Source organism: Macaca thibetana, chromosome 1 (genome assembly GCF_024542745.1).
Source record: "Macaca thibetana thibetana isolate TM-01 chromosome 1, ASM2454274v1, whole genome shotgun sequence".
Lineage (NCBI taxonomy): Eukaryota > Metazoa > Chordata > Mammalia > Primates > Cercopithecidae > Macaca > Macaca thibetana.
In genome coordinates, this window is record NC_065578.1 from 123,026,958 (window position 1) to 123,171,136 (window position 144,179).

The window sequence follows — 144,179 nt, forward strand, 5'->3', positions numbered from 1 at the left end:
ATTTGGAGGTCAGATTCGATTTTAAAATAGTACTAACCGGCCGGGCGCGGTGCCTCACGCCTGTAATCCTAGCACTTTGGGAGGCCGAGGTGGGCGGATCACCTGAGGTCAGGAGTTCGAGACCAGCCTAGCCAACATGGCGAAACCCCCTCTCTACTAAAAATACAAAAATTAGCTGGGCGTGGTGGTGGGCGTTTGTAATCCCAATTACTTGGGAGGCTGAGGCAGGAGAATCACTTGAACCCGGCAGGCGGAGGTTGCGGTGAGCCGAAATCGCGCCATTGCACTCCAGCCTGGGCGACAGAACAAGACCTTGTATCGAAAAATAAAAATAAAATAAAACGGTACTGATGGTATTACGATATGTCACTTGGCCTGTGGAAGAGGGAGACTGAGTCTCAACCCGAGTTCTCTTGGAAAACACTAATGGCTTACGTTCTGTATTTTAACTCTTATGTGAAGTTTTTATATTCCATCAGGGTGATCCCTTGGGGACTAAGCTCCTTGAAACAAGGAGGACAGTGTAAATATGTGATAAACATTTAGTAAATACGGTTAATACTAGTTAACCTATCCAGAATCACAGTTTAACATTTCTTGGGCGTCTGTCTGTATGTGGATGGTACTGTGTTAGTTGGAGGGGGCGGGGTACATATATAGTAAGGCAGTCTCTGCCCTTAGAAAGCTTACAGGCCTGGCTGGGCGCGGTGACTCACACCTGCAATCCCAGCAGTCTGGGAGGCCTAGGCGGGTGAATCACTTGAGATCAGGAGTTCGAAACCAACCTGGCCAACATGGTGAAACCCTGTCTCTACTAAAAATACAAAACAAGGCTGGGCGCGGTGGCTCACACCTGTAATCCCAGCACTTTGGGAGGCCAAGGAGGGTGGATCACGAGGTCAGGAGATAGAGACCATCCTGGTCAACATGGAGAAACCCCGTCTCTACTAAAAATACAAAAATTAGCCAGGTGTGGTGGCGTGCGCCTGTAGTCCCAGCTACTCAGGAGCCTGAGGCAGGAGAATCGATTTTACCTGGGAGGCGGAGGTTGCAGTGAACCGAGATGGCGCCACTGCACTCCAGTCTGGGCGACAGAGTGAGACTCCGTCAAAAAAAAAAAAAAAAAAAAAAAAAAAGAGTGGCAGATAAGAATTGCTATTTATGGAGATATTAATTTAGTGGTAATGAATAAAAAGACTCAGAATTCTAAGCAGAAAACTACTAGAGATGAGCACTCTAGCCGAGTCCTCTGCAAACGTTAGGTGGGAGATAATTAGGATTTAACCTAGAAACGTGGTAGTTAAGAATAGAAAATAGTGAACCTAATCAAAAGAGTGTGTGACAATGGAATCCACTAGACTAGCAGCTGACTGAATAGAGAATGAGAAGACTGTGTGCCTCAAGGTGATTATTTATAGAAACAAATTCAAGAAGAGGAGTCAATTTGGGAATGGAACTGAAAAGCAGAGAAAATGAGGCATTCAGTTTTGAAAACATGGACCTTTTTTTTTTTGAGACGGAGTCTTGCTCTGTCACCCAGGCTGTAGTGCAGTGGCCCGATATCGGTTCCCTACAACCTCCACCTCCCGGGTTAAAGTGATTCTCCTGTCTCAGCCTCCTGACTACAGGTGCGTGCCACCACGCCTGGCTAATTTTTGTATTTTTAGTAGAGACAGAGTTTCGCCATGTTGGCCAGGCTGGTCTCAAACTCCTGACCTCAGGTGACCCGCCTGCCTCGGCCTCCCAAAGTGCTGGGATTACAGGCGTGAGCCACCGTGCCTGGCCTGTAAACATGGACTTTATTAAAAGCGAATGAACCATTTGGTGGAGACATCCAGGCAATGAAGACTTAGGATAAATGACCTCTAAGAGCTCCATATCTGAAATTTTAGGGTTCTAGGAAATGTAGGTGTGGGCGTTTGGGAGAAAAGTAGAGGCTAAAGATGTACAAATGTTGGACTTTTTCACATAAATGTAAGTAAAGTTGTGGAAGTTGATGGGCTCACAAAGGAGAACGTAGGAAAAAAAGAGGTTCCAGTCAGGTGCGGTGGCTTACACCTGTAATCCCGACACTTTGGAAGGTCAAGGTGAGAGGATCGCCTGAAGCCAGGAGTTTGAGGTTACAGTGAGCTGTGATCATGCCATTGCACTCCAGCCTAGGCAACAGAGTGAACCCCTGTTTCTTAAAAAAAGAAAAAAATCTCAAGACAGAAATGTGGGGAAAAGTTAGCAAAAGACATAGAGACAAATGATCAGAGTGGTAGGGAGAGAATTAGAAAAGAGCCATGGAAAGCAAATGAAGAAAGGGAGGGCAGGTTGTCAGTGTTAAATGTGATACAGAAATTAAAGATGGAGGTGACAGAGGTCAATCGCAAGACGTTAAGGAGTGAGGAGGTGGTAGCAATATTGAACAGTGATAGCAATATTTAACAGTAAAGCAAGGAAAGGGCAGAGCTGTAGCAGCAGATTTTCTTTTGGGGAACAGGCAAGACTCAAGCATGTTTTTAGAAAAGGCGAATGAGGCCGGATGCGGTGGCTCACACCTGTAACCCCAGCACTTTGGGAGGCTGAGGCGGGCATATCATGAGATCAGGAGTTCGAGACCAGCCTGACCAACATGGAGAAATCCCGTCTCTACTAAAAATACAAAAATTAGCTGGGGTGGTGGCACACACCTGTAATCCCAGCTACTTAGGATGCTGAGGCAGGAGAATCATTTGAACCCAGGGGGCGGAGGTTGCAGTGAGCTGAGATCACACCATTGCACTCTATCTAGCCTGGGAGACACAGTGAGACTCCGTCTCAAAAATAAATAAATAAAATAAAATAAAAAGAAAAGGGGAATGAGCTAATTGAGAGAGAAAAACTAAAAATGTAATTATTTACTTTCAGAGGCAATAATGGCTGGGTGCAGTGGCTCATTCCTATAATCCCAGCACTTTGGGAGGCTGAGGCAGGTGGATCACTTGAGGCCAGGAGTTCAAGACCAGCCTGGCCAACATGGTGTAACCCTGTCTCTACTAAAAATACAAAAATTAGCCAGATATGGTGGTGGCGCCTGTAATCCCACCTACTAGGGAGGCTGAGGCAGAAGAATCGCTTGAACCTGGGAGGCAGAGGTTGCAGTGAGCCAAGATGGGGCCACTGCACTTCAGCCCAGGAAACAGAGCGAGACCCTGTCTCCAAATAAATATAAACAAATAAATAAAGAGGCAATACTGAAAGAATTAAAGTCTCAGAGAAAGTTAGTAGGTCAAGAGGGAGAGAGACAGGTTGACTTTGGCAACTATAAAGGAAGAGTGGGAGATTAAATGTATAGAGATTTCGAGTGGCTAAACATTTAGGAAAGTCACATTGAATGGACTTGTTTTTCTGAGTATGGTCAGTCTTTTGAAAATAAAAAGGATGGGGGTGAGATAGAGGATCTAGGGAAAAATGGAGGTTGGAAATAGTTCTATAGAAAATGGCAATGATTCCAAATAGCAAGAAAGAGCTAAGATTAAATAGTAGATTAGAATTTATAGTAGTCCCAATCAGCATGGTTTTGTGACTTTGGTCAGTAACTCCTGGCTGCCTTGGAATGGAAAAAACAGCTTAGGTCAAAGGACTAGTAGAGAGGGAACAGTGGGAGGAGGGCAATAAGGAAGTCTAGAGATTGGTTTGCCCGTTTGTTGAAACAGCTGACCACAGCATCTAGGTTCTTTACAAAAGATGGAATGAGACAGATGAACTAGGAGAACAGGAAGGTGTTGAAGAACTGTCTCATGCAGAACATGAGACAGATGAAGCTCAGATTTGGTGGGAATGAATGAGAGGGGCTGAAGAGTAGGAGGTTGCAATGAGACTAAAATGTTAGTTTATATCTTAGGTGGAGAAATTACAGGTTATGATAAGCTTTATCCCATAATAACTGTAATTAATGGCAGATATGGCATGGTTATAAAAGTCACTTGAAAGGCCGGGTGCAGTGGCTCATGCCTGTAATCCCAGCACGTTGGGAGGTGGAAGCAGGCGAATCACCCGAGGTCAGGAGTTCGAGACCAGCCTGGCCACATGGAGAAACCCCGTCTCTACTAGAAATACAAAAAAAATTAGCCAGGCATGTTGGTGCATGCCTGTAATCCCTACTCGGGAGGCTGAAGCAGGAGAATCCCTTGAACCTGGGAGGCAGAGGTCACGCCATTGCACTCCAGCCTGGGCAACAAGAGTGAAACTCCCGTCTCAAAAAAAAAAGTCACTTGATGGCCTGGTGTGGTGGCTCACGCCTGTAATCCCAGCACTTTGGGAGGCCGAAGCAGGTGGATCACCTGAGGTCAGGGGTTCAAAACCAGCCTGGCCAACATGGTGAAACCCCGTCTCTACTAAAAATACAAAATTAGCTGGGCACGGTGGATGCCTGTAATCCCAGCTACTCGGGAGGCTGAGGCAGGAGAATTGCTTGAACCCGGGAGGCAGAGGTTGCAGTGAGCCGAGATCGTGCCACTACACTCTAGCCTGGGTAACAACAGCAAAACTCCGTCTCGAAAAAAAAAAAAAAAAAAAAAAAAAAAGTCACTTGATGTAATCAAGTAAGTGGGAAGCCACAAATGTTGAAGTCCTAGAGCATAATAATTGGGAGGAGGTTAGGATAGGGTGACCATGACCCATATTTGGGCATGAGCTGTATATCTCCAACACATACTATGTAGAAACAACTATACGACGCTTATCAAATGATTTGTATGTTCAGTGTTTAAAGGATCATTTCTGGGTAAGGTGGTTACGGAACATTTCAGATGGGATAGAAACTAAGCTGGGATTATGAGGATGAATGGGAAGGTTGGAGACTGGCAAGGGGAGAGAGGAAGGGAAAACAATTTAGAGGACCACCTCATCTTATAAAAGGTCAGACAGAGGGTGACTGACCCCTGACAGAGGACAGTAGGAAAAGAAGAGGGAAATTGTAGCAAGAGTTCCCCTAGAGGGAATGAGGTTCTGCTAGTGCAGCAAGAGACTCCTTTCATCCAACAAACTTTCTGAGCATTTACTATGTGCTAGGTATTTTTCTGGGCACTGTGGATGCAAAGATAAAGGACGGCCTCTTCACGTTGTTCACAGATGAGTGAGGAGATAAAGACAGTTTACACTGGAAAAAGTGTATCAAAGGCAGCTTCCTGGAGGATGTGACATTTGAAGGAAGTATAGGAATTATTCAGATTAAAAAGAAAAGGTGAAGAAACATTTTTCAGGCAGAAGGAGCCACATGTGAAGAGACACAAAACCATAAGAAACCTCCATGTGGATCCCTGGTTCTCAAACTTGTTTGATTAGAAGCTCCCAGGGAACTTTATAAAAATACAGAATCTCTTGGCCCTATGTCACTCCAATTGAGTCAGCATCTCTACACTGGGGCCTGGAAATACATATTTTTGAAAAGCTCCCAGAGGAAAGTTGGGAAAGAAGGCTGATCTGGGAAACTGTGTGAAGTAGCAAGACAGTTTTTCACGTTGCTGGGGTCCTAAGAAGCCTTGACAGTCATGCTAGAGTTTTGGGGTTTTATGAAGACAAAGGGAGCTTCTAATTTCTTTCTCCCTCTCTCTCTCTCTTTTTTTTTTTTTTTTTTTTTTTTTTGAGACAGAGTCTCGTTTTCACTCTGTTGCTCAGGCTGCAGTGCAGTGGCACCATCTCGGCTCACTGCAACTTCCGCCTCCCCGGTTTAAGGGATTCTCATGCCTTGGTCTCCCAAGTAGCTGGGATTAAAAGTGCTGGGAGGCAGAGGTTACAGTGAGCTGAGATCGTGCCACTGCACTCCAGCCTGGGCAACAGAGTGAGACTCTGTCTTAAAAAAAAAATTGTGAGACTATAGAAATGGCTGGGTTTAATTTTTTTTTTTTCTTTTGAGACAGAGTCTTGCTCTGTTGCCCAGGATGGAGTGCAGTGGCCTGATCTCAGCTCACCACAACCTCCACCTCTTGGGCTCAGGTGATCCTCCCACGTCAGCCTCCCAAGTAGATGGGACCACAGGTGTGTGCCACCATGCCCAGTCAATTTTTGTGTTTTTTGTAGAGACAGGGTTTCACCATGTTGCCCAGACTGGTCTTGAACTCCTGGGCTTGAGTGATTCATCCTCCTCTGCCTCCCAAAGTGCTGGGATTACAGGCGTGAGCCACCGCGCCCAGCCAATGGCTGGGTTTAAAACACATACCATTAGCACCCTCTGATGGGCCAAACTGAGAATATCAGGAACACAATCAAGCCCTGTCCTGTCCTTGTCTCCTTTGCAGTCAGGGCTGTCCTTACATGTAGCTTAAGGAAAGTAGCCAAGTAATCAGAATAGTGCAGGGTTAAAGGTAAATTTCAAAAAGATAAAATCATAACTCATAAAAATAAGGGAACTAAGAGGGCCAGGTACGGTGGCTCATGCTTGTAATCCTAGCACTTTGGGAGGCTGAGGAGGGCGGATAACCTGAGGTCAGGAGTTCGAGACCAGCCTGGCCAATGTGGCAGAACCCCATCTCTAATAAAAATTCAAAAATTAGTTGGGCATGATGGAGGGCACTTGTAATCCCAGCTACAGGAGGCTGAGGCAGGAGAATTGCTTGAACCTGGGAGGCGGAGGTTGCGGTGAGCCGAGATCATGCCATTGCACTCCAGCCTGGGGGACAGAGCGAGATTGTATCTCATAAAGCAAACCCCGCCCCCCAACCCCCCTCCCAAAAAAAAACAAAAAAAAGGAAACTAGTAAGATGTGAAACTGGTCTCAAAAAAGAATCAGAAGACTTACATATTTATTCAATTAGGGATGTTGAAATGAATTTGCTAATAGATGTACGATTGGTCAATATCCACAGGACATAAAATGTAATGTTTGGAATAAACTCTTTCACAGGGTGAAAATAAATTGTATCTGACTTGACAAAACTCATTTGTGTCTCTCTGTATAAGAATTCCTTGCACTGCCAAAAGTTTTGTCTATTTACACAGTAATATAGTTCAAAGACAATGACAGGCATAGATTAGATAATTTCAAAGACTCCTCTAGACAGTGCTCAAGAATGTTTTTGTCCATTTCAAAGTCTTTTATGGTTTTTCTCCTGAGAACAGAAAAGCCTCTCTTCTCATAAATATCTCACCCCTACCTACCTTCCATTGTATTAAAGTTCCTGACTAAAATGCTAGTATATACCCAAAAGATACCAGACCAACATTCTCAGCTGCCATTTTACATTTAGATTAAGTAATCAGATCAGCTTTAATTAATAGCTACACTGACATACTGGCCCAGGGAAGGCCCTAGAGAAAATCATAGAAAGAGTAGAGTCTAACTAACATCTATCATGTGTCCGCCACTGTAATAGCAGTTTATTCCTTGTTATTGTATTTAAACAGTGGCTGGGCACGGTGGCTCAAGCCTGTAATCCCAGCACTTTGGGAGGCCGAGGCTGGTGGATCACCTGAGGTCAGGAGTTTGAGATCAGTCTGGCCAAAGTGGTGAAACCCCATTTCTACTGAAAGTAACAAAAATTAGCTGGGCATGGTGGTGCATGCCCGTAATCCCAGCTACTTGGGAGGCTGAGGCAGCAGAATCACTTGAACCCGGGAGGCAGAGGTTGCAGTGAGCCGAGATTGCAACACTGCACTCCAGCCTGGGCAACAGAGCAGACTCTGTCTCAAAAGAAAAAAAAAAAATATTCAGCTAAAGAAGGGCAACTATTAACCTCCCAAAATATATCACTAATGAAATTTAATGTGTCACCTAAAGAGGGAGAGTTGGAGCAGAGGGCTTTCCGCCTTAAAATCATGTTAAATGGGGAGGGATTAGAGGGGCAATGTGGGAGTTGAGGGGGGAGTGAGGTGGAGAAGGCTAGCTTAACAAGAGTGTCACGGTTAGGTTTCTCTGGCAGCCAGTTAGGTAGTATGATTATCTCTCTTCATATTTTTGTTGTTGCTGTTTGTTTTAGAGACAGAGTCTCACTGTGTCACCCAGGCTGGGGTGCAGTGGTGTGATCATGGCTCACTGGAGCCTTGAACTCCCGGGCTCAAGCGGTCCTCTCGCCTCAGCCTCCCAAGCAGCTGGGACTACAGACGTGTGCCAACCCATCTGTCTGATTATTTTTATTTTTAATAGAGACAGGGTTTCACTATGTTGCCCTGACTGGTCTCAAACTCCTGAGTTCAAGCAATCTTTCTGCTTTGGCTTCCCAAAGTGTTGGGAGTACAGGAGTGAGCCACTGCTGCCTCTCTTCAGATTTCTACTTTCTCTCCCTCCCCTCCTCATTCCCTCTCCCTTCCTCCTTTCCTTTTTTTTTCTCCCTTCTTCTCTTCCTTTTACTTCTTTTTAGATTGCCTAGACCTCTCCTTCCCAGTTTCTTTTCCTTTTTCTTTCAAGCTTCTAAGAAGCACTTTTCCTCAAATGTTTCCCAATTTAAGCCTTTTCCATTTGTCTGCAAAAACTCTGTTAAAATAAAATTAGTCAATATTGTTAGAATCCGGAGAGCAGTTACCCTTGAAGGTAGTGATTGGAAGGGAGCCCAAGGAGGGTTTCTGAGGTGCTGGTAAAGTTGTTTCTTCATCCTGGTGCTGGTCATATGGGTGTGTTCAGTGTATGAAAATTGAGCTACACATTTATGTGAACTTTTCTGTATGTATATTTCAATAAAAGACTTAAGTGAAACCAAAACAATACAAAACAAAACATCCCTCTGTTTAAATTTCACCTCCTTCAGGGGAGTGGATAATAAAAGGAGGTATAAAGAATTGTAGAAAACGATCTTTATATATTTGCCTAGAATCACCAACCCCTACTCGTTTTCCAAGGACTGATGACTCTAGTTTTGGTTTATTGGCAAGGAGCAGCAGCAGTGGGAATGGAAGAGCACAGAAGGATGGGGGATATTAAGAAAGACAGACAGCTTTGGGAGGCTGAGGCAGGCAGATCACCTGAGGTCAGGAGTTTGAGACCAGTCTGGCCAACATGGTGAAACCCTGTCTCTACTAAAAATACAAAAAATTAGCTGGGCGTGGTGGCAGGCGCCTGTAGTCCCAGCTACTTGGGAGGCTGAGGCAGGAGAATGGCGTGAACCTATGAGGTGGAGGTTGCAGTGAGCCGAGATCGCGCGCGTATCAAAAAAAAAGAAAAGAAAAGAAAAGATTGACAGAACTAGCTCAGTTGGGTATAAGAAGGGAGTGGCTGGGTGGGTGGCTCATGCCTATAATCCCTGTACTTTGGGAGTCCAAGGCAGGAGAATCATGTGAGCCCAGAAGTTTGAGACCTGCCTGAGCAACACAAGACCCCATCTCTACAATAAAAAATAAAATAATTAGGCAGGCATGGTGGTGCAGGCCTGTGGACCAGCTACTTGGGAGGCTGAGGTGGGAGGATTGCTTGAGCCGGGAGGTGGAGTTGTGATCACACCACTGTACTGTAGCCTGCTTGGAGACAAAGTGAGACGGTGTCTAAAAAAAAAAAAAAAAAAAAAAAAAAAAAAAAAAAATCTGGGCATAATGGCTCCTCATGCCTATAATCCCAGCAGTTTGGGAGGCCAAGACAGGAGGGTTGGTTGAGTCCAGGAGTTTGAAACCAGCCTGGGCAACATGGCAAGACCCCGTCTCTAAAAAAAAAAAAAAAAAAAAAAAGAAAGAAAGAAAATTAGCCAGGTGTGGTGGCACATTTCTGTGGTCCTAACTACTTGGGAGGCAAAGTGGGAGGATGGCTTGAGCCTGAGAGGTCAAGGCTGCAGTGAGCCATGATCACCCATGATCACACCACTGCACTCCAGCCTAGGTAAAGCAAGACCCTGCTTCAAAAAAAAAAAAAAAAAAAGGTTAAGAAAGTGATTAAAAAAAGGCAGGTTATATTTATGGTAGGTGATGTAGAGAAAGAAAATGGATACTATTGGTTGAATGCAGGTTTAGGCAATTATGGTGAAAATACATTATGAATGTGTTTAAGAGATTAGTTGAAATATCTAAAAGAGGAATAATTCTTTTGGGAAGTACTTTCTGATCAAGCTGTTTCTAATTCCAAGCTCTGCTTAAGAATAATGTGTAAAAACTATGATTGCTAAAGGAATGAGTGATTTAAATGATACATTTATCCTTTTTTTTTTTTTTTTTTTTTTTTTTTTTTTTTTTTTTTGAGATGGAGTCTGCTCTGTCGCCCAGGCTGGAGTGCAGTGGCGCGATCTCGGCTCACTGCAAGCTCCGCCCCCCGAGTTCACGCCATTCTCCTGCCTCAGCCTCCCGAGTAGCTGGGACTACAGGCGCCCGCCACCACGCCCCGCTAATTTTTTGTATTTTTTTTTTAGTAGAGACGGGGTTTCACGGTGTTAGCCAGGATGGTCTCGATCTCCTGACCTTGTGATCCGCCCGCCTCGGCCTCCCAAAGTGCTGGGATTACAGGCTTGAGCCACCGCGCCCGGCACATTTATCCTTTTTTTTTGAGACTGAGTTTCATTCTTGTTGCCCAGGCTGGAGTGCAATGATGCCATCTCAGCTCACTGCAACCTCCCCCTCCCAGGTTCAAGTGATTCTCCTGCCTCAGCCTCCCGAGTAGCTGGGATTGCAGGTGCACGCCACCATGCCTGGCTAATTTTTGTCTTTTTAGTAGAGACAGGATTTCACCATATTGGCCAAGTTGGTCTTGAACTCCTGACCTCAGGTGATCCACCCATCTGGGCCTCCCAAAGTTCTGGGATTACACGCATGAGCCACTGTGCCCAGCCCATTTATCCTTGATATAGCTAAATTACTGAGCATTAGGAAGGGTGGAACTTTCAGAGTAAAGCCAATAAAGTATGAGTGAGGTTTCACAAAAACTAGCACAATGTCTGGGGCCCAGATTATTCTATTTGTGACTGGGCAGGAAGAGGTATATGTATATATATATATAAAAAAAAATAAATTTTTGTATTTTTAGTAGAGACGGGGTTTCACCATGTTGGCCAGGCTGGTCTTGAATTCCTGACCTTAAGTGATCCGTCCGCCTCCCAAAGTGCTGGGATTACAGGTGTCAGCCACCACGCTGGGCCATAGATCGGGTGATTGGGGAAGACCTGAGGTATCTGAGCAGAAATCTAGGTGGGGAGTGAGCCAACTAGTTATCTTGAGGGAAACTATTTCAGGCAGAGGGAACAGCAAATTCAAAGTTCCTAAAGCGAAAACATATTTTTGGCGTATTTGAGAAACAGCAAGGTGGTCAATGTGGCTAAGAGCCAGAATAAGAGAAGAGATGCAGGCAGGGATGAGATTGTTCTTGGCTTCTTAGGTCACGGTAAGAAGTTGGATTTTATTTTTTGTGTAATGGGCACCCATCAGATGGTGTTGAACAGGGGAGTGACACAAAATGATTTAGGTATTAAATTGATCCTTCCGCTGCTCCATGGGGACCAAGAGTGGAAGTAGTAGCAGGAAACCGATTAGGATTTTACAACAGTTCAGGTAAGAGATGACAGTGACTTGGACTAGGGTGTAGTAGCTATGGGGATGGTTGAAAATGGCTAGATGTGGGATCTATTTTAAAGGTACCACCAACAGCATTTGCAGACTCAAGGATGATTTCAAAGTTTTTGGTCTGAGCAACTAGGTGAATGATAACATCGTTTACTGAGATGGGGAGGCCTTAAGTAGAAGGTTTAGGAGGGAAAATACAGATTTTGCTATGGACACATTATATTCTATACAGACATAATTTAAAATAGTTACCAGGTCCATCAACTGATGGATAAACTATGGTATATCCATACATTGGAATATTATTTGTTAATAAAAATAAATGGTCAGGCACAGTGCCCTAAGCCTGTAATCCCAGCACTTCAGGAGGCTGAGTTGGGTGGAGTGCAGTGGCGCTATCTCGGCTCACTGCAACCTCTGCCTCTGCCTTAAAGCGATTCTCCTGCCTCAGCCTCCTGAGTAGCCGGGATTACAGGCGCCCACCACCATGCCCAGCTCATTTTTTAATTTTTAGTAGAGATGGGGTTTCACCATCTTGGCCAGGCTGGTCTTGAACTCCTGACCTTAGGCAATTCACCTGCCTCAGCCTCCAAAGTGCTGGGATTACAGGCGTGAGCCACTGTGCCTGACCACTATTTACTTTAAATGGATTTACTGTATGGTATGTGAATTATAATCACAATGAAACTATTCTAAAAATATATAGTTATTGAAAATATGTAATTACGAAAAGCATTATGAAGCTATCCCCCTACACACTAGAAGCTATTTTAATAAAAGATTTTAACCTACTTGAAATAAAAGGAAAATTAAGTAGTCAAGCGTGCTAATCCTTCTCTGTTAACCACAGGAAACCTGGCTATTTAGACTGTGTGTCTGTGCCAACATACCACCACCAACCTGGAACAGTATTTGCTAATAACAAGCAAAGTATTTCTGAGTAATAATAGCTTCTTGATTGTTGGACTCCCATAAAGCAGTCATTCTTAAGCTTTTCTATTTTTTTTTTTTGTTGGGGGGGTGGTGTGTGTAAAGTATTGCATTATGTTTATTTTAGTATATATTGCCACCAGATTTTGCAAATCTGATCTTTGAGAATCTGGTATAAACCATGATTCTTCTGTCCCCCAAATGTACTTAAGCACAAATACATACATGCAATACTATACATATTTTAGGATGTACATAGATCCCCTGAAACCAACCAATGCAGCTCAGTTTCTTTTTTTTTTTTTTTTTTGAGACGGAGTCTTGCTCTGTCACCCAGGCTGGAGTGCAGTGGCCGGATCTCAGCTCACTGCAAGCTCCGCCTCCCGGGTTTACACCATTCTCCTGCCTCAGCCTCCCGAGTGGCTGGGACTACAGGCGCCCGCCACCTTGCCTGGCTAGTTTTTCGTATTTTTTTTAGTAGAGACGGAGTTTCACCGTGTTAGCCAGGATGGTCTCGATTTCCTGACCTCGCGATCCGCCCATCTTGGCCTCCCAAAGTGCTGGGATTACAGGCTTGAGCCACCGTGCCCGGCCGCAGCTCAGTTTCTATAAAATTAAAGCAAGGTCACAGGAATTAACAGTGGCTTTTATTTATCCAGACCTGTGCTCAGCATAATCATATGCTCCTAAATATATGACTTGACATTTCCAAAGACCTGCAGTATGGCTGGTTGGGGTATAAATTGGTACAACATACTTTGGAAAGCTGGTGGCAATATATACTAAAGCTGAACATAATCCAAAACCCATAACCTTGCAATCCCTCTCCTAGGTATATATACCTGATTGAAATGCATTATTTGGGGTGGGGGTAAAGAGGGGATGGTTAATGGGTACACAAAAAGTAGAAAGAAAAGTAAGATCTAGTATTTGCTAGTACAACAGGGTGACTATATTAAAAAATAATTGTTCATTAAAAAATAACTGAAAGAGAGGCCGGGTGCCGTGGCTCATGCCTGTAATCCCAACACTTTGGGAGGCCGAGGCGGGTGGATCGCCTAAGGTCAGGAGTTCGAGACCAGCCTGATCAACACGGAGAAACCCTGCCTCTACTAAAAATACAAAATTAGCCGGGCGTGGTTATGCATGCCTGTAATCCCAGCTACTCTGGAGGCTGAAGCAGGAGAATCACTGGAACCCGAGAGGCAGAGGTTGTGGTGAGCTGAGATCGAGCCATGGCACTCCAGCCTGGGCAATAAGAGCAAAACTCCATCTCAAAAAAAAAAAAAAGAAATGCATTCTTATGTTATACCAAAACACGTGTTCATAGCAGTTCTATTTATAGTTGCCCCAAACTAGGACAGTCAAATCTTCAAAAAGTAAAATAGTTAATTCATGGTCACAAAACATACGTATTTCATAATTTCATTTGTATAAACCTCAAAAGCAAAACCAATCTATGGTATTACAAGTCAAGATTGTGCTTACCTTTAAGGGAGAAAATAGCAACTGGGAAAAGTTATGAGGGGGATTCTAGGGTGCTGGTAATGATCTGTTTCTTGATTTGGGTGCTGGCTATCTATGTTCACTATTCATTTTTTAAAAATAGACACAGGGTCTCACTATGTTGCCCGGGCTGGTCTTAAACTCTTGACCTCAAGCAGTCCTCCCACCTCAGCCTCCCCAAGTGCTTGGATTACAGGAGTGAGCCACGATGCCCAGCTAGCCACCTCACTTAAAATAATATTACTTGGCCGGGCACAGTGGCTCACGCCTGTAATTCCAGCACTTTGGGAGGCCAAGGCAGGTTGGGATCAAGCAGCCTGGCCAACATGGTGAAACCTCATCTCTCCTAAAAATACAAAATTAGGGGCCGGGCACAGTGGCTCACGTCTGTAATCCCAGCACTTTGGGAGGCCGAGGCAGGTGGATCACTAGGTCAGGAGATCGAGACCATACTGACTAACATGGTGAAACCCTATCTCTACTAAAAATACAATTAGCCGGGTGAGGTGGCAGGCGCCTGTAGTCCCAGCTACTCGGGAGGCTGAGGCAGGAGAATGGCGCGAACCTGGAAGGCGGAGCTTGCAGTGAGCCCAGATGGCGCCACTACACTCCAGCCTGGGCAACAGAGCGAGACTCCGTCTCAAAAACAAAACAAAACAAAACAAACAAAAAACCAAAAAAAATTAGGCCAGGCACAGTGGCTCATGCCTGTAATGCCAGCTACTCGGGAGTCTGAGGCAGGAGAATCGCTTGAACTTGGGAGGCAGAGGTTACGGTGACCTGAGATCATGCCGTTGCACTCCTGCCTGGGCAACAAGAGCAAAACTCATCTCAGGAAAAAAAAAAAAAAAAAGCTGGGTGTAGTGGTGTAGGCCTGTAATCCCAGTTACTCAGGAGGCTGAGGCAGGAGAATCACTTGAACCTGGGAGGCGGAGGTTGCAGAGTCAAGATCGTGCCACTGCACTCCAGCCTGGGCGATTGAGTGAGACTCCATCTCAAAAAAAAAAAAAAAAAAAAAAAGAAAAAAGAAAAAAGTATTTTATTACTTTTTGAGCATTTAAAAAGTATTTTTTGGCCAAACACTGTGGTTCACGCCTGTAATCCCAGTATTGTGGGAGGCCCAGGCGGGTGGATCACTTGAAGCCAGGAGTTCGAGAGCCTCCAGCCTGGCCAACATGGTGAAACTCCATCTTTACTAAAAATACAAAAATTAGTTGGACCTTGTGGTGCATTCCTGTAATCCCAGCTATTTGAGAGGCTGAGGCAGGAGCATGACTTGAATCCAGAAGGCAGAGGTTGCAGTGAGCCAAGATGGTGTCACTGCACACCAGCCTGGGTGACAGGAGACTCTGTTTCAAAAAAAAAAGAAGAAAATTTGTTCGGTATTTTCTTCAATCAGCTTTCTCAGATTGAATGTTCAGCCTTTTAAATATTCATAATGTTCCTGAGAATCCATTTGGCTATTCTGTTATCTTCACCCTTCTCCACTCTTCCCCTCCTTAATTAGACCCATTTCTTCCCTACTCCCCAAAAGAAAAAATATCTACTTTGGATTAATATAAATCAGTTTAATCTAACTTATTCAAGAGATTTTTGGCCTCTACTTGGGGGTTCAAGAGAAGGTGAGGTGATAGAACTAGGGGGAAAAGAATTATTATTAAGGCTAACTTACAAATATTTTGAGGTATTTTAAGGGTTTAAATATCCATAAATCTTTGAAGAAGTCTCACTTTCAGATAAGGAGGAAACATTTCAATATCTGAAATACAAGAAAAACTTAGGCTTAAAATTTTTCTCGTTAAATCAGGAAAATGATGTACATTTATTGGACTGACTTTCTTCTTGTGGCAGAAACATGGATTCAGTTAAGAAGCCCTTCTGAAGGAGAAGGCCCTGGATTCCCAGGTAAGCTTCTGAAGTAAATTCAGATAAAATCTACTATCATACGTTGGGAGGTTGAATTAGATTAAGAAAAACAAAGTGGTAGCCAGATTATTTATATTCTGGGGAAAATTTCTACACAAAAAATGTCTGTCTTCAGAGCTCTTAGGGAGTATTTAATTTTTCCCCTCTGGTTGAATTTACTTTTTTACAATTTGGAATTCAAAAGAAAACTAACGCGGTAAGTGAGTTAGCTGAGCTGCTAGAAAATGGAGATTTCTGCCAGGAAGTGACTCTCGCTTTGACTTGCATTCGATAAAATTTTACTGCTTTCTGGGAGAGATGGCTTCCTCAATTATCAATAAACAGTCACTTTTCAGCTGGGGACAATGGCTCACGCCTGTAATCCCAGCACTTTGGGAGGTTGAGACAGGAGGATCCCTTGAGCCCAGGAGTTTGAGACCAGGCTGGGCAACATAGGGAGACCCCCCGTCTCTACAAAAACAACAATAAAAGCATGTTTGGTTTGTCTCTTTCCAAATTACAGACAACTTGGAACTCACTGAGGAGAAAAATCAGACAGACCAAGGCTTTGAGAATTGTGGACACAGAAACAAAGAGTATATACACACACGTAACAGATAATAGAAAAATATCAAAAAAAAAAAAAAAAAAGGCAGTGTTACCTAACATTTCAGCATTAAAGTGATTATTTTTATTCTTTAGGGAGAATAAAATACATTTTTAGAAATCATATGAATATACACTTATGGGCATTTTAGATGTGTGGCAAAAAGGAAGAACAAATTTTATCTGTTAGAATCTAAATTAAATTTCAGTTTTGTTATAATTTAATGTCAGAAAGCATGTGTGCATACATGCAAGACAGTGGAATATATAAAGTGTTGAAAGACAAAAACAACCCACCAACCTATAATTATTTCTGTTGTTCTTGTTGTAGAGCTGGGGCTTTGGCTATGTTGCCCAGGCTGGTCATAAACTCCTGGCCAAGTGATCCTCCTGCCTCGGCCTCCCAAAGTGCTGGGATTACAAAGGTGTGAGCTATTGTACCCAGCCCAACCTAGAATTCTATTTCCAGTTAAATTATCCTTCAAAAATGAAGGATAAATAAAGACCTTCTTAGACAAAAACTGAGGGAATTTATTTCCAGCTGACTTGCTCTGTAAGAAATGTTATTGAGAGAAGGAAAATGATAGGTGGGAAACTCAGTTCTTCCATTTTTGTTTGTTTGTTTGTTTTGTTCTTTCACCCAGGCTGGAATTAAGTGGCACGATCTTGGCTCGCTGCAACCTCTGCCTCCCGGGTTCAAACAATTCTCCTGCCTCAGCCTCCCCAGTAGCTGGGATTATAGGTGACTGCCACTACACCCGTCTAATTTTTGTATTTTTAGTAGAGATGGGGTTTCGCCAGGTTGGCCAGGCTGGTCTCGAACTCCTGACCTCAGGCAATCTGCCTGTTCGGGCTCCCAAAGTACTAGGATTATAGGTGTGAGCCACTGCGCCTGGCTGGAAACTCAGTTCTATACAAAGAAAAGCAACAGGAAAGGAGCAAGTCAAGGTAAACAAACAACAAAAAAAGTTTAGCTTGTCATGGTGCACATGCCTGTAATCCCAGCTACTGGGGAGGCTGAGGCGGGAGGATCCCTTGAGGCCAGGAGTTTGAGGCAGCATTGGGCTATGATAGTGCCTGTGAATAGCCACTGCACTCCAGCCTTGGCAACAAAGTGAGACCCCATCTCTAAAAAAAGAGCTGCCAGTTTCAAAATCCTTTGTTTACTTTACAACTTGAATATATTCTCTTATTTTCTGGGCCGAGCGTGGTGGCTCATGCCTGTAATCCCAGCACTTTGGGAGGCTGAGGCGGGTGGATCACCTGAGGTCAGGAGTTCAAGACCAGTCTGGCCAACATGGTGAAACCCCATCTCTACTAAAAATATAAAAAATTAGCCGGACGTGGTGGTAGGTGCCTGTAATCCCAGCTAGTAAAGAGGCTGGAATCACTTGAACCTGGGAGGCGGAGGTTCAGTGAGCCAAGATCGTGCCATTGCACTCCAGCCTGTGCAACAAGAGTGAAACTCCATCTCAAAAAAAAATTTTTTTTTTCTGGAAATATGTGAAAACTACACACATTCATGAAATTCTAGCACATCACCAATTATTTTGTACATATTGTTTCCTCTTCGTAGGGTAGCCTTGGCTCTTCCCTCTTACCCCAAAAAGATCCTTTGAGACTTTAAAAAATTTTTTAAAAACATAGCGACAAGGTCTTGCTATGGCCCAGGCTGATCTTGAACTCCTGGACTTAAGTGATCCTCCCACCTTGGCCTCCTAAAGTGCTGGGACTACAGGCATAGGCCATCTTGGCCCAGCCGATCCTTTGAGATTTAGTTCAAATGAAGGCAAGAAAGTGTAGTGATTAAAAACGTGTTTGAACTGCAGCTCTGCACTATGTCCTCAGGCAAGCCTCATTACCTGAGTTTTCTTTCTTTTTTGAGACAGTCTTGCTCTGTCACCCAGGCTAGAGTGCAGTGACATGATCTTGGCTCACTACAGCCTCCACCTCCTGGGTTCCAGCGATTCTCCTGCCTCAGCCTCCCGAGTAGCTGGGACTACAGGCATGTGCCGCCATACTGGGCTAATTTTTGTATTTTTAATAGAGATGGGGATTCACCATGTTGGCCAGGGTGGTCTCGAACTCCTGACCTCAGGTGATCCACCCGCTTCAGCCTCCCAAAGTGCTGGGAATGCAGGTGTGAGCCACTGCGCCCGGCCACCTGAGTTTTCTTTAAAAGAGCATTGTAAAGTTTTTTTTCAGTGTTGTAATAAATGAGATAATATACAAAGCAGTTAGCATAGTACCTACCTCACAACAAAAGTGCTCAATATATGATAACCATAATAAAGAAATACAACACCTCAAAGTCTTCCCTAACATTCCCACGGAGAATACTATTTATTTGTGCTTCCAAATATTATGTTTATACTTCTATTTGAGCATTTGTCACAAATTATATTGTTTGCCCACATAAATGTGCATTCTTGGGAGCTAGAATGGTGCCCTATGCAATGTTTTATTGTCAGTGCCTAGCAAGTGCCCATCAATTTGTAAGTACTCAATAGTTTTTGATGAACGTATTATAGACAATAAGATATAGAGTGGCGTTCTCAAATTTTAACATGCAAGCTTTTAGAGAGTTTCTTTTTCTTTGAGGCAGAGTCTTGCTCTATCGCCCAGGTTGGAGTGTACAGGTGCGATCTCGGCTCACTGCAACCTCCGCCTCCCGGATTCAAGTAATTCTCTTGCCTCAGCCTCCCAAGTAGCTGGGATTACAGGAGTGCGCCACCACGTCCGGCTTATTGTGTATTTTTAGTAGAGATGGGGTTTCACTGTGTTGGCCAGGCTGGTCTTGAACTCCTGACTTCAGATGATCCGCCCACCACGGCCTCCCAAAGTGCTGGGATTACAGGCATGAGCCATCATGCCTGGCTGAGAATTTCTTTAAAATGCAGCTTCCTCCTAACTCCAGAGACTGATTTACTAGGATCTGCATTTTAGCAAGGTACCCTCCTATCTCACACATACGTTTCGGTGCAATTGTCTTTGCAATATACTTTGAGAAACATTGTATAAAGCATGACTTATGGAAACAGTACTTTGTCTTAAATAAAAATATTAGAAAAGTATAAACAATCCTAGTAAACAAATGTATTACTGTTCCTTGTGCTATAGATAAAGAAAGGGAGAACAATAAGCCAATTATAAGCACACTTACATTTTTTACATGTTAACTCTGTTATAGTCAGGCATGTCACCGACATTTGGAACTTAAGACTTTCAGCTCCTAAATTCAGGTGTCATTTGCAAGTATTAGTAGGACAGATCGTATTCATTCTCTTCATGGTAATAATGGTATAATTGGTTAATTTATTTTGATTGAGATGGAGACACTATTTAGGCTTTATAGCATTAGCTGGTGTTCATCTGGTCAGCTTTGACGTGTCCTGCCCCTCAGCCTAAGTATGTTACAATTGGTTTTGTATCCTTCATTTTCTACATAGGATAAAACAGGCTGGTATGCTAGTGTAAAGGGGGAGGCAATTATTAGCCTTGTATAGAAAGTCCTTATTTCCAATTAAAACAAATTAAGTTATAAAATTGTGCACAGAGAGACCAGAGAGCTGATAACTGATCTTTATTATACAGAAATGTGAAGGCCATAAGCATTAAATGAGAAGGAGTTTGGCAGTGAACATTATGCAGATTCAAACTAAAGATATCCTCGTCTTGAGATATAATATAAAAATAAACACTAAGAGTTTCAAGAAAGAACTCAATTCAACTTCTATCCCCCACTCAAGCTATAACTTTCCACAGGAAAACCTGGTTTCAATTCATGCCGAATTGTTCAAAGAAAAGAAAAAGCTAAATCAGGTAGAGACAACACATGGACTGGCTTTTGTCCTATTAGAGAGCCAGACTGAAGCTCTATTCAGTTTCACATTTAGAGATTGTTTCCTATTACAATTTATATCTCTGTTTGCCTAAGAGATGCCTAAAGTGAAAAACAAAAAAATGTTAACTGAGCTGGGGAATTTTTGTGGGGCTAAGTATATTTGGCAGAGGAGATAAATTAATAAATCACTCATTTAATTATTTCTAATCAACAGGATTTAATGTCAGGTCTGGGTCATCTGTATTAGCCCTTTGACAGTTTGTTGTTCTATAATGGTCAAGAAGCACTATCCCATTAAAGTATAATAAATGCTTAACATCAGCACAACTCAGTGCCCGTCCTCTTTATATCCTCAAATACTGGACTTTATGTCAGCATGCTTTCAACACCAACTTAGCCCTTTAAATAGGATCTTTCTTAATAAAGCTTCTCATTGCCCTCACTACTGAAGTAAAAAAAGTGTTAAGAGATTTGGCCAGAAAGATGGTTTTACTGAAATAAGACTGATGACTAGGAGTACATCTATGGATTAAATATAGACAAAACTACTCCCAGAACCCTTAAATATAGACGGATTTTATCAATTTATGTAGAAAGCCAAAAATAGGAAATAAAAAGATCTGGAGTTCAGATATACTGATATATTCAGCAACTGAAACTTACAATTCCTTCAATTCAGTCACAGCAGAGACATTTAAAGTAGTCTGGAGGGGTGGGTGCGGTGGCTCACGCCAGTAATCTCAGCACTTTGGGAGGCTGAGGTGGAAGAATTGCTTGAGCCCAGGAATTCAAGACCAGCCTGGGCAACAAAGCGAGACTCTGTCTCTCTAAAAAAAAAAAAAAAAGTCGAGTATGGCGGCATGTGCCTGTAGTCCCACCTAGTTGGGAGACTGAGGCAGGAGGATCCTTGATCCCTGGAGGTCAAGGCTGCAGTCAGCTGTGATTGCACCACTGTATTCCTCCCTGGGCAACAGCAAGACCCTGTCTCAAAAAAAAAAAAAAAAAAAAAAGTGGCCTGGGGTAAACAGGACAGTCGTATACTCCAAGAATGGACATTTTCATGCCACCTCCCTTCCTTCCTTACAAATTCTAATGCTGATTGCATGAATGAGGTGTTGAGAGAGACTTTTCTTTTCTTCATTTAGACTTTTGCCCTAGTGAATGAGGGAGCAAAAGAATGCTAAGAGGGATGAGAGAATGTATTTCTGGCTCTAGGACTTTGAGATCCAGGTAATTGAATCTGGGACATTCTCATTAGGTTAGAAAAGGAAAGATGAGAAAATCACTAGCAGGATATGCAATTCCAGAGACCATCGGCTCCAAAAATTAGTTTTGTTTCTTATTGCTCCTTATTCAGTGACAGTTATTTCAATAAGCTACATTATTTAGCAGAGTCTGAGAGACAAAGGCTGTGAAAACATGTATTTAAGATAGAAAACAAACTTAGAAAAACATAATAGACGGTTCGCTTTTTATCTCATTCACATTCTATAGCTGGAGAACTCAAAATCCCATTTAGATATTTCTGCTTATCCAAAAGCACACTGGGTGAAACTAAACCAAGAAATGGGAGAAAATGTTCATTGGGTACGTGTGGGTTCACCCAGTTTATTTACCTATGGAGTGGAGGTGTAGGGAGAAATAAGGTCTGCTTATAATGGTCAAGGTCTATGGAGAAGCCCTGAAGTTGTTCTCCCCAAATCACAAGTCTGATTCAAGAAAAGGAAACAAAAATGATGAAAACATCTCATCACACAAAACTCAGTGATGGGGTCTCTGACAGTCACCAGCCAGCAGGGGAAAAGGAGAAATCCACCTGCTGGCTTTAAGATTTATTGAAGGCTGCCAGCACAGCCCAGATCATTTCTGTGGCACTAGGCTTTGTCCCTTCCACTTCAGGGTCCAGTTCTACTAAGTCCTTGGCTCGATTCATTGCTACGTCATACTTGTCATCTGTCAGAGAGGAGAAGACATTCTCTAGCACATCAGAGGAGTGAGCTAGCACCAGGAGTGCTAGTGTTCGCTTGTCCATACGCTGAGGGTCATTTACCCACCGCTCTAGTACACTATCTTGAAGTTTTTTCACTAGGCGCTGTTTCTCTGTTGTATTGGTCACTGGATGAGTAGTCATGTCAAATAGCAGGAAATTCTGCTTCTCAGTGGTTAGAATACCCTTCTCTACTAGGTTCTTTGCAATGCGCTCTCGTACATTTCTCAGCTGGTACTGTAATTTGAAGGGGTTCCAGGTCTCACCTATGAGAAAAAAGAAATAGGACATAATGAACAGAAAGAGAAAAGCAAAATGAAACATGTAGTTATCTGGAACCTTGAATGGCTAAAATGATTAAAAGCATAATCTTCATTCCTCAATTCATTTAATCCTTAGTCCTTTATAATCTGGCTTTGACTCTAACCATATTTCACATTAAACCAGCTTCAAAAAATGTCACCAAGGACTTCCATATTGCTAGAGCTTATGGACTTTATTTCTGTTCTTATGTGACCTCTCTGTGACACTGTAATTATTTATGTATTTTTGAAATTCTCTTTAGGACACCAGTCTCTCCCAAATGATTTCTACTCTGTATTGCAGAACTTCTATTTGCTGGTGAAGCTGAGAGGACTGAGGTTCCCTACCCTATTTGTAGATCAGAAGCTCTATCCCAGGCCTGGTAGGCTGACAATATTGAGACTTCAATTGCTCCCATTCCAGTTTGTTCATAGATTAGAGATTCTGCAACAGAAAAGGCAAGCCAAGAAGACCAGGGGCTAACACCTCTTTCTCCCAGCACCTACTCATAGAACAGGCGGGTATCACTATAGGAGAAGTGGGCCCTTGTGCAGAAGTTCTGCCCAGGAGGGAAGGAAGGCCTGAAGAATGAAGAGCTCCAAAGCTCTGCCTGAGAGGACTGACTTTATTTGGAACACAGGGTGGAGAATCTATGCCTAAGGGTGTTGAAAACCATAGAGATCTTGGTGGAAAGCAATTATAAGGGTGCTGCTAGCTCTATGGCACTGGTATGACAAACCCAAATGGCAAAGCCTCCAGAAGTTTAACAGGCAGAACCAGAGAAACAGCCAAGAAAAGCCCTTCTGGAATCATGACCAACACTGGGGGTTGGGAAGAATGTGTGCTTGCACCAGGCTGCACCCACTCAGAAGCAATCAGAGCAGGACGTGGGGCTTGACTTGAGAGTATTCCCCAGGCCACACATAGATCTATCAAAAAGGGTGGATGCTTCACTGGCACCAAGGGCTAAAGCACAACCACTGACCAAACACTGGCTGAACAATAAGCTACACTAACTCAGAGGCAACTCCTAGGAAGCTAAACTTAAAAATAATAATAATAACCAGGCGTAGTGGTGCATGCCTCTAGTCCCAGCTACTTGGGAGGCTGAGGCAGGAGAATTGTTTGAACCCAGGAGGCAGAGGTTTCAGTCAACTGAGATTGCGCCACTGCACTCCAGCCTGAGTAACAGAGCGAGACTTGATTTCAAGAAATGAAAAATCAAAAATAAAAATAAAGAAATCACATGCACCCCTGGTGTATATCCAAGGATGTACTCTCTCTCAGAAGAAATCAGAGAGGGAACTTCTAAGTTGCTAGTTCCTTGCTGAATGTGGGGCAAAATGTAAACTCCCTGATTTGTGATGGCTGTGTCAAAATCACACACACATATCCAACAGTAAAGGATAAAAAAATTTAATTGGCTAAAAGGTCTTAAGCACAACCTTTGACTAATAAGTGGCTTCTACTGACCCACTGGCAACACATAGGGAGTTAGGCCAAAAGATAAAAACAAGAAAATATGAGCAGTGACATCAGAGGCTGCACAGTACAAGAGAAACAGACTTCAGAGAGCTACTGCAGGCAAGTCACTAATGAAACAAATTACCAAGCAAACAACACAATCAACCTCTAGTGGAAGGAGAAACCAGTACAGCAGGTGTCTCCAACCCCTGGATCATGGACTGGTACTGGTCCGTAGCCTGTTAGGAACCCGGCTGCACAGCAGGAGGTGAACCATGGGTGGGTAAAGCTGAGCTCCACCTCCCGTCAGCTCAGCAGTGGCATTAGGTTCCCACAGGAGTGTGAACCCTATTGTGAACTGCACATGGCAGGGATCTAGGTTCCATGTTCCTTGTGAGACTCTAATAAATGCAAAGCACTTGAATCATACTGAAACCATCCCCTCGTCCCCCACCCCAGTGGAAAAATTATCTTCCATGAAACCTGTCCTGGTGCCAAAAAGGTTGGGGACAGCTACAGTATACTATCCAGAGGTGCACGATTATCTAAAATGTCCAGTTTTTGACAAAAAGGTATGAAGTATACAAAGAATAAATTGTGACCCACTAACCCATTGAGAAGAAAAAAAGCAGGCAATGGAAACTGCCTTTGAGAATGCTAAAATGTTGGACTTTACAAAGACTACAAAGCAGCTTTTATAAATATGTTCAAAGACCTAGGAGAAACCATCACTCATCACACAGAGAATATCAATAAAGACAGAAATTATAAAAAAGAACCATTTAGGCTGGGTGCGGTGGCTCATGCCTGTAATCCCAACACTTTGGGAGGCTGAGGTGGGCGGATCATTTGAGGCCAGGAGTTCAAGACCAGCCTGGCCAACATGGCGAAACCCCATCTCTACTAAAAATACAAAAATTAGCCAGGTGTGGTGGGAACCTGTAATCCCAGCTGCTCAGGAGGCTGAGGCAGAGAATCGCTTGAACCTGGGAGGTGGAGGCTGCAATAAGCCGAAATAGCACCACTGCACTCCAGCCTGGGCAACAAAGCAAGACTCCATCTCAAAAAAAAACAAAAACAAAAAAACCATTTAGAAATCCAAGAGTTTAAAAGTACAACAAACAGACTGGGCATGGTGGCTCACGTCTGTAATCCCAGCACTTTGGGAGGCTGAGGCAGGCAGATTACTGGAAGTCAGGAGTTTGAGACTAGCCTGGCCAATACGGTGAAACCCTGTCTCTACTAAAAATACAAAATTAGCTGGGTATGGTGCTGTGTGCCTGTAGTTCCAGCTACTCAGGAGGCTGAGGCAGGAGAATCACTTGAACCCAGGAGGCGGAGGTTGCAGTGAGCCAAGATCGCACCATTACACTCCAGCCTGGGTGACAGAGCAAGACTCAAAAAAAAAAACCAATACAACAAACAAAATGAAAAATTCACTCAAGGGACCCAACAAGAGATCTGAGCTGGCAAAATAAAGAATCAGCAAACTTAGAGATCAAAGTTATTATGTAATATGAAGAAGGAGAAAAGAACGAAGAAAAATGAACAGACTCAGAGAAATGCGAAATATCATCAACTTGACAAACGTACATAAAATGGAAGCCCCAGAAGGAGAGAAAGAGGCAGAAAAAATACTCAAGGAAGTAATGGCTAAAATCCTGCCAAATATGATGAAAAACAGTCAACCACACATTTGAGAAACTCAACAAACTCCAAGTAGGATGAACACAAAGAGACCCATATCCAACATCATAGTAAAAATGCTGAAAACCAAAAATAAGTGGAAAATCATGAAAGCAGAAGAGAAAAATGACTGATCACATCACAGTGGAAGTTTGATAAGCTTAACAGCTGGCTTCCCATTAGAAAAAATGCAGGCCAGAAGAATGAGTAGACTTATTCAAAGTGAGGGTAGAAACTATTAGCCAAGAATCTTATAACTGGCAACTATCTTTCAAAAATAAAAGCAAAGCAGGTGTGGTGGCATGCACCTGTAGTCCCAGCTACTCAGGAGGCTGAGGCAGGAGAATCACTTGAACCCAGGAGGTGGAGGTTGCAGTGAGCTGAGATCACGCCACTGCACTCCAGACTAGGTGACAGAGTGAGACACTGTCTCAAGAAAAAAAAAAAAAAAAAAAACTCAAAACCAAAACAAAAAAAAATGAAGGCAAAGAAAAATTTCTAAAAAGGAGAAAAAATAAATACATTCCTAGATTAAAAATATCTGAAAGAGTTCACTGCTAGCAGACCTGCCTTATAAGAAATCTTAATACTAAACTAAAGGAAAGTTGTTAAGGCTGAGAGCAGGACACACTAGACAGTAATTTGAATCCACATGAACAAACAGTAAAAGTAATTATGTAAGTAATAAAAAGGAGGGTATAATTGAATACTTCATCTCAACTGATTTATAAAGCAATTGCACAAAACAATATTTATATAATTGTTATTGTTGAGTTATAATTTTTAACTTTTTAAACTTTTGCACAAGGTTATAACATATAGAAATGTAATAATAGCACAAAGAAAGAGGGTGGGAAAAAAGTTGCACTGGAGTAAGCAAAATTACAACAGATGGTAATTTGAATCCGCCAGAAGAAATGAAGAAAACCAGAAATGGTAAATAAGGAGGTTAATATAACAAACTCTGTAAGTACATATTTGTGCTTTCTTCTCTTCTTTAATAATTACAACAATGAATTGTTGAATTTGTAACACATATAGATGTAACACATGTAACAATATTGGCATGGTGGGCCCATGCCTGTAATCCCAGAACTTTGGGATGCCGAGGTAGGCAGATTGCTTGAGCCCAGCAGTTTAAGACCAGCCTGGGTAGCATAGTGAAACTTTGTCTAAAAAAAAAAAAGAAACAAAAACCCCAAAGCCAAAAAAACCCAAAAAGAAAAGAAACATATAGCAATATTAACACAAAAAGAGGGAGAGGGAATAGAGTAATACAGAAGTAAATTTTCCTTGGAATTAAACTTGGTATAAATCTTTTTTTTTTTTGAGACAGAGTCTTGCTCTGTTGTCTAAGCTGGGGTGCAGTGGCGCGATCTCGGCTCACTGAAACCTCCGCCTCCCAGGTTCAAGCTATTCTCCTGCCTCAGCCCCCCGAGTAGCTGGGATTACAGGCAGACGCTACCACGCCCAGCTAATTTTTTTGTATTTTTAGTAGGGATAGGGTTTCACCATGTTGGTCAGGCTGGTCTGGAACTCCTGACTTCGTGATCCGCCTGCCTCAGCCTCCCAAAGTGCTGGGATTACAGACGTAAGCCACCGGGCCCGGGCTTTTTTTTTTTTTTTTTTTTTTGAGACAGAGTCTCGTACTGTCGCCTGGGCTAGAGTGCAATGGTACGATCTCAGCTCACTGCAACCTCTGCCTCCCGGGTTCAAGCGATTCTCCTGCCTCAGCCTCCTATGTTGGATTTACTGGAGAAAAACTTGACAGCAACCTTTTTTTTTTTTTTTTTGAGACAGGGTCTTGCTTTGTTGCCAGGCTGGAGTGGAGTGGTGTGATCTTGACTCACTGCAGCCACCACCTCCCCAGCCCAAGTGATCCTCACGTCTCAGCCTCCTGAGTAGCTGGGACTATAGGCGTGTACCACCATGTTCAGCTAATTTTGTGTCTTGTAGAGACGAGGTCTCACTGTTGACCAGGCTAATCTCAAATTCCTGGACTCAAGTGATCTTCCCATCTGGGCCTCCCAAAGTACTGGGATTACAGGTGTGAGCCACCACACCCACTACAACTATCTTTTATTTTATTTTATTTTATTTTTTGAGACGGAGTTTCACTCTTGTTGCCCAGGTTGGAGTGCAGTGGCACAATCTTGGCCCACTGCAACCTCCCAGGTTCAAGTGATTCTCCTGCCTCAGCCTCCCAAGTAGCTGGTATTACAGGTGCCCGCCACCATGCCCAGCTAATTTTTGTATTTTTAGTACAGATGGGGTTTCACCATGTTGGCCAGGCTGGTCTTGAACTCCTGACCTCAAGTGATCCACCCGCCTTGGCCTTCCAAAGTGCTGGGATTACAGGTGTGAGCCACCGTGCCTGGCCACAACTGTCTTAAAGATGCTCAAAAAAAAAAAAGGATAAAGACAGGAGAACAATGTATAAACAAAATAATATCAATAAAGATACAGAGAAAGGGACCAAAAGGAAATTCTGCAGCTAAAACTTATAATAACTGAAATAAAAAAATATTTCTCCTGCCTCAGCCTCCTATGTTGGATTTACTTGGGGGGCCAGGCGTGGTGGCTCATGCCTGTAATCCCAGCACTTTGGGAGGCCAAGGTGGATGGGGTCACTTGAGGTCAGGAGTTCAAGACCAGCGTGGCCAACATAGCGAAAACCTATCTCTACTAAAAATACAAAAATTAGCCAGTGTGGTGGTGGGAGCCTGTAATCCCTGCTACTCAGGAGGCTGAGGCAGGGAGAATTGCTTGAACCTAGGAGGCAGAGGTTGCAGTGAACCAAGATTGTGCCACTGCACTCTAGTCTGGGCAACAAAGCAAGACATTCTGTTTAAAAAAAAAAAAAACAAAAAACCCAAAAACAAACAAATTTGAAGAAGCAGAAGAAATAATCAGCAAGCAGTTCCTTGTTACGATACAGCCCCCAGATCAATAGGGCAATATTATAGCTACATTTGAGCCTTTTCCTTTTAAATTTGGGAAATGCCATGAGGTGCCCGTCTCAGGCCCGTTCCTAACCAGGGCATTTCTGGCTCAGGCCATTCCCTCACCCCTGTACAATGTCTGTCCCCCGCCACAGCCAGTAGTACTGCAGTAGATTTATGCTGCACAAAAGCTGTGAGCCTTCTGCCTGGGGAACACCTGCAAAAGGTCCCAACAGGAGTCTGTGGACCCTTGCCAGCGAGGATGATAGAATTACTTCTAGGAAGGTCTAGTTTAAGTTTAAAAGGAGTACAAATACATACAAGAGTCATTGATTCAGATTACAATGGGGAAATTCAAATTGTTATATCTACTTCTGTTCCCTGGAAAGCAGAGCCAGGAGAGCATATAGCACAGCTCCTGATTGTGCCTTATGTGGGAATGGGGAAAAGTGAAATTAAATGAACAGGAGGATTTGGAAGCAAAAATAAACAAGGCAAAGCTGCTTATTGGATGAATCAAATTACTGATAAATGTCCTACCTGTGAAATAACTATTCAGAGAAAGAAACTTAAACGTTTGGTAGATAGAGGAGCAGACATTTCAATCATTTCTCTATAGCACTGGCCGTCTGTGTGGCCAATTAAACCTACTCCATTTAACATAGTTGGAGTTGGTAAAGCCCTTGACGTATATCAAAGTAGTTATACTTTGCATTGTGAAGGGCCCAATGGATAACCTGGGACTATTCAACCAATTATAACTTCTGTACCTATAAATTTATGGGGAAGAGATTTATTACAATGGGGAGCACAAGTTCTAATTCCTGAGCAATTACATAGCCCTCAAAGTCAACATATGATGCATGAAATGGGGCATGCCCCTGTTATGGGACTAGGAAAAAATTTGCAAAGTTTGAAGGAACCACTTCAAGGGGAAAGACAAAGTTCCTGCCAAGGTTTAGGATATCATTTTTGATGGCAGCCATTGTTAAGCCTCCAGAACCTATATCTTTAAAATGGTTAACAGATAAGCCAATTTGGATAGAACAATGGCTGCTAAGTAAAGGGAAACTAGAGGCGTTAAAGGACTTCGTTAATAAACAATTAGGAAACGGACACATAGCTCCAACATGTTTCCCTTGGAATTCTCCAGTTTTGGTAATTAAGAAAAAATCAGATAAATGGAGAATGTTAACAGATCTTAGAGCCACCAATTCAGTTATGCAACCTATGAGGGCATTACAGCCAGGACTGCCTTCTCCTGCTATAATTCCGAAAAATTGGCCTTTAATAGTCATAGATTTTTTTTTTTTTTTGAGACGGAGTCTTGCTCTGTCGCCCAGGCTGGAGTGCAGTGGCGCGATCTCGGCTCACTGCAAGCTCCGCCTCCCAGGTTCACGCCATTCTCCTGCCTCAGCCTCCCGAGTAGCTGGGACTACAGGCGCCCACAACCGCGCCCGGCTAATTTTTGTGTATTTTTAGTAGAGACGGGGTTTCACCGTGGTCTCGATCTCCTGACCTTGTGATCCGCCCGCCTCGGCCTCCCAAAGTGCTGGGATTACAGGCGTGAGCCACCGCGCCCGGCCAGTCATAGATTTAAAAGACTGTTTCTTTACTATTCCCTTAGCTGAGCAAGACTGTGAATGGTTTGCATTTACAGTTCCTGCGGTAAACAACCTGCAGCCTGCTAAGCATTTTCACTGGAAAGTGTTGCCACAAGGCATGTTAAACAGTCTAACAATTTGCCAGATGTATATAGGGCAAGCAATTGAACCTACTCATAAAAAATTTTCACAGTGTTACATTATTCATTATATGGATGATATACTTTGTGCTGCCCCCACTCGAGAAATATTACTCCAATGTTATGATTACTTGCAAAATTTGATTTCTCACACTGGTTTAATTATAGCTCCTGACAAAATTCAGACTACTATTCTTTACTCCTACTTGGGGACCTTAGTAAATGACACTACCATTGTGCCACAGGAAGTAGCCATACGTAGGGATCAATTGAAAACATTAAATGACTTTCAAAAATTACTAGGGGACATTAATTGGTTACAACCTGCTCTAGGCATCCTACCTATGCCATGAGTAATCTATTTTCTATCCTTAGAGGAGATTCTAGCCTCATTAGCCCTTGGCAATTAACAAAAGAAGTTGAGGCAGAGCTGCAGCAAATCGAAAAGCAAGTCCATAAAGCTCAAATAAATAGAATAGATCCAGAGAAGACTCTAGATTTGTTAATTTTTCCAACTCAGCATTCACCTACTGGTGTCATTGTCTAAGAGCAGAACTTAGTAGAATGGCTTTTTCTTCCACATACTAATTCACAGACTCGAATTCCTTATCGCTACTATGATAGAAAATGGGAGAACTCGGATTGTTAAATTACATGGATATGATCCTGGAAAAATTGTTGTCCCTCTCACAAAGGCACAAATACAGCAAGCTTTTATAAATAATCTTACTTGGCAAACCCATTTAGCTGACTTTGTGGATATTCTTGATAATCCCTTTCCTAAAATGAAACTGTTTCAATTTTTGAAACTGACTAATTGGATTCCCCCTAGAATAACTAAATTTAAACCAATTGAAGGTGTTGAGAATGTTTTTACAGATGGGTCTGATAATGGTAAAGTTTCTTATTTTGGCTCTAAAGGTAAAGTTTTACAGATGCCCTATACTTCAGCTCAAAAAGCAGAGCTTGTAGCTGTAATTGAGGTATTGACTGCTTTTAATATGCCTATTAATGTGATTTCTGATTCTTCATATGTGGTTCATTCCACACAGTTAATTGAAAATGCTCAGTTATAATTTCATACAGATGAACAACTGATGACTTTATTTACCCAACTGCAAACAGCAGTTAGGAGTAGAATGCACCCTTTTTACATCACTCACATTAGGGCTCATAAACCTCTTCCAGGACCTTTAACTGAAGGGAATCAAATGGCTGATTGCCCAGTTGCTAATGCAGTATCTAATGCCAAACACTTTCACAATTTAACCCATGTTAATGCTTCTGGTCTCAAATGCAGATATAGCATTACCTGGAAAGAAGCTAAAGTTATTATCCAGCAAGCCCAACTTGCCAAATGGTACATTCCTCATCTTTTACAGGAGGAGTTAATCCTCGAAGATTGGAACCTAATTCTCTTTGGCAAATGGATGTCACACATGTTCCCTCATTTGGGAGACTAGATTATGTGCACGTATGTGTGGACACCTTTTCTCACTTTGTCTGGGCTACATGCCAATCAGGAGAGTCTTCTGCCTGTGTTAAACATCACCTTTTGCAGTGTTTTGTGGTGATGGGCATTCCAGCTTCTATTAAAACAGATAATGTCCCAGGCTATACTAGCCAAGCTCTAGCTACATTTTTCTCCATATGGAATATTAAACACATTACTGATATCCCATATAATTCTCAAGGACAAGCCATAGTGGAAAGAATGAACCTCTCCCTGAAACAGCAGTTGCAAAAACAAAACGGGGGGAAATAGGGATTACATGACACCCAATATACAACTGAATCTAGCATTATTAACTTCAAATTTTTCGAGACTGCCTAAAGGCCAGATGTTATCAGCAGCTGAACAGCATCTACAGAAACCAGCTGCAATGACAGAAGCAAAACAACTGGTTTGGTGGAGAGATCTGATAAGAAAAAGTTGGGAAATAGGTAAAACAATAACTTGGGGTAGAGGTTATGCTTGTGTTTCTCCAGGACCGAATCAACACTGATTTGGATGCCATCAAGACACCTAAAACCTTATCATGAGACAGATGCTGAGGAAGAGATTCTGGGAGGATCCCGAGGACCCCCCGGTTGCAGCCATGTTGAGACTGATGCTGAGGAGGACCTCAACTGTCTTGAGTAACACCTGTTGAACACAGCCACCCACCTGGGGAAAGATCAAGAAGCTGTCACAGATGGCGGAAGAAAACCTGAGGAAAGCGGGACAACCAGTCACAATGAGTAATTTAACAATAGCTATGATAGCGGTTACCACCACTGCCATGAGTATTCCTTCAACAAGGGCTGGCACAGAGAACAATTATACTTATTGGGCATATTTATCAATCTTGGCTGGCAATAATGCCTGGATGTAATCACTCTATGACAGTTACACATGCTTTCTGATCTCAGTATTTGCCATAATAATTCTGCTCCTATAATTGAGGCATACCGCCCTCAAAATTACAATTTTGTAAACAAAATTGAACCTGACCAGAAAAAAATGAACATACTTGTTTAGGAAGATTGCACTGTAGAACACGAAGAGGTGCTGCGCAACGATTCCTATGGAATCATTATTGATTGGTCCCCTAAGGGGATGTTTAGCTTGAATTGCACCTCTCAGTCTGCATGCCACGGCCACACTATGTTCAGCTGGTCTGAACAAAATGATCAGATGGTAGAAATGGTAAGAAGTACGGCAAGAGTTCCTATTATCTGGAAACGTGGCAATAGAGTGGCACCTCAACCTCAAATGATATGGCCCGCTGTAGGGGCTAAATGTAAGGATTTGTGGAAACTATTAATAGCACTTAATGAGATCAAAATTTGGGAAAGAATAAAAAAGCATCTAGAAGGACACTCTACAAACTTGTCTTTGGATATTGCAGAATTAAAAGAACAAATATTTAAGGCATCCCAGGCACGCCTGACCTTAATGCCAGGAACTGGAGTGCATGAAGGAGCTGCAGACGGATTAACAGCTAGTAACCCATTAAAATGGATAAAAACACTTGGAAGTTCTGTGATTTCAATGATGATTGTGTTATTAATCTGTGTTGTTTGTCTTTGTATAGACTGAAGATGCGGATCCTGACCCCTGTGAGAAGTAGCTCACCTTGACAAAGCTGCCTTTGCTTTTATTGCTTTGCAAAACAAAGAAGGGGGACATGTTGGGAATAGGCCCCAAAAATCTGGCCATAAACTGGCCCCAAAACTGGCCATAAACAAAATCTCTGCAGCACTGTGACATGCTTGTGATGGCCTTGACACCCACACTGGAAAACTGTGGGTTTACCAGAATGAGGGCAAGGAACACCTGGCCCACCCATGGTGGAAAACTGCTTAAAGTATTCTTAAACCACGAACAATAGCATGAGCGATCTGTGCCTTAAGGACATGTTCATGCTGCAGATAACTAGCCAGGGCCCATCCCTTTATTTCGGCCCATCCCTTTATTTCGGCCCATCCCTTTATTTCCCACTAGGAATACTTTTAGTAAACCTCATGACTGGCTTGCTGTCAATAAATATGTAGGTAAATCTCTGTTCAAGGCTCTCAGCTCTGAAGGCTGTGAGACCCCTAATTTCCCACTCCACACTCTATATTTCTGTGTATGTGTGTCTTTAATTCCTCTAGCGCCTCTGGGTTAGGGTCACCATGACTGAGCTGTTCTTGGTAAGATTAATATCCAGAAATATATACAAAGAACTTCTGGCCAGGCACGGTGGTTCACACCTGAAATCCCAGCACTTTGGGAGACCAAGATGGGTAGACTGTCTGAGCTTAGGAGTTCAGAGACCAACCTGGGCGACATAGCAAAACCCTGTCTCCACCAAAACTACAAAAAATTAGCCAGGTGTGATGGTGCATGCCCATAGTCCCAGTTACTCGGGAGGCTGAGGTGGGAGGACCCTTGAGCCCAGGAGGTAGAGATTGCAGTGAGCTGAGATCGCACCACTGCACTCCTGGGTGACAGAGTGATACCCCATCTCATAAATAAATACAAAACAAACCCTCAACAACAAAACAATCAAACTTAAAAATGGAAAAAGTATTTTATATTTCTCCACAGAGGATATATAAATGGTCAGTAAGCACATAAAAATATGCTCAATATTTTTAGTCAATAGGAATGACATGAAAACTATTTTCATTTGAAAATAAAAATCAAAACCACAATGAGATAACATTTCAGACCTACTCGAATGCCTATAATTAAAAAAAGAAAAGAAAGAGAAGAACAAGTGGTTATCAGGATGTGGATAAATTGGAACCCTGGTGCACTACTGGTGGGAATATAAAATGGTGCAGTCTCTGTGGAAATGTCTGGTGATTTCTCAAAGGTTAAACTGCCATATGACCCAGCAATTCTATTCCTAGGTATATATCCAAAAGAATTAAAAGCAGGAACTTGAACAGATATTTGTATATCAATGTTAACAGCAGCATTGTTCATAATAGCCAAAAGGTGGAATCCATCAACAGATGAATAGTTAAACAAAAATGTTATATACATACAATGGAATATCACTCAACCATAAAAAGGAATGAAATTTTGATATATGCTGTGACATGAATGGACCTTGAAAACATTATGCTTAGTGAATAAGCTAGGCAAAGTAATGACAGATATTGTATAATTCTACTTATATGAGGTACCTAGAGTAAGCAAATTCATACAGACAAAAAGTAGAATAGAGGTTGCCAGGGACTAGGGGGAGAGAGAAAGAGGAAGTTATCATTTAATAGGTACAGAGTTTTAGGGGGTAATGATGAGGAAGCTTTCGGTATAGTATAGATAGAGGTGATGGTTACAAAATACTGCAAATATATTTAATTTCACAGAATTGTACACTTAAGCCATTAAGAATGGCTAAAATAATAATAAATGTTGGCTGGGTGTGGTGGCTCACGCCTATAATCCCAGCACTTTGGGAGGCCGAGGTGGGCAGATCTTGAAGTCAAGAGTTCAAGACCAGCCTGGCCAACATGGTGAAACCCTGTCTACTAAGAATACAAAAAGTAGCTGGGTGTGGTGGTACGTGCCTGTAATCCTAGCTACTTGGGAGGCTGAAGCAGGAGAATCACTTGAACCTGGAAGGCAGAGGTTGCAGTGAGCTGAGATCGCGTCACTGTACTCCAGCCTGGGAGACAGAGCAAGACTCCATCTCGGAAAATAAATAAATAAATAAATAAATAAATAAATAAATAAATAAATGTTATATTTTACCACAATAAAAATGTTACTCGATTTACCATATGACCCAGTTATCTACTCCTAGCTACACACCCACAATAAATGAAAACATGTTCAAATAAAAACTTGTCCATGCATGTTCACAGCAGTATTATTCACAACAGCCAAAATGTGGAAATAACCCAAATATTCATCAACTGATGACTGGATAAACAAATGTGGAATGGCCATGCAATAAAATATTACCTGGCAAATTAAAACTGGGAAATTCTAATAAGAATAATGGATTGCATCAATGCCAATATTCTCATTGTCCTCTCTATAAAGATGTTTTAAAAGTTTCTTGTGAAGAATACTGTTAAAGAGCTTTTGGGGTGGGGTGGCAGAAGATAAGGTGAAGCTTTGGAAAACTTTAGGTATCAATTAGCCATGCTTTTTCTGTCCCTCATTAGAATTAAATAGTGAACCACATCTATCTCATCCAGCATGATGAATTTCGGTACTTCTTTTACTAAATTTCAGGGTAGGATAAAGATAACGAAGTGTGAAATTCATATATTATTTTAAGTCATCTTACCAGTGAGTAGCTCTATCCATGTTTGGACAGTTTCTGTGGGTTCAGTTGCTTTGATGTGTTTGAGAGTTTCATCCAGTAAAACATCACCTGTTGGACTGTCTGACTTTAGCAGTACCTTTGAGAAAAGGAGAAAGAAGGAACCCTGATTCCTTCACTTCATTCAAGTTAAAATCTTTCAATATATCATATATATGTTACTGGTTAAGTGTTGCAAGAAATGTAAGGAAGCATAATATACTGTCCCTGTCCTCAAGAAGTTTAAAATATAGTATGGAGTGATAATGTGAAGACAAAAATAACATTGGAAGTGGGCCCTAGTGACAAACTGAATATGAATGATAATGGAGAAAAGTTTCAATAACAACTCATTTTGAGTCTGGAAACCAACTTTTGAAACCATTAATAAAGGTAGGAAACATCTGGGCTCAGTTTTGAAACCATTAATAAAGGTAGGAAACATTTGTAGGAAACATGCCAGTAATCCTAGCACTTTGGGAGGTTGAGGCGGGTGGATCACCTGAGCTCAGGAGTTTGAGACCAGCCCGGGCAACATGGCAATATCTTGTCTCTATTAAAAAAATTAAAATTTAAATAAATAAATAAATAAAGGTAGGAAAGCCAGAAAAGGAAGTCAGTTTTGGGGAAAGGTTGATAATTTGATTTTCTTTGTTTTTTGTTAAGTTTAGTTTTAAATGATATGGGATAGCCAAGTTGAAATTTCTAGCCAATAGTTAAATATGTTTCTGGAGGTGGAAAAACAAAACCTGCCTAGAAATTTGAAAATTAATCTCATGAAGGTGACAGATGAAGCTATAAAGGTAAATGATATCTCTGAAAGGATAGAAAATCACTCAAGGGATACAAACTGAGACTTGGATGTTAAGGAATGGAGAAGTAAGGAAACAGTGTACAGTCAGAGAAGCAAGAGAAAAAGATAATAACAAAGGCCAAGAATGAAGAAAGTTTCGAAGTGATAAAAATTGTCAAATGCCACATATAGGTGAAAAGAGAAAAATAAATCAAAGACTGAAAAGAAGCTGGTGATACCTAAGAATATAGTTTAAGTTCAGTGCTTAGGATGATAAAGAAGTTGTGAGTGGAAAAATTCAGTAAGAAAATGGATACAGGAGTATGGTTGGAAAGGACTTGCAGTAAATGGAAGGAAAGAGAATAGTTATTGGAGAATAACCAGGGTTAATCAATGACTGATCTGACCCATATGAGTCCCTCCCCCTACATCATACTCTATTTCGTAATTTTTTTTTTTTGAGATGGAGTCTTGCACTGTCGTCCAGGATGGAGTGTGGTGGCCTGATCTTGGCTCACTGCAAGCTGCGCCTTCTAGGTTAACGCCATTCTCCTGCCTCAGCCTCCCGAGTAGCTGGGACTACAGGCGCCTGCCACAATGCCCAGCTAATTTTTTTTAAAAATATTTTTTTGTAGAGACGGGGTTTCACCGTGTTAGCCAGGATGGTCTTGATCTCCTGACCTCGTGATCCACCTGCCTTGGCCTCCCAAAGTGCTGGGATTACAAGCATGAGCCACCGCGCCTGGTTATTTCATAATGTTATAGTTAAAGATATAGGAGGAGTTTAATCAACAGCATCCTAAGTGTGATTTTTCTGCATAAAAAAGGAAGACAAAACCAGGAGCTTCCTATAACTCTTTGGACTATGGATACTTTGATTTCTCCCTCTTGCTATAGGATAATTAACCTGTTTAGCCAATGGAACTGTTGAGTCAGTGATATTTATTTTATCTTACTACTCAAATCTTTCTGTTCTTCCCAAATGTACTGTTGGTATTTGCCTTTCCATAAGCCATGGACGTTCACAGAGGATTCAGTACCTTTCTGTCTAGTAGTCGCTTCTTACGCATGGTCGGGGGTTCCAGATAGATTCGACCCCGCATGGCCAGCTCTATCAGGATGCCCCCTCGCAGGCCAGATGATATGCAGTCATTCCAGAAAGATGTGTAACCCTAGGAAAGGAGAAAAGAGAAGAGAAAGAATGTTCTGAGAGGAATACTGACTTCCAGCAGGCACCCTAAGAACAGGCCACTTTGTTGTGATTCGTTTCACATCATACTACATGAACTCAAAGCAAAGTACAGAGTAAGAGAAGATGATGTTTCTTTAATCCTCTTAAACACCCCCAAATAAGATTTTCTGTCTGATTTCAAGATCTTTAGTGAATTCCCATGGTTTGCTGCCAGTCAATAAATGACGTGCAATTTTTTTTTTTTTTTTTTTTTTGAGACAGGGTCTCGCTTTTTCCCGCAGGTTGAAATGCAGTGGCATGATCATGGCTCATTGTAGCCTTGACCTCCTGGGCTCAAGCAATCCTTCCACCTCAGCCTCCCGAGTAGCTGGGACTACAGGTATGTGCCACCATGCCTGGCTATTTTTAAAAAAATATTTTTTTGTAGAGACAAGGTCTTGCTATGTTGCCCATGCTGGTCTCCAACTCCTGGCCTCAAGCTATCCTCCCACCTTGGCCTCCCAAAGTGTTGGCATTACAGACATGAGTGACTGCACCTGGCTTGACATGCAAAATTTTAATTTTTGAGGAGAATTTTGGCTTTTCTTGAAATCTGTTTCCATGACACTAAATTTCAGAGTGGGGTAAAATAAGTCAGAAAAAAGTAAAAACCATTTGCGCTTTTAATCCTCCTAGATATGTATTAATTTGAAGTTTGGAGACAGAGACTTGCTCTGTCTCCTAGACTGGAGTGCAGTGGCATGGTCTCAGTTCACTGCAACCTCCACCTCCTGGGTTCAAGTGATTCTCCTGCCTCAGCCTCCTGAGTAGCTGGGATTACAGGTGTCAGCTAATTTTTATATTTTTAGTAGAGATGGGGTTTCACTATGTTAGTCAGGCTGGTCTCAAACTCCTGACCTTGTCATCTGCCAGCCTCAGTCTCCTAAAGTGCTGGGAATACAGGAGTGAGCCACCGTGCCCGGCCAATTTGAAGTTCTTTTAATGGAAGGTATAATAGAAACCCACTGTCATTAAGCTCCTTGGGTATGTTACTTAACCTTTCTGAAGTACATTGTCCTCATCTATAAAATGCAGACACTAATATATATTTCCACAAGATTGTTGTGAGGGTTACATGAGATGCAATATATAAGAAAGCATTTAGTATAGTGTCTGGCATATAGCAGGCACTTAAAATGTTAGTTCCCCTTCCCTTTGTATAGGGAATATACATATAAGAGAGCTACTGGTATTGTCTAACAGCAGTAACTAACATCTAATTACTAATGTCGATTGAATACTTGTTATATACTAGATATGTGCTAATACTTATTATGTACTAGATTTGTGCTAAGCTTTTTACCTGCACTATCTGATTATATCTTCACAACAACCCTATAAAGGAAGTACTACTACTATCCACACGTTAAAGATGAGAAAACTAAGGTTTACAGAGGTTATGCAGCATAACAGAGGTCACAAAGCTAAATAAAGAAATTTTTAAGTGGTTGTTTTTTGGTGCTGTTTTACTGATAGATCACAGTTGTGCATATTTTGGGGTTACTTTTTTTTTTTTAAGAGATGGGGTGGGGTCTTGCTCTGTTACCCAGGCTGAAGTGCAGTGGGGCCATTATAACTCATTGTAGACTTGAACACCTGGGCTCAAACAATTGTCCTGCCTCAGCCTCCTAAGTAGCTCAGACTACAGACATGAGCCACTGCACCTAGCTAAAATAACTTTTTATTTAAAAAAATTTTAAATTCAATTTTCCTCTTTACTGGCTTGGAAGTTATGTACTTTTAGAAGTTATCCTTGAAATTTTAACATGCATGATATATTAATTTAAAATGAACATAAAACCTAAATTTTAAATATTAATATTTTAACCACTTTCTTATTGTCCAGTACTGTCTTTTTTTAGCCTCAGAAATTATATATCATCATCATCATCATCATTTTATACAGGTAGCACTTGTTTAGATTTACACAGGTTCTTATGAATTTCTTTGCTCACCATTCCTTCTTGTATCTCAGACTTCCTTTCTGGTACCATTTTCCTTCTTCCTAAAGTAGAATTTCCTTAAGTGAAAGTCTGTTGGACGCAGTTTCTATTTTGCTTATCTGAAATGTCTTTGTATTTCACCATCATCCTTGAAAGACAGTTTCTCTGGAGATAAAATTCCAGGTTGATCATTTTCTCTTATCACATTGAAGATAGTATGCCTTACTCTTCCAGCTTCTAATACAGCAGTGAGACATCTATCTTTCTTACTGATTGTGGTTTCTTTGTAGGTGGTGTATCTTTTCTTTGGTCCTTTAAGATCTTCTCTCTTGGTGTTTTGCAGTTTGACTACAACATGACTGTGCATGAATTTATTTATTCTGTTTGGTATATGTTGTGCTTCCTATAACCGTGGTTTCATTTCTTAGCTTCAAAAATTCTCAGCTCTTAGGTCTCTATTTTCTTTATTCTTTCCTTCTAGGACTTCAGTATTTCTTACTTTAACCCCCTGTCTTTTAACCTCTCTTTTGTATTTTCCATTTGCTTGTTCTCTGTATTGCTTTCTGGAGTTTTTGTTTGTTTGTTTGTTTTTGAGACGGAGTCTTGTTCTGTCGCCCAGGCTGGAGTGCAATGGCACAATCTTGGCTCACCACAACCTCCATCTCCCGGGTTCAAGCAATTCTCCTGCCTCAGCCTCCCAAGTAGATAGGATTACAGGCACACAACACCACGCCCGGCTAATTTTTGTATTTTTGTGGAGACGGAGTTTTACCATGTTGGCCAGGCTGGTCTTGAACTCCTGACCTCAGGTGATCCACCTGCCTTGGCCTCCCAAAGTGCTGGAATTACAAGCATAAGCTGCCACGTCCAGCCTCTGGAGAGTTTTTAAAAAATATCTGGCTTCCTATTTACTAATTCAAAGTAACCCTGAGATTTTGATTTCAATAATTTTTCATTAGTAAAAGTTTTATTTAGTTATTTTTTACATTTGCCTGGTGATTTGTGATTTTTTGCTATTCATTTTGTGATTATTTTATTTCTTTAAAAATGTCATATTTTTAGTTTATTTTAATATGTGACTATATATGGAGTCTTTGATATCTGACAATATCTGAGGACTTTGTCACTTCTTCCTTGTTTGTATGTTTGATGATCTTTAAGAGGTTCACAATTTAACATTTTGTGAATTTATGAGATTTTGGAGGCCTAAATTGAGGACCTCTTCCTCCAGAGGGAAAGATCTGCATTAGTTTCTGCCAAGAGCCAAGTACAGAGGGAATATGGGAGTGCTACACAACTGGGAGCACATTTAAGCCTAGTTTTCCCACTTTACCTCCACCATCAAGTTTATTCCTGACCAACCAACTCCTGAATCTCAAGACTGATTTGGTAGTTTACCCCAGGGTAATTTGATCCTCATGTTATCTTTATTGCTCACCTCTTGGATTTTAATTTTGGTGTTTGGGGGCCCCTTGAAGATTATTTCTACTTTCCAAGACTCAATAATACATTAAACATTAAGCTTATCAAGACTTAATATCTGACCACCATACTGCCAGGCCTAGAGGATCTCTAATTCTATTTTTCCTGCTATAGCCAGGACAATCTTTAACATCAAGTGTAATAATATAACTCCCTGCCCTCATGCTTAAAAATCTTTCAAACATCCTCTCAGCCTTAAGGATGGAATCCAAATGGCTTTGTATAGCATTTAAACTAAGTGGCTGGTGGGGCACAGTGGCTCCCACCTGTAATCCCAGCTACTCCAGAGGCTAATGCAGGAGGATTGCTTGAGGCCAAGAGTTGGCTGGCCTTTGGGAACATGGTGAGACCTTGTGAAAAAACAAAACAAAACAAAACAAATCAAAAGTGGTTAGCCTTTTCTTTCTTTTCTTTTTTTTTTTTGGACGGAGTCTCGCTCTGTCACCCAGGTTGGAGTGCAGTGGCACGATCTCAGCTCACTGTAAGCTCTGCCTCCTGGGTTCACGCCATTCTCCTGCCTCAGCCTCCCGAGTAGCTGGGACTACAGGTGCCCGCCACCACACCCGGCTAATTTTTTTTTGTATTTTTAGTAGAAATGGGGTTTCACTATGTTAGCCAGGATGGTCTCAATCTCCTGATCTTGTGATCTGCCCACCTCGGCCTCCCAAAGTGCTGGGATTACAGGCGTGAGCCACCGCATCCAGCCCACTAGTCTTTTCTTTGGTCTCTTTCCCCTCCTGGCCTTTGCACACACTGCTGTGTCAAGAAGAACCAATGTTCTTCCTTCCACAACTCCTCCTTGTAGTTAAGGATTAAGTACAGGGGTCACATTTCCACATAACCTTCTCTAACATTGTTTACTTCCCCACTCCACCCTCTAGATTAGGTTCTGCACCTGGGTGTGCCCATACAAACTTCTCTCATAACATCTATTACATCATATTGCAATCAACTATTTCTCCTAACCAGACTACAAATTCCTTAAGGAGAGAATATCCCTTATGCCTCAAAAATATTTTTGAAAGCATAAATTTATGCTTAAAACTAAATGTTAACCTAGCAAAAGCTCAGATTGAGCCATAAAATATTCCTTAGACGTCTCTAAATTTCCTGAGGGCCTGATCTTTTACTCAAGGTTGGGATTAGTTCCCTCCCCTGCCTGCCTCATGGCTTCTCCAAGTCATATCTGTTTTTTTGGTTTTGTTTTTGTTTTGAGACAGGGTATTGCTCTGTCACCCAGGCTGGGGTGCAGTGGCATGATCTCATCTCACTGCAACCTCCACCTCCCCAGTTCAAGCAATCCTCTCACCTCAGCCTCCCAAGGAGTTGGGACTACAGGCGCGTGCCACCACACCCAGCTAATTTTTGTATTTTTAGTAGAGATAGGGTTTTGCCAAGTTGCCTAGGCTGGTCTTGAACTCCTGGGCTCAAGTGATATGCCCACCTGGGCCTCCTGAAGTGCTAAAATTACAGGTGTGAGCCACTGCGCCTGGCCCCAACTCATATTTGTGACTCCTCTTTAAGGAAGGGGTAGGCTTTTTTTTTTTTTAGGTTAACACTTTTTTTTTTTAATAGTTTAGCTACCTAATTAAAGTTAAACTATAACTTACTTCAGAACACATAATTATGTAGGCATAATTTATTCTGGTAATAAATCTTAACAGGTGTGTAAACATTTTAGCCAATATTAAAGCAACTGGAAGAAAGTTTTCCTTTATTGTCTCATTTCCTCCTGACCATATAACTTCTGTTTCAGTGACAGTGACATCAGATTGTCAACAAAACTATAGTGGCCAGGCGCAGTGGCGGAGGTTGCAGTGAGCTGAGATCACACCATTGCACTCCAGCCTGGGCGACAAGATTGAAACTCCATATCTAAAAAAAAAAAAAATTGTAAAAAGAAAGACAAATCCCATTATAGAAATGTATACTTTAGAAAGTGAAAGTGTTCTAGAATCTTAACACCATTAACAGTTTAATGGGTACTTTTCTAGATTTTCATATACATATTCTATGTTTACACTTATTAACATTATTTATAGAAATAGCATTACACTGAGTGGTAACTTTTTTCATTAACCCATTATTTTGGATATCATTCCACATCAGTAAATATATTTCTTCATCCCTTGTAATGGCTGCATAGTATTGCATTTTAGATGCACTATAATTTTATCTATTCAAGTCCCTACTGATGTGCATTTAGGTTGCTTACAGTATTTTGCTATTATTAAAAAATGCTGGCTGGCTGTGGTGGCTCAAGCCTGTAATCCCAGCACTTTGGGAGGCCACGGTGGGTGGATCACCTGAGGTCAGGAGTTTGAGACCAGCCTGGCCAACTTGGTGAAACCCAGTCTCTACCAAAAATACAAAAAAATTAGCTGGGCATGGTGGTGCGTGCCTATAATCCCAGCTACTCGGGAGGGTGAGGCAGGATAATCCCATGAATCCAGGAGGCAGAGGCTGCAGTGAGGTGAGTTAGTGCCACTGCACTCCAGCCTGGGTGGCAGAGTAAGACTCCATCTCAAAAAAAAAAAAAGTAAAGAAGTATTCATTTGTGTGTTTATGTCTGTTGAATATTTAGAAGAAAATTCTAGGTCGAATATTACACATATTTAAACTTTAAACATTGCACAATGGGAATTCAATAAATTCAGACAGTCAACACTTCATGCTGCATTTCCACTGAGTCAAGTATTCAAAGTGCCCTTCCTTATTCAAACTTCCTTGAAGACACACCTTTCAGAACAACTCTGAAGGTTAAAGATCTTAAAAGTTGGCCGGGCGCGGTGGCTCACGCCTGTAATCCCTGCACTTTGGGAGGCCGAGGCGGGCGGATCACGAGGTCAGGAGATCGAGACCATCCTGGCTAACCCGGTGAAACCCTGTCTCTACTAAAATACAAAAAATTAGCCGGGCGCGGTGGCGGGCGCCTGTAGTCCCAGCTACTCCGGAGGCTGAGGCAGGAGAATGGCGCGAACCCGGGAGGCGGAGCTTGCAGTGAGCCGAGATGGTGCCACTGCACTCCAGCCTGGGCGACAGAGTGAAGACTCCGCCTCATAAAAAAAAAAAAAAAAAAAAAAAAAAAAAAAAAAAGATCTTAAAAGTTGCCTGCTTGGCAAAAAAAAGAGGAAAGAAAACAAAACAACTTAAAGCATCCTGAAAAACTATGCTCATAAGGAGTTTTTAAAATAACATTAGAAAATACTTGTGATAAAGTTAAATGAAAAATAGCCAGATATATAATTGAGTATCCAGGATTATTACAATGATATAAAATAATGTCTACATTAAAACATGGCTTTTAGCCGGGCACGGTGGCTCAAGCCTGTAATCCCAGCACTTTGGGAGGCCGAGACGGGCGGATCACGAGGTCAGGAGATCGAGACCATCCTGGCTAACACGGTGAAACCCTGTCTCTACTAAAAAATACAAAAAACTAGCCGGGCGAGGTGGCGGGCGCCTGTAGTCCCAGCTACTCGGGAGGCTGAGGCAGGAGAATGGCGTAAACCCGGGGGGCGGAGCTTGCAGTGAGCTGAGATCCGGCCACTGCGCTCCAGCCTGGGCGACACAGCGAGACTCCGTCTCAAAAAAAAATAAAATAAAAATAAAACATGGCTTTTAAACCTTTCCAAATTATCTACAGTGAGAAAATATCACTTTTTTAAGAAAAATTTTCAGAAAAAAAGAACCTCTCCATCTCCCCAAGTCTGAAGATTTAACATTAAAATTGCTTCACCTTCCATGAGAGAAGGAATGTTATCATGTCACTTTGAACCCTTTTTCATCTGCCCAATTCCAAAGTCCAACGAAAGTATAATGATCTTCAGGGGTTATCAAAAATTCTACAAGCAAAACTAATTTTATTATTTTTTTCCTCCTAAAAAATTATTCTAAGAAAATTTAGTGTACTGTTTGTCCTTGAATCACTCTAGTAAAAAGTGGTATTCAGGATTTGATGTAAATTCCTCTTTTAAAAATTAATGTGATTCATCGAAACTCCAATTCCTATTTCTACATCTCCACACAGCTCATAAAGACATTTTATGTATGTATGCATGTATGTATGTATTTGAGATGGAGTCTCAATCTATCGCCCAGGCTGCAGTACAGTGGCGCAATCACGGCTCACTGCAACCTCTGCCTCCTGGGTTCGAGCGATTCTCCTGCCTCAACCTCCCGAGTAGCTGGGATTACAGGGGCCTGCCACCACGTCTGGCAAATTTTTGTATTTTTAGTAGAGATGGGGTTTCATCATGTTGGCCAGGCTGGTCTTGAACTCCTGACCTCAGGTGATCCATCCACCTCAGCCTCCCAAAGTGCTGGGATTACAGACGTGAGCCACTGTGCCTGGCCAAGACATTTTATAAAATAGATCAAGCATTAGAAGCCCACTCTGTTTCATCCTATTGGAGAATGAAGAATTGTGACCTGACATTGTTCTGGTTTAATAGATAATTTCAGCCTGATCGTGAGGAATGGATTATAAATACAGGCAAATGGACAGGATTTCTCAATGAATGAAATGAAGATTATATCCCTTCATGTTCATTTTAAAAGACAGGTAGAAAGATGCAAAGTCAGTTACAATGATCAGTTTATTAATTTTTGCAGGGCTTCTATTTTATTTTTTTTCTTATCAAAAGTTTAGCAAATAAAAACAACATGCTAATGCATTGTCAGTGAAAGGGAAATGCAAAATAAAGGAAAGCAGCTGGTCATCTCTGAATTCCTATATAAGCTTTAAATCTCATTCTGGTCAGTAAAAATATCATTAATTGTTTTACCCTAAAAATTTTTATTTTGTTTTCTTTTTTCTTTTTTTTGAGACATAGTCTCCCTCTGTCACCCAGGCTGGAGTGACCTGGCCGGAAAAAGGAATTTTAATTGCTACACATTGTCCAAAGAAAACAGAAGAAAGGCCGGGCGCAGTGGCTCACACCTGTAATCCCAGCAATTTGGGAGGCCAAGGCAGGCGGATCAAGATGTTAGGAGTTCGAGACCAGTCTGGCCAACATAGGAAACCCTGTCTCTACTAAAAATACAAAAAATTAGCTGGGCGTGGTGGCAGGTGCCTGTAATTCCAGCTACTTGGGAGGCTGAGGCAGGAGAATCGTGTGAACCAGGAGGCGGAGGCTGCAGTGAGCCGAGATCTCACCATTGCACTCCAGCCCGGGTGACAGTGCAAGACTCCATCTCAAAAAAACAAAACAAAAAACAAAATAAAACAGAAGAAAAGAGAAAGTTGAGAAGGGGGAGGAAAAATTTGAAAGCAGGCCAGGCTCGGTGGCTCATGCCAGTAATCCTAGCACTTTAGGAGGCCAAGGTGGGAGGACTGCCTGAGCTCAGGAGTTCAGGACCAGCCTGGGCAACACAATGAAACCCCGTCTCTACTAAAAATACAAAAAAAAACCGGTCGGGTGCGCCTGCGGTCCCAACCACTTGGGAGGCTGAGGCAGGAGAATTGCTTGAACCTGGGAGGTGGAGGTTGCAGTGAGCCAAGATTGTACCACTGTACTCCAACCTGGGTGACAAAGTGAGACTCCCATCTCCAAAAAAAAAAAAAAGAAAAAAAATTGAAAACATGTCCAGGCTCTAAGTCTATCTCCCCACAACTCAACGTTGTTTTTTTAAACAATAAAATATTTATCAATTTATTCATCTACTTATATTTAGTTTGACTCTGAATGACTTATGGAAATTTCAGAAATTAAAATCCATCCCCCAAACACATTTTTCCTTATATAAGGATTCTCAAAGCAATATATCTATAAATGGTAGTCCAAATATTTCCAAGCATATTTTGATCAGTTATAGTATCACTACAATAAGTATTTAGCCATCTTAAGGGACAACTTCAAAAGAGGCAGTACTCTTTTGAATATAGAAGTTTTCATATGTTTGTTAAAAGAGTTTCTGCACAGTAAAATAAACTATCATTAGAGTGAACAGGTAACCCACAAAGTGGGAGAATTTTTTTTTTTTTTTTTTGAGATGGAGTCTTTCTCTGTCACCCAGGCTGGGGTGCAGTGGTGTGATCTCAGCTCATTGCAATCTCCACCTCCTGGGTTCAAGCGATTCTCCTGCCTCAGCCTCCTGAGTAGCTGGGATTATAGGCGTATGTCGTTATGCCTAGCTATTTCTTTTTTTTCTTTTTTCTTTCTTTTTTTTTTTTTTTTGAGACGGAGTCTCGCTTAGTCGCCCAGGCTGGAGTGCAATGGCGCGATCTCGGCTCACTGCAAGCTCCGCCTCCCGGGTTCACGCCAGTCTCCTGCCTCAGCCTCCCGAGTAGCTGGGACTACAGGCGCCCGCCACCTCGCCCGGCTAATTTTTTGCATTTTTAGTAGAGACGGGGTTTCACCGTGTTAGCCAGGATGGTCTCGATCTCCTGACCTCGTGATCCGCCCGCCTCGGCCTCCCAAAGTGCTGGGATTACAGGCGTGAGCCACCGCGCCCGGCCTCTTTTTTTTTTGGTATTTTGAGTAGAGACAGGGTTTCACCATGTTGGCCAGGGTAGTTTCAAACTTCTGACCTCAGGTGATCTGCCTGCCTTGGCCTCCCAAAGTGCTGGTATTATAGGCGTAAGCCTCTGCACTGGCCTTTTTTTTTTTTTTTTTTTTTTTTTTTTAAAGAGAAGAGGTCTTGGCCTGGTATGGTGGCTCCTACCTATAATCCCAGCACTTTGCCAAGCTGAGGCAGGAGGAGGGATAGCTGAGGCAGGAGGATCACTTGAGCCCAAAGTTCGTAACCAGCCTAGGCAACATACTGAGACCCCATCTATATAAAAAAATTAATAAATTAGCCAGGCGCGGTGGTGCATGCCTGTAGTCCCACTTAGGAGGCTGAGGTGCCCAGGAGGTCAAGGTGGCAGTGAGCCGTGATCATGCCACTGCACTCCAGCCTGGGCAAGAGAGTGAGACCCTGTCTCAAAAGAAAAAAAGAGAGAAACAGGGTTTCACTCTGTCATACAGGCTGGAGTACAGTGGCACAATCATGACTCACTGCAGCCTCAAACTCCTGGGCTTGAACTATCCTCCCTTATGGTTAGGACTACAGGTGTGCACCACCACGTCTGGCTAATTTAAAAAAATTTGTAGTGATAGAGTGTGGCTATGTTGCCCAGGCTGATGTTGAAGACCTGGCCTCGAATGATCCTCCCACCTCAGCCTCCCAAGTAGCTAGGATTACAGATGTGAGCCACCTGGCCTGGCTTCCAACGATTTAAAATTGACTTAAAAACACAAGCAATTGTAATCCCAGCACTTTGGGAGGCCGAGACGGGCGGATCACAAGGTCAGGAGATCGAGACCATCCTGGATAACACGGCGAAACCCCGTCTCTACTAAAAACACAAAAAATTAGCCGGGCGAGGTGGCGGCGCCTGTGGTCCCAGCTACTCGGGAGGCTGAGGCAGGAGAATGGCGTGAACCCGGGAGGCGGAGCTTGCAGTGAGCTGAGATCTGGCCACTGCACTCCAGCCTGGGCGACAGAGCGAGACTCCGTCTCAAAAAAAAAAAAAAAAAAAAAAAAAAAAAACACAAGCAATTATGTTATGTTCAAACCTTAGAAGAGCAAAACTAAGTAAGTGTAGATTTTTTTTGTTTTCAAATAGCTTTTCTCTCCTTGATTACTAGGATATACACATTGTAGAACATTTGAAGACAAAAAAATTCATAAAAATCACCCATAAATTCCATCACCCTGTGATCATATGGGTATATGTATAACCAAACTTTTCTGTATACATAAAATACACGTATCTTCTACCCATCAACCAATTTTCCCATCTCCTTCTCTCCCAACCCCATTTCTGGGGCGTTCCTTCATATCAAATGTTTGTGTGAATTATGGAACAACAGTATGATATATATGTTATAAACCTCAATGAAATATTACCAGCCTGGACAGCATGTTGAAACCCCGTCTCTACTAAAAATACAAAATATTAGCCAGGTGTGGTGGCATGTGCCTGTAGTTCCAGCTACTTGGGAGGCTGAGGCAGGAGAATTGCTTGAATCTGGGAGGTGGAGGTTGCAGTGAGCCAAGATCGCACCACTACACTCCAGCCTGGGTGACAGAGTAAGAGAGACTCTGTCTCCAGAGGAAAAAAAGAAAAAAAGTATTGAGGAGTAGAGATAGAAGAAACTGAGAGAGTACTGATTTCAGCAGCTTTCACTACAGGGAGTCAGTAGGATACTGTCTAAAACTGAATAATGTGGTAAGAAAACACAATCCCAATTTTTTTTAACACTTTTGATTTAACTCCTCCCTCCCTCCCTCCCTTCCTTCCTTCCTTTTTTTGTGTCTCCCTTTGTCACTCAACCAGGCTGCAGTACAGGTGCAGTGGTGTGAACATGGCTCACTGTAGCCCCAACCTCCTAGGCTCAAGCAATCCTCTGGCCTCAGCCTCCTGAGTAGCTGGAACTACTGGTGCATGCCACCATGCCTGGCTAATTTTTGTATTTTTTACAGAGACAAGGTTTCACGATGTTGCCCAAGCTAGTCTCCAACTCCTGAGCTCAGGTGACACTCCCGCCTTGGTCTCTCAAAGTGCTAGATTACAGGCTGAGCCACCATGCCCAGCCAACAGTTTCAAACATACACAAAGTAGAGAGATTATGTAGCTCTATGTAGCCATCACCTACTTTCAACAGTTATCAATATAATCTTTCATCTTTACCACCCATCCCACCCCAAACCCAGATTATTTCTGTACAAATTCCAGCTACTATATCATTTCATCCAAAAAATACTGCATATTCTCCCCAAGAGATTAGGATTTTTTTTTTTTAAAAAGAACTGTAATACCAATATCATACCTAAAACAATCCAATAAGAACTCCTTAATATTATCAAATACTCAGTAAGCCTTCATATTCCATCAATTGTTTAGTAAATTTTTTCTACAGTTGCTTTGTTTGAATCTGGAGCCAAAGTCCACACTTAATCTTCTGTATTTCATACATTCTATTTTTCTTTTTTTTTTTGAGATGGAGTTTCGCTCTGTCACCCAGGCTAGCAGGCTGGAATGCAATGGCTCAATCTTGGCTCACTGCAACCTCCACCTCCTGGGTTCAAGCAATTATCCTGCCTCAGACTCCCGAGTAGTTGGGATTACAGCCACCTGCCACCAAGCCTGGCTAATTTTTGTATTTTTAGTAGAGACTGGGTTTCACCATATTGGCCAGGGTGGTCTTGAACTCCTGACCTCAGGTGATCTGCCCACCTCAGACTCCCAAAGTGCTGGGATTACAGGTGTGAGCCACCGTGCCAGGCTACATGTGTAATTTTATTTTATTATTTAATTAATTTATTTTTGAGATGGAGTCTCGCTCTGTCACCCAGGCTGGAGTGCAATGGTGCGATCTTGGCTCACTGCAACCTCCGCCTCCCGGGTTCAAGCAATTCTCCTGCTTCAGCCTCCTGAGTAGCTGGGATTACAAGCGTGATCCACCATGCCTGGCCTATTTATTCATTTATTTTTTGAGACAGAGTCTCGCTCCATTGCCCGGGCTGGAGTGCAGTGGCATGATCTTGGCTTACCACAACCTCTGCCTCCTGGGTTCAAGCAATTCTCCTGCCTCAACCTCCCGAGTAGCTGGGATTACTGGCATATGTCACTGTGCCTGGCTAATTTTTTGTATTTTTAGTAGAGATGGGGTTTCATCATGTTGGCCAGGCTGGTCTTGAACTCCTGACCTCAGGTGATCCACTTGCCTCAGCCTCCGAAAAATGCTGGGATTACAGGCATGAGCCACTGCGCCCAGCCTACATGTGTAATTTTAAAAGTAAAATGAAATATAATTTTACTTAACAGAAAAAAAAATGGAAGTGAAACAATTACTAAACTTCAAACATTTCTTTCCTTTTTTTTAAAAATTTGAGACAGGGTCTCACTCTGTCACCCACGCTGGAGTGCATAACAGTAGCTCACTGCACCCTCTACCTCTCCAGCTCAAGCAATCCTACCACCTCAGCCTCCTAAGTGGATGGAACTACGGGCACATGTCACCATGCCCACCTAATTTTTAAATTCTTTTAGAGATGGGGATCTCGCTGTATTGCCCAGGCTGGTCTCAAACTCATAGACTCAAGTGATCCTCCCATCTCGGCCTCCCAAAGTGCTGGGATTACAGGCATGAGCCACCATACCTGGCCTCAAACAGTTCTTTATTATAAGAGATATGTTATGATGTTGGCTATGGGTTATCAAGTAAAAAGGAAAAAAAAATTTTTTTTAAAGAGAAATGTGGCTGGGCACAGTGGCTCATGCCTGTAATCCCAGCACTTTGGGAGGCTGATATGGGCGGATCACCTGAGGTCAGGAATTCGAGATCAGCCTTACCAACATGGAGAAACCCCGTCTCTATTAAAAATACAAAATTAGCTGGGCGTGGTGGCACATGCCTGTAATCCCAGCTACTCGGGAGGCTGAGGCAGGAGAATCACTTGAACCTGGGAGGCGAAGGTTTCAGTAAGCCAAGATCGCCCCATTACACTCCAGCCTGGGCAACAAGATCTAAACTCCATCTCAAAAACAAAACAAACAAACAAACAAACAAAAAAAGTCCTATAAATTCCTTTTTAAGATTTAAAAAAGAGATTATTAAGAGATTGGGGTCATTTTTAAAACCTAGATGTTTCAATTTTAGATAATGTCTAAGTTACTCCTTATTATGAAAGATACAAGTTAATATCTTTCCCGTATTTTATTACCTTACTTCCCAATTTTAAAATTATAACTTTTATTCTGTGGAGACTCATAATATGTATATTCTATTCTATAACTATAATTCACCAGATCTGTTCTACTTTATCTGAATGTATGCATAGAGAGCTGATGCTGGTTACATGTGATTTTATTATATTGTTTTTTACACATTTTTGTATGCCTGAATTATTTGTAATTTTGAAAAAAACGAATGTTTTAAACTAAAAAATGTTGTTTGGCTGGGTGCAGTGGCTCATGCCAAATGAGCCATGCCAATGATCTGAGGCAGGCAGATCATAAGGTCAAAAGATCAAGACGACCATCTTGGCCAACATGGTGAAACCCCATCTCTAGTGAAAACAAAAAATTAGCTGGCGTGGTGGTACACTCCTGTAGTCCCAGCTACTTGGGAGGCTTAGGCAGGAGAATTGCTTGAACCTGGGAGGCAGAGGTTGCAGTGAGCCGAGAGCCAAAATCCAGCCTGGAGAGGAAGCAAGGCTCTGTCTCAAAAACAAACAAACAAACAAACAAAAGTTTAACAATATTTACAATATTTCTGGGAAGTAAGACGTCTTCTTTTTTTTTGTGTTGTTAATTATACTTCCCTCTATTCCTTAAACTCTTTATCAAGAGCCTAAAACAAACAGGAAAAATAAGTTTGTGTGAACCTTTACAATTTTAAGACCTGTATTATTCCTTTAAATCTCTCTTATGAGTGAAAACGTTAAAAGGGTGATAGTGCTGAGAAAGATTTGTCACATAAGCATAAATAGTACAATTAGATGCGTACATAGAATGGGCAGTGGTAGTATGTGTGCAGTAGTCTACTTGACCAACCCAAAGCACTACCCCAAATAACAATGTACAGAAGCTCAGAAATCACAGCACAGTTTTCTCACTATTGTACTAGGCAGAAATTCTATATTAAACTTGAAAATGAAACCTAGAATTTAGTCTTCTGGCAGACATTTAAGTTCCTCACCTATTACCAAAATGAGAGACCCCCAAAAACTTAATTGCATGCAGCCACAAATTTTTTTTTTTCTCGCTCTGTCGCCCAGGCTGGGGTGCAATGGCCGGATCTCGGCTCACTGCAAGCTCCGCCTCCTGCGTTTATGCCATTCTCCTGCCTCAGCCTCCCGAGTAGCTGGGACTACAGGCGCCCGCCACCTCGCCTGGCTAGTTTTTTGGATTTTTTAGTAGAAACGGGGTTTCACCGTGTTAGCCAGGATGGTCTTGATCTCCTAACCTCGTGATCCACCCGTCTCAGCCTCCCAAAGTGCAGCCACAAATCTTATCTCAAAAGTTAATTAGCCAAAATTTAAAGCTGGTTAGAAATAACAAAATGGGCTGGGCGCAGTGGCTCGCGCCTGCAATCCTAGCACTTTGGGAGACCAAAGGAGGAGGGCTGCTTGAGGTCACGAATTAGAGACCAACCTGGACAACAAAGTGAAACTCCTTGTCTCTACAAGAAAATAAAAAAATTAGCCAGGCATGGTGGCATACGCCTGCAGTCTCAGCTATTTGGGAGGCTGAGGTCAGAGTATCCCTTGAGCCCAAGAGTGGGAGGCTGCAGTGAGGCATCTTTGTGCCACTGCACTCCAGCCTGGGCAACAGAGTGGAGATTGTTACCAAAAAAACTAAAAAATAAAAAGGCCAAGTGTGGTGGCTCATGCCTGTAATCCCCACACTTCGGGAGGCTGAGGCAGGCAGATCACTTGAGCCTGGGAGTTTCAGACCAGCCTGGCTAACACAGTGAAACTCTGTCTTTATTTAAAAAAAAAAGAATAAAATGATTATTGCTAAATTTTTATCAAATCCTAATTCAGATTAATTTAAGAGCTCCACAGAAATGATTCCTTATTTAGCAGAGGGAACAAAATCCAGAGAAGTAGCGAGTTTCAATAGGATGCTTCTGCAACAGTTTAGATTGGAGGTAATAAGATAAGCAAAAATGGGAATGGAAAGGAGGTATCAATGGCAAAGAGTGCAAATCTAAGACTGCAACAATTCTTTTATGTATTTCCAACTCTGGAACTATCATGAGTACCCAGAGAGAGGTATATGAAAACAAAATAAACTGTTATCCTTCCTCTACACCTCAATAATTCATCCAAAATCCCTAGAAGCCACACAGAACTAATTCAGATATCAAGTGGGTTTTCTATCCCCCAGATTATATCCCCAAGTAAATTAATAGTTATTTTTTAAAGGATGGTACATTATCTAAGTAAGAAAATAGTGAACAATTGTATTTACTTTTTTTTCATCCTATGTGTGAGGCCACTGAAACAAAAGTCAAAGATTACTAAGAATACTAGGTTAGGCTCTCTTCCAGGAAACATTTTTCAGTGCCCTCTTGTTCCAACAACTAAGGTCAGGCCATTGGTTGCTCAGTTTGTAAGAGCTGATTCAACTGATTATTTTCAAGTCTAAAAATAAGAAACTACTGCTTTGAAAGTTTAAGGCTATCCTACAGATATTTACTTTAAAGCATGTAAGTGGCTATTTATGCTCAGCATTCAACTAAAGTCTCTTTGGCCATAAGAAAATGACCATTTAATTAAGAGCCAAGACTAATGGTTTAAACAACAACAAAAACATAATAATAACGGTTATTATTTATTGAGCATTTACATGTGTCACGCTCTGAGTTAAAATTTTTATATAATCAGGCTGGGCACAGTGGCTCACGCCTGTAATCCCAGCACTTTGGGAGGCCGAGGCAGGTGGATCACCTGAGGTCAGGAGTTCAAGACCAGATTGGGCAACATGGTGAAACCCCGTCTCTATTGAAAATACAAAAACTAGCCAGCATGGTGGATGCCTGGAATCCCAGCTACTCGGGAGGCTGAGGCAGGAGAACCACTTGAACCTAGGAGGCGAATGTAGTGAGCTGAGATCACACTACTGCACTCCAGCCTGGGTAACAAGGGCGAAACTCCGCTTCAAAAACTTTTTTAAAAAAAAAATAATTAGTTAATCTAATTCTACAATAGCACTATTAAGTCAATATTATCTCTATTAAATAAGAATGAAGGAAAAAAATGTGAAAATGGAGCCCAAGTCATATAGCTGATAAGTGGTAGACCCAGGATTTGAATGTAGATGTGTCTGATTCCAAAGCCTGTGCTTTTATCCACTGCTGATAAAAAGATCAGAAAATAAAAGATGGTAACTAAGCACACTGAGAGGTATGATAAATGCAAGGGAATTCAGAGAATGTAAAGTTCAGTGCTGGATTTGTGATGGGCTTTAAAACAAAATATGGGAAGGAAACATGGCAGGAATATGTAAAATGGACAAACGGGACTAGAGTGGTAAGTAGACTGAGCAGTGAGAAATAAGGTTAGTCAGTTAAAGTGGGGCTTAGAAAGCCAGGAAAACACAGTCCTGCCCTCAGGAAGGTTGCAGACTAACCTTAAAGTTAACAATAATATACATTTATTCAATGGAATCCTATGAAACCATTAGAAATAATGGGGTATGTTTATATTTATTGGCATAAAATATGTCCACATTATAATACATGGAAAAAGAAGGCTACAAAATAACATGTCTGATTATAATCAATATTTTGGTAATTACACATCTGTGGCTGGGTATGGTGGCTCACATCTGTAATCCTAGCACTCTGGGAGGCCAAGGCAGGTGGATCACTTGAGGCCATGAGTTCGAGACCAGCCTGGCCAACATGGCAAAGCCCCGTCTCTACTGAAAATATAAAAATTAGACGGGCATGGTGGCAGGCGCCTGTAATCCCATCTACTCTGGTGACTGAGGCACGAGAATTGCTTGAACCTGGGAGGTGGAGCTTTCAGTGAGCTGCAGGCACCATTGCACTCCAGCCTGAGTGACAGAGCAAGACTCTGTCTCAAAGAAAAAAAAAAAATTATGCATCTGTGTATACATATATATGCACTGAAAACAGTCTATAAGGATATATATTACAATTTTACCAGTAATTATCTTTGGGAAGCAAGATTACAGGTGGTTTTTACTTTCTTCTTTACACCTTTTAAAAAAACAGGTATAATTTACACAGAGTGAAATGCATAGATGTTAAGTTCAATGAGTTTTGACAAAAGCATATATTCATTTTATCTGACACCCCAAGCAAGATCTGGAACACTTGTATCATCCCAGTAAGTGTCCTCATGGAGGGCCAGGAGCGGTGGCTCACACCTTTAATCCCAGCACTTTGGGAGGCCGAGGCAGGTAGATCACTTGAGTCTAGGAGTTTGAAACCAGCCTGGGCAACATGGCAAAATCCCATCTCTATAAAAATTACAAAGAATTAGCTGGGCATGGTGGCCTGCAGCTGTAGTTCCAGCTACTTGGGAAGCTGAGGCAGGGGAATCACCTGCTCCTGGGGAAGGCGAGGCTTCAGTGAGCCCTGATAGTGCCACTGCACTCCAGCCTTGGTGACAGACTCTCTCAAAAACGAAAAACAAAAAACAAAAAACAAAAACAAAAACAAAAAAACATGTTCTTATGTAGATCTCAGTCTGAATTTCTTAGGGTAAATGTATTTCACTTTTAAAATATTAAAAAGTAATAAAATTACTTTTATATCTTAGACAAATTTTAAAAAATAAGTAAAAAAAACAAAAAAAAAAAAAGAGAGAATACAGTAACCTCAAACCCTTTGATTCAGTATTTTTTTCTATTTGCCATTCCTACCTTAAACCTCTTGGACAACTATGAATAGGTAAGGGCAAACAGAGAAACTAACGAGTAACTGGCACGGACTTTCTTCCTCTTCCATGTTCCTACAGCACTTTTTTGGTACCTTTCTCCTAGTACTTACATACTGTGTCTAGCTATATGGTTATTGTATACATATCTTTTCTCCTCTATCAAATCCCTACGCTTCTGTAGGAAGATAAGTGCATCTTACTTTTATATTTTCCTTACTTTTCTCAGTGCCTTGCATCAAGGAAGTACTCAAGACTGGGTGCAGTGGCTCATGCCTGTAGTCCCAGCACTTTGGGAGGCCGAGGCATGCAAATTACATGAGGCCAGGAGTTCACAACCTGCCTGGGCAACATGGCGAAACCCCATCTCTACTAAAAATACAAAAATTGGGTGTGGTGGTTCACGCCTGAAATCCCAGCACTTTGGGAGATTGAGGCGGGCGGATCACGAGGTCAGAAGATCGAGACCATCCTGGCTAACACGGTAAAACCCCGTCTCTACTAAAAATACAAAAAATTAGCCAGGCGTGATGGTGGGCGCCTGTAGTCCCAGCTACTCGGGAGGCTGAGGCAGGAGAATGGCGTGAACCCGGGAGGCGGAGCTTGCAGTGAGCTGAGATCGCGCCACTGCACTCCAGCCTGGGCGACAGAGCGAGACTCTGTCTCAAAAAAAAAAAAAAAAAAAAAAGTTAGCTGGGCTTGGTGGTGGGGGCCTGTAATCCCAGCTACTCGGGAGGCTAAGGTACGAGAATTGCTTGAACCCAGGAGGTGGACGCGTGAGCCAAGATCACGCTGCTGCACTCCAGCTTGGGCGAGAGCGCGAGACTCTGTCTCAAAAAAAAAAAAAAAAAAAAAAGGGTACTCAATAAATGTTGGCTGACTTGAACTGAAGAAAAGAAAATCACATCATTACACAATTTAATGATACTTCCTGAGAGTGAGCTGCCCTTTGGGCAGATGTACATAAATAACTAAGATTATCTTCATAACCTATTTATCTAAAATCTTTCTAAATCATTGTTATGAGCTGAATTGTGTCCCCTCAAGTTTCATATGTTGAAGTTATAGCCCCCAGTACCTCAGACTACATCTGTCTTTGGAGATAGGGCTTTTAGAAGAGGTGATTAAGTTAAAAATGAGGGTGTTATGGTGGGCCCTGAAGCAATCTGACTGGTGTTCTTTTGAGAGGAGGAAATTTGGACACACAGAGACACCAGGAAGGCATTTGCATAGAGGACACAGCAAGAAGTCTGCAGGGCAAGGTGAGAAATCTCAGAAGAAACCAAACCCATCAATCTTGATCTTGGACTTCTAATCCCCAGAAAATTAATTTCTGTCATTTAAGCCACCAAGTCTGTGGTATTTTAGCATGGCATCTTTAGCAAACGAATACAATCCTACTCTCACAGAAAAATCTAGAAGAGGCCTGTCTATTCATTTAGTCTTAAGCTTTTTAAATTTTTCATTTATTTTTAGAGACAGGGTCTCACTATGTTGCCTAGGCTGGTTTCAAACTCCTGGGCTCAAGCAATCCTCCTGCCTCAGCCTCCCAAAGTGCTGAGATTACAGGTGTGAGCCACGATGCCCACCCTTGGTTTTAAGCTTTAAGATGCAAGAACAAATCACTATTTGACTTACTCATATTTATCTCTTTTTAGTATAATAGTCTCTTCCTCCTTCCATAAGGAAGATATGTGACATGGGTTCTAATCTATAGCTGAAGAGTGAACTGACAAGAAAAATAATGACTATTTGTACACCAGACCTTCTGATGTGAATTATTTTTATTTTAATTTTTTTTTGGAGACAGAGTTTCACTCTTGTTGCCCAGGCTGTAGTGCAACGGCGTGATCTCAGCTCACTACCAATTCCGCCTCATGGGTTCAAGCAATTCTCCTGCCTCAGCCTCCTAAGTAGCTGGGATTACAAGCGTGCACCACCACGCCCAGCTAATTTTTGTATTATTAATAGATATGGAGTTTCACCATGTTGGCCAGGCTGGTCTCGAATTCCTGACCTCAGGTGATCCACCTGCCTCGGCCTCCCAAAGTGCTGGGATTACATTCAGCTCATAACAATGATTTAGAAAGATTTTAGATAAATAGTGAGTCACTGTGCTTGGCAATAATATGATAATTATAATTAAATATTATTTACTTCTTCTTTAAACATATCTTCCTTTTGCCAGTTGGGTTATTCAAACTTCTTACTTGGACTTGTTGCCCTTTATGACTAGAATATCTTGTTTGAAAAAGAAGAAGAGAAAAATAATGTATAGAATTTTCCTATTTCCTCCTTAATATTTGAAGCAATGGAATGGAAAATTTGAAGTAAAAATAAAACTAATAAAATCATTCAGAATTCCTCACAGTAGTATCTTCCCTTTTTCTGACATTATTGATGTCTAGTTAATATTTTTTATAGGATCCCAAAATCTTTTTCCAAGAGTGAGCTTTGCTGGGGTATTAAACATCTGAACAAGAAAGGTATGGATAAAACTTGAAAAATAACTCATATGCCAAATATTATTGTGAAACAATAATCTTTTATCTTAATAGGAGGCATAAATTAAAATCTATATGAATCTGGCCAGGTGCAGTGGCTTACACCTGTAATCCCAGCACTTTGGGACGCCAAAGCAGGTGGATCACTTAAGGTCAGGAGTTTGAGACTAACCTGGCCAACATGGTGAAACCCTGTCTCTACTAAAAATAAAAAATCAGCCAGGCGTGGTGGCGAGCACCTTACAGTCCCAGCTACTCGGGAGGCTGAGGCAGGAGAATTGCTTGAACCTGGGAAGTGGAGGTTGCAGTGGGTTGAAATCGCACCAGTGCACTCTAGCCTGGGCAACAGAACGAGACTCCATCTCAATAAATAAATAAATAAATAAGATAAAATCCATATGAATCTACCCAAGGAGGTGAAATTATTTGGGTCACACTAAACAGTTAATGATCCTGAACAATTCTCTTTATTTCAGGAAGAAATATAGAGAATCATGTGAAACTTGCTTTGTAAGCATGTCTTTTTTTTTTTTTTTTTTTTTTTTGAGACGGCATCTTGCTCTGTTGCCCAGGCTAGAGTGCAGTGGTGCAGCCTCGGCTCACTGCAACTTCTGCCTCCCTGGTTCAAGCAATTCTCCTGCCTCAGCCTCCCGAGTAGCTGAGATTACAGGCACGCACCACTACGCCCGGCTAATTTTTGTATTTTTAGTAGAGATGGGGTTTCACCATATTGGCCAGGCTGGTCTTGAACTCCTGATCTTGTGATCTGCCCACCTCGGCCTCCCAAAGTGCTAGGATTACAGGTGTGAGCTACCGCACCCAGCCAGCATGTCCTTTTTAAACTGCAAAGTCAGATATTTATTTTTGTTTTGTTTTTTTTTTCCTGTTTTGCAACAGGGTCTTGCTCTGTGGCCCAGGCTGGAGCACAGTGGTGTGATCATAGCTCACTGCAACTTCGAACTCCAGGGCTTAAGTGATCCTCTTACCTAAACCTCCTGAGTAGCTGGGACTATAGGTTCACGCAGGGCTAAGTTTTCACTTTTTTGTAGAGACTGAGTCTCACTTTGTTGTCCTGGCTTGTCTTGAACTCCTGGCCTCAAGTAATCCTCCCACTTTGGCCTCCCAAACCACTGGGAATACAGACAGTGAAACACCACGCCCAGTTGCAGAGTCAGTTTGAATGTAAATTCCACAATTTATTGCCCAAATGATCATTTAACTTTGACTCCTATAAACAGAATGATATCTGCCTTGCAGGATTAAACAATGGAAAGTACAAAATGTTTTGAAAATTATACAAACATAAAATATGGAGGCAAAAGTGATGAAATGGCTGACAGCAAGTTTATAGGCACAGTGGTTACAGCCAAAATCCCAAACTCAAGTGGGCAGCTTTGTCTCAATATCAATACTAGATATTTTATATTTTGGAAGAGTACTGTGTGCATTTGGGGGTTGGGAGAATTAGGGAGAAGATCTTAATGAAATAGCTTACGCTATGTTTTCCTACTATTAAAACAGGTCTTTGGTCTTCCAGTTTATTTCCTTTTATAACAATAGTAAATAGTTATTTGGGGTTAATATGCCTGGATATAATAAAAAACAAAAGTTTAAAAAAATTTTTTAACAGCTTATGTTTAAATAAAAAAAACCTGACAAACAAGCCCTTCTGATACAGTCGCCCTATTCACAATTGCAGTAACTAATGGGAGACTTATTGTTCATTTTGCACAATCGGGAAACTAAAAGGTAAGACCAGGTAGTAACTTAAATTAGACTTTTTTTTTTTTTTTTTTAAGACAAGGTCTTGGCCGGGCGCGGTGGCTCACGCCTGTAATCCCAGCACTTTGGGAGGCCGAGGCGGGCGGATCACAAGGTCAGGAGATCGAGACCACGGTGAAACCCCGTCTCTACTAAAAATACAAAAAATTAGCCAGGCGCGGTTGTGGGCGCCTGTAGTCCCAGCTACTCGGGAGGCTGAGGCAGGAGAATGGCGTGAACCTGGGAGGCGGAGCTTGCAGTGAGCCGAGATCGCACCACTGCACTCCAGCCTGGGCGACAGAGCGAGACTCCGTCTCAAAAAAAAAAAAAAAAAAAAAAAGACAAGGTCTTGCTCTTTGCTCGGCCTGCTATTAATATTTTAATTATAATAAAATGTTTTAGGATTGAATCACTTTTTAACGAGAGCAATTTTCTTCATTCATAGCCAATAATGGATAAGTTGGACACTGACTGACTGACTGATTTTAAAAACTTTTTTTGGCCGGGTGCGGTGGCTCACACCTGTAATCCCAGCACTTTGGGAGGCTGAGGCGGGTGGATCACCTGAGGTCAGGAGTTCAACACCAGCCTGGCTAACATGTGAAATCCCATTTCTACTAAAAATACAAAAAATTAGCCGGGCGTGGTGGTGCATGTCTGCAATCCCAGCTGCTCAGGAGGCTGATACAGGAGAATCACTTGAATGCCGGAGGTAGAAGTTGCAGTTGAGCCAAGATAGTGCCACTGCACTCCAGCTTGGGCAACAAGTGCAAAATTCTGTCTCAAAAAAAAAAAAAAAAACTTTTTGATTAGTGTAGTGAATTTTTTTTACCAGCTTTAAAAAAGTTTTACTTCTAATCTCCTATTGCTAATAAAGATGAACTATACCTGATGGAGGATCATCAGCAGCTTGAAAAAGCATAGCATTAACATACTTTATAATTAAAAATACACATGAATTTCATACGTATAATTCCCATATGTATAGTGGATAATAGTGGATTGTTTGAAAAAAGATAACTGACAAGTACCAGGAGAATCTTAGCAGCACTGTTCATAATGAACTCTTGAATGTGCATTAACTCATAGAATGAATAGTGGTATATTCACATAATGAAATATTAATCACGATGAACTGTATTAAATTAAATTATATGCAACAACGTGGATAAATCTCACAAACATTGTACTGATAAAAGAATACACTAAAATATTAACCCAATAAAACAGAGTTTAAAAACAGGTAAAACTAAAATATATTGTTTAGGGATATACATACATGTCAAAACTACAGGGAGGTGGGCAGCATGTGATTAGGGGCAGGCATAAGAGAAGCCTTCCAGGATGCTGATATTGTTCTATTGGTGATTACCACACCCGGCTAATGCTTTTTTTTTTTAATTTGGTAGAGATGGGGTTTTGCCATGTTGGCCAGGCTGGTCTCAAACTCCTGGCCTCAAGTGATCTGCCCACCTCAAACCTCCCAAAGTGCTGGGATTATAGATGTGTGCCACTGCATCTGGCCAGATGCTTAATATTTTAAAACCAGCCTGTGGTAGTTACCCCTCAGAATAATTTTTTTTCCTTTAAGACAGGGTCTCACTCTGTCATCCAGGTAGGAGTACAGTGGCACAATCATAGGCGCACTCCAGCCTTTTTTTTTTTTTTTTTTTTTTTTGAGACGGAGTCTCGCTCTGTCGCCCAGGCTGGATTGCAGTGGCCAGATCTCAGCTCACTGCAAGCTCCGCCTCCCAGGTTTACACCATTCTCCTGCCTCAGCCTCCGAGTAGTAGCTGGGATTACAGGTGCCCGCCACCTCGCCCGGCTAGTTTTTTGTATTTTTTAGTAGAGACGGGGTTTCACTGTGTTAGCCAGGATGGTCTCGATCTCCTGACCTTGTGATCCACCCGTCTCGGCCTCCCAAAGTGCTGGGATTACAGGCTTGAGCCACCGCGCCCGGCACTCCAGCCTTTAACTCCTGGGCTTAAGCAATCCTCTCGCCTCAGCCTCCCAAGTGGCTGAAACTACAGGTGTATGACACCATGCCAGGCTAATTTTTATATTTTTTGTAGAGATGAGGTCTCACTATGTTGCTCAGGTTGGTCTGGAATTCCTGGCCTCAGGCAATCCTTCTGTCTCCCAAAGTGCTGGGATTACAGACAGAAGCCACTGTGCCTGCTTGAAAGAGACATAGTTTCTAAAAAAAAATGGTAATATTGGGTTCTAAACAGAGGATCTTAGGCAACTGTCCAGTAAAAGTTTGGGAGTTTGGGACACAAAATTTAACATTTAGGATTTTTTCTTTTTTTTGACTTGTCATAAACCTCAAACCATGTAAAAACAAGCAATTAAATACACATTAAAACATATACTCACAAAGAATATAAAAATGTCATTAAGTCCTAATTTGGACACAAAAATTAAATGGGCTTTACTGTTTTCATTAGGCTGATTCTCTTTTCCCTAAAGGAAAGAGTCTAAAAGTCTCTGCCTGGTAACAAAATCTATAATCTGGTCCAAATCAAATTTACTGATTTTGAATCCCATTGTTCTCCACCTACTTCAGTCACACTGGCCTACTCAGTTATCTCCCAAACTCATCAAGCTCATGATACCTTTGCTCACTCAGGTTCCCTCATCCAGAACATGTTTCCTTTTCTCCATTCATGTTAATCCTCCCATTTTTAAAGGCGTGGCTTGTTTTACTGCCTTTTTCTATTCTTCACCGGATTACTCTGTCCCATGATGGTTTCTCCTCTCTCTAACTCCCTTGGCTCATTCTAACATGCAAAAACTTGCTTTTTATTGTTGTTTACTTAAAAAAAAATCTTTTGCATTGTGAAATATAATGCACACACAGAAGAATAAACAAAACAAAAGTAAAAAGCTTAATTATTCCAAAGTGAAGATCTATGGCCCAGGTGCAGTGGCTCATGCTTATAATCCTAGTACTTTGGGAGGCCAAGGCGGGTGGATCACTTGGGATCAGGAGTTCGAGACTAGCCTGGCTAACACGGTGAAAACCTGTCCCTACTAAGAATATAAAAATTAGCCAGGAGGGACAGAGCAAGACTCCGTATCAAAAATAACTAACTAACTAACTAACTAATAAATAAATAAAAAAGGCTGGGAACAGTGGCTTACGCCTGTAAACCCAGCACTTTGGGAGGCCACACCTATAATTCCAGCCCTTTGGGAGGCCAAGGTGGATGGGTCACCTGAGAGGTCAGGAGTTCAAGACAGCCTGACCAACATGGTGAAACCCCATCTCTACTAAAAATACAAAAATGAGCGAGGCATATTGGTGGGCGCCTGTAATCCCAGCTACTCAGGAAATTGAGACAGGAGAATTGCTTGAACCTGGAAGGCGGAGGTTGCAGTGAGCTGAGATCGTGCTGCTGCACTCCAACCTGGGCGGCAGAGTGAGACTGTCTCAAAAACAAAAACAAAAACAAAACTAATAAACTTCCTCTAGGTCCAGAAACAGAAAATTGTTACTATCTAGAAATCCTCTTCATTTTCCTCCCTAATTACTAACACCCTTTTCCTTCCCCTATCCCTTACAAAAAGATAACCACTATTCTAAAAACTATAGTAATTCCTGGCTTGATTTTCTTTATAATTATACCACCTAAATATGCAATCTCAAATACAATAGTTTTTTGAATTTCATATAAATGGAATCATACAGTATGTATATTTTTGTGTTTGGCTTTCTTTATTGAACATGAGAAATGTACATGTTGTATAACAATGTTCATTTTCATTCTGTATAGAAAACATATTTATACTCATTTAAACAAATGGATGATTCATTTTTTTTTTGATGATTCATTTTTATCCATTCTGCTGTTGATGGACCTTTGGGTTACTTAACTTTTAAAAAGTATGTATCTTTTTGTCTCTTCAGCTAGAATGCAAGTTTCTCGAAGGCAGGCACCATATACTATACTATTTTATATTTACCTTAGCATTAATATTTAGCATAATGTTAAGCACATAATGGGTGTCCTCAATCACAGTAAATATTGATTAAATGAATCTATTGATAGTTTGCGAGATAAGAAAAAAATAAGTACAGTTGGAGATCAATTTAATATTTTTAGAGATAGTTATATAACTGGCCTTTTATAACTACTATTACTTAGATAAAATGTTTGATCTCTTCTATTCATTTACACCTAAGGATTTATTGTCTTTTATTCTTCCTGAGCCAAATGAAAGCTAAATATTTGTTAACTATCCTCAAAAATAAAATTAGAGCAATTCAAAAGGTGGTTAATATTTATTTATTTTTTTTTTTTGAGGCCTCGCTCTGTTGTTCAGGCTGGAGTGCAGTGGCACAATTTCGATTCACTGAAGCCTCGACTTCCCAGGCTCAAGCAATCCTCTTGACTCAGCCTCCTGGGTAGCTATGACTTCAGGCATGTGCCACCATGCCCAGCTAATTTTTTTGTTTTAAATATTTTGTAGTGATAGGGTCTCACCATGTTGCCCAGGCTGGTCTTGAACTCCTGCGCCTAAGCATTCCTCTCACCTTGGCCTCCCCAGTGTTGGGATTACAGGCATTAGCCACTGCATCCAGCCATCTACTCATTTTGTACAGTATCTCACCAATATATCAAGTACGGTCCATGGCCATAGCTCTCAATGAGCTGCTTTACTTTTTATTCTATTTCCTAAAATTTATATTAACCATTATAAACATATGAAGACAAGCTCAAAAGCAAAAATTCCAGTGCATAAGGTCAGCAGGAAATTAATCATTCCTATTCAAAGCTAAAACAAACCAAATAGCTTTTAGTTCTATATCCTCTTTTTCTACAATCAGTGACTGTTTCCTAGGTAATGTGTAAACGTCTCAAAAGAGTATTTATACCACCTAATCTTCAGTCCTATTCTGACATTCTCTTGGAGAGCTGGTTTTGCCTTTTCGCTTATATTTGCCTTTTATAAAACTGAAGCCTCATAAACTTCTCAGCAAACAGGAAAACATATTTCTGGGCAAGAATTTCTGATATACCTACATCTTGGCCAGGTACACAATAAGCATGTCTCTAATATTAGTTTTAACAATACACAGACTATAACTGGTCTTGTAAATTTTGTTCCAGTTGTTAATTTAACAAGAAAAAAAGTAAAAAGGAAAATAGTAAATAAATGAAAGGCAAAATCTAAACAACAATGGTATTCCCAAGTCGAAGAATTGATGTAGAAAAGAAGAGCTGTTACTACTTGTATGCAGCCAATTTACTTCTAGCTAAGGATAATTATCAAAGCCAAATATAGTATTTTTAAAATCTAAAATAACATTCTAATTTTATATGTTTTCAAAACTGAGGCCAGTAATAAATACACCTCTTTTTATGTGTATGTGTAGGGGTGTTATTTACTAAGGCTTTCCTGGAAAGAAAGCAGATTGTTTAAAATGTTACCTTCGTAACTTCTTCATGAGGGACTAGTGTGATGAGCAAACACAGTAAAAAGTTACAAATGAAGGATGATGATGTATACTAGTAGTAGACAAGCCAGGAAAACTGTTGGTTATATCACAAGACTCAGGATCTCAAGACTAACTATAGTATAAAATAAATGTTCCATTAAATAAGGAGACATTTAGGGAAAAAAGGCAAAAGCTAAAATTATTTTTAAAAATTTTTAAAAATTAAAATAATCCTCTATTGTTTATGTATGTGTATGTATGTGTGTGTATATATATATATATAACTACACACACACACACACACACACATATATATATATATATATATATTTTTTTTTTTTTTTTTTTGAGACAGGGTCATTCTGTTGTCCAGGCTGGAATGCAGTGGTACAATCTTGGTTCATTGCAACCTCTGCCTTCCAGGTTCAAGCGATTCTCCTGCCTCAGCCTCCCGAGTAGCTGGGATTATAGGCACAAGCCGCCACACACAGCTAATTTTTATATTTTTGGGTAGAGACGGGGTTTTACCATGTTGGCCAGGCTAGTCTTGAACTCCTGGCCCCAAGTGATTCACTCACTTCGGCTCCCCAAAGTGCTGGGATTACAGGCGTGAGCCACCGTGCCCGATCCAATTGTTGATATTTGACTTATAAAGATGCACGAGGAAAAAAAAAATTATTTCTGCTATAAGAAACCTACCAATTGTTTATTTCTGTAAGGCAGCTAATCACACATGTTCCTTGTCTTTTCATTTAAAAGACTATTTCTCCTCAAAGCTGAAGAAGACTTCGATGTGTTGGGCCCTCTTTCTTACTTTAATAAGGGGTTGTTATTTTGCCTTTAATCTGACTTGGGAAACTACAAGTACAAAACTTTATACTATATCCTCCTCTCTTATATCTTCTAAAATTTTGGAATAATTTTATTTGAATTAAATACACTTCACGTAATTATACTTCTGGATTTTTACCCTCCAATTAACAGTCACTGTCCCAACTCCTCCATCTTTCAGATGGCTGGAGCACAATTCTAAGACCAATTTAGTATTAAATATATTCCATTAGATTACTTCCTAAAACATTCCAATATTTAATAGTCTTTGAGATAGCCTAGCAAACCTAATTGCATTACCTCTTTATCTTTTAGTCCTAGAAGCAATACTTCTTCCATAAGAGTAAGGCGGATATCCTTAGAGTCTCCAGAATCTTCATTGTCTGGACTTTTCTCCCAATTACTGTCTTCCTCACTTTCCATCTTCTTTTCAGAGTTCTTGCTTACTTCAGTGCGACGGGCCCGATGAGTTAAAGTGGTCATTCTCACCTGTTTCTGGAGGGAGTAGTGAAAAAAAATACATATGTATGCTTATGTAAATAAATCATATATTCATACATGCATACTAAACATGTATAAAATAGGAAATATTTACAGATTTAAATATAGAAAGTAATGACTAGAAAAAGTGGGTGGGTAATACAGTATCTTTTCCAAAGTACAATAGCTTGGACTTCACAGATGGCACTGACAAAAGATCAAATGAGTAATTCTAAAGTCCAGTATAAATGATCATCTTTCAAGCCTGGTGACTTCTTCTTTTCTTTTTCTTCTTCTTATTTTTCTCGGGAGGGAGTCTCGCTCTGTTGCCCAGGTTCGAGTGCAGTGGTGCGACGTTGGCTCACTGCAACCTCTGCCTCCCAGGTTCAAGGGATTCTTGTGCCTCAGCCTCCTGAGTAGTGGGATTACAGGTGTGTGCCACCACACTTGTCTAATTTTTGTATTTTTAGTAGAGACAGGGTTTCACCATGTTGGCCAGGCTGGTCTCAAACTCCTGACCTCAAGTGATCTGCCTGCCTGGGCCTCCCAAAGTGCTAGGATTACAGGCATGAGCCACTGAGCCCGGCCAAGTCTGCTGATTTTTTCTGCATAATCTATAAAGAAGGAGTGAATGTCCACCATTGTCACTCCTCTTTCACAAAATGGATCCCAAGTTAAGTAAGATGGAACAACAAAAAATTGTGAGCATCCAGCCCCAAAATGCATACAATAATTTGTATCTAATTTCTATAAACATTCAATGGTACTACATCATAAAACATACACAAAAAAATAGAAAGTAAAAAAGAATATGAAAAACTAAATAGAAATACATGTTCTAGATTTCCTTCCCATACCTTAATAACTCATTTCATATACTCACTTTGGAGATCACAAGTCTAGACAATAACATTCAGAAAATCATGTGTAGTAATTCCACAGTCAGTAAACTTAGCAGCTCTAGTCCTGGCTAGCCACATCTTGCAAATACACAAGGAGCTGCAAACAAAAATTACTGGCAAGAGAGTGTTGAAAGATTAACAAATTCTTTCTCAATTTTTTTTAAAAAAATCAAAGAACATGTCTTTTATTCTATGTACTACAGTCAAAAGAAACTGCACTAAATCATTTGTGATAAAGTTTATAGTTAGCATACTTTATTTTATATAAACCTAGATAAATCAGTTTTTAAGATAATATACAACAAGTATTTAAAATCAGCAATTATATAAAGGAGTATCTTTCTCAAGATCAAAATAATGGTATTTAATAGTTGCTATGACTAGACTCGTTTCTACTCCTCTAGCAATATTTCCCATTACTCCCCATAAGTACTGTTGCCAAACTTTTTCTCAAAAACGTCTCATGCTTTCTTTCTGCTTCTGCTCCTCTGTACTTGCTGGGGTCCTCACCCTTTTCTCTTCCTCTCTACCTTCTACCCATTCTTTAAAGGCCTTGTGAAGGCCTTTAAGTGACTTCCTCTTTTCTATTACCTACATGTCTCATGGCCACTCCCTCAGCTGTACTTTCACAGAGCTTTATTTATACCCACTTCCTTTAAAGTATTTATTATAGTCTTTCTCTTGGTATAGCTGTCTCTCAACTGTAAACTTCTTGAGAACAGGGATATTGTCTTCTTGGGTTTTTATACTCTCCATAGCAACTAGCAGTGTCTTTAACGTTGTAATTGCTCGATAAATGTATATTGATTAACATGAATACTCAGAAGTGCATGTGAACATTTAAAATAGAAATACAAATGAAGTGAGCTACAAAAGGTTTTTTGTACAAGGGTATATTTCAAATATTATTTGTTATGGGAGGTGGGAAGAAGAGCGAAGGAGGAAGAGAACCATGAAATAAATGCTTAAGGGCACTAAGCCTATCTGGCACTGTGAATAGGGACTATTTCCTAAATCAATCCAAGAAACTTTAAACCTTCGCGGGGCGGGGGTGGGGGTGAGGGGGTGGGGCGGTTTCTTTGAGAAATTAGTTTCACCTGGACATTTACTAGTTAAAAATCCTACTTGAAAGAAAACAAATGGCCCAAATGAATAAAAACCTTTTCCTCCCCATAAAATAATAATTTTAAAAATTAGAGGTTTTTTTGGGGGGTGGGGAAGGGACGTTAGGAAATGTAATTTTCTCGTTGCTTACCTGATGTTACTCCTGGGTTATGGCTGGACGCAGGCTGTAGCTTGTGCTGTATTTTAGGGGGCCACCTGTTCCCCCCACCCCACCCCCGTCCTAGTAGGTGAAAAACTTCCACGCAGAGAGCACAAACTTCCTGATCCTTCGTTGCAGAAAAGGAATAACACATCAGCTTCCTCAGGATCACTAGGCAACCTACCTTGGTGTTTCTTCATTGGGCCAATCAGAAATCACCAAGGTTGAGTCCCGCCAATCGGAGCTCATGGTGGGAGGCTCTCCCCCAGCTATTCTGTTGCGATCCAGACAAACACCACCAAAAGGAGGCAGGTTTGCGTTCAACCTGACAGCTGGTCAATCCAATGAAGGAACCTTGGTGGAAGAGAGGAAAGAGGGCTGCGCTCCCCACCCCCATTAAACCAGCCAATCCAGGCGCTGAGTGAGCTAACACGGACTGCCAATCTCCAAAGGTTTCTGTTGGTCAATTTCAGTGTAGCAGGTGTGTTGCTGTAGTAGCATACACTGGGACAATTAAGTGACATGTGTTGGGATCCAAGCACTACAGCTAAGAATAAATAAATATTTTTACATTGGTTGTTTCTGGCAGTCAGTTTATCCTTGACTTGACTGTTCCAGAAAAACATGATCTGGGTCAGTTTGTGTACGTTTATATGGTTAACCTTAAACAGGATGAATACATTTCTACCATCGCATACCTACCAGCATTCCCTATAGCGCTTATTAATGACAAACCCATGGATAGTGTATGTTTTTGGAATATGGCTGCTGAAACTACAAGAGGCAAAGAGACCAAGTTTTAAGTCTTCCTTTTTCTAAAGCAAAGAAAGCAGGCAAGGCTGGAACTAGCTCCCAGGTTTCTCATGAAAAGCACAGCATTTTTCATACTACCACTCAAAAATTCTAGAAAGTGTGCTCAACTCTTCTTGCAAAAGTAATAGCTACCAAAATCATCTAAAAATTAGTATTCCCTATGCCCCCATCCTTCTACCAGCCTTTCAAATGAATGGAGCCATATTTCCTGCTACTTAAATAAAAATTAGAAGCGATGAAACGGCCTACGTACTGAACAATATTTTATTTATGCTGCAAAAAATGCCATACTTTAAAAATCAGTCTTTTTGTCCTGTAAAAAAAGTATAGTAAAGGTAAAGCACCAATTTTTAAATTGTACATTATATATTAAAATATTAATACATTATATCAAAATATTGAAGAACATTGTTTTAATAACAGCACAACGACAAAAGAGCCAGTTAAATGGTATAATTTTAACATAAGTAAAAAGTGAATCCATACCAAATTTTAATACCAAAGCAAACATTACTGTTTAGAAAAATGACATTAGAGGGCCTTAACAGTATGTATTTAATGGAAATATCAAGTAGATAATGAACAAAATAAATTTTCAAATTTTACTTATTACAGAATCAATTATGACATTTGTACTTTTGCTTTTATTCGAAAGTTCTGTTGGATTTATCTCAAGATTAAGGACCACAATATGACGGCCAGCCAAGAACTTAATTTTAGTGTACAAACTGCTTTAAACTACATACACATCTTCAGAGTTAGGGAAATATAATACAGGGTCCTTCAGTTTAAATGTTGAGAAGAACTCCACAAACCTGCAGAAGAAAAATAATTTTTATATATGTTCCTTTGGTTCACTAAACTTTCTCCTTTTTGGCACTGACTCTTGACTAGAAGAATCAAAGTGATGGAGGACCTGTCAAAAGAAAACAACTACTAAGAATAGATACTTTCCTGTTTAAATGTCTTTAATTGTAAATTTTTTCATGTATCTGAGATTTCTCTCCTTTTTAAAAAAAGTATGCCTAGCATACCTAGCATAACTATATCTGGGTTTCTTAAAAGTAGAGTAAAATTTATTATTAACATCTTCCAATGGCTGCTGAAAGTATGCACTTGCAAAATGTATAATCTTCAGTAGGGTTGCTGTAGTAGTGAGAAGATAGATTTAACATTGTGTCCTCAAAATAGCCAAATATTTCAGAGGAATAAGAAGGGAAAAAGATTTAAAAATGAACTACAAATAGAAAAACATTCTACCTTGGAATCATGTAAGATTTAAATCATGTCTTGCTTTTGTACTCTTGGGATGTTAACATTTGAGCTTTAAAAGTAGTCTTAAGTTTTCAGTTGTCTAATTCTAACTTACTAATAATACTAAAATATCTGGTTGGAAAAATATGCATAATTATCTCAGAAATGGCAAATACATTATCTGATTTGGTAAAATAAGGTTCTAAACATGAAACAACTATAGGGTTTAAGTCAGGAAAAGATTTTTTTCTCCAGAGGTACTAGGATGAGACCCTATATTTTTAGGGAACACATGTATTTAGTAACTTGTCTTCCTTCTACTTCAGTTTTGGTCTCTAGAAAGCTCAGATCAAATTTGTGGCCCAATTTCTTGCCTTAATATTCTTGTATTGTCACTTTCTCATTCTACTTATATTTTTCCTGGCACTGATTTTTTTTTTTTTTTTAAGACGGAGTCTTGGTCTGTCACCAGGCTGGAGTGCAGTGGCGCGATCTCGGCTCACTGCAACCTCCACCTCCCAGGTTCAAGCGATTCTCCTGCCTCAACCTCCCAAGTAGCTGGGACTACAGGCATGGCCACCACGCCCAGCTAATTTTTTTTTTTTGTATTTTTAGTAGAGATGGGATTTCACCATGTTGGCCGGGATGGTCTTGATCTCTTGGCCTCGTGATCCACCTACCTCAGCCTCCCAAAGTGCTGGGATTACAGGCGTGAGCCACTGCGCCCAGCCGATTTTGATTTTATATTATAAATTCCTCCGATTACTTAAAATCATTCATGGAATGAGACAGGAGATGTTTACATGGAAAAAACTAATAAACCAACATAGGGCATCTTATTTCAAAATCACCTCGATTTTTAAAACAAAATATACTTAAACAAAATTTGAATATCAGAGCTCTCAGGTACATTGAGAGATATCAAATTCATCATTTTAAATTTAATCTGTAGTAATGATATTCTGATACTTGCCACTGTATTCAAACTATACATTATCATAAGACTTACTCTTCTCCCAGATTCATGTTGACTTCTCTTCCGATTTTCTTTGGAAGATTTTACTGGTTGATTTCCATTTGCCTCCACAAAGATAGAATAATTACTAATTGGTTATTTCTCAAAGAACAGCCAACACTTGATTTTTCAATCTTATGCAACAATATGCAATATTTATGTATTTATTTATTTAGTTTTTAGGGACAGGGTATCCCTCTGTCACCCAGGCTGGAATGCAGTGGCACCATCATGGCTCACTGCAGCCTGAAACTTCTGGCCTCAAGCGATCCTCCTGCCTCAGCTTGCCAAAGTGCTGGGATTACAGGAATGAGCCACAGTGCCCAACTGGATATACAATTTTTTTAAAAAAACAGCTTTATTGAGATATAATTTAGATACTATATGATTCACCCATTTATAAGTGTATGATTCAATGATTTTCAGTACATTCAGAGTTGTACAATCATCACCACAATCAATTTTAGATCACTTTCATCACCCTAAAGACAAACTACATATCCCTTAGCTATCGCTCTCTTATTCTGCCATCCTCCCACCAGCCTTAAGACTGTCTCAATAGCTTTCCTTGTTCTGACTTTCAAATGAAAGGAATAATATGTGGACTTTTGTGAGTAACTTCCTTTAATTAGCATGTTTTCAAGGTTCATCTAAGTTGTAGCATGTATTGGCACTTCATTTTTTTTTATGGCTGATAGTCAATTGTATGAATATACCACATTTTTTTATCCATTCATCTGTTGATGTATATTTAGGTTTTTCCCATCTTTTGGCTATTGTGAATAATGCTGTATATATAGTTATTAAAATGAATATTGGAAAATGACTAATGATTAGGTGTCATATAACTATTCTCTAAAAGGACAGACTTCTTTTCTGATGCTTGAAATGACCTTTCCAGTGATAATTCCTTAGTATATATAATAATGAATATTTTCATTTCTTGCCCTTTTCTAACCACAATTCAGTAATAATTCTCAAAATCAGGAGTACACTGGCTCAGAGTTCATATCCAAAAACATGTGCAATTTCAGAAATAAATTTATGTCCCCAAAGCATCTTAATGTTACGTTACAAGGAGATCTTGCTTAATAATTTTTAAAACGCTAGTCTCTATCCCTATATCCTAGTAAAGGTTATTCATCCCACATATAAACTGGATAGGATGAACATTTTGCTTCTAGAAGTAGTAAATCTTGACATTCCTTTATCTCTTGCTTTCATGAGCATACTCATTTGAATGCTGCCTTCTGCCAGTTCTAACTTCCCATTGAGAATAGGGGTGGAGGAAGACACTTAAAAATGGCACTATAATGAGTAGTGTTCTGATAAATGTTTAATAACCAGCTCTAGGAGAGAAACAAACCCTGAGGCATTTGCTGATTTCTGTGCTGTGAATACTACCAACATGTCCAATTTAAGCTACCAACATGATATCTCTGAGTGAGGAGTTGGGAAGAAATGTTCTAGTACACCACTAAACAGTGAGCTATTTATTTCCTAAACTTTGGATATTTTATGTGTTTTACAAAATGCTTTTTCTTCACCCCAATGAACCTTTGAGAGTAATTTAAAGGTCTAAAATCAAATATGAATTTTGATTTAGTATAATTCATACCAAAAGCTAAAATAAAGTAGTGATTTTTTTCCCTTAAGAATATGAGATTCATTTTATGCAAGTTATATACAAAATATTGTTTTGTAATGTCTTATTAACAAGAGACTCAATTTATAAGATTGAGCATGGTGCTCACTTCAGCAACACATATACTAAAATTAGAACGATATAGAGAAGATTAGCCTGTCCCTTGCACAAGGATGACATGCAAATTCATGAAGCATTCCATATTTTTCAGAGTGAACAGAGAACCTACAGAATGGGAGAAAATTTCCACAATCTATCCATCTGACAAAGGCCTAATATCCAGAATCTACAAGGAACTTAAACAAATTTACAAGAAAAAAACAAACAGCCCCATTAAAAAGTGGGTAAAGGGCATGAACAGACATTTCTCAAAAGAAGACATTTATGTGGCCAATAAACATATGAAAAACACTCAACATCACTGATCATTAGAGAAATACAAATCAAAACCACAATGAGATACCATCTTATGCCAGTCAGAATGGTGATTATTAAAAAGTTAAGAAACAACATCTGCTGGCGAGGCTACAGAGAAATAGGAACACTTTTACTCTGTTGGTTGGAATGTAAATTAGTTCAACCATTGTGGAAGACAGTGTGGTGGATTCTTCAAAGACCTGGAACCAGAAATACCATTTGACCCAGTAATCCCTTTACTAGGTATATACCCAGAGGAATACAAATCATTCTATTACAAAGATACATGCACCTGTATGTTCATTGCACCACTATACACAATAGCAAAAACAGACTCAACCCACATGCCCATCAGTGATAGACTGGATAAAGAAAATATGCAGCTATAACAAGAAATGAAATCACGTCCTTTGCAGGGACATGGATGGAGCTGGAAGTCATTATTCTCAGCAAACTAACACAAGAACAGAAAACCAAACACCACATGTTCTCGCTTATAAGTGGTAGCTAAACCATGAGAACACATAGACACAAAGAGGGGAACAATACACACTGGGGTCTGTCAGGTGGTTGGAGGGAGGGAGAGCATTAGAATAAATAGCTAATGCATGTGGGGCTTAATACCTAGGTAATAGATTGATAGGTGCAGCAAACCACTATGGCACACGTTTACCTATGTAACAAACCTGCATGTCCTGCACATGTATCTTGGAACTTAAATTAAATGAAATTTAAAAAGAAAAAAGAAAGATCAAGCATGGGAACATTCTGGCATTCTAGGAAATTTCTCTGGGAGTCTGGATGATAGTATCATTTCTTCCCAAAACCTTTCCTGGGTCCCTCTCTTTAATATACCTTCAGTAAAATTAACCATTCCTTTCTTTGTGCCTATGTAGCCTATTCAGACTTCTATAACGGCTCTATATCATTGCTTGTTTATTTCCAGTTACTAAACTTTAGCTAAGACCAAGAAGTATGTGTTATTCAGGTTAGATCCTAAGCACCTAGTAAAATACCTGACACATAATAGGTACTTAGTAAATATTGGTCTAATAAATGAATATTAAAATAAACTCACATATGGGGGAGAATTACAAGGTTAGAATGGAAAACAAACCTAAAGAGATATTTACCATTTTATTCTGAAAGACTTTTCCACTTCTTGTTTTGCTTTCAGACATATCAAGTTCAGATGTTTTGTTGACTAACTGCTCAACCTAAAAAAGAAAAGAATTACAAAAAATATAACTTAGTATAACAAAACCTTTTCATAACACAATAAATGGAGTCCAAAAATTTAACCACATAAAATTTAGGGTCTTGTTAAGTTAAAACCAATAATTTTGAGTTGGTTCATACTGTACAAAAAGCACAAAAGTAAAGATAGTGAAACTGACACTTTACATAATTGGCCAACCACTGAACAGAGAAAGTACCAAATAATCACCAGGCATCACCCTTCCAGAAGACCAGAAATTTAGTCTACTCATTTGAGAAATGGGCTTGGCAGAGGAAGGTAGACAATCAATCATCAATCATGTTATTTCTAAGTTCATATTACCTACATCTCTTATTTCAGGATTTTACTATATTTGAAAAGGAAAATAAAACATGTATGCTCCAAGGCAACACAAATGTATTATATATTCCATTTATAAATATGAAGCAGGGCGGAATAAATAACTGCATAAGATTCTATCTAGCTCTGAAATTCTCAGATTCTACCAATAGTATTTAGGTTTATTACTAAACAAATTCACCAGTAATATACCCAAAATTCATCAACATATAATTGCCAGATTTAGTTGTTAGTTAATAATAAGCATTCTAAATATTGAATTTTATTCTAAAAGACCTGGAATAAGAAAATCTGAAAAATAAAAAAAATAGCATATAAGCAACTGTCCTTTGAACAAAACAAAAGTGAGATGGAACTATCAAGTTTATACCTGAGAATGAGAAATGGAAAGATCTGGACTTTCTTTAGACCTCATAATTTCATCTTCCTCACAAACTAAACTTGGTTCTGTAAAAAAAAAAAAAAAAAATTAAACAGGTATAAAATTGAGTTGGAAGTGAGTTAATGTACATTTTCATTAACTTCTTACCTCCAAGTTCAGAAGATGCAGGGTTTTTTTCCTGTTCTTCCATTTTAGTTTCCATGTCCAAATCATCCTATATAATTATGTGAAGAAAAAAATGGACACATTTCAAAAAGGAATTAAAACAAGTGAGCAGAAAGCATTTATGAACGAATTTGTTTCATGTGAAGGCTAAATACAATATAAAACTACTGGCTGGGCATGGTGGCTCATGCTTGTATTCCTAGCACTTTGGAAGGCCATGGAGGGAGGATTGCTTGAGACTAGTAGTTCCAGATTAGCCTGGGCAATATGATGAGACCTTGTCTCTATGAAAAAATTTAAAAAATTAGCCAGGTGTGGTGGCATGTTTCTGTGGTCCCAGCTACACAGGAGGCTGAGGTGAGAGGATCACTTGAGCCCAGAAGTTTGAGACTGCAGTAGCTGTGATCATCCCACTGCACTCCAGCCTGGGAGACAGAATGAGACCCTGTCTCAAAAACAAACCAACCAACCAACCCAGGCTGGGCACAATGGCTCACACCTGTAATCCCAGCACTTTGGAAGGCTGAGGTGGGCAGATCACTTGAGGTCAGGAGTTGGAGACCAGTCTGGCTAACATGGTGAAATCCCGTCTCTACTAAAAATACAAAAATTAGCCAGGCATGGTGGCACACGCTTGTAATCCCAGCTACTCAGGAGGCTAAGGCAGGAGAATACCTTGAACCCAGGAGGCTAGCGGTTGCAGTGAGCCAAGATCTGCCACTGCACTCCAGTCTGGGCAACAGAGCAAGACTCTGTCTCAAAAAACAAAACAAAACAAAACAAACAAACCAAAAAACCCCAAAAACCTACAACTACCTTATACTTGCTAGAAATAAAAGTGTTCCTAGAATTACTATCAAAAGGCAATTTATTAATCCAAATAAAGCATAAAATACTATTTTTCTTTATTTTGCAGGGTTGCTTTAAGGACAAATCATAAAAATATACAACTTTTGGTCAGGCGTGGTGGCTCATGCCTGTAATCTCAGCATTTTGAGAGGCAGAGGTGGGCGGATCACCTGAAGTTGGGAATTCGAGACCAGCCTGACCAACATGGAGAAACCCTGTCTCTACTAAAAATACAAAATTAGCCAGGCATGGTGGTGCATGTCTGTAATCCCAGCTACTCAGGAGGCTGAGGAACAAGAATCACTTGAACCAGGGAGGCGGAGGTTGCGGTGAGCTGAGATCATACCATTGCACTCCAGCCTGGGCAATAAGAGCGAAACTCTGTCTCAAAAAAAAAAAAAAAATATATATATATATATATATGCAATAAAGACTCTTCAGCTCAGCCATGTTATGGTAAAAATAGCAACAGGTTTAATGTCTACATTACAATTATTGTTCCCTTTGTGATACATGTGAAAGAGATTTAAATATTTTCAAGAATGCTACAAACACCTCAGCCATATTTGTTATAACGCAAGACTGGGATTTAGGTCTTAGAAAAAAGTTTTTTTTCTTTGACTGAATTGGTTGAAAATTGATTGAATTTTCCATGTGTAAAGATGTGGTCAGAGAGCCTAATCAGAATAGTGAATCTCTGTACATAAGTATTGTAGTCATAACTTAGAATAAATTGAGACAGAGAAAACAAGAGAAGTGAGATTAAAGGATATAATGTTAATGCCTGAAAGATTAAAGCAATAATGACTTTCACATTTGCTGGAAGTAAGGCAACTAAAAAACTCTTTTATACTTCTATTCATCCATTCACTCGACTAATACTTAGGATGCACTAACTACAAATTCAAGTGCTAGGCACAGGATGATTAAAAAGTTGAATAAGATACTTCCTGACTTCCAGGAACTTCCAGGCTGCTTCAGAACAGTTACTTTCCAGGCCCCAGAGAAATTCAAGCACAGGCTACCTGAACACTTAATAGGGATGTCGTAGAAAAGATTCCATCATTAGCCAGGGGTTGGACTAGTGCAATGCTTTTCAAATTATGCCCTAGAGTCCGAGGGGTTTCCTCAGAGTCCACTATGAAGGTAAGTGACATATGGAGTGGCAGAGCCTTCAGGAACATTCCCTGCTTCAACCAGAATAGTCGTGCTTTTAAGTTCTAGTATAATGTTTGGACTAAATAAAAAGTTTTAAAACCATAGGCCTAGACTTTAAGGACCCTTCCAACCTTGAGTTCACGATTATAATAGAGAATTTACACAAATGTTAATGGGAGCTACAAAAAATCTTCAGAATTGAGTAAAGCATTTGTTATTATTGTTCTTTATAACTCTCGAAATACACTTACACTTGTATAATGCTCCTGTTCATCTTCTACATCTTTGTCCCTCAGGATTTTTTGAAATGGTGTTTTTATTTGTTTTGGTGATAGTATAGTTGAATCAATATTTTCCATTCGTTCTCTCTCAGTGGTCACTTTTACTTTGAAGATGTGAAAAGGTGTTGAGACTTCTCCCACATTTAAATACATAGGCTCCCCTTCAAATATAACTCCTTCACAATCACCATCCTTAAAACCAGGAGGCTGGTAATCTGGGGGTGTAACTGCAAAAAAGTAAGTGTAAACCGTGCTGTTCATGAAATTAAAGAAAATATTATTATTATTATAAAAACACATGCAGATTGCAGGTATTTCAAATAGTATATAAGGGCATAATGCAAAACATAAGAATCACTCTCCTACTATGTCCAAGTCCCCATTTTAATCCCTGAAGGTAAGCTTTGTTTTCTTCACTTGACTGTCTGTGACCTTCGGTAAATTTTTTTCATCCCTGATTTGATTTTCTCATCTGTCAAATAGTGAAAATAATAGTACCTACTTCACAGGGTCATTGTGGGAATAAAATAAAGTGTTGTAAAATGTTGAGAACAGAACTGGCACATAGTAAATACTCAATAAATGTTAGTTGTTATTTTTGTTGCTTTATGTTCTTCTAGAAGACATGCATATAATAAAAGATATTTCATATTTACATAGGTTTTAGGAATTACATATATAAAATTCCTTTAAAAACACAAATGAGATCATACCGTTCCATATCTAGCTGGTTTTAACTTAATAATATATCTTGGATAATGTAATTTATCAGCACCTTCTTTTTAACAGCTTGTGTAGTATTCTATTATGCAGATGGACCATAATTTATTTACTCAGTCCCCAATGAAGGATACTCAAGTTGTTTCCAGTTTGTTCCTATTTTAACCAATGCTATAATCAAAATCCTTATATATTTGCATATTTGCACAATTATATTTTCAATATATTTTTCTCACTATAGAATTTCTAGATTAAAGATTTAAAATTTTGATACTGCCAAATTGTCCTCTAAAAATGTAGAACCTGTATACAGTCCCTCAAGTGTATAAAAGTGCCGGCTTGGCCGGGTGCGGTGGTTTGTGCCTGTTATCCCAGTTCTTTGGGAGGTCAAGGTGGGTGAATCACTTGAGATCAGGAGTTCAAGACTAGCCTGGCCAACACGGTAAAACCCCATCTCTACTAAAAATACAAAAATTAGCCAGACATGGTGGCGAATGCCTGTAGTCCCAGCTACTCAGGAAGTTGAGGCAGGAGAATCACTTGAAGCCAGGAGGTGGAGGCTGCAGTGAGCTGAGATTGTGCCACTGCATTCCAGCCTGGGCGACAGAGCAAGACTCAGTCTCCATAAAAGAAAAAAGTTCCTGTTTCCCCACATCCTTATCAATAATGGATTAACACATTTTACCAATCTGATAAGTGAAAACTGTTAACTCATTGTTAAATTTATTTAATTGAGTGAGGTTATACTTCACATGGATTTATTCCTATCACTAGAGAAGCATCTATTTTAAAGCTTAATTTTGCAAATCTTTCTTTTTGAATAGTGATATTAAATGTAAATTTTATAATTTCAAAAAATTTAGGTGCTAAAAATATTTGGAATGGAAACCAATTGCTTCAATAATAATAAAACATAGGTACCAACTGAAACAGGATGTATTGCAAATAGTACCTTCATCGTAGTAAAAAAGTTTCATGGTCAAACAAACATCATTAGGTAAAGGCCCCAGATTTTGCATTAGGATATAAATCTTGCGAATGAGGAGAATGCTTGCTTTCTTGGTGTCGGTAGATGACATGCTAGATTCATTGCTTTGGTTTTTACTAGAAGAGAATCACATATTAATTTCTTTTATAAAACCTGTGGCTTCTAGTATCATAACTTTACATTTTAACTATTTGAGATTCTTATTTCTATTATAGCATTAAGCTGTTAACTTGAAAGTTACCATGTGTTTTAATGTCACTATTATAAAATTTTAATATTAATATAATTGCTAGAAATCAATAACTTAATTTTACTTAAATGCATTTTACATAAAGTGTTTAAAGAAAGCAAATAATGTTTTAAAATTGTATTTCTATATTTCTAATCACCTAAGTTCTCTTTCCACAATTAAAATTGCTTATAATTAACCACAGAATCTGGCTTGAAGCTACTCCAAGTCACCACTCCATTTTGCATAGCCACATCTTGATGGTTAATTGGGCATGACCCTGCAGTTTCAGAATGAATCCTGAAGTTTAGCTATATAGCATTAATATGAATAAGTGGTAATCTGTAATACAAAAAGAAAACTATAGAACAATACCTTATGAAGTCCATGAGTGGTCCATTATTGGTGTATTTGAATTTGAATTGGTAACATTCTGAAATTGTCTTAAATAGAAAATATTGCAGTTATGTTTCTGATATTCAGTACTAGCTGCTAAATAGCTATATTCTGTTTTGTATGACTCAACATTTAGTCAATACTTTTTTTCTGCCATATTAATCCCTATTGGTCCATTGAAGCTTTTGATTCCTCGTGTTCAGTTTTCATGGTTTGGGTATGGGGCTTCAGTCTTGGAGAGACATCTATTTCCCAACTCATTTTAATGTATGTTATTTATACCACATGGAAGGAACTCCTTAGCAGGCAGATATGGGAGGCAACATACCTCAGCAGAGTGGCTAACACAGGGCTTAAATCTTTGCTATACTGTAACCACAGGCATGCCACTTAAGCCTTAGTTTAAGTTTTAGTTTCCCCAGCTAAAAAAGGGATTAAAGACAGTATATATCTCATTGGTAGTTGTGAATAAATATTCACAAATGGGATAATACAGGGTACTTTATAAAGTACCTGACATATAGTAAACATTCAATAAATGTTGTTATTGTATCAACAAGGTTGCTAATTTACTGATTGAAAAAATGCACAATTATAAAACATATGAAAATAAATGAACATTTTCTGAACAATCAATTAGTTTTCTGAACAATCTATTAATTCACAGCCTTTACCCAAATGATCTGCTTTGTCAGCATGGACACATATTAAGCATTAATTGCAGGCGTGAGTATCAAAGAAAAGACACATTCTCAGCCCTCCTGAAGCATGAAAACTTTTATTGCTTTCTTTATATTTCATTGCTTACATAGTGATGTTTTTAAACATCTATTATTAACACCAGTTTAAATCTACCTCTCCTTGACTGAATGAAACATTATAACAACTATAGCCTAATGGGTAAACACCCAAATCTTGAACTGGCCTTCCTAGGTTCAAAACCTGGTTCTGCCTCTTCTGCCACTATGACCTTAGGCAAGAAATCCCTTGTACCTAGATTTCCTAATCTGTAGAGTGGAGATGCTAATAGTGGTCACCTCATGAAAGCTGGGATGAATAAATGAGATAATGCACATAAAGCCCCAAAGAACAGAGCCTAATATAGAGTAAGCACTCAGTAGATCTTTCCCCCTTGTTTCTTATCTTCTGGTTTTCCCTTTCATGTTCTCCCTTCTCTCCTTTAATTGTAAGATAAATAGTTAGCCATGACTGAATTGGGATGAATATTCTAAGTTTAAAGATGACTCTCTTACTTTCCTAAAACTCAAGCCCTTTCATAATTCTAAAATATAGTATAACAAATACTGTAAAGAATTAGACGTCAGGAGATTTAAGTTATTTCTGACAGTTTGTAAGCTTTGAGGCCTAAGATCAGTCACATAATCTCTGTCATGTTAATCTGTTTAAAGGTAACAATCCAAGCCCTGCCTTACCTCAGAAGAGTTTTATGAAGTTCAAATGTGAAAATATACATGAAAGTATATTGATTAAAGCATAATTAAAAGCATAAGATATTCTTATATTATGTTTTATATTCTTTTTAGATATTAGAGGCATTATGTTTCATTAGTAACTCAAGCACACTTACCTGAGGATCTTCTGGGTTTGTGTATACCTATTTAAAAACAATTTACAATTGAGTTATCTAAGGCTAAGTATTCAAGAGCTAAATTAAGATGTTTAGACTAAACTTCATGGGAACTCAGCAAAACAAACAAATAAAAATGACCACCCAAAATATTACTTTTTCATTCCATTGAATAGATCAGTTATTCGAATAATGTGACATAATCAATTGACAGTTTTAGTGTTATTTAATTAAGTAAGGCCAAAGTTGGCAGCATTTTAAAAAGAACACACAATTTAAAAATACTTACAGCTAGAACAACCATCCTTAGCTGAAATACAACAAAGAACAAAAATCTTACTTGTAGTCTACAAAATATTTTTTCATTATGAATCATAAGAATTCTTTGTCCTATTTCAACATGTATTCCTAATAACAAATAATCATTGCAGATCTTGACTGCATAAGATCAATGCCTATAATGCAGGACCTTACATATGCTTCCCTATCCCCTGAAATCTGTTGCTAGTAAAATCACTGATGACTGAAATTCATGTCAGCACTTTATTTCATTGATGTAAGCAAAAAGGACATTACTGCCAGTTATAAGGAAAAAAATATATATTGTGAAATAACACAATATATGTGTTATACCGAAAACAATGAGAACTGATTTTGAAAAAAGAAACAGCCGAGAGTTCAGGGCCCCAGGGAGGAAGTTTTGGAGACCATAGGAAAAGAAAATCGTAGAAAGTAATTTAATCAAATGATCTGCCAAAAATCTAAGAGTCATCCTTGATTCTGATCTTTTCCTTATATTACACAGCCAGTCCATCAACAAATCAATCAGTTCTACTGCCAAATCCATTCTGAATCTCCTCTCTCTGCTATCATGGTCTAAGCAACCATTATTTCTCACCAGTACTACAGTAATGGCCTAGGTGCTATTCTCCTTACTCCCAATCTTATTCTCCTTCTACAGCAGATTCTCTAAGTTGTGGGCAAAGTGATTTAAAACATTTTTTTTTTTTTTTTTTAAGACAGAGTATCACTCTGTCCCTCAGGCTGGAGTACAGTGGCATGATCTCAGCTTACTGCAACTTCCACCTCCCAGGTTCAAGTGATTCTCCTGCCTCAGCCTCCTGAATAGCTGGGATTACAGGCATGCCACCACGCCTAGCTCATTTTTGTACTTTTAGTAGAGACAAGTTTTCAACATGTTGGCCAGGCTGGTCTCAAACTCCTGACCTTAGGTGATCCACCTGCCTTAGCTTCCCAAGGTGCTGGGAGTACAGACGTGAGCCACCGTGCCTGGTCTAAAACAATTTTTAAATGTAAATCAAATATTACGTTTCTACATATAACCTTAGAATGGCTTTTCTTTGCACCTAAAATAAAATCCACTGAGTGCTCTGGCCATGCTTATCTGCCCAGGCTCATCTCATGTTATTCTCCCCCACTGCACAATTGCCCTCAGTCATATTGGCCTTCTTTTTGTTCCTGGAACTCTCTAAACTTCCTTCTAATTCTTTGCATTAGCTGCTCTGCTGGGAATATTCTCTCCTAAAATCAGTGCCTAGCTGGTTTCTTCTCATTCAGATCTCTTAAATGTCACTTCCTCAGAGAAGCTCCTATGACCATCCCATCTAAAGTTACCTTACCTTTCCATTTACCACATACTTTTGCTAAAAATTTTAATGGCATTTAACATTATTGAAAAGTATATGATTTGTTTTATTAACTACTTGTTTTCCTACTATACAAGGGACTCTTTTTGTTTTGTTGATCACTGTTAGCTTAACCAGTTCCTACCTAGAAGAAATGCCTAGCACATAACAGGCGCTCAATATTTACTACACCTTAATGGGGAAGGTTAGGAACCATAAATAAAAATTCATCTTCTTCACAATTAGCCTAGTGCTGGACTTCATTATACATGTTGATACTATATTATACTAAGTATGCAAAAAGGCTTACAATCCATCTTAAAACCTTCTTAATTTTGCTAATTCAGAATTTGTGACTATTTAACCTAGATTATGTGGAAATTTATTTTTGAACCCTAATAAGGAAATAATTTATTAAATTATTACTATAAACAAGTTTGTAGAGGGCATGTGAAACTAATGAATAAATTATTTGAAAAGACTCTTTAATTCATTAATTTTTTTATAAGTTAACATGTTATTAATACAAATAAGTGTTTAAAAAACTAGCTTGGAAAAGTTTGTTTAGTATTAATTCCATTAGCTTTAAATGACTTGATGATTAGTCTTTAAAATATTCAAATGTTTAGGCTGAAATCAGTAACTCAGACTGACTTACACTCAAGTTAGTTCAAATGAATGTTTTACTACATGATGATACCAGTTAGATTTGTAGATCACCAACTATAGAAAAAAAAGGATAGAGAGATTGCAAGACTTACATATTTTTTCTGTAAAGCATCATAACATCCTAGCATCCTAAAAAAAAAAAAATCAAGGATTCATTTTTAGACTGAATGCATTTCCAGAAAAGAGTTATTTTCATAAATTTCCATATTATCTCATTACTAAATAATACAAAAATGTCTTATTAAAGCTCCCTTCTTATTAACTAGCTTTAAACAAGACAAAACATAAAAAAACAATGTTGCAGAAATGTAAAATGATGGACAGGGATGGAAGGGAAAATACAAAATGTCTGACAGCTATTTGTGGGGAACAATAATAAAATAAATAAAGCCTGCTTGCATGGGGCATAAAATAAAGGAACATTTATTTTTAGAATTTATTTTTCTAAATACCCAGACTTCAAGGAGAGGAAAACGTCAGTGGAAAACTTAATGACCTACAAAAATGCTATCTAGTATTAAAGGGTGATTCACTAAAATTTGGTTAAACACCAAAAGGTATCCAAGGTACAAAAAAAAGTAATATAAGCAAAAATAATTTTCTCTCTTTAGGTATTCTGTTACTTGCCATTTCACTAACTGTGTGGATCCTGGGCAATTTTTATCTTCTCTCAGTATTTTGACACAAAGATCTAAACACAAAAAGATGAAATATAGAGTTACTTAAGAAAAGTAAACAACTAGAAATTTTAAATGAAGTTTATTTTCTTCAGCTGTGTATTACAGGTAAATTATAATTATAATAATTATTATTTTGAGACAGGGTCTCACTCCATCACCTAGGATGGAGTGCAGTGGCATGATCTCGGCTCACTGGAACTTCTGCCTCCCAAGTCAAGCCTTTCTCCCACCTCAGCCTCCCCAATAGCTGGGACTTCAGGTGTGCCACCATGACCGGCTAATTTTTGTATTTTTCGGTAGAGACAGGATTTTCTCATGTTGGCCAGGCTAGTCTCGAACTTCTGACCTCAGGTGACCCACCTGCCTTGACCTCCAAAAGTGCTGGGATTACAGGCGTAAGCCACCGTGCCCAGCACAGGTAAATTATTAATAGCAATAATTAATACCCAGATGATTAATATTATCAATGTAATTGAAGAAAGATTATATGAAAGTAGTCTTTTAATATTTATTATAAAATGCCAGCATCATAATTAGGATGCAAGTTGATGGGTACAAAAACATTTCATAAAAAAATTATGGAATCCATAAAATTAGATATGTTGCTTCCATGCCATGATATGTTGTTATACAAGGATCTTAGAATCTTATCCCAGTAAAATACTTGTAAAGGCCAAGAAGTTAACTGGCTATCAAAAACAAAGAGGCCTGCAAAGAAGCAACATGTAACACAGTGGAAAAGACTAAGAGTATCTCATATTCTCAAGTTCCTTATTTGAAAAACAGGTATTTGTAGGACTGTTACATGAATTAGCAAGATATCGTACATAACATAGTGCTTACCATATTGCCCAGCACATAACTGGTGTACAATATTATGCATGTATAATGTACTGAGAAATAAGTTATTATTGTAGTATAAACTGGCTGTATTATTATTATTATTATTATTTTAATTAAAAAAATAGAGATGGAGTCTCCTTATGTTGACCAGGCTGGTCTTGAACTCCTGGCCTCAAGTGATCCTCCTGCCTCAGCCTCCCAAAGTGCTGGGATTACAGACATGAGCTTCCACGCCTGGCGCTGGCTGTATTTTTACTTCCTTAAAATAGCACAAGAACATACACTACTGCTATACAAAGTTATAAATAACAGAATGTTTTCTATCGATTTCTTTCATCATTATAAGCATAATTTCAGGTAAAATTATACTTGAGAAACTGAGGAAAAATTTTATGATTAAGTGCTTCTAAAGGTGTTGAATATATATATTTTAAAACCATTTAGGTATCCAAACAAAAACATGTACATCAATGTGGCATTATTCATAATAGCCAAAAAGAGAACCCAAATGTTCATCAACTGGTAAAGGGATAAGTAAAATGTGGTACAGCCATACAATAGAACATTATTCAGCAACAAAAAGGGATGAAGCACTTATCCATGTTACAATATGGAGGAACCCTGAAAACATGCTAGTTGAAAGCCAGTCACAAAGGACCACTTTTTTTTTTTTTTTTTTTTTTTGAGACGGAGTCTCGCTCTGTGGCCAGGCTGGAGTGCAGTGGCTCAATCTCAGCTCACTGCAACCTCCACCTCCTGGGTTCAAGCAGTTCTCCTGCTCAGCCTCTCAAGTAGCTGGGACTACAGGCATGCACCACCATGCCTGGCTAATTTTTGTATTTTTAGTAGACACGGGTTTCACCATGTTGGCCAGGATGGTCTCTATCTCTTGACTTTGTGATCCGCCCTCCTCAGCCTCCCAAAGTGCTGGGATTACAGGCGTGAGTCACTGCGCCTGGACAGGACCACATTTTATATTATTTCATTTATATGAAATGTCCAGAATAAGTAAATCTGTACAGACAGAAAGTAGATTGGTGATTGCCTAGGACTGGGAAGGTTGAGGAGAAGTGCATAGTGGCTTAATGGGTATGGAGTTTCTTTTTGGGATGAAGAAATGTTCTAAAATTGACTGTGGTGATCCTTGTACAACTCTGGGAATTTATTGAAAATCATTGAAATGTACACTTTTAAACAATGAACTGTCAGGTATGTGAATTGTATTAATAAAGCTTCTGTTAAAATAAAATTTCTAAGTCAAAAATTATAGTTTTAGAGCAAACAAAAATAAAAATATCATTTTAAAATAAAGCTTTAAAATAAATATTATATTACCATCTAGATATCTTGTTCCATAAGCGCATTCTGGGAATATTCCTCTCAAATACGTGATACAGGATACTGAAACTGCTAGGAGCCTCTTCACTAACACCAAAGACTGGTGTTCAGTTGATATCTTATTGGGAAATACCAGTGCACTCTAAAATTCAAGGGAAAATAGAATACTTTATTTAAATTTATTAAAAATAAAGTAGTTTCTCTTAACATAGATCTAATTTTGTATAAGCATAGTACTCGCCCCAAGAATTCCTCCCTATATTGATTAGTAATCCCCCAAAAGTCACAGCGGGATGTAAAATGTGAGGGTGTTTCTAGGGTAATAGCCTAAAGGACACAAACAAAAAGTACCTAAAAATCTTTTTAATTTTTTAAATTTTTTAAAAAATTGAGACAGGGTCTCACTCTATTGCCCAGGCTGGAGTGCAGTGGCACGATCATAGCTGCCTACAACCTCAATTGGATGCAAGTTGATGGACACAAAGTATTTCATTAAAAAAGTATAGGCCAGGTGCAGTGGCTCACACCTGTAATCCCAGCACTTTGGGAGGCTGAGGCGGGAGGATCACTAGGTCAGGAGTTCAAGACCAGACTGGCCAAATGGTGAAACCCTGTCTCTACTAAAAATACAAAAAATAGCTGGGTATGGTGGCGGGCGCTTGTAAACCCAGCTACTCCTGTAATCCCAGCTACTCGGGAGGCTGAGGCAGGGAATTGCTTGAGCCCAGGAGGCAGAGGTTGCAGTGAGCCAAGATTGTGCCACTGCACTCCAGCCTGAGTGACAAAGTGAGACTCCATCTCAAAAAAAAAAAGTATAGAATAATTATATGATTCTTCAGATTATATTCAAATATATCAAATACTAGTATTTTGAGAATGAATAAAACAAATATTAATAGTGGCTGGTATTTTAAAAACACCTTTTTGGGACACCCATATAAACTGTTTTTCAGTTTAATGGTTTTTAGTTTATTCACAGAGGTGTGTGTGCAACAATCACCACCATCAATTTCATAACATTTTCTTCACCCCAAAAAGGAAACCCATACCAATTAGCAATCACTCCCTGTCCCTTATCCCATCCCATGTCCCACCCACTAGGCTTTCTGTCCCTATAAATTTGCGTATTGTAGACATTTCATATATGACATTTCATATATCCTCGCACAACCTCTAAAGTAGCTGAGACTACAGGCATGCACCACCATGCCTGGCTAAAGTTTTTTTTTTTTTTTTTTTTTTTTTTTTTTTCTGTAGAGATGAGGTCTCACTATGTTACCCAGGCTGATCTCAAACTCTTGGGCTCAAGCGATACTCTCACCTCAGCCTCAGCTCAAAAAGTACCTAAAAATCCTAAGAATCCCCTTGCAGATTAACTGCCTGTAAATGCATAATACATGGATAGATAACATTGATTTTTCTCTTTGGTCACTGAGTAGGTTTAACAGAGATTAAGTGTAATGCAAAATCCTATACAAAGATAACAAACGCATATTTGTCTCTGGGTTACAAACATTAATTTTCTTTTTGAGACAGAGTCTCACTGTTACCCAGGCTGGAGTGCAGTGGTGCTATCTCGGCTCACTGCAACCTCCCCTTTCTGAGTTCAAGTGATTCTCCTGCCTCAGTCACCCTCATAGCTGGGATTACAGGCGTGAGCCACCGCGCCCAGCCGGCCTCATTTTCTTATTTATTTATTTTTATTCTGCTTATATATTGAACATTCATATTCTGGAGGTGGACCACTATGACCAATAATTTCATCAAAGCAACAAAGCAGTATTCATTAATATCTAATGTAAATTAAATGTGAATGAGCAATTTAATTCAATGCAGCAAACATCCAATAGAACTTTCAATTAATTCAAAATACTTTAGCAAATATCTTCATTTCTTAAAACATGCAGTTTCCTGGTATTATAAAACCCTCAAATAGTTGAGCCCTAACTTCCAAATGTAACAACAGAGTAGCTGAGACTTCAAGAAACAATAAAAGCGGCTACATTAAGACATATCAAAATACAAGAAATCATACCATGGGAGTCCTCTGCAGCTGGGCAGTGGCCATCTTCTTCTGATAAAGTATTTTCTTTAATTCAACCTTGTGACACAAATACAAGCTTTAACTTAGAGCTCATTTTTTTTCTCTAACATTTCAGTTTACCACATATAAAATTCAACAGAATTTTATGTGAATAAATTTGAATTTCTTTAATTAAAATAACATCTTCAAAAACATAGAGGTCGATATTGCAGTAGAACTATTTTGAGTAGGGTCCTGATTTGAAGCCATTTGACTAGCAAGTCTCAAACAAAAGGATTATTAAGAAACTGTTATGGGTGCAGCACACCAACATGGCACAAGTATACATATGTAACAAACCTGCACGTTATGCACATGTACCCTACAACTTAAAGTATAATAATAATAAATAAATTAAAAAAAAAAAAAAAAGAAACTGTTTAAGAGAACTTTTTAAAAAGGCACAATCGGCCGGGTGTGTTGGCTCACGCCTGTAATCCCAGCACTTTGGGAGGCCAAGGCGGGCAGATCACGAGGTCAGGAGATCGAGACCATCCTGGCAAACACGGTGAAATCCGTCTCTACTAAAAATACAAAAAAAAAAAATTAGCCAGGCGTGGTGGCGGGCGCCTGTCATCACAGCTTCTCGGGAGGCTGAGGCAGGAGAAAGGTGTGAACCTGGGAGGCGGCGGAGCTTGCAGTGAGCCAAGATCACACCACTGCACTCCAGCCTGGGCAACAGAGCGAGACTCCGTCTCAAAAAAAAAAAAGGCACAATCTTCCTATTTTTATTCCCTATACACATTCAAACACGGACAACATTGTACACGTAGGTATTCAGTAATAAAAAAACTGCCTGGCAAACCCTCTAAATTTTTTTAGTTTTATTTCTTTTTATTTTTCATTTTTTCGAGATGCAGTCTCGCTCTGTCTCCAGGCTGGAGTGCAGTAGCGTGATCTCAGCTCACTGCAACCTCCGCCTCCCGTGTTCAAATGATTCTCCCGCCTCAGCCTCCCGAGTAGCTGGGACCACAGGTGCCCACCACCACATCCGGCATATATATATATATATATATATATATATATATATATATATATATAATTTTTTTTTTTTTTTCCTCCAAGACGGAGTCTCGCTCTGCCGCCCAGGCTGGAGTGTAATGGCGCGATCTCGGCTCACCGCAACGTCCGCCTCCGGGTTCAAGTGAGTCTCCTGCCTCAGCTGGGACTCCAGCCGCGCCACCACATTCAGCTAATTTTTGTATTTTTAGTAGACACGGGATTTCACCATCTTGGCCATGCTGGTCTTGAACTCCTGACCTCGTGAACCGCCCGCCTCGGCCCCCCAAAGTGCTGGGGTTATAGGCATGAAGCACTGTGCCCGGCCGCTATTTTTTTTCTATTTTTAGTAGAGACGGGGTTTCGCCATGTTGGTCAGGCTGGTCTCAAAGGATCCTCCGGCCTCAGCCGCTCAACTTGGAGGGATTACAGGCGTGAACCACCGTGTCCGGCCCCAATTTCACTTTTCTTAATCAGACAATTCAGCTTGAAGAGTTTACTGAAGAGGCAAACTTCATGGAGGAACCTATTTACGTTAAACGTTTAAATTTATTCTGACAAATCCTGAATTCGCCGTCCGTACTCACCCGATCTCAAGAACCTCTGTTGACAAGTAAGTGGGTATACATTTTTCTCGCAAATGTTTTACCACTAAGACCTTAAGAAACTTAAAAGTAGGGGAAAGGTGACAGAAAAAGAGATTAAAAAGTAAAATATACGCGCGCACACACATATATACACACTAATATATATTACATTACGTCTGAGGGGCGGGCACCGGAGACCAGAAGAGCTGCACGCGGCTGCACGCGCTCTGCCCGATGCGCATGCGCTTTCTTTCAACGGTCACCCGCTGGGGCGCGACAGTGACTTTTTGACCCCCAGTTGAGGTCACCTTTCCCGCCAAAGCGCAGCGCAAGGCGCACTGGGAGCCTCAGACACGGGAAGGCTCAGCGCCACGTCTCAGGCAGGGAAAAGTCACACAGAAGGGGGAAGGTTAAAGTAACTGCATGTGCAGTTACTGAATTTGATTGTTTTCTGACTTCTGATTTTCTTTCTTTTCTTTCTTTCTTTCTGTTTCTCTCTCTCTCTCTTTCTCTCTGTCTCTCTCTCTCTCGACGGAGGTTTGCTCTTGTAGCCCAGGCTGGAGTACAGTGGCATGATCTTGGCTCACTGCAACCTCTGCCTCCAGGGTTCAGGCGATTCTCCTGCCTCAGCCTCCCAAGTAGCTAGGATTACAGGTGCCCATCACCACGCCCAGCTAATTTTTGTATTTTTAGTAGAGAGGGGGTTTTGCCATGTTAACCAAGCTGGTCTCAAACTCCTGACGTCAGGTGACCTGCCTCCCTCGGCCTCCCAAAGTGCTGGGATTACAGGCGTGAGCCACCACACCCGGCTGACTTTTTATTTTCTTATTGGAACTACTACAAATTGCACTCCCACCTTCCAGTCTCCTGTGTCTTCAGGAAACCAGTTGCTTTAGCAGTCTTCTACTTAGCTATTTCCACTGCGTTATGTCATTGGGGACAATGGATAGCTTTGAATGTAATTTGTCTCTTTGAGAAATAAAATAAGATCAGATTGGGTAGGTATTAATAGTTGGAGATTATTCAGTAGTACAAGCTTCTTAGTTTACAGGTTATTATATATCCAAATACATTTCTTACCAGTGTAAACATTCAATTACAGGCATACCTTGGAGATATTGCAAGTTCAGTTCCAGACCATCCAATAAAGCAAATAACACAATAAAGCAAATTACACAAATTTGTTAGTTTTCCATGTGTATAAAAGTTATGTTGGCTGGATGCGGTGGCTCATGCCTCTAATCCCAGCACTTTGGGAGGCTGAGGCGGGATGATTGCTTGAGACCAGAAATTGGGGATCAGCTTGGGCAACAAAGTGAGACCCTGCCTCTACAAAAAAAAAAAAAATTAGGCGGAGGTAGTGGCACACACCTGTAGTCACAGCTACTCAGGAGACTTAGGCAGGAGGATCCCTTGAGCCCAGGAGTTAGCAGTTGCAGTGAGCCCTGTTTGAGCCACTGCACTCCCGCCTGGGCGACAGAGTGAGACTCTTGTTTCAAAAAAAAAAAAAAAAAAAAAAATTATGGTTACACTCTTAATATCTTAATGTATTTATTGTACATATCTTATGCTTACTGTAGTCTGTTGAGTGTGCAGGAGCATAATGTCTAGAAACACAATGCACATACTTTAATTTAAAAATACTTTATTGCTAAAAAGTGCTAATGATCATCTGAATAATCATCTTTTTGCGGGTGGAGGGTCTTGCCTTGATGTCAATGGCTGCTGACTGATCAGGGAGTTGTTTGCTGCATGTTGGGGTGTTTGTGGCAATTTCTTAAATTAGGACAACAATAACATTCACCACATCGATTGACTCTTCCTTTTACAGATTTCTCTGTAGCATGTGATGCTATTTGACAGCATTTTACCCACAGTAGAAATTCCTTCAGAATTGGAGTCAATCCTCTCAAACCCTGCTGCTACTTTGTCAACAAAGTTTATGTAACATTCTAAATCCTTTGTTACCATTTCAATCTTGTTCACAGCATCTTCACCAGGAATAGATTCCATCTCAATAAATCACTTTCCTCAATCATCCATAAGAAGCAATTCAGCCGGCAGTGGTGGCTCATGCCTGTAGTCCCAGAACTTTGGGAGGCTGAGGCGGGCAGATCACAAAGTCAGGAGTTTGAGACTAGCCTGGCCAATATGGTGAAACCCCATCTCTACTAAAAATACAAAAATTCGCCAGGCATGATAGCACGCCTGTAATCCCAGCTACTAGGGAGGCTGAGGTGGGAGAATCGCTTGAATCCAGGAGGCTGAGGTTTCAGTGAACTGAATCATGCCACTGCACTCCAGCCTGGGCAACAGAGCAAGACACCATCTAAAAAAAAAAAAAAAAGAAGCAATTCCTCAGCAGTTCAAATTTTGTCATGAGATTGTAGCAGTTCAGTCCCATCTTCTCATCTTCAGGTTCTACTTCCAATTCTGGTACTCTTGCTATTTCCACATCTGCAGTTACTTCCTCCACGGCAGTCTTGAACTTCTCAAAGTCATCCATGAGGATTGGAAAAACTTCTTCTAAAATTAATTATAATTCAGAATAATTATTAGACCAAGATTTCTTCTGTTCATATTGATATTTTGACCCCCTCCTATGAATCACAAATATTCTTAATGCCATCAAGAATAGTGACTCCTTTCCAGAAGGTTTTCAATTTTCTTTGCCTACATCCATCAGAGGAATCACTATGGCAGCTACAGCCCTTACAAAATGTATTTCTTAACTTATAAGGCTTGAAAGTCAAAATTACTCCTTGATCCATGGGCTGCAGAATGGTCTTTTTGTTAGTAGGCATGAAAACAACATTAATCTCCATGTTCATCTCCATTAGAGCTCTTGAGTGACCAAGTGCATTGACAATGAGCAGTAATATGTTGAAAGGAATCTTTTTTTATAAGCAGCAGTAGGTCCCAACCATGGGCTTAAAATATCCAGAAAACTATGTTTTAAGCAGATGTGGTGTCATCCAGGCTTTGTTGTTCCATTTATAGATCACAGGCAGAGTAGATTTAGTATAATTCTTAATGGCCCTAGAATTTGCAGAATGTTAAGGGAGCACTGGCTTCAAATGTAAGTCACCAGCTGCATTATCCTCTTGTGAGAAATTCATCCTGTCCGCTAAAGCTTTGAAGGCATTCATTTCTCTTCTCTAGCTATGAAGGTCTTCAGTGGAATCGTCTTCCACAAAGCTGTTTCACCTACGTGGAAAATGTGCTGTTTAGGATAACCACCTGCATCAGTTATCTTAGTTAGATCTTCTGGATAACTTGCAGCTTCCACATCAGCACTTGCTGCTCCACCTTGCACTTTTTTTTTTTTGAGATGGAATCTTGCTCTGTCACCCAGGCTGGAGTGTGGTGGCGCGATCTCAGCACTTTTGTGTTATGGAGAATGGCTTCATCCCTGAAACCTCATGAACCAACATCTGCTAGCTTCAGACTTTTCTTCTGCAGCTTCTGCATCTCTGTCAGCCTTTCTGGAATTGAGGAGTTAGGGCCTTGCTCTGGATTAGACTTTGGTTTAAAAGCATGTAGTGGCTGGCTCAATCTTCTATCCAGACCACTCAAACTTTCTCCATATCACCAATAAAGTTGTTTCACTTTCTTATCATTCATGTGTTCACTGGAGTAGCACTTGCAATTTCCTCCAAGAACTTTCCCTTTACATTCACAACTATTTGGCACAAGAGGCCTTTCAGCCTATCTTGGCTTTTGGCATGCCTTCTTCACTAAGCTTAATCATTTCTAGCTTTTAAGTGAGAGGCATGCAACTCTTTCTTTCACTTGAACACACAGACAACATTGTAGGGTTATGAATTGACCTAATTTAAATGTTGTTGTGTCTTAGAAAATAGGGAGATCCAAGGAGAGGAAGAGAGATGGGGACACAGCCAGTAAATGGAGCAGTTAGAGAACACACAACATTTATTGATTATATTCACCATTTTACATGGGTGAGGTTTTTGGCATCCTATGACAATTATCATAGTAACATCAAAGATCACTGATCACAGATCACCATAGCAGATAATAATAATAATGAAAAAGTTTAAAATATTGCAAGAATGACCAAAATGTGACACAAAGACATGAAGTAAGCATATGCTGTTGGGAAAACAGCACTGACAGACTTATTTGATGCTGGGTTGCCACAAACCTGCAATTTGTAAAAAAATAAAAATAAAAAATAAAAAAATGCAATATCTGCAAAGCACAGTAAAGCAAAGTACAATAAAACAAGATAAGCCTGTATTCATAAACTTTGACATATCTTCATTACAAAGGAGAAAACAGCCACCCTAGATATGAAAAGATTTGCCCAAAGTCATTCAACTAGGAGAGAAATGAAGACTAGAACCTTGTGAACAGGATTAAAAATAGTGAAAATCTTGGTCTAATAATTATTCTGAATTATAATTAAGTCACTGTTTTGTGTGTGTGTGGTTTTTTTGTTGTTTTGTTTTGTTTTTTTGAGACGGAGTCTCACTCTTTTGCCCAGGTTGGAGTGCAGTGGCATAATCTTGGCTCACTGCAACCTCTGCCTCCTGGGTTCAAGGAATTCTCCTGCCTCAGCCTCCCCAGTAGCTGGGATTATAGGCATACACCACTACATCCAACTAATTTTTGTATTTTTAGTAAAGATGGGATTTCACCATGTTGGCCAGACTGGTCTCGAACTCCTGACTTCAGGTGATTTGCCCACCTTGGACTCCCAAAATGCTGGGATTATAGGCGTGAGCCACTGTGCCCAGCCACTTTTTTTTCTTTAGAGGCAGGATCTCTTTCAGTCTCACAGGCTGGAGTGTAGTGGTGCAATCATACTTTACTGTGGCCTCAAACTCCTGGGCTTAAGCAATCCTCCAGCCTCAGCCTCTGTAACAACTAGGACTGCAGGTGTGTGCCACAACACTCGGCTACTTTTTAATTTTTTTGTAGAGTCAGGGTCTTGCTATGTTGAGCAGACTGATGTTGAACTACTGGCCTCAAGTGATATTCCTGCCTTAGCCTCCCAAAGTGTTTCAAGCATGAACTACTATGCCAGGCCTATTTTCACTTTTTTTCATTTTCTTTTGAGACAGAGTCTTGCTCTGTCGCCCAGACTGGAGTGCAGTGGTGTGATCTCAGCTCACTGCAACCTCCCCTTCCTGGGTTCAAGCAATTCTCCTGCCTCAGCCTCCAGAGTAACTGGGATTACAGGCATCCACCACCACGCCAGGCTAATTTTTGTATTTTTAGTAGAGGCGGCATTTTGTCATGTTGGCCAGGCTAGCCTCGAACTTCTGACCTCAGGTGATCTGCCCGCCTTGGCCTCCCAAAATGCTGGGATTACGGGCGTGAGCCACCATGCCCGGCCCCCTTTATTACATGTTCTGATTTATAGTTTTTCTGGTAACTTAGAGTATGCATACTTGAAGCATCATCAAGATTCTCATCTAGAAGAGAAGAGTCAGAAAAGCATAATTTGATTCAAAGAAATAGTAAGTCTTATGCCTGTAATCCCAGTACTTTGGGAGACCAAAGTGGGAGGATCACTTGAGGCCAGGAGTTGGAGAGCAGCCTGGGCAACATATTGAGACTCCCATCTTTACACACACACACACAAATAAGCCAGAAATGGTGGCTTGCACCTCTAGTCCCAGCTACTGGAGGGGTGGGGAAGGTGTGTGAGGTGAGAAAATAGCTTAAGCCCAGGAGTTCAAGGCTGCAGTGAGCAGTGATGGCACCACTGCACTCCAGCCTGGGTGACAGAGTAAGACTCTGTCTCAAAAAAAAAAAAAAAAAAAAAAAAAAGAAAGGAAAAAAAAGAGAAAAGAAATACTAAGTATCTGTCATATTTATGTTACATGTTTTAATGGCATTGTCTCATGGACACCTAGTTCTGGACTATTTAAATGTTCTTGTTTCTTTTTTTAAATATAATTTTTCAATTCTTTTTGGCTAATTTTCTCTGTATCATTCAAATTTTAGTGTATGTGCTGCCAAAGTGAGCACCATTTCCTTACTTTTATTATACAGTTTAAAATTCTGTCAACTTTTACTCTGTGATGGCTCCCAGATTTATTTTTTATTTTTTTGCTGTTTTCAGAAAATGATATATTTAGGTAGTTTAGGGTTTTATCACCACACATATAGACTACTAGAATATCTTTTAGATTGTCTCTTTTTTTTCTTCAGACGGACTTTCATTCTTGTTGCCCAGGCTGGAGTGCAATGGCATGATCTTGGCTCACTGCAACCTCCGCCTCCTGGGTTCAAGCAATTCTCCTGTCTCAGCCTCCCAAGTAGCTGGGATTACAGGCGGCCACCATCATGCCCCGCTAAATTTTGTATTTTTAGTAGAGACTGTGTTGGCCAGGCTGGTCTCCAACTCCTGACCTCAAGTGATCTGCCCGCCTCGGCCTCCCAAAGTGCTAGGATTACAGGCATAAGCCACCACGCTTGGCCTAGGTTGTCTTATTTTAAAATTTTATTTATTTTATTATTTGCCAATTTATTTATTTTGAAACAAGATCACCCAGGCTGGAGTGCAGTGGCACTATCATGGCTCCCTGCAGCCTCAGTCTCCCGGGTTCAAGTGATCCTGCCACCTCAGCCTTTCCTGTAGTAGCTGGGACTACAGGCACGCATCACCACATCTGGCTAATTTTTTTATTTTTTGTAGAGATGGAGATCTTTTTATGTGCTCATAACAAGAGGCAGGAGGATCACTTGAGCCCAGGAGTTCAAGACCAGCCTCTCGAAATTCTGACTCAAGTGATCCTCCCACCTCAGCCTCCCAAAGTGCTGGGATTACAGGTGTGAGCCACTGTACCTGGCTTTTAAAACTTTTTCTTCAAATCATCTTGCATACTGCTGTCTAAAAATTGTTTCAGAGTTTTTTCCATCATTCTGTAAATCCTAAATGTTTTTGTTTTAAATTTATATTTTTAGATAATTTTTTATCTCTATAAGTTTGAAATGACTTATTTTTAACAATTTCCCTTTATATTGGGCATACAGTGAAGATTTTTTTAAAAATTTCATTATTCTACTTGTTTAGTTCAGGAATTCTTTACTTGAGAACCACAACTCTCAAAGGCTTCTTGGATAGAATTCAGGGAATTTGTGAATTTGTATGGGTAAAAAATTCCATTTTTATTTTTACTAATGTAGGGGAGAACATATCTTTCCTTCTATCCATCCTAGGTTTAGGGCTGAGATCCCTATAACAAAAGAGATATTAGCAAGAAAAAAGCATGCACATTTATTTAACATAAGTTTTGCATGACATGAGAGCCTCCATAAGGAAATAAAGGCCCAAAGAAACAGTTGAACTTGAATGTTTTTTATAGTAGGTTTGATGAAGAGCAGCCAGTGATGGAGAAATGTCATAGGGCAAAGTGTGAACAAGCTAAATGTAATACACTGGGGGAAACTGAGCAGGCCTGGTTGTTTAGATTCCTCTTTGTGTCCCTGTGCTTTTGGAGGTAAGGATGCTCCTTTTCTCTGGGTGCCGTGAGAGCACCTCTTACATGAGGGTCTTATGATGTGCTTCAGGGGAAGATCAGAAAATCATTCCCAGGTTTAATGGCTGCTTCCAGGGAGAAGGGCAGGCAGAAGGTCAGAGTCACCTTCCTGCTTCTGCAATTTCCTCAAATGCCTTCAGCTTAAAATATTCAATATGTTGCCAGGCGCGGTGGCTCACGCCTGTAATCCCAGCACTTTGGGAGGCCGAGGCGGGCGGATCACAAGGTCAGGAGATCGAGACGACGGTGAAACCCCGTCTCTACTAAAAATACAAAAAATTAGCCGGGCGCGGTTGTGGGCGCTTGTAGTCCCAGCTACTCGGGAGGCTGAGGCAGGAGAATGGCGTGAACCCGGGAGGCGGAGCTTGCAGTGAGCCGAGATCGCGCCACTGCACTCCAGCCTGGGAGACAGAGCGAGACTCCGTCTCAAAAAAAAAAAAAATATTCAATATGTCAAGCTGCTATATTTTGTGTAGGGTGTCCTGAACCCCATCACTAACCTCAAACTGAAAGGATTTTCTTCAATTCTGAACATAATTCAAAAACCACAGTAATATTAGCCATACTTCATCATCAAAAGAAAACCCAGATATTTTCATATCACATTACTTTTTTGCATCTGTTTTCATTATGCTCATCACTACTTCAAATTTAGGATAGATATTAACTCTTATTTAATGCATTTATAAAGATGCGTGCATATTAGTATATAACAAACTTATCTATTAACATTTTAATAACTTTATTTTGATATAATTAGATTCCTTTGTAATCCTATATATTTTATGCATTTAAAAACATGATTCTGAGAAGGCATTCATAAGATTTATCAGATTGCTAAAGACTAAGAACCCATGTTTTTGTTCTACTTTCAATACCTGAAAAGTTGCAGATAAAACAAAAATTATGTTAAAACTGAAAAGTAGGCTGGGTTCAGTGGCTCACACCTGTAATCCTAGCACTTTGGGAGGCTGAGATGGGTGGATCACCTGAGGTCAGGAGTTTGAGACCAGCCTGACCAATGTGGCAAAACCCTGTCTCTACTAAAAATACAAAAATTAGCTGGGCATGATGGCACACGCCTATAATCCCAGCTACTCGGGAGGCTGAGGCAGAAGAATTGCTTGAACTCAGGAGGCAGAGGTTGCAGTGAGCTGAGATGGCGCCACTGCACTCCAGCCTGGGCAACACAGTGAGACTCCATCTCAAAAAAAAAAACAAAAAAACTGAAAAGTAATCAACTAAATACTTTTTAACTATAATATTCTATACACGTTTGATGATAGCCATGTATTATGGTATTATTTATGTTTTTATATTTAACAATTCTTGTTCCTTAAAATGTGCTTTATGGAGAAGGAGCCAGAGTTGGTGAAATTAGTTTAGGTCAATTTAGGATATATTAATGACATTATCCCACATATTGTTCATGTCATAGGCATGAACTTAAAAAATTTAAAGTTCCTGCTGCCTGCTTAGATGCATCTACTAATCTAGAGCAGTTGTGAGGAAGATCCATCTGAACTAGATAAAAATATGAGCAGTGGAGTATTGGTTATTTTATTCTGGTTGGCTCAGTTATTTTCCAAAAAAAGGCCCTGGTCAAATTGTTGATCACTAGGTAAAAATAATTTGGACTAATACATTAAATTGTTGATCATTAAAATAATTCTTTCAAAGTGCTTGTCTTTTATGCATTTGTTTACTTTAACATGATTTAATTTAAAAATATGTGTTGAATCCTCTTTTTTTTAAGACAGGGTCTTGCTCTGTCACCCAGGCTGGAGTGCAGTTACAGTTCACTGCATTCCCACCCTCCTGGGCTCATGTGATCCTCCTATCTTAGACATCTGCATAGCAGGGACCACAGGCACACACGCCATCCAGATATATCCTTCTTCACCAAAGCTGTGGCCCCAGCTTTAGAAAAAGGAAACTCCTGGATAGTTTCCTTTTTTTTTTTTTTTGTGGACACAAGGTCTCACTATGTTGCCCAGGCTGGTCTTGAAATCCTGGGCTCAAGGCTATCCTCCTACCTCAGCTTCCCAAAATGTTGGGATTACAGGCATTAGCCGCTACACATGGCGTTTTGAATCCTTTTATGTGCAAAGATACAATCTGAACCCTTAGGACATTTATAGCCTAATATTTTCTTCCATCAAAGTTGCTAAAGCCCATCACCAGAATACCACAATTAATATTCTCAGGATAGATTATTAATAGTTGCCTAGGAATAAGAATGGTGTGTGGCAATGACAGAAATTTGAAATGGCAGATTTATTAAGTACTTTTAAGCCATCAAGTTACAAAAGGCTATCAGGGGTCTTAAAAAGACAAAGAGTATAAAATAAAACAATGAACAATGACAGATTGTTTTAGGTTGAACAATTTTTATACAGTTATATCTATAGTACACTACTAATTTACTTAGCAAACTTTTTCCTGAGGTTTGCAAATTTTAGAAAACGAAGAATCAAACTATATTATCTTTTCTGTTTTTTTGAAACAGAGTCTCCACTCTGTTGTCCAGGCTGGAGTACAGTGGTGTGGTCTCAGCTCACCACAGCCTCAACCTCTTGGGTTCAAGGAATCTTGTGCTTCAGCATCCCAAGTAGCTGGGATTACAGGCATGCACCATTACGCTCCGCTAATGTTTTGTATTTTTAGTAGAGACGGGGTTTCACCATGTTAGCCAGGCCTGTCTTTAACTCCTGGCCTCAAGTTGATATGCCTGCCTTGGCCTCCCAAAGTACTGGGATTACAGGCGTGAGCCACCGTGCCCGGCCTCAAACTATATTTTTTAATTAGTACAGTAAATACACATTAATCGTGACACAATTATTTCTTCTGGATACAGCAGGAAAAATTAAGTTAAGAGAAAGTGCTTCATATTTCTTGATTTGTTATAAAAAGAAGAGATCCTCTCTAGATTTCTGGGTAAGAGGGGAAACTAGCAATCCCACAATGATTTCCTTTATTTCTTGCCATCCGAATATATCCTTCTTCACCAAAGTTGCGGCCCCAGCTTTAAAAAAAAGAAATAACACAAAATTACAAATGCATGCAATCAAATCATGTTATCAACTTTTTATCTCATTGTTTTTCTCCTGTAAGTGATTATATATGAAAGACTGTAAAACAAAATTAGAATGAAATAATATAATAGCTTCTCCAGGGATTTTAGGCAATTCAAAATAATGGTTTGGAAAGCTTTAGTGCTATATTGATGAATAGACTTAATACCTAAGGAAAACTATAGTAAGATCCATCCCAGTCCTTTAATCCTCCTACTTTGCAAATATGACTTCTCTAAGGAAAGAGTATTAGTATCCTTTATAAGGCTCTATCTCTAAATTTTTTTATAACAGTATCGTGGGTAATGATTTTCCATCAAACTTAAATTCCTCTAGAGAATGCCAATTAAGAAATATTTTTGAGTTACTACTGTGAAAAAGCTATAGGGGAGGGAATTCTAAAGCCAACAACAAAAATGCAGCTCTGAAAGAGTTTTTGATCTAGAAGTGGAGCTGCGATAAGACTTTCTTATAATTAAAGCTATTGAAAAATGAGCCAGGCATGGTGGCTCACACTTGTAATCCAAGTGCTTTGAGAGGCTAAAGTGGGATTGTTTGAGGTCAGAGTTTGAGACCAGCCTGGGCAAAATAGCAAGTCCCTGATTCTACAATTTTTTTTTTTTTTTTAATTAGCCAGGCATGGTGGCGTGTACCTGTATTCCTTAGCTACTCTGCAGGCTGAAGTGGGAAGATCATTTGAGCCCAGGGGTTTGAGAGTACAGTGAGCTATGATTACACCGCTGCATTCCTGACACTCCAGCCTGACCCTGTCTCAAAACAAAACAAAGCAAAACAAAACAAAAAAAAGGAATATTCTACCTGGCACTGGAAGTGTTCAAGCAAGCGGAGGCTAATTGTTAGCGATGTTGCAGAGAGAAATCATGGGTCGGATTAGGGTTCGAGTAGATCAGTGTTTTACTTTTTGATTTCATGGACTTAGAGGAGTTCAAAAGGTTTTTACAGATCGATATACAGTTATCAATTTCTAAATTAGCATGTATGGACACCTTTTTTTTTTTTCTTGCAGATGAAGTTTCGCTCTTAGTTGCCCAGACTGGAGTGCCATGGTGCAATCTCAGCTCACTGCAGCCTCGGCCTCCCGGGTTCAAGTGATTCTCCTGCCTCAGCCTCCCGAGTAGCTAGGACTACTACTCCTGGCATGTGCCACCACGATGGCTAATTTTGTATTTTTAGTAGAGACGGGGTTTCTTCATGTTGGTCAGGCTGGTCTCCAACTCCTGACCTCAAGTGACCCACCCACCTTGGTCTCCCAAAGAGCCGGGATTACAGGTGTGAGCCACCACGCCCGGCTTTATGGACATCCTTTTTAAAAAGTATACTATTGGCCGGGCACGGTGGTTCATGCCTGTAATCCCAGCACTTTGGGAGGCAGAGACGGGCAGATAATTTGAAGTCAGGAGTTCGAGACCAGTCTGGCCAACATGGTGAAACCCCGTCTCTACTGAAAATACAAAAATTAGCTGGGCATGGTAGCATGAGCCTGTAGTCCCAGCTACTGGAGAGGCTGAGGTATGAGAATCGCTTGAACCTGGGAGGCAAGGCGGAGGTTGCAGGAAGCCAAGATTGCACCTGTGCACTCCAGCCTGGGCAACAGAGTGAGACTGTCTCAAAAAAAGAAAATAAATAAAAACCATACTACTTACTGTCACCATTATGTTGTAAAAGAAAATACATTTTAACACCAAAAGCAAAAATTCCAAAGACATAATCTCTATTTTAAGGATAGTCTTTTGAGTAAATAAATTTAGATTAATGAAAAAGTCACCAAAATATTCTTATTTTTCTTATTTTACCAAGACTGATGAAAAAACTTAGAAAATCCTTGTAAGAGGAATGATTTCTGAAGCTCTTTATCATTCTGAGATTTTGTAGTGGTAAGTATATAAATATCATACAAGGCAAAATTCATTAAGTGCTCTAGGATACAAATAAAAGTGTGAAATAGAGAAAATGCCTAGTGTGTCTGGAGAGCAGTAAGAAATTTAGTTGAAAGGAAAACTGGATATCTTTAGTAGAATAGCAGAAAAAGAGGATAGAAAGCTGGTTTGGGGTCATGTTGTGAACAGCTTAGAACAGCCCGTGGAGGAACACGTACTTCAATTACAAAGGCAAAGGGAAGCTGTTACAAATTTTGGCTCAGGGACTCAAAGGTTGTGTTTTTGCATGCAGTGGAGAACCTAAGAAATGCTGGTTTGTTGTTGGAAGACAAATGACACCATTTAAAAGGACTGTGCTTTAAGAGGCCTTAAATATTCTATGTATCAGCCCTCACTGGACCTTTTGCAGGTCCTATTTTTTTCTCTCTGTACCATTTAACACAGTTGTCTACTCCCACCTTACTGGTCTCTTGGCTTTAAGACACTACTATGTTCTGATTTTCTTATCTCTCTCTGGTCAGTCCTTCTCAAACATTTTCATGAGCGCCTTTCTTTGCTTCCTTTCACTTAATTGCCACTCCACTGCTTAGAAATTTTTGATGGCTCTCCATGCCTTTACAAGAAAATTCAAACTTCATCATCACCTCTAATCAACCAATGGCTGTAGTGGGTTCTTTTGTTTGTTTTTGACACAGTCTCACCATGTTGCTCTGTTGGAGTGTGGTGGTGCAATCACAGCTCACTGTAACTTCAACCTCCTGTGCTCAAGCAATCCTTCTGCCTCAGCCTTCCCAGTAGCTAGGACCACAGGTGCATACCACCATGCTCGGCCAATTTTTTGTTTTTAGTAGAGAAGAGGGCTCACTATGTTGCCCAAGCTGCAGCAATACTCTTTTAATATCTAGTTTAATAAGCAAAAGCAATAACAATAATCTGGCCAGGCTATTATTGATATTAATAGACACCACTTATTTAGCACTTACTCTGTGCCAAACAGATTAACATAAATTATCTAATTTAATCATCATCATGTGAGGTGAGTATTATCTTCTTTTACTAAAGAAAAAAACAGAAGGGAAGAGTGGTAAAGTGGCTTGCCAAAAGTCACATAGATAGTAAATTGTGAAGCCAGAGTTCAAATATAGGATTATTTTATTCCAAAGCCCACTCTAACTTTTATACTATGCCTATCCCTACAGTTATCTCTGTGAGTGAAATCATACGGGGAATGAAATTGAGACCAGTACATCTAGAATCTCATGTAATTTATATCTTACTATGGTCACTACCTTAAATAATAGGTAAAATAAATAATTTTAGATGAACTGAGTTTGGACCTGAGATCTAGTATGAAAATTGAATTGAAGGTCTAGTTACTAGCAGTATTAATTCAGTCCGTGAGACCAAGGAATCCCAGACCCCATTCAACATCTAGATAATTTGCTTTTCTTAGTTTTACCAACCAAGATCAATTGCCCCCAATTTTTCAAAAGATCCCAGACTTCTTTTTGACTAAGTCCTGCTAACTTCCCTTAAACAATGAAACTGATTTAAAAAAAAAAAATCTTAAGCTAAATAAAGTATCTGAGGACAAAGTCTTGCCTTCAGAATTATACAAAGTCTGCTCCAAATGTTCATTTCAGTACTTATCAAGTTGTATATTTTTTTATTAATTCTATAGCTCTTTCACTCAAACTGTTCAACTTTAGGTAAGTTTGTTAACTAAATGCCTATCTCATAAGAGTACTTTAAAAATTAAATTAGAAAATGTATTTAAAGTACTCACACAATATTTGGTATATAGCCAATGCTTACTAAGTGAAGGTAGCTATTTTTATTATTATCCAGGTATGAGTACATCTGATTGGACTCAAGTAGAGTACATCTACTTTTTTTTTTGAGACGGTTTTGCTCTTGTTGCCCAGGCTGGAGTGCAATGGCACAGCCTTGACTCACCGCAACCTCCACCTCCCAGGTTCAAGTGATTCTCCTGCCTCAGCCTCCTGAGTAGCTGGGATTACAGGCATGCGCCACCATGCCTGGATAATTTTGTATTTTTAGTAGAGATGGAGTTTCTCCATGTTGGCCAGGCTGGTCTCGAACTCCCAACCTCAGGTGATCCTCCCACCTCGGCCTCCCAAAGTGCTGGGATTACAGGCATGAGCCACCTAGCCAGGCTGAGTCCATCTACTTAAAAATATATATGTATATATATAGCCTCCTTCTAGGGTGATCACCAGTCCCAGTTTGCCTGGGACTGTCCTGTTTTTAAAAAGGAAGTCCTATGTCTCAGAAAGCCTCGTAGCCCTTAGCAAAGTGGGAAAATTGATCAATGCCAGTTTCCTTTGTAATAGACTGAAGTCCTGGGCTTCTTAGGCTGTGCCAAACACTCTTCTAGGCATTAGGATTACAGAGACAAAGTCTTTCTAAAGCCTAGGTTCTAGAGGAGAAACAGTAAACAAAGAAATACTTGATGATATAATATGATAAGTACAAGAAAGAAAAATAAAGCAGGATAAGGGATACAGAGTGTTAGGAGACAGGGCTCAATTTGAGGCGGAATGGTCGGGAAAAGCTTCGCTGAGTGGATGTTTGAGCAAAGATGCAAGTGAGGCAAAGACCTGGATAAAGAGCTAGAAATAAGCATGGTGTGTCAAGAAATAGCAAAAAGGCTAATGTGCCAGGAGCTGAATGAGAGAGGGGAGAGTAGTTGGAGAGGTGGTTGGAGAGGCAGGCTAAGGCCAGATAATGTCATGCTTTACAGGTCATGGGTTTTATTCTGAATGGGAAGGAAAGCCATTAGAGGGTTTGGGTAGAAGGGTAACATAATCTACTTTATGCTTGAAAAAGATAACTCTGGTTAATGTATAGAGGATTGATTGCAAGCAAACAAGAGGGAAGCAGCTACCATTACAAGATTATTGCAATAGACCAGGAGATAGATGGTGGCTCGAACTCTAATGGTAACAGTAGAGGTATTGAGAAGTGCAGGCATATCTTGTTTTATTGTGCTTCGCTTTATTGTGCATTGCAAATTTTGCATTTTTTACAAATTGAAGATTTGTGGTAACCCTGCATGGAGCAAGTCTATTGGCACAATGTTTCCAACAGCCTGTGCTCACTTCGTGTCCCTGTGTCATATTTTGGCATTTCTCATAATATTTCAACGGTTTTCATTATTAGCAAATCTGTTATGGTGAACTGTGATCAGTGATTTTTTTTTTTAATTTTTGAGACAGGGTCTCACTCTGTCATCCAGGCTGGAGTGCAGTGGCACAATCACAGCTCACTGCAGCCTCAACCTCCGGGGCTCAGGCTCCTGCCTCAGCCTTCCGCCTCAGCCTACCAAGTAGCTGGGACCACAGATATGCACCACCATGCCCGGGTAATTAAAAAAAAAAATCTCTGTAGAGACAGAGTCTTGCTATGTTGCCCAGGCTGGGACCAGTGAACTTTAATGTTACTATTGTAATTGTCTTGGGGTGCCATGAGCCACACGCATATAAGATGGTGAACTTAATTGATAAGTGTGTGTTCTGACTGCTCCACTAACTGACACTTCCCCCATCTCTCTTCTTTGGCCTCCCTCTTCCCTGAGACACAATGATATTGAAATTAGGCCAATTAATAACCTTACAATGGGCTGGGCACGGTGGCTCATGCTTGTAATCCCAGCACTTTGGGAGACTGGGGCGGGTGGATCACCTGAGGACAAGAGTTCGAGACCAGCCTGGCCAACATGACGAAACCCCGTCTGTACTAAAAATACAAAATTAGCCAGGTGTGGTGGTGCGCGCCTGTAATCCCAGCTACTCCAGAGGCTGAGGCAGGAGAATTGCTTAGAACCTGGGAGGCAGAGGTTTCAGTGAGCCGAGATTGCGCAACTGTACTCCAGCCTGGGCAACAGAGGGAGACTCTGTCTCAAAAAACAAAAACAAACAAACAAAAAACAACCTTTCAGTGGCTTCTAAGTGTTCAAGTGAAAGGAAGAGTTCTACATCTCTCATTTTACATCAAAGCTAGAAATGATTATGCTTTGTGAAAGCCAAGGTAGGCTGAAAGCTAGACCTCTTGAACCAGTTAGCCATGTTGTGAATGCAAAAGGAAAGTTCTTGGAGGAAATTAAAATGCTACTCCAGTGAACACATGAATGATAAGAAAGCAACACAATGGGCCAGGTGCAGTGGCTCATGCCTGTAATCCCAGCACTTTGGGAAGTTGAGGCGGGTAGATAACTTGAGCTCAGGAGATCAAGACCAGCCTGGGCAACATGCTAAAAATACAGAGATTACCTGTGCCTGGCGGCACGTGCTTGTAGTCCCAGCTACTTGGAGGGCTGAAGTGGGAGGACTGCTTGAGCCTGGGAGGCAGAGGTTGCAGTGAGCTGAGATTGTGCCACTGCACTCCAGCCTGGGTGACAGAGTGAGACTCTCAATAACAACAAACAAACAACAACAACAAAAAAAAAACAAAAAAAAAGAAAGAAAGAAAAAGAAAGAAAGAAGAAAAAGAAAAGAAAAGGAAGAAAAAAAAGAAAGGGAAGAAAGTGAACTGGCCTTATCGCTGATATGATTTGAGTGGTCCAGATAAAAGAGCAAAGCAGCCACAGCATTCCCTTAAGCCAAAACCTGATCCAGAGCAAGGCCCTAACTCTCTTCCATTATAAGAAGGGTGATGAAACTAAAAGTTAAAGAAGTTAAATCACCTGCCAAAGTTCTTCTATGCCTCCAGTGCAACCTATGCCACCTCTATTTTAGCATTTATCACATTGAGTTGAAACGGACTATACATGCACCTGCCTGTTTCCTTTACTCCGTTAGACTAGGAGTACCTTGAGGGATGGTAGAAAAGCTGCATTTTTCATTTCCAATTGCTAGTTCCTAGCTTGGCACATGGTAGGTACTCAATATATGTTTGTTGAATCAGTGTCTGAATGAAGATGCAAAAATGAACAAGAGACTATCCTACCTTGAAGAAGTTTACATTTTAGTGAATAGAGCATGGTTTGCACAAATAGCTATAACACAAAGGATATGTGTAAAATACTATAATAGAATTCATAAAGCATTGCCAAAGCTTAGGAAATAGAGAAACAATTCTAAGTGAATGGGGTATGAAAGAGATAGTATTTGAGGCAGGATTTAAAAATGAATAGGATTTGTAATGACTTTTTTTTTTTCATTTTAAAATTAATATCTTTATTTTTTTCTTCTTTTTTTTTTTTTTTTTTTTTTTTTTTTGAGACGGAGTCTCGCTCTGTCACCCAGGCTGGAGTGTGGAGCGCAGTGGCGCGATCTTGGCTCACTGCAAGCTCCGCCTCCCAGGTTCATGCCATTCTCCTGTCTCAGCCTCCCGAGTAGCTGGGACTACAGGCATGTGCCACCATGCCCGGCTAATTTTTTTTTTTTGTATTTTTAGTAGATACAGGGTTTCACCGTGTTAGCCAGGATGGTCTCGATCTCCTGACCTCGTGATCCGCCTGCCTCGGCCTCCCAAAGTGCTGGGATTATAGGCTTGAGCCACCGCACCCGGTCTCCCTCCTTTTTTTTTGAGATAGGATCTCATTCTGTCAATGAAGCTGGAGTTGAGTGATGTGATCATGGCTCACTCACAGCAACCTCAACTTCATGGGCTCAAGTGATCTTCCCACCTCAGTCTCCCAAGTAGCTGGGACTACAGGTGTGTGTCACCATGCCTGGCTTATTTTTGTACAGAGATGGGGTCTATGTTCCCCAGGCTGGTCTTGAACCCCTGGGCTCAAGAGATCCTCCCAGTTCAGCCTCCCAAAGTGCTGGGATTACAAGCATGAGCCAGTAAGCCTGGTTGGACATACTATGTTTAACTTAATTTTTTTTTTTTTTTTTTGAGATAGGGTCCTGCTCTGTCACCTAGGCTAGAGGGTGGTGGTGTGATCATGGCTCACTGTAGCCCTAAACTCCTGGGCTCAAAAAATCCTCCTACCTCAGCCTCTCGAGTAGTTGATATTACAGGCACATGCCACCATGCCCAGCTAATTTTTAAAATTTGTTTGTAGAGACTGGGTCTCCCTATGTTGCTCAAGCTGGCCTTAAACTCCTGGCCTCAAGTGATCCTCCTGCCTTGGCCTCCCGAAGCTCTCGAGTTATAAGCATGAGCTTACCACATTCAGCTAATATTTATACTACATATAAATTTTATATTTATGTGTATCTTTTTTCATTTAAATATATATCTCAAGTATTTTATTAGGTTATTAATTATAGTCTGAATATTTCTAATGCATGGAGTTGATTATGTCATAATTTATTTAATCATATACCTATTGTTAGGCATTTTTGGCTACTTACTAAAGAATAATGCTACAATTCACCTAAGTTGGGTATGAAAGTTTTCCCATATTTAGGATTATTTTCTTCATATAGATTCCAAGAAAAAAAAGTAATGGGGCACTGGCTGGGCGCAGTGGCTTGCACCTGTAATCCTAGCACTTTGGGAGGCCAAGGCAGGCAGATCACCCAAGATCAGGAGTTGGAGACCAGCCTGACCAACATAGTGAAACCCTATCTCTACTAAAAATACAAAAATTAGCCAGGCGTGTTGGTGGGTGCCTGTAATCCCAGCTATGCGGGAGACTGAGGTAGGAGAATCGCTTGAACCCGGGAGGCGGAGGTTGCAGTGAGCCGAGATCGTGCCACTGCACTCCAGCCTGGGTGACAGAGCGAGACTCTGTCTCAAAACAAAAAACAAAAAACAAAAACGGGGGGGGGTAAAGAATATGAACATTTAGAAAGTTCTTTATCATATCGTCAAATTGCTTTCAAGAAAGAGAATAGGCAGGGTGCGGTGGCTCACGCCTATAATCCCAGCACTTTGGGAGACCGAGGTGGGAAGATCATGAGGTCAAGAGATCGAGACCATCCTAGCCAACATGGTGAAACTCCATCAAACATGGTGAAACCCCATCCAACATGGTGAAACCCCATCTCTACTAAAAATACAAAAATTAGCTGGGTGTGGTGGCACGTGCCTGTAGTCCCAGCTACTCAGGAGACTGAGGCAGAAGAATCACTTGAATTTGAAAGGCGGAGTGAGCTGAGATCATGCCACTGCACTCCAGCCTGGTGGCAGAGTGACTCCGTCCCCCCTCCCCCGCAAAAAAAAAGAATAAATACAGCTTACTTTCCCGTCAAACTGTATAAGAATGCCCATTTCACCAAGACGGGTGGTATTTTTGTAGACAGCATTGGGCTTCGCAGGCATTTCAGAAAGATGAAGCAGCATATATAAAGAAACAGAGGTAGGGATGTATCTGTAAACTTAGGGAATGATGAATAAGTAGTTCACTATGGCCAGAGTATGACTGTGGGTATATGAAAATATAGTGGAAGAAATGTCTAAGATTATGTTAAAAACTAGATAGTGGAGTACCTGGAATGCCTGGCCAGGAGTTTGGACTTCATTTTTAGACAATGGTGAACTATTTAGAATTTTTGAGCAGGAGTTGACATGATCTATATTTTAAGAAGATACCTCTATAGATGGGTGGAATAGAATCTGAATTACAGCAGAGCCATTGGGAATGGCAAAGAGAAAATTCATATAAAATATGATTCAGAGGCCAAATGGATAGGGCTGTGTGGGTTGAGGGGGAAAAAGGAGAAGGCCAAAATGATGCTTAGGCTTTAATAATCTGAAGATGGTAATATATTACCCAAAACAGGGAATAGTTTTCCCTTGAGCTTGTTCTAAAATCCTTTTCAGGGATGAGCGATGAAAGGAAGAGAAGAACATTGTAAACTTATTGAGTATGAGCGTGTGTATATGTTGGTAGTAGGGTGATGTAGGTGGGGAGTTTGGATTTTTCAAGTAGAGCTGCCAAATTGGAAGTTGGACAAGAAAGTCTGTCACTTAGTTAGGAGGTCATTTTCAGAGATTATGAACTGGGGATCATCTACATAATGGCAATAGTTGAAACTGAAGGAGCAGATGAGTTTGCTTTGATATAGCAAACTCATGTAACAGACAGGTGGATAAAATAATGTAAGATATGAGGCTAAAGTTGATGTAACAAGATGAATCAAGATAGTGAGAAATGTGCCATTGCATATGTTTCCTGGGTCGTTGAGCAACTTTCCAACCTCTAATGCACTTTCTTCCTCCAATACATGAATAATTCCATACATCTGAAAACTTGACGCAAATAGTGTCTTCTCTGTGGAAGTTTAGACTGTTAGGCATTTCCTCCTCCCATAGCCATTTAGACATGTATCATTATACCACGATGTGTTTGTTGTATCGTTTAAAAATCTATCTAGGCTGGGCGCGGTGGCTCACACCTGTAATCCCAGCACTTTGGGAGGCCGAGGTGGGTGTATCACCTTAGGTCGGGAGTTTAAGACCAGCCTGGCCAACATGGTGAAACCCTATCTCTACTAAAAATACAAAAATTAGCCAGCGTGGTGGTGAGCGCCTGTAATCCCAGCTACCAAGGAGGCTAAGGCAGGAGAATCACTGGAACCTGGGAGGTGGAGGCTACAGTGAGCCGAGATTGCACCATTGCACTCCAGCCTGGGCAACAGAGTGAGACTCTGTCTCAAAAAAAGAAAAAAACCTATATATATATATGCATGAATTTCTGTCTCTCTTCATAATTTTATTTTTTTTCCCCTTTTTGAGACAGGCTGGAGTGCAGTGGGGTGATCAATGTTCACTGCAGCCTCTCTCTCTCTCTATAGATAGAGAGATTTATATGTATGTATACATAATATATATTATATAATGTATATATACATTATATATTATATAATATGTACATATACATAATATATTACATATGTATGTAATATACAATGTATGTATATGTAATATATTATATATTATGTATGTATGTATGTATAATATATAATATGTATGTATATATTATATATTATATATGTATGTATATGTATGTATTATGTCTACATCAACCCTAGACATAATTGCCATAATCAAATATAATATATATTATATATGTATTATATATGCATTATAGAAGTATGTATATATAATACAAATTGTATATAATGTATATTATATATTATATATTATGTATGTATATATAAAATATATATATTTTTTTCATGTTAGATTGTGAGTGCCTTTAGGACAGGATGGTTTCTTACTATTTTTTGTATCTCCAGGGCCTAGATAATGCCAATCACATTGTAGATGCCTAGTAAGTGCTTGTTGAATGAATGAGTGAAGAGAAGCAGCTTTGAATTTCAACACTAAAAGATGAGATGATCTTCAAGAGCAGCTTCAGTAGAGGAGAGAATTTAGAACACCTGCTGTAGGGAGTTCCTTAGAGAGTCAATAAGATATGAGGGAAATGGTTTCATTTTAAAAAACTATCACTGGTCTACACCCAAGCTGACCAGTGCCGTGAATAGGTTATCAGTGAGCCAAGATATTGATCCTCTCAGCTACTTTCCCAGTTGGCCATACAAATATCATCATCTTCTATGTGTGCCACAATGGGAAAAGGTAGGAAAGCACCTTTTGTTTGATTTGTAGACTATGTACTTCAAGTAAAGATTTGAGGGGTGTTATGGGTTGCATTGTGTCCCCGCAAAATTCATGTTGGAATCCTAACCTCCAGTACCTCAGAATGTGAACTTATTGAGAGATGGGGTTGATGTAGACATAATTAATTAAATTAAGATGAGGTCATTAGGGTGGGTCCTAATCCAACATGAATGATGCTCATGAAAAGGGAAAATTGGCTAGGCACGGTGGCTCACACCTATAATCCCAGTGCTCTGGGAGCCCAAAGCAGGAAGATCACTTGAACCCAGGAGTTTGAGACCAGTCTGGGAAACAGAGAGAGATCCTGTCTCTACAAATAGAAATTAAAATTTGCCTGGTGCGGTGATGCATACCTGTAGTGCCAGGTACTTTGGTGGATGATGTGGGAGGATTGCTTGAGCCCAGGAGTTTGAGGCTGCAGTGAACATTGATCACCCCACTGCACTCCAGCCTGGGTGACAGAGTGAGACCCTGTCTCAAGAAGGGGAAGAAAGTAAAATTATGAATAGATACAGAAATGCATATAGGCAGAATGTCATGTGAAAATGAAGGCAGAGGTCAGGGGGATGGTTCTAAAGGCCGAGGAAAGTCCAAGATCACCAGCAAACTTTCAGAAGCTAGGGGAGAGGCATCAAACATTTTTTTTTTAAATTAAAAGAACATATTTAATTGACACAGATTGTATAAACTCAAGGTGTACAGTGTGATAACTTGATGTATGTGCACATTGTGCAATGATTGCCATAATCAAATGAAATAATGCATCCATCTCCACCCGGGCTGTACCTTTGATTCCCAGAACCTGTTCATCTTATACCTGAAAGTTTACACTCTTTGATCAACATCTCCTCATTTACCCAGCCTCCAGTCCCTGGCAGCCATCATTCTACTGTCTGTTTCTGTAAGTTTGACTTTTTCAGATCCCACATATAAGTAAGATCATACAGTAATTTTTTTTTTCCTGTGTCCATGAATATTTCTTCCTCACAGCGTGAGAAGCTAGTAACACCTTGATCTTAGACTTCCAGCCTCCAGAACTGGGAGATACAAATTTCTGTTATTTAAGCTGCTCAGTTCGTGGCACTTTGTCATGGCAGCCATAGCAAACTAACACAAAGAGAAACTCCAGGTGTGCCCCAAAGTCTCAACTCTTCATATATCCTCCCTTTTTTCCCTCTAGAAGTTATGTTCCTTTTGTTTATGAGTGATATAGATGTCAGTTCAACATATATATTGAGGGGCCTTTCGGTGCCACCCACTTAGTCTGTGCTGCGGATACGAAGACAAGACATAATCTCTCCCCAAAGGCACGTACAGAACATTGGAGTGACAGACAGGTAAAAATGCAATTTAAATATAATGCCTAAAATGCTGTGATCCAGTATGTATAGGACATTTTGGCAGCATAGAAAAAAGACATTTTGCTCATCCCAAGGATTCAGGAAAGACTTTCTGGAATAGATTGTGCCTGAGCTGCTTCTGAAGAAAAGGAGAAGTAAACCAAAAGAGAAGACAGGATATTCTAGGCAGAGGGAACACAAACCGAGATAGAAAGGAAGGTATTACAGATAAAGTGGAATGTATGGGAACTACAACTGTGGATAGCGCAATATAACCAGAGTGAAAATAGGAGGCAACGAATGCCAGGAGGTGAGGCTGGCAAGGCAGGGAGCATGGCCTACAGGACTTGTCTTCTGTCAGGGAACATTAATTTTACACTGCATGAAACTCAGTAGAAGAGTTATAAGCCCAGACTCGTTCATATTTTAGACAAATAAGTTTGGCAGCAGTATGAAAGATGGATTTGAGGGTAAAGGGGAAGAAAAGAGAGAGTAAAGGAGACCAGTTAGAAGGGGACAGCAATAGTCCACACCAGAGATGCCTGAACTAGAGCCGTAATAGAAGAAACAGAGAAGGGACAGAATCAAGGACATAGATGAAGTAAAATTGCTTTGACTAATTGGTTGCTTGCTCAGACTTGGGGAGGTCTCAGATGAATCCATCATATCTTACTGGGTGACTGTGTTGTGTGGCTCTTTACTGATGTGGGAAATTCTGAAGGAGGAACAGCATGGGGGAGAGAGTACTGAATTATTTGGATGTATTGAGTTTGGAGAGACTAAGATATGTGCAAGTGGGTGTGTCCAGATAAGTCTAAAGTTCTGGGAAGAATTCGGAACTAGAGCTAGAGATTCAAAAGCTATTGGCATATAAAGGTTATAGCTAGAGTCCTAAGAGTGGAATTATGGCACCCAAGAAAAAATAAAATAAGAGGAGGAATGGGCAGAGGATAGGGCCTTGGGAAATACCAACATTTTTGGGCTAAACAGAGGAATAGGTTTGTAAGAGAGGCTGAGAAGGAATGATCAGAGAAGTAGTACAGAAGACAAACCATGAAAACAAACTGATGAAGAAGGAATAGTAAGTGAAGAGATGGGGGCACTGAGAAATTTAGAATGTCACTTTGTAAGAAGCTATAAAGTTCATCATTGTCAATATCATGATCATAATCATCATCATCAAAATCATAAGAGAGTATTTGCTGAAACTCCCTCAAATTCCTGATTCCAATTAAATATAAAGTGTAAATATATTACCTGTTTTTCACAAGCCAGTATTCTTTCCCGTTAAGAACACCATAGCCAACCACAAGTACACCATGATTCACATTCTGAGTACAGGATGGTTCATAGTAGACACCTGAGAATCAATTGGGTAGGAAAAAAGAGTGAATACTATAGGATAATAAAGGGCATTTAAAAACTGTATTACTTTTTATTAGCCTGCTTTGACTACATAGCAAGATTAATTTAAAAAGTTAAGGACATGGCCGGGCGTGGTGGCTCAAGCCTGTAATCCCAGCAGTTTGGGAGGCCGAGGCAGGCGGATCATGAGGTCAAGAGATCAAGACCATCCTGGCCAACATGGTGAAACCCCCGTCTCTACTAAAAATACAAAAATTAGCCGGGCGTGGTGGCACGCTCCTGTAGTCCCAGCTACTGAGGAGGCTGAGGCAGGAGAATTGCTTGAACCCGGGAGGTGAAGGTTACAGTGAGCTGAGATTGTGCCACCTCACTCCAGTCTGGCAACAGAGTGAGACTCCATCTCAAAAAAAAGAAAAAAGAAAAAAAAGTTAAGGACATATACTCTCATGCATAAACTAGGGCTCATAATTATTTGCCACCAATGCTGTATTTGTCAGTGTTCTTGCCAAGCTTAGCATCACCCCAGTCATGGCTCCCCCAGAAACCTTGTTTGATAAGCACACCACCTTTTTCTAAGTTTTTTTCTTTTCTTTTTTGTTTTTTTTCTAAGTATTTTTAAACTTGCACACAATCAGTTATTGTAATTCTCTGTGTATACAGACATATCTCATTTTATTGTGCTTTGCTTTATTGTGCTTTGCAGATATTACCTTTTTTTTTTTTTTTTTTTTTTTTTTTTTTTTTTAAGGAACAGAGTTTTGCTCTGTTGTCTAGGCTGTAATACAGTGGTATGATCATAGCTAACTGTAACCTCAATCTCCTAGGCTCCAGTCATCCTCCTGCCTTGGCCTCCCAAAGCACTGGGATTATAGGCATGAGCCACTGCACCCAGCTAGATATTGCATTTTTTACAAATTGAAGGTTTGTAGCAACTCTACATTCAGCAAGTCTATTGGTACCATTTTCCCAAAAGCATGTGCTCACATTGTGTCCTTGTACCACATTTTGGTAATTCTCACAATATTTCAAACTTTCTCATCACTATTATATCTGTTATGCTCATCTGTGATCAATGATCTTTGATGTTACTTTATAATTTTGGGGGTGAGCTACAAACCACACCTATATAAGATAGCAGACTTAACCCACAAATGTTGTGTGTGTTCTGACTGATCCACAGACTGGCCATACCGCTGTCTCTCTCTTCAGGCCTCCCTATCCCCTGAGACACAATGATATTGAAATTATGCCACATAATAACCCTATAATAGCTCCTAAGTGTTCAAGTAAAAAGAAAAGTTGCATATCTCTCACTTTAAGTCAAAAGCTAGATGTGATTAAGCTTAGTGGGAAAGGCATGTTGAAAGCCAAGACAGGCCAGAACCTAGCCTAGGCCTCTTGTACCGAACAGTCAGCCATGCTGTGAATGTAAAGGAAAAGTGCTTGAAGGAAATTAAAAATGCTACTCTGCTGAACACACAAATGACAAGAAAGTGAAACAGCCTTATTGCTGATACAGAGAAAATCTGATTGGTCTAGATAAAAGAGTAAGCCAGCCAAGCATGCCCTTACGCCAAAACCTAATCCAGAACAAGACCTTAACTCTCTTCTATTGTAAGAAGGTTGAGAGAGGCGAGGAAGCTGCAGAAGAAAAGTTTGAAGGCAGCAGATGTTGGTTCATGAGGTTTAAAGTCGCCTCACCCCACCCCGCCCCGCCTTGCCCTGCCCTGCCCTGCCCTGCCCGGCCCTTCCCCTCTTTCTTTCTTCTTTCTTTCTTTCTTCCTTGTTTTTTAGAGACAGGTTTTCACTCTGTTGCCCAGGTTGGAATGCGGTGGTATGATCATAGCTCACTGTAACCTCAGATTCCTGGGTTCAAGGAATCCTTCCGCCTCACCCTCCCAAGTAGCTGAGACTACAAGTGAGTGCCACCATACCTGGCTAATTTTTATTTTTATTTTTATTTTTTGTAGAGATAGGGGTCTTGCAATGTTGCTCAGGATGGTGTCAAACTCCCAGGCTCAAGCAATCCTCCCACCTCAGCCTCCAAAGCTGGAATTACAGGCATGAACCACCGTGCTCAGCCAATATCCTTTGTTTCTTTCTTTAAATTCTAATTATTTTTTATTTATTTATCTTTTTACCACTTCTGTAGAGGAAGAAAGAAGGATGACTCGCATCCACACCAACAGACACTGGGCCTTTATTGGCCACAACTTCTTTCAGGACATCTTCTCTGCCATAAGGAAGTTCAGTATACTTTGAACATGTGGCAGCACGATATTTTGAGTCATATTGACACTTCTGATCCTGCAAAAAGAAGTATAAAGCAGATAAAGAAGTATACTTCAACTCCTTTATAAATCACCAGTATCCTAAGCCTAGATTTTAAATATGTCTTCTTTCCTTTCTTTAACTTTTTCATGTGTCTAATGTTCCTTCCTTTGCAAATCTTCCAAATCCTAACAGTCTCGGGTTTCAGCAATAATGGAGGAAATACAGAACTATTCTATTCTTTCAAATTATGAACATCCTCATACAGGCAAAACTTGCCAGGGCAATGTCCCCTCGACTCTGAGGTGGACTGTAGGGAAATATTACATAGAGATAAAAAACTCTAGGTGAGAGCTTTAAAATCTTTTTGATGCCTGCAAGATGATCTGCAGTTAAAATGATGGTATATAAAGACCATATAATATGGGAAACACAAGTGTATTTCAAGTGGGAAAAGGAAAGTTACAAATTCATGTTTGTTGTATATACAACTATGTTTTGTATTTATTTATATTATTTATTTTTTGAGACAGGCTCTCCCTCCATTGTCGAGGCTGGAGTGCAGTGGCACAATCATGGCTCACTGCAGACTCCATCTCCTGGGCCAAGTGATTCTCCCATCTCAGCTTCCTACGTAGCTGGAACTGCTACTCAGGTGTGCACCACCATGCCTGGCTATTTTTTTGATTTTTAGTAGAGGTGAGGTCTCACTATGTTGCACAGGCTGGTCTCAAACTCTTGAGCTCAAGCAATCCTCCCACGTCGACCTCCCAAAGTGCTGAGATTACAGATGTGAGCCACCACACCGGGCCAACTATGTTTTTTAAGTGCTTAACAGGAAAATAACTTGAAAGAAATAAACCAAAATAATAGTGGTTAAGGTAGAAGGTTTTTGAGTGATATTTTTATATTTTTAAAATCTTCTGTAACATGGACACAATCCTTAGGCTATCGTTATATCAAAATGTATAATGAATTTGCGAGGAAGAGGAGAGTATTATTTAGCTTCTCAGTGGGTGGAAGAATGATGTGGTTAATGATCTGAGAATAAGGTTGAGCATGGGAGGCTGCAGAAGAAAAAGTTTACAGTGAAGTAATTTTAAGGATAGTTTGCTTAAAATCTGTTTTGTTTAATTTTGAGACAGAGTCTTGCTCCGTTGCCAAGGCTGGAGTACAGTGATGTGATCTCGGCTCACTGCACCTCCGCCTCCTGAGTTCAAGTGATTCTCCTGCCTCAGCCTCCCAAGAAGCTGGGACCACAGGCATGCGCCACCATGCCTGGCTAATTTTTCTATTTTTGGTAGAGACAGTGTTTTACCATGTTGGCCAGGTTGGTCTCAAACTCCTGACCTCAGGTGATCCACCCACCTTGGCCTCCCAAAGTGCTGAGACTACAAGCGTGAGCCACTACACCCAGTCATTAAAATCGGTTTTTAAGCATGAGTGCTACTTGCTTATTTGTACTACTGATATATTAAGAAGAGTACTTCATCAGAAAGAGAACTCTTGAGAATTTAAGAATTCCTGTACAGGGTTCTCTCTCATACACAATACTGCTTCTCAAGCAATTGGCGTGGTGGCAAGCCCAGTGCAGTCAGTCAGTGGATAACATGAGATCATGGGGCAGCACAAAAAGTTTGCTTGTGACACACCGTGGCTTTGTAGGGATAGGAAGCGTCTGAGTCGATGCCGTTGTTATCAATGATGTACTGGAAAGCCGTTGTCATGAAGCCACCATTGCAGCCTTTGTTTCCATATTTTTCAGTTGAGCAATCCACCAGGTTCTGGGCACTGAGAGACACAAGCTTTCCTGTTTTCAGCTTCAGCTGTGCTTCCAGGGCCCCCACAGCACTGAAAGCCCAGCAAGCACCACAAGAACCCTAAAACAGATACAAGGTCACAAACGCAAATCACAGAAAATCATTCGGAATGACTTCCATAACCCAAACTGGACAACGCTCAACTACATCAGCTCTGTCCCGAGTTCCCAGGAAGAGCTCCGCCACTACAGTTTCCTTCTGTCTTTAACAATGGGAATGCAGACTAAATACTTCATGGTTATCTAGGCAAGGTCCAACCTTGATAGAGATTTGCGGTTGACCAAGCTCAGAGCATAATGACCATATTCAAATATACTAAGAAACAATACTCACTAAGCATGTACCAAATTGCACCTATTTTCATCCGTAAGTAAGGGAGATAGTTGCTTACAGTAATGAGATTTTAAGAGAAGCTAGGATGATTTCCTTGACCTAAAATACCCTTTCTCCTGTCAAATGATGCCTGAAACATAAGAAATTTAATCCTAGGTTGGCATTTTGCAAACCTTTGTCATGTTCAGACATTTTTTGATCAAAAAATATTTTACAAGGAGGCATAAACAAACAAAAAAAGGCAAAGCTGATTTAGTTTTAAAAGGGGCAGAGTGTCCAGAGCCCCATCATAATTGTTCTCTTTCTCTCTCCTCCCCTCCTCCCACTTTGCTCTCCACCCAAAGGAAGGAAATTGACATTGCTTTTGATTGAAGCAAAATTGTTCACTAAAATGCAAGCACCCAGAGAAAGGAGTTCATTAACTTACTCAGAGTTAGCATCTAAATATGTGGTTTATTGGGTCTTCTAAAGCTGTTATTTTAGAGAACCTCGGGTAAGAAATCCAAAACTAGTTGAAAGAAAAATATGTACGTGGAAAAGAATAAGAGATTAGCAGTACCATTTACCTTTTTTTGGTTTGAGGCAGGGTTTCCCTCTGTCACTCAGACTGAAGTGCAGTGGTGCGATCATGGCTCACTGTAGCCTCAACCTCCCAGGCTCAAGCAGTCCTCCCATCTCAGCCCCTCAAGTAGCTGGGACTACAGGAGCGCACCATGCCTGGCTAATTTTTATTTTTATTTTTTGTAGAGACAGGGCCTCACTATATTGCCTAGGCTGGTTTCTAACTCCTGGACTCAAGCGATCCTCCTCCCTCTGCCTTCCAAAGCACTGGAATCACAGACATGAGCCACTGTGCCTGGCCACCATTTACTTCCTAATACATTTTTACTTTCTTCATTGATCACAAGCTGGGGTAGCTGCTCAGAATGCTTTGATTCCTCTCACTTACCCTGACCTCTATGGTGATACCTCTAACTAATTTAGGATTTTTGCAATTTTTTAAAATAAGCAAACTAAAGGAAAATACAACAGCATAGGAACAATAATTTTACAAGGCACATATTTCATATTCTAACGATGCAAGACTAACCATGAATGAACTTGAGTGGCACAATTTATAGATCACTCTAGCTCTAGTTCTTTCTTCTCCTTCAACTTTGAAATTCACAAGTGAAATGGAGAAACTTCCTGATCACCAGGGCTCTCTCACGCAACACTGCTTCTCAAGCAATTGGCTTATTGGAGAGTCCAGTGCAGTCAATGAGTAGCATGAGCAATGAAAGTCTGTGTTAAACACCTATTTGCTTAGTTCAGTGTTTGTCTAAGTAGGTGGTTCTATGATCACTTAGAAAAGCACTGTGGAGGCTGACCGCGAGGGCTCATGACTATAATCCCAGCACTTTGGGAGATGGAAGTGGGAGGATCACTTGAGCTCAGAAGCTTGAGACCAGCTTGGGCTACATGGCAAAACCCATCTCTACTAAAAATACAAAAAAAAAAAAAAAAAAAAAAGCGGAGTGTGGTGGTGTGTGCCTGTAGTCACTATATAGGCTGAGGTGGGAGGATCACTTGAGCCCAAGAGGCAGAGGTTGCAGTGAGCCTAGATTGCACCACTGCAGTCCAGCCTGGGCAAAACAGAGGGAGACTCTGTCTCAAAAACAAAAAAACAAACAACAACAACAACAAAAACACTGTGGAGAATCCAGTTGTCCCTCAGTATCCACAAGGGATTGGTTCCAGGACCCCTGAGCATACCAAAAGTCAAGAATTTTCAAGTTCCTTATATAAATGACTGAGTATTTGCATATAATCTACACATCCTCCTATATGTGCTTTTTTTTTTTTTTTAAAAGACAGGATCTCACTCTATGGCCCAGGCTGGAGTGCAGTGGCAAGATCTCAGCTTAATGCAACCTCTGCCTCCCAGGTTCAAGTGATTCTCCTGTCTCACCCTCCTGAGTAGCTGGGATTACAGGAGCCTGCCACCATGCTAGGCTAATTTTTGTATTTTCAGTAGAGACAGGACTTCACCATGTTGGCCAAGCTGGTCTCGAACTCCTGACCTCAAGTGATCTTCCTCCCTTGACCTGGAAAAGTGCGGGATTGCAGGCATAAGCCACTATGCCTGGTCTTCCCACATACTTTACTAACTTTTTTTTTTTTTTTGAGATGAAGTCTCGCTTTGTAGCTCAGGCTGGAGTGCAGTGGTGCGATCTCAGCTCACTGCAACCTCTGCCTCCCAGGTTCAAGTGATTCTCCTGCCTCACCCTCCTGAGTAACTGGGATTACAGGCATGTGCCACCGGGCCCAGTTAATTTTTGTATTTTTAGTGGAGACGAGGTTTCATCATGTTGGCCAGGCTGGTCTCGAACTCCTGGCCTCAGGTGATCTGCCCACCTCAGCCTCCCAAAGTAATGGTATTATGGGCGTGAGCACCTGGCCTATTTTTTTATCTTCACCTTTTTCTGGATATTTTTGATCCACGGTTGGTGGAATCTGCAGATATGGAACCTGTGGATATGGAGGGCCAACTGTATAAATAAAATATAATATGTGATCCTTGCCCTTAAGGAACTTATAATTTAGTTGGGAAGACAAGAATAACGAAAATAATGAGAAAGTAACACGTGGGACTGTAAGATTCACTATCAAATTCTGTAGCTAGACTAAGCATTTAAAGAGCTCTACCTAGGGTTCAGAGGCTTGGGATTGTAATACTCACTTGATATTTCACTTCAGTAACACACCCTTTCTCTCTCCAGTCCACAGAATCCGGCAATATCTGATTAGCGTTTGACTTATATGTGATATTTCTCTGCCACTGGCTGGGAACTCTCAGGGAACTCATCAAAGACATCACTTCTTCACTGGTCTACAAAGCAAATATACAGTCAGGCATCGTTTAATGACTGGAATATGTTCTGAGAAATGCGTTGTTAGGTGATTTTGTCATTGTGCAAACACCATAGTGTCTACTCACACAAACCTAGAGCGTATCGGCTCCTACACACCTAGGCTGTATGGAAGGGCCCGTTGCTCCTAGACTACAAACCTGCACAGCATGGTACTGTACTGAAGGTTGTAGGCAATTGTAGAACAATATGAAGTACTTGTGTATCTAAATATATCTAAACATAGAAAAGGTATAGTGAAAATACAGTATAAAGAGTAAAAATGGGGGCTGGGCACAGTGGCTCACACCTGCTATCCCAGCACTTTGGGAGGCCGAGCCGGGCAGATCACCTGAGGTCAGGAGTTCGAGACCAGCCTGGCCAACGTGGTAAAACCCCATCTATACCAAAAATATAAAAATTAGCTGGGCATGGTGATGCATGCCTGTAATCCCAGCTATTCAGGAGGCTGAGGCAGGAGAATCACTTGAGCCTGGGAGGCAGAGGTCACAGTGAGCCAAGATCGTGCCACTGCACTCCAGCCTGGGCAACGGGTGAGACTCCATCTCAAAAAAAAAAAAAAAAAGTAAAAATGGTACTTCTGTATAGCTCATTTACTATGAAAGGCCTGGAGTTGCTCTGGGTGAGTCAGTGAGTGAGTGGAGAGTGAATGTGAAGGCCCAGGATATTACTGTAGACTTTATAAACACAGTGCACTTAGGCTACACTAAATTTGTTAAACATTTTTTCTTTCTTCAGTAATAAATTAACCTTAGTTTAATGCAACTTTTTTACTTAATAAACTTTTAATTTTTTAAATGTTTGTCTTTTATAGTAACACCTTAAAATACAAACACATTGTATAGCTGTATGAAAATATTTTCTTCTTTATCGCCTTCTTCTATAAGCTTTTTCTATTTTTAATTTTTTAAAAGTTTTTACTTTTAAAGTAAGTTGAATCCCTGAATAGACCAATAGCAGGCTCTGAAATTGAGGCAATAATTAATAGCCTACCAACCAAAAAAAGTCCAGGACCAGACGGATTCACAGCCAAATTCTACCAGAGGTACAAGGAGGAGCTGGTACCATTCCTTCTGAAACTATTCCAATCAATAGAGAAAGAGGGAATCCTCCCTAACTCATTTTACAAGGCCAACATCATCCTGATACCAAAGCCTGGCAGAGATACAACAAAAAAAGAGAATTTTAGACAAATATCCCTGATGAACATCAATGCAAAAATCCTCAATAAAATACTGGCAAGCCGAATCCAGCAGCACATCAAAAAGCTTATCCACCATGATCAAGTGGGCTTCATCCCTGGGATGCAAGGCTGATTCAACATATGCAAATCAATAAATGTAATCCAGCATATAAACAGAACCAAAGACAAAAACCACATGATTATCTCAATAGATGCAGAAAAGGCCTTTGACAAAATTCAACAGCCCTTCATGCTAAAAACTCTCAATAAATTCGGTATTGATGGAACGTATCTCAAAATAATAAGAGCTATTTATGACAAACCCACAGCCAATATCATACTGAATGGGCAAAAACTGGAAGCATTCCCTTTGAAAACTGGCACAAGACAGGGATGCCCTCTCTCACCACTCCTATTCAACGTAGTGTTGGAAGTTCTGGCTAGGGCAATCAGGCAAGAGAAAGAAATAAAGGGTATTCAGTTAGGAAAAGAGGAAGTCAAATTGTCCCTGTTTGCAGATGACATGATTGTATATTTAGAAAACCCCATTGTCTCAGCCCAAAATCTTAAGCTGATAAGCAACTTCAGCAAAGTCTCAGGATACAAAATCAATGTGCAAAAATCACAAGCATTCTTATACACCAGTAACAGACAAACAGAGAACCAAATCATGAATGAACTCCCATTCACAGTTGCTTCAAAGAGAATAAAATACCTAGGAATCCAACTTACAAGGGATGTAAAGGACCTCTTCAAGAAGAACTACAAACCACTGCTCAGTGAAATAAAAGAGGACACAAACAAATGGAAGAACATACCATGCTCATGGATAGGAAAAATCAATATTGTGAAAATGGCCATACTGCCCAAGGTAATTTATAGATTCAATGCCATCCCCATTAAGCTACCAATGACTTTCTTCACAGAATTGGAAAAAACTGCTTTAAAGTTCATAGGGAACCAAAAAACACCCCGCATTGCCAAGACAATCCTAAGCCAAAAGAACAAAGCTGGAGGCATCATGCTACCTGACTTCAAACTATACTACAAGGCTACAGTAACCAAAACAGCATGGTACTGGTGCCAAAACAGAGATATAGACCAATGGAACAGAAAGAGCCCTCAGAAATAATACCACACATCTACAGTCATCTGATCTTTGACAAACCTGACAAAAACAAGAAATGGGGAAAGGATTCCCTATTTAATAAATGGTGCTGGAAAAATTGGCTAGCCATAAGTAGAAAGCTGAAACTGGATCCTTTCCTTACTCCTTATATGAAAATTAATTCAAGATGGATTAGAGACTTAAATGTTAGACCTAATACCATAAAAACCCTAGAAGAAAACCTAGGTAATACCATTCAGGACATAGGCATGGGCAAGGACTTCATGCCTAAAACACCAAAAGCAATGGCAACAAAAGCCAAAATTGACAAATAGGATCTAATTAAACTAAAGAGATTCTGCACAGCAAAAGAAACTACCATCAGAGTGAACAGGCAACCTACAGAATGGGAGAAAATTTTTGCAAACTACTCAACTGACGAAGGGCTAATATCCAGAGCCTATAAAGAACTCAATCAAATTTACAAGAAAAAAACAAACAACCCCATCAAAAAGTGGGCAAAGGATATGAACAGACACTTCTCAAAAGAAGACATTCATACAGCCAACAGACACATGAAAAAATGCTCATCATCACTCACCATCAGAGAAATGCAAATCAAAACCACAATGAGATACCATCTCACACCAGTTAGAATGGCAATCATTAAAAAATCAGGAAACAACAGGTGCTAGAGAGGATGTGGAGAAATAGGAACACTTTTACACTGTTGGTGGGACTGTAAACTAGTTCAACCATTGTGGAAAACAGTGTGGCGATTCCTCAAGGATCTAGAACTAGAAATACCATTTGACCCAGCCATCCCGTTACTGGGGATATACCCAAAGGATTATAAGTCATGCTGCTATAAAGACACATGCACACGTATGTTTATTGCGGCACTATTCACAATAGCAAAGACTTGGAATCAACCCAAATGTCCATCAGTGACAGACTGGATTAAGAAAACATGGCATATATACACCATGGAATACTATGCAGCCATAAAAAAGGATGAGTTCGTGTCCTTTGTAGGGACATGGATGCAGCTGGAAACCATCAATCTCAGCAAACTATCACAAGAACAGAAAGCCAAATACCGCATGTTTTCACTCATAGGTGGGAATTGAACAATGAGATCACTTGGACACAGGAAGGGGAACATCACACACTGGGTCCTATTGTGGGGAGGGGGGAGCGGGGAGGGATAGCATTAGGAGATATACCTAATGTAAATGACGAGTTAATGGGTGCAGCACACCAACATGGCACATGTATACATATGTAACAAACCTGCACGTTGTGCACATGTACCCTAGAACTTAAAGTATAATAAAAAATTTTTTTAAAGTTTTTACACTTTTTTGTTAAAAACTAATATACAAACACACACACACACACATATTAGCCTAGGCCTATACAAGGTCAGGATCATCAGTATCACTGCATTCTGTCTCCACCTGTTGTCCCACTGGAAGGTCTTCAGGGGCAATAACACTTATGGAGCTGTCATCTCTGATAACAATGTTTTCTACTGGATACCTCCTGAAGGACCTGCCTGAGGCTGTTTAACAGTTAACTTTTTAAAAGTATAAGTAGGAGTACACTTTAAAATAACAATTAAAAGTATAGTATAGTAAATACATAAACCAGTAACATAGTCATTTATTATTATGAAACATTTTGTACTGTGCAAAATTTTATGTGCTATACTTTTACACCACTGGCAGAGCAGTAGGTCTGTTTACAGCAGCATCACCACAGACAAGTGAGTAGTGTATTGTGCTACATTGCTATGGTGGCTACAACATCACTAGCTAGGCAAGAGGAACTTTTCCGCTCCATTATAATCTTGAAGGACCACTGAGGTATATGTGGTCCATCAGTGGCCAAAATGTATATGACACATGACTATATATATATCTCTTTCACTTATATCCTTTCTTTTCTTCCTTTTTTTTTTTTTTTTTTTTTGAGACGGAGTTTCACTCTTGTTGCCCAGGCTGGAGTGCAATGGCGTGACCTCGGCTCACTGCAACCTCTGCCTCCCAGGTTCAAGTGATTCTCCTGCCTCAGCCTCCCAAGTAGCTGAGATTACAGGCATGTGCCACCACATCCAGCTAATTTTGTATTTTTAGTAGAGATGGGGTTTCTCTATGTTGGTTAGACTGGTCTCAAACTCCCGACCTCAGGTCATCTGCCCATCTTAGCCTCACAAAGTGCTGGGATTACAGTCATGAGCCACCGCACCCAGTTAATTTTGTATTTTTAGTAGAGACAGGGTTTCTCCATGTTGGTCAGGGTGGTCTTGAACTCCTGACCTCGTGATCTGCCCACCTCGGCCTCCCAAAGTGCTAGGATTACAGGCGTGAGTCACTGCGCCCAGACTATCCTTCTTTCTAATATCCTAATAACTGTAACTGTGAATATATTTTAAAACTGACATGGAATAAAAAAACTGAGAAAAACCAGTAATAGTTGTGACCAAGAGAGGTTCCATTAGGATCTGGTGGGGTGAATTATCTGGATTTGTTTAGTTTCACACTTCGCACTAGCATCCCAGTTAGGCACCCTCATGGGGAAGGAGGAAAAGAGAATGGTAAAAACTAGAAGTTACAGGGAGGCAGATTTTTGTTTCAAAGCAAGGCAGAATTTTATAAAAGCGCTGTCTAAAAAGTGGACTAAACTGGTTTCCCATGTGAGAAAGAATTACAAATGAGATTCCTGCATTTAAGAAGGAGTTTAGTCTACCTAGGGCGTTCCCTTCTTCACTTTGGCAACAGCGGTACAGTTTTGTAGGACAGAACAGAATCTGAAAACCAATAGAAGATTATTTGTGAGATTAAATACCCACATGCTCCCATTAAGAAAGCAGATGGATCATACTAAATTGTCAATCTAGACTTAAATAAGTATGGCAACTTTCTATAAAAGCCTGTCGATAGTCTTTAGGTAATACTTTCTAGAATTTATTTTAAAAAAACAATGGTAGTCTGTGAGTTTAAAATTTCCTTTAAAGAAGTGATTTGTTAAAGAAAGAAAGCAGTCAAAGTAGAACTAAGTAAGGAATTTCTGCACAAGTTCTTATGTCCTTAAATTCTACTGTTTTCCAACTTTGTACTATACGTTCCTTTGTTATTGTTGTTTACCTTCAAATTGCTTTTGGGGAGACAGAAAGGAAATGATGTTTACCCAGACACGAAAGTGGGATTCCTTGTAATGTACCTACCATGTCTCCCAGGTGGTTCATGCCCAGATCATATGAGTGCATTCCCATTGAATGCTCCAGGTTATGAAGCATCACAAACTTTAGATTCTTTTCCCAGATGAGACGTCGTACTGCTTCTTCATTCTAAAACATAATGAAGAAGAACATAGTCATACTGCATCCTGGACAAGTAAGTGTTTGATAATGAAAATGGCTTTTTTTTTAGATGGAGTTTCACTCTGTCACCCAAACTGGAGTCCAGTGGCATGATCTCAGCTCACTTAAACCTCCGATTCCTAGGTTCAAGTGATTCTCTGCCTCAGCCTCCCGAGTATCTGGGATTACAGGCATATGCCACCACACCAGCTAATTTTTGTATTTTTAGTAGAGACGGGGTTTCGTCATGTTGGCCAGGCTGGTCTCAAACTCCTGACCTCAGGGGATCTGCCTGCCTCGGCCTCCCAAAGTACTGGGATTACAGGTGTGAACCACTGCACCACCCGAAAATAGCATTTTTGAAGCATTCTACCAAATGTGGATCTGAGAGCATGCAAATGCATAAATATATCCAATATAACTGCTAACTTCACATATTAATCTTAATTCTTGCTCTTAACTGCTTTGATGGTGATTAATATTATTTTATGATAAACATGAATTTCCTTCTCTTTTTAAAATTTACTATTATTGTTATTATTATTATTTTTGATAGTCTTGCTCTGTCACTCAGGCTGGATGGAGTGCAGCACTATAGCCTTGACCTCCTGGGATCCAGCAATCTTCACACCTCAGCCTCCTGCATAACTGGGATCACTGGTGTGTACCACTGCAGCCAGTTTTTTTTTTTGTTTTTTTTTTGTTTTTTTTTTTAAAGACAGGGTCTTGCTCTGTTGCCCAGGCTGGAGTGCAGTGGTATGATCACAGCTCACTGCAGCTTCAAATTCTTGGGCTCAAACTATCCTCCCATCTCAGCTGCCCAGGTAGCTAGGACTGTAAGCATGCACCACCACAACCAGCTTATTTTTATTTTATTTTATTTTATTTTGTTTTATTTTATTGTAGAGACAGGCTGGTCTCAAACTCCTGGCCTTAAAGGATCGTCCCCCCCTTGGCCTCCCAAAGTGCTGGGATTACAGGTGTGAACCATGCACCCAGCCATGATTTTCTCTTTCTTTTTCATGTTTTACAAGTTCATTACATGTGTCTGGGTGTAGGTTTCTTTATTTACCTTCAGCTGTGTACTTTTGATTGGATGACTCAGGACCTTGTCTCATATCTGGAATATTCTCAATCAGTGTCTCCACATATATTGCTTCTCCACCATTCCATCTAATTCTCTTTTTCAGAAACTCCTATCCAAAGTATTTTGGAGCCTCAAACTCTCTTTCATCTTCTTACTTGCGTTTTCTTATATTTTTCTTTTTATTTCTAGGTGCTGCATTCAGGGTGAATCCCTCAGTAGTATCTTTCAGATACTATCCAACTCTTTACAGTCTGGAAATCCTTTTGATTTTTATTGCAGTGACAATATTTTTTATTTCTAAGATTTCTAATTTTTTTCTTGTCTATTAGTGTACATATTATTCCTTTATATATAGTCTTTTGAAAAGTTATTTTTGGTTCTATTATTTTAATTTTATTCACAGTGAATTTACAAGCTGACTGTCAATTTTCTTGTCCTTCAGGAGATTCATTCACATAGAATACAATGATGTAGAAGGCAAGGTGGATGGTGCCTCCTAGAATAGCTGAAGCCAGACTTGCTGGGTAGCAAGTCTGGATGCAGGTTTCTGTCCCTTGGAGCAAGGTTTTACTGTTACCCCAATAATTGACATAATGGGCATGCATGATGGGCTTACTTCCAAACTGCAAGATGAGAAGCAATGGTATAAAGACAAACAAATCTAAGTACAAGAAAGGAAAAAAAAAATAAAAAGAAGTGCACTTTGAGATCAATTATAAAGGTAGGATACTAATCAAAAGTCAGGTTCATTCCTCCTGAGGGATTGGAATTATTAAACAGAGGGATAGCATTCATTTAACCAGATAATGGTGCTAATTGCACATCTAACTCCAGTCAACCTTGAAATGAGGAACCTCTTCATAAAGGGTGTGGGTGAGGGTGAAATTCATCAGCACCAAGGAAACCATATGATCATTTCAATAGATGCAGGAAAAGCATTTGACAGAATTCAACATCCTTTCATGACAAACATTCTCAACAAATTACATGTAGAAGGAATGTTCCTCAACACAAATAGGCCATATATGGCAAGACTACAGCTAACACCATACTCAACTGGGTGAAAATTTAAAGGCAATTCTGCTAAGATCAGAAAAAGACAAGGGTACCCACTTTCACCATTTCTAGTCAATATAGTGCTGAAAATCCTAGCCAGAGCAATTAGGCAAGAAAAATAAATACAAGGCCTCCAAATAAGAGAAGGAAGAAGTAAAATTGCCTTTGTTTGTTGATGACATGATCATATAGAAAGTCTTGGCCAGGTGTGGTGGCTCATGCCTATACTTTGGGAGGTTGAGATGGGAGGATTGTATGAATCCAGGAGTTTAACACCAGCCTGGACAACATGGCAAGACCCCATCTCTACAAAAACCAAAAATAGAAATTAACCAGGTGTGGTGCCATGTGCTTATAGTCCCAGTTACTTGGAAGGCTGAGGCAAGAGAATCACTTGAGCTGGGAGTTTGAGGCTGCAGTAAGCTATGATCATACCACTTTACTCCAACCTGGGTGACAAAGCAAGATCTCATCTCAAAAAAAAAAAAAAAAGGTTTGGGCACGGTGGTTCATGCCTGTAATCCCAGCACTTTGGGAGGCCAAGGTGAGTGGATCATGAGGTCAGGAGTTCGAGACCAGCATGACCAACATGGTGAAACCCTGTCTCTACTAAAAACACAAAAAGTATCTGGGTGTGGTGGCATGTGCCAGTAATCCCAGCTACTCAGGAGGCTGAGGCAGGAGAATCGCTTGAACCCAGGAGGCGGAGCTTGCAGTGAGCCGAGACTGCACCACTGCACTCCAGCCTGGGCGACAGAGCAAGAATCCGTCTCAAAAAAAAAAAAAAAGAAAAAGAAAAAGAGAGAGAGAGAAAGGAAAGACTCCATCAAAAAACTATTAGAACTGATATGTGAATTCAGTAAAGTTGTAGGACACAAAGTCAACATACAAAAGTCAGTAGTGTTTTTATACACTAACAACTATTTGAAAAAGAAATTAAGAAAACAATTCTATTTACAATAGCATTTAAAACATACTTAGGAGTAAATTTAACCAAGGAGTTGAAATGTTATATGCTGAAAACTATAAAACATTGATGGAAGAAACTGAAGACAAAATAGGCCAGGCGCAGTGGCTCACGCCTGTAATCCGAGCACTTTGGGAGGCTGAGGTCAGGATCACCTAACGTCGGGAGTTTGAGACCAGCCTGAACGACTTGGAAAAACCCTGACTCTACTAAAAACACAAAATTAGCTGGGCGTGGTGGTGCATGCCTGTAATCCCAGCTACTCGGGAGGCTGAGGCAGGAGAATTGCTTGAACCTGGGAGGCGGAGGTTGCGGAGAGCCGAGATCATGTCATTGCACTCCAGCCCGGGCAACAAGAGCAAAATTCTGTCTCAAAAAAAAAAAAAAAAAAAGAAAAGAAAAAGAAAGAAAGAAAGAAATTTAAGATAAAATAAATAAATGGGAAGATATTCCATGCTCAAGGATTGGAAGAATTAATATTGCTAAAATGTTCATACTACCCAAAGCAAACTAGAAATTCAGTGCAATTTCTATCAAAATTCTAATGTTATTCTTAACAGAAATAGAAAAAACAATCCTCAAATTAATGTGGAACTAAAAAAGTCCTTGAATAGTCAAAGCAATCTTTAGCAAGAGGAACAAAGCTGAAGGCATTACAAAATGCCTGGTTTCAAAATATATTACAAAACTATAGTAATTTAAACAGCATAGTACTGGCATAGAAACAGACACATTTACCAATGGAATAGGATATAGAGCCCAGAAATAACCTGCAATTTTATGGTCAATCGACTTTCAGCAAAGGTGCTAAGAACACACAATGGGGAAAGGATAGTCTGTTTAATAAATAGCATTGGGAAAGCTGGCTATCCAAATGCAGAAAAATGAAACTGAACCCTTATGTCACCCCATATACAGTAATCAACTCAAAATGAATTAAAGCATAAACATAAGGCCTGAAACTACACAATTACTATAAGAAAATATAGGGGAAAACTCCACAACATTGGTCCAGGCAATGGTTTTTTGAATATGACCCCTAAAGAACAGGCAACAATAGCAAAAATAGACAAACAGGACTCCATCAAACTAAAAAGCTTTTGTAAAATAAAGGAAACAATTAACAGAGTGAAAGGATAACTCATAGATTGGGAGAAAATATTTACAAATCATACATTTCATAAGGGGCTAATATCCCAAATATAGAAGGAACTCAAAGTAACCATCAAGAAAATAACCCTGTTTAAAAATGGGCAGAAGACTTGAATAGACATTTCTCAAAACAAGACACATACAAATGGCCAACAGATATATGAAAAAATGCTCAACATCACCAATCATCAGGGAAATGTAAAGTAAAACCACAATGAGATATCACCTCACATCTGTTAGAATGGCTATTATCAAAACAATGAAAGATACGTGTTGGTGAGGATGTGGGGAAAAGGGAACCCTCATACACTGTTAGTGGGAATGTAAATTAGTACAGTCATTTTGGAAAACAGTATGGAGATTCCTCAAAAAACTAAAAACATAATTACCATATCATCCAGCAATCTCACTTCTGGGTATATGTCCCAAGGAAGCACAAACAGTATGTCAACAAGGTAGCTGCACTTCCAGGTTCATTGTAGCATTATTCACAATAGTCACGATATGGAATCAACCTTATAAAGTGTCCATTAAAAGATGAATGGATAAAAAAGTGTGGTACTTATTGTATTCCATGTATAATGGAATACCAATTAGCCTTAAAAAAAAAAAAAAAAAGGAAATTCTGTCATTTTCAACAACATGGATGGGTCTAGAGAACGTTATGCTAAGTGAAATAAGCCAGGCACAGAAAGACAAATACTGCATAATCTCATTTACATGTGGACTCTAAAACAGTTGAACTCATAAAAATAGAGAGTAGAATGGTGGTTAGCAGAGGCTGGGAGGAGGGTAGACAGGGAAAGGGGAGATGTTAGGCAAAGAGTACAGAGTTTCATTTAGACAAGAAGAATACGTTCTCGCAATCTATTGCATAGCATGGTGGCTACCGATAATAGTAATAATGTATTTTATATGTCGAAATTACTGAAAGGGTGGATTTTAAATGTTCTCATCACAAAGAAAGGATAAGTATGTGAGGTGCTGAATATGTTAATTAGCCTAATTTAATCATTCTGCAATGTATATTTGTATCATAACATCACATTGTACTCCATAAATATACACAATTATTATTTAATTATAAATAAATAAAAATAAAACTTAGAGTATATGACCTACTAAGAGTGTCATTTTTATACAAAATAATATGTCAAATAAAGAAATATATGATGCTAGCTTACAAACAGAAATATTACATAGTTACAGGACTTAGTTATTTAAAGCAGTAGGGTTAAGGTCTTAACATCAGCAAGCGTGCTTTAAAATAAAAACAGAAGTACAAAATGGGAAGTGATAGTCAAGAAACAATATCTGGCCGCACTATGTGGGCCAGATAAGGCCTTTTCGCTCCTCAGCCATCCCAAATGTGGCTCTTCTTCAGGAGCTTGTGCTCATTTGCCCTTGGCCTGATAGCAAGCAAGTATTTTGCTTGCTCCCTGGCTTCCATCAATTCTCTGCTCAAATGGCACCCCTATCCGTGAGGCCTTTCCTAACCCTCCTGTCATATAGATAGACTTCTTACCACCACTACCGCCACCCAGCGCCCTTCCTCCTCTCCATGCCTTCCGTTACTTTTAACTACAACACTTATCACCATCTAGCATACTACATGTCTGCTTGTTTATTTTCTTATTTCCTGTCTCTCTCACTATAATAAAAGCTCCATAATAGGAATTTTGTTTTGACTCCTGCTGTATGGTACCAAGAATAGTATCTGGCAAGAAACAAGTACATAATATTTATTTATTTATTTTTGAGATGGAGTCTCAGTCTGTCGCCCAGGCTGGAGTGCAATGGCGCAATCCTGGCTCACTGCAACCTCCGCCTCCCCAGGTCAAGCGATTCTCTTGCCTCAGCCTCTTGAGTAGCTGGGATTACAGGCGCCTACCACCACATCCAGCTAATTTTTGTATTTTTAGTAGAGACGGGGTTTTGCCACGTTGGCTAGGCTGGTCTCGAACTCTTGACCTCAGGTGATCCGCTCACCTTGGCCTCCCAAAGGGCTGGGATTACAGGCGCAAGCCACCACGCCCAGCCTAAATATTTACTGAAAACACTGCCTGTAAGAACGCAATTTTGAGAGGTAGAAAACAGTACTCCTTTAAAAGCATATCGCTCGAGTGGCAATCCAGTCTACCTTTTCCTTGTATTGTTTGCCATAGGTTTTCTTCCAGAGATGCCAGTGATGATCCAGGGTAGGATCTTTATGCAACTGCGCCACTGCAGAGGAGCACACCAGGAGCACACAAACCAGCTGTTTCATTCTGTGTAAGGAAAGGTAACATAGGAAGTGTTGCTGTTAGCTGCATATATTGTGACCATATTTTTTCATAAGAGAAAATAACAATGCAAAGTCTATCAAAGGGACAGACTTTTTTTTATTATTATTATACTTTAAGTTCTAGGGTACATGTGCACAACGTGCAGGTTTGTTACATATGTATACTTGTGTCATGTTGGTGTGCTGCACCTATCAACTCATCAGCACCCATCAACTCGTCATTTACATCAGGTATAACTCCCAATGCCATCCTTCCCCACTCCCCCCTCCCTACAATAGGCCCCGGTGTGTGATGTTCCCCTTCCCGTGTCCAAGTGACCTCATTGTTCAATAGGGACAGAGTATTATAAAGAGAATTATACAGGAAAATTCCTGGGATATATAGTCACAGGGAATAGCTGCAGATTTATGTCTGAAATACTACTTCCAATGCTTAGTAGCACTTTAAAAAGTGATTTTCAGGAATTTCCCAGTATCTGGTAAACCAAACACATCTAGGGGGTTAGAAAACAGGGACTTTCCAGGATTTGCCAACAAATCTAATCAAAGGAAATCTCTTTCTCTCTCTCTCTCTCAAAAAAAAAAAAAATCATCCTTAAGAGAGGCAAACCTCTGAAAAATCAGTTTATCTCCTGAATTTTTGAATACATGAGCTCTTCTTAACTGACTTATTTAAATATCCACAGTCTTTACAGATAGTTAAAAGACAACTCTCATTCACATCTTTAGGTAGGTTATTTTCCTTTTTATCTTTTTTTTCCAATGATCAGACATCTGTTTCAAATGAAGCAATTAACTACTCTTTAAAATGCCACTTCTGTATTTAATTCAAGAGACTTCAACAGAAATTTAGCGACTAGCTCCTTCAAACTGGATTCTACTTTCTTTTCCGTTTCTTTTCAATTGAAAACATCTGGAATTTTAAACATGTAAACCTTTTAATTATATTCCAAAGAAAGCCACGTTTCAGCCTCAACTTAGATGCTTAGATGCTCAAGCAGACATTAACTTTTTAAAAATAGAGAAGAAGCAAATTGAACGACATGACTTTTTAGTTTACTTCCTGAAACCAAAGATTGAAAACCTAGCAGGCAGAACAAGTTACAAACACAAACAGAGTGTTTGAAGACCAAATGGGAGAAAAAGAACAAACAGTACATACGTGATAGAACCAGCAGGTGCTCCTACAGTAAGAATCCTTGAATTGATGGGCTCTCTTCTAAGATTTCAAAGCAGCAGGGAGATTTCAGTTCAACTGACTTTAAAAGAAATTGGAACTTGTCACATGAGGTATCCATAATGAGGAAGTGAACTTTCATTTCAGTTTCGTTTAAAATCTAGCTAGTACAGTCACCTCTAGTCGTCTCCCTATGGTCTTGGGGACAAAGTGGATACAGTAAGCCATCAAGAAGAGCCCTTGTCTGAGCCCAGTGGCTCACGCCTATAATCCCAGCACTTTGGGAGGCTGAGGCGGGAGGATCACTTGAGGCCAGGAATTCAAGACCAACCTGGGCAATATAGCAAGATCCTGTTTCTGCAAAAAAAATTTTTTAATTAGCTGGACATGGTGGTGCATGCTTGTAGTCCCAGCTGAGAGGGAGGGTGAGTTGGAAGAATTGCTTCAGTCTAGGAGGACAAGGCTGCAGTGAGCTATGATTATACCACTGTGTTTCAGCCTGGATGACAGATCAAGACCCTATCTCAAAAAAAAAAATTAAATTAAATTTTAAAAACACCAACTTTTACATGGAAAACACTTAGTTATAAAGAGATTAAGATAAAGCTCCCAAAATCCCAGCTCCTTTTATGATTTCCTAGGAAAACCTGTCTTACTGCTTTTAACACAATTCATTCATGATCTGATATTGTCTGATTCTCACTCACCCATTCCTTCGTTCATCAACTCAAAATGTCTTTATTAATATATACTATATGTATAGTTTAGTAATATGCATGTGTGTGTGTGTGTGTATGTGTTAGTATATTCATGGAAAAAAGAATACACTCAAATATATCCAATTGAGAATGGTTATCTGGGTGGAGTGGGAGCAAGATGAACTATCATCTTTTAAATTTGCATTTTCCTAATTACTAATGAGGTTGAGGATCTTTTCACACATTTATTGACCGTTTGAATTTTCTGTGAATTTCCCGTTCATCTTTTTTGCTCATTTTTCTATTGTATTGTTGCTTTTTCTTAGGGATTTGTGGGAGGGGTGTGTGTGTGTGTGTGTGTGTGTGTGTTTTCCAAGATGGAGCTGTGCTTTATCTCCCATGCTGGAGTGCATTGGCGTGATCTTGGCTCACTGCAACCTCCGCCTTCCAGGTTCAACGATTCTCTGCCTCAGCCTCCCAAGTAGTTAGGATCACAGGCGCCTGCCAGCACGTCCAGCTAATTTTTGTATTTTTAGTAGAGACGGGGTTTCACCATCTTGGCCAGACTGGTCTTGAACTCTTGACCTCGTGATCCACCCACCCCGGCCTCCTAAAGTGCTGGGATTACAGGTGTGAGCCACCATGCCTGGCCAAGGTGTATGTGTTTTAAAAATATATCCTGGCTTCTAATCTTTGACAGTTATATACCCTTAAAAACATCTTCCCTTAGTCTTCCATTTGTCTTTTATTTTGTTTTTTCTTCCTTTGAATAAGCCTATGAAATTCCACTTGTCTTTTAGTCTTGTTTATAGTGAGTTTTTCTATATGAAATTTTTTTGTGTGTTGAGGTAGAACATTTTATTCAGCTTTTCTGTGTAATCTATACTGTTTGTGTTTCATATAAGAAAGTTTTCCTCATCCAAATGTAATAAAGATACACTCATTTTTATACTTTTAGAAAGCGTTTTATTTATCTTTTCTATGGCTACTGCTTTTAGGTGTTTAATTCACCTGGAATTTAGTTTTGTGTATGGTATGAGGTAGGGAACTTATTTTCTTTGTTTTCCCATTTTGATTCTACCTCTATCATACACCAAATTCTCATACATAGATAGGTCAGTTTCTGAGCTCATGAAGTTGTTCTTTTTATCAATTGCTACTTCAGTATCACACAGTTTTAATTAAAACAGCTTTGTAGGCCGGGCGCAGTGGCTCATGCCTGTAATCCCAGCACTTTGGGAGGCTGAGGCGGGTGGATCACGAGGTCAGGAGATCAAGATCATCCTGGCTAACACGGTGAAACCCCGTCTCTACTAAAAATACAAAAAATTAGCCAGGCGTTGTGGTGGGCGCCTGTAGTCCCAGCTATTCGGGAGGCTGAGACAGGAGAATGGCGTGAACCCAGGAGGCGGAGTTTGCAGTGAGCCGAGATGGTGCCACTGCACTCCAGCCTGGGCGACACAGCAAGACTCCATCTCAAAAAACAAAAAAAAAACCAGCTTTGTAATATGTCTTGATGTCTGGTGATGCAAGTCATCTAGGTCACCCCATCATTGTTCTTCTTTTTAAACATTGTCTTTGCATTTTGTCTTCTTTATATGAACTTTTCAAATCAGTTTATCAAGTTCCCTGAAAAACTCTGTTAGAGTTTTTTGCTTTTTTCTTTTGGAGACAGGGTTTCGTTCTGTTACCCAGGCTGAAGTGCAGTGATGCAATCATGGCTCACTGCAGCCTTGACCTCCTGGGCTCAAGTGATCCTCCCGCCTCAGCCTCCGGAGTGGCTGGGACTACAGGCGCACACCACCATGCCCGGCTAATTTTGTTTTTTATTTTTTGTAGATAAGGGGTTTCACCATGTTGCCCAGGCTGGCCTCAAACTCCTGGGCTCAAGCAATCTGCCCGCATTGGCCTCCTAAAGTGCTGGGAATACAGGCATGAGCCCCCAAGTCTGGCTATTAGAGTTTTTATTTGAATATATGCATACATTTGGGGAGAAGTAGCATCATTATGTTGATTCATCTCAGCTATAGTAGACATGTTTGTGTTTGTAACCATACAGATTTTTTTTAAAAAGATACTTCTTATGGAAAATTTAAAACACATGTAAAAGTAAAGATAGTAGTAAAATGAGCTGCCATGAAACCATTGTCTTGTTTCAACAAGGATCAGTACATGGCCAATCTTATTCATCTTCCCACTCCTACTACCTGAATTATATTAAATAAATTCCAGACATTCTATCATTTCATATGTAAATGTCCCTGTGTGTGTCTTTAAAAGACAGAGACTATTAAACAAATACAATACCACAATACTATTATCACATCTAAAATAAAAGAACAATAATTTTTTTTTTTTTTTTTTTTTGAGACAGAGTCTCACTCACTTGCCCAGGCTGGAGTGCGCTGGTGTGATCCCAGCTCACTGCAACCTCTGCCTCCCAAGTTCAAGCGATTCTCCTGCCTCAGCCTCCCAAGTAGCTGGGATTACAGGCGTGTGCCACCACACCACCTAATTTTTGTATTTTTAGTAGAGATGGGGTTTCACCATGTTGGCTAGGCTGGTCTCGAACTCCTGACCTTAGGTGATCCACTCACCTCAGCCTCCCAAAGTACTGGGATTACAGGCGTGAGCCACTTTATTGTCATAAGAAATTATGACAATAATTTCTTAATGTCATCAGACATCCTATCAATGTTCACATTTCCCTGTCTTATACATTTTTTACTTGTTTGAATTGAGATTTAAATAAACGCCATATATTGTGAAACCATTGAGTTATGTTTATATCATTATGAATTCATGGATTTAAACATATTTGATGTGTTTCAATCCATTCCAGTTTTCTCCTTATTGATACTCATATTGTCTCATTTTTGGTCAGTAGGAATTTATTCAGATTGGCTCTTTATTGCAGACAGAGTTTGTATGTTTGGCATAATATTAGCACTCTTTAAAAGCTTCCTTTCTTTCTAATAATGACAGACTATTGCAGGTTTGTCTTGAACAATTCCTGCCCCAGACCTCGAATCAGCCATTTCTCCAAGGAGGTCTGGTTCCTTTTAGTGGAAACAATGTTTAAATACCATAATCTAGGAACTAGCAGTGTTTGGGATAGCAGATTGACCATTGTTGCTAAGCCTTTTCAGTAGATGGAACTAGGAAATATCTTTTTTTAAAAAAATTAAATAGATAACAAGCTGACACTGATACTTCAAATTCAAATTCAAGACTATAGGGTTTACTCACCCCATCAATCTTGTATCTACACTTCTTTTCAAACATGCTTAAAACATCTGGGTTCTCTAAAGTATCAACTCAAGTACTTGTTTGATTTATCCTGTAAAATTGCAGAATAACAACAAGCCTATGACCAATAAGATTATTAATGAAAACAAATTAGAGATTTTAAAGTAGAGGGGGACAGGTTTTTCTCCATTAAGCCATATTCTGCTAAGGATGTAAGTCAATTACTGTGTTTTGAAGTCACCTGGAATAGCTCCCGGTATGGTTATGCTCCACCTACATACACAGGTTTATTTATTTATTTATTTATTTATTTTTTTGAGACGGAGTCTCACGCTGTTGCCCAGGCTGGAGTGCAGTGGCGCGATCTCGGCTCACTGCAAGCTCCGTCTCCTGGGTTCACGCCATTCTCCTGCCTCAGCCTCCTGAGTAGCTAGGACTACAGGCGCCCGCCACCGCGCCCGGCTAATTTTTTGTATTTTTAGTAGAGACGGGGTTTCACTGTGGTCTCGATCTCCTGACCTTGTGATCCGCCCGCCTCGGCCTCCCAAAGTGCTGGGATTACAGGCTTGAGCCACCGCGCCCGGCCATACACAGGTTTATTTGTTTCATTTTACTTCTTCCTTTTAGGGATTGCTTTTTACACTTATGTAATTTCATTTTATAATTATGTAAAACATTTATGTGGATCCAAAGTGAAATCAACGCAATGAGGTATATTCAAAGAACTCTAGCCTTTCTCCTTTTGTTTTACACTATTTCCTTTTTTCCTTAATTGGTAATCATTTAAACAATTTATGGTTTATCTTCCCATTTTTAAAACTATGCAAATATGCCTATATATTAATATTCTTTCATCTTAAGTGAACACTAACATATTATACATACTTTATCTTGTTTTCTCACTTAGCATTTCTTTTTATTTCAGTCAATCACTTAACATTTTATTAAGAAAAATTATTCAGGCAAAAGAGATTATCAGGTGTCCTTTCAGTGATGTGCTGGGTATTATTTAGTGGACCTTTATAGGATTTGTTTGATTCTTTTTAAAGTTAAGTTGTAAAAAACTGATAACTATGCAAATGATACCTATACATGGCAATGCAAATAAATTTTGTATTGTAGATTTTACTGAATAGAGAAATATAGAGAATGTAGATCTCTGTCAGTCAAATTCTTTTTTTTTTTTTTTTTTTTTTAAAGACACAGCCTCACTCCGTCGCCCACACTGGAGTGCAGTGGTGTGATCTCGGATCTCGGCTCACTGCAACCTCCGCCTCCCAGGTTTAAGTGATTCTCCTGCCTCAGCCTCCCCAGTAGCTGATATTACAGGCATGCACCGCAATGCCCAACTAATTTTTGCGTTTTCAGTAGATACAGGGTTTCATCATGTTGGCAAGGCTGGTCCTAAACTCCTGACCTCAGGCGATCTACCCGCCTCGGCTTCCCAGAGTGCCAGGATTACAGGCATGAGCCCCTGCACCTGGCCTCAAATTCTTATTTGAACTGACTTTAATCTTACTGATCCCTTATTAATTAATGAGGTAAAGAAAATCTTTGATGCGTTAGTTGTATATTTGTTCTCAACTTTTTAGAAACTATACTTTAGCAATTAAATCCTGATAACTCCACAGTAGTATACAGTGTTCATTTATTTTTATGGCCACCTCGCATCTTTTGAACAATATTCCCATGTCTGGAGAATTTCCCACGTTCTAAATTTTGCTTCTCCAAATTGAAGCCAAAACTCCATCTTCAAGGCTCCAATGCAGTTAAGGCACAGACATGAGACCTAGCCTTTGCCAGTCAGACACACCTGTATAGAACACCATTTTGCAAGTGGGTAAGTGATGAACCAGAAGTATGTAAAATCCTCCTTTTGGTGAGAATGGCAGTAGCGATGTCTCCCAGCAGCAGCAGCAGCAGCAGCAGCAGATATTCTAACATCTGGTCCCCAGTGTCACCGGTTCAAGCTGTAGTGTTTATGTCAAATATTGTGTGTGCTCAGTGGCATCATAGCTTGAGCAGTCCTCTCTGTGTGGTTTTGGTGATGTTTGTGGTTATACAATAAACAAACCTCACCGACTTTCTGGCCTTTCATAGATTCTTTGAGTTTTCTGCACTTCTTTTTTTTTTTTTTTTTTTGAGACGGAGTTTCACTCTTGTTGTCCAGGCTGGAGTGCAATGGCACGATCTCGGCTCACTGCAACCTCCGCCTCCCAGGTTCAAGTGATTCTCCTGCCTCAGCCTCCCAAGTAGTTGTGATTACAGGCATGCGCCAC

The 144,179-nt window shown here is 40.1% G+C and overlaps 3 protein-coding genes and 1 non-coding gene across 10 annotated transcripts; 1 reads left to right on the plus strand and 3 right to left on the minus strand.

The window, feature by feature from the left end:
• Positions 1-19,943: 19,943 nt before the first annotated feature.
• On the minus strand, positions 19,944-70,373 carry GOLPH3L (golgi phosphoprotein 3 like). Its single transcript, XM_050751198.1, has 6 exons — positions 70,173-70,373; positions 68,899-69,030; positions 67,836-68,030; positions 37,973-38,104; positions 36,125-36,239; positions 19,944-22,474 (listed from the first exon to the last, which is right to left on the minus strand). Exons 2-6 carry the CDS (start codon positions 68,926-68,928, stop codon positions 22,047-22,049), a joined length of 900 nt encoding a protein of 299 aa, XP_050607155.1. The 5' UTR covers positions 68,929-69,030; positions 70,173-70,373; the 3' UTR covers positions 19,944-22,046.
• Positions 70,374-71,245: 872 nt separating this feature from the next.
• HORMAD1 (HORMA domain containing 1) lies at positions 71,246-92,752 on the minus strand. Of its 6 annotated transcripts, none has more exons than XM_050750678.1 (15): positions 92,675-92,752; positions 90,872-90,937; positions 88,834-88,978; positions 86,603-86,666; positions 86,068-86,104; positions 83,950-83,970; positions 83,661-83,687; positions 82,052-82,119; positions 81,412-81,563; positions 79,710-79,966; positions 77,434-77,500; positions 77,275-77,351; positions 76,459-76,542; positions 73,258-73,329; positions 71,246-71,910 (listed from the first exon to the last, which is right to left on the minus strand). In XM_050750678.1, exons 2-15 carry the CDS (start codon positions 90,902-90,904, stop codon positions 71,830-71,832), a joined length of 1,185 nt encoding a protein of 394 aa, XP_050606635.1. In that variant the 5' UTR covers positions 90,905-90,937; positions 92,675-92,752; the 3' UTR covers positions 71,246-71,829. The 6 variants fall into 6 exon arrangements, with proteins under 6 accessions (XP_050606635.1, XP_050606630.1, XP_050606655.1 ...); XM_050750673.1 differs by having other exon boundaries at positions 92,506-92,706; XM_050750698.1 differs by lacking the exon at positions 83,950-83,970 and having other exon boundaries at positions 92,675-92,749.
• Positions 75,010-75,116, plus strand: LOC126944534 (U6 spliceosomal RNA). The gene has a single exon (XR_007722081.1). It is a non-coding gene; the product is annotated as a U6 spliceosomal RNA (small nuclear RNA).
• Positions 92,753-101,966: 9,214 nt separating the features above from the next.
• On the minus strand, positions 101,967-138,193 carry CTSS (cathepsin S). Of its 2 annotated transcripts, XM_050751058.1 has the most exons (9): positions 137,939-138,193; positions 136,633-136,759; positions 130,096-130,218; positions 124,386-124,535; positions 121,163-121,390; positions 119,381-119,546; positions 117,132-117,234; positions 109,284-109,401; positions 101,967-103,044 (listed from the first exon to the last, which is right to left on the minus strand). In XM_050751058.1, exons 2-9 carry the CDS (start codon positions 136,756-136,758, stop codon positions 103,024-103,026), a joined length of 1,035 nt encoding a protein of 344 aa, XP_050607015.1. In that variant the 5' UTR covers position 136,759; positions 137,939-138,193; the 3' UTR covers positions 101,967-103,023. The 2 variants fall into 2 exon arrangements, with proteins under 2 accessions (XP_050607015.1, XP_050607026.1); XM_050751069.1 differs by lacking the exon at positions 109,284-109,401.
• Between the last annotated feature and the right edge of the window lie 5,986 nt (positions 138,194-144,179).

Excerpts from the sequence above, each read along its gene's own strand:
- HORMAD1 (XM_050750678.1), bottom strand. The coding sequence starts at position 90,904 with ATGGCCACTGCCCAGCTGCAGAGGACTCCCATG. Across the intron at positions 88,979-90,871 it reads AGCTGCAGAGGACTCCCATG|AGTGCACTGGTATTTCCCAA; the intron begins GTATGATTTCTT and ends CTTGAATTTTAG. Across the intron at positions 77,501-79,709 it reads AACAGGAGCATTATACAAGT|GATGATTTGGACATGGAAAC; the intron begins GTAAGTGTATTT and ends ATAATTATATAG.
- CTSS (XM_050751058.1), bottom strand. The coding sequence starts at position 136,758 with ATGAAACAGCTGGTTTGTGTGCTCCTGGTGTGCTCCTCTGCAGTGGCG. Across the intron at positions 121,391-124,385 it reads TTACTGAAGTGAAATATCAA|GGTTCTTGTGGTGCTTGCTG; the intron begins GTGAGTATTACA and ends TATCTGTTTTAG. Across the intron at positions 103,045-109,283 it reads GCACGTGCCGCCAGGCACAG|CTGGGGCCGCAACTTTGGTG; the intron begins GTAATCTCTGTA and ends TTTTTTTTAAAG.
- GOLPH3L (XM_050751198.1), bottom strand. The coding sequence starts at position 68,928 with ATGTTATTGTCTAGACTTGTGATCTCCAAA. Across the intron at positions 38,105-67,835 it reads TAGGACTAAAAGATAAAGAG|GGTTACACATCTTTCTGGAA; the intron begins GTAATGCAATTA and ends CTCCTTTCCTAG. Across the intron at positions 22,475-36,124 it reads ATGGATAGAGCTACTCACTG|GTGAGACCTGGAACCCCTTC; the intron begins GTAAGATGACTT and ends TTTTTCTCATAG.